This window comes from Rhineura floridana, chromosome 1 (assembly GCF_030035675.1).
Source record: "Rhineura floridana isolate rRhiFlo1 chromosome 1, rRhiFlo1.hap2, whole genome shotgun sequence".
Taxonomy (NCBI): domain Eukaryota; kingdom Metazoa; phylum Chordata; class Lepidosauria; order Squamata; family Rhineuridae; genus Rhineura; species Rhineura floridana.
The window spans coordinates 298827242-298965400 of record NC_084480.1 but is presented as its reverse complement, the minus strand read 5'-3'; the positions used below and the strand labels follow the sequence as shown (position 1 = coordinate 298965400).

General features: G+C 43.6%; 1 protein-coding gene and 1 pseudogene across 1 annotated transcript; both read left to right on the top strand.

Annotated features, from left to right (window-relative positions):
* Positions 1-42381: 42381 nt before the first annotated feature.
* On the top strand, positions 42382-129681 carry SLC30A8 (solute carrier family 30 member 8). Its single transcript, XM_061607470.1, has 9 exons — positions 42382-42450; positions 95402-95530; positions 101534-101730; positions 116758-116904; positions 119043-119196; positions 122116-122305; positions 126486-126591; positions 128194-128328; positions 129292-129681. The coding sequence occupies exons 2-9, from the start codon at positions 95412-95414 to the stop codon at positions 129435-129437; spliced, it is 1194 nt and encodes a 397-aa protein (XP_061463454.1). The 5' UTR covers positions 42382-42450; positions 95402-95411; the 3' UTR covers positions 129438-129681.
* Positions 53245-53363, top strand: LOC133376015 (5S ribosomal RNA; annotated as a pseudogene).
* Positions 129682-138159: the final 8478 nt, after the last annotated feature.

The window sequence follows — 138159 nt, the reverse complement described above, 5'->3', positions numbered from 1 at the left end:
AAGTGGGCTGCCAAGACCATCACCAATTTTCAAGCAGTCTGTGGGGGGGAAAGTTTGGAAACTACCCTCCTGCATAAATAACATGTTACTGACAATACTTTTCAAGTGGGGCACTGCAGCTAAATGTTGTAGTGAGAGATACTTCTGTTCAGAGTTTCTGCTACTCCGTTCCATTCCCCCTTTCTCACTGGTTTTCGTACTGCCCTCAACAGCCAGTCAGCATCCTATGCCCATCAAGTGTGTTTAGCCCTCATTGGGCTCTTTCGGTTTGTATTTGTTTTTGGTCTGTGTGTGTTCGAAATACTTGTACCCAAGTCCAGCAATATTCAGTGTTATAATTTCTCTGTGTATATCTATAGGCAGCTCTCTTTTCCTTCCCTTAGGCTTAGGACATTTAAAAATAGATTGTCTGTGTCAACCAAGAAGTGACCCCACCCAGAGGACAGCCCTGCTCAGGCATTTGCTGAGAATACTTGGAGGGAGGACCTCAAAACAGTGTAAATCCACAACAATACATTTTGATTAACCCTAAATCCTTACTATGTTTAATAAACGGCTGCCAAATTGTTGCAAATTTATCTTGTCTGCCTCTTCTTTTTAAATCTGACATGATGGGTTAACTTGGCCTCTGAGGTAAAACTCCCACATTTGTCTCTCCACATTTGCCTCTCCTCATTCATTATCGGTTGGTATTGTTGCTGATCTTCATAGGTACGTGTGTGGCTCTGTCCTCCTGTTTCAGCCATTCCATTCTTCTCTCCTCAACCCTGTCACAACTGGTTGTCAGTTTTTTTACTCTCATCCAGAATATTCCATGCCACTGAATTATTATGGGGCTGTTTTAAAGACACCCCCCCCCCGCTTTAGGTATTTTTCCAAAAGATTTTTGGTATTCTGCAAACCTCAGGATTGCTCTGCAGTGCATCTGCTTATGCATTTCCCTTGTACGTGGGCAGTGGGGCTTTGACTACATGAGCTTGAGTACAGGAAAACTGAAATGAGTATGTAGATATTCCAGGTCTGGGTCCAATTAATGAATGAAATAGACTTTGGGGGCCATTCATGCAAGGAAGAAGGATGCCCTGAGTCTATAGAACCTTTATCACCCAAATAATTAGCGTTACCGAACAGGCAGAATTTTAACAGCCTTGCTAGAATCATTTATATCTGGCTAGTTGGCAGAACAGGGATATATAAAGCACAAAACCCAAGAATGCTTCTTTCTTGTTTTTGTTATTCTACTTTCTAAAAAATGCATTTAAAAAAAAAAAAAGGGGGGGGGGAAGATGGCACCCTTTTTGGATAGTAGTCCAGAGATTGTGAAAAAAAAAGCAACTTTCTGAAGAGATAAACATGACATCCCCACTCCCAATTCATTTTTCCAAAGTGAGTGGATGTTGTCCACTGCAAATGTGCTTGCTAGCAACAAGCCAAGTGACAGAGTCTTACACTCATGCAGATGACTTCACATAAGAACATAAGAAGAGCCTGCTGGATCAGGCCAGTGGCCCATCTAGTCCAGCATCCTGTTCTCACAGTGGCCAACCAGGTGCCTGGGGGAAGCCCGCAAGTAGGACCCGAGTGCAAGAACACTCTCCCCTCCTGAGGCTTCCGGCAACTGGTTTTCAGAAGCATGCTGCTTCTGACTAGGGTGGCACAGCACAGCCATCACGGCTAGTAGCCATTGATAGCCCTGTCCTCCATGAATTTGTCTAATCTTTTAAAGCCATCCAAGCTGGTGGCCATTACTGCATCTTGTGGGAGCAAATTCCATAGTTTAACTATGCGCTGAGTAAAGAAGTACTTCCTTTTGTCTGTCCTGAATCTTCCAACATTCAGCTTCTTTGAATGTCCATGAGTTCTAGTATTATGAGAGAGGGAGAAGAACTTTTCTCTATCCACTTTCTCAATGCCATGCATAATTTTATACACTTCTATCATGTCTCCTCTGACCCGCCTTTTCTCTAAACTAAAAAGCCCCAAATGCTGCAACCTTTCCTCATAAGGGAGTCGCTCCATCCCCTTGATCATTCTGGTTGCCCTCTTCTGAACCTTTTCCAACTCTATAATATCCTTTTTGAGATGAGGCGACCAGAACTGTACACAGTATTCCAAATGTGGCCGCACCATAGATTTATACAACGGCATTATGATATCGGCTGTTTTATTTTCAATACCTTTCCTAATTATCGCTAGCATGGAATTTGCCTTTTTCACAGCTGCCGCACACTGGGTCGACATTTTCATCGTGCTGTCCACTACAACCCCGAGGTCTCTCTCCTGGTCGGTCACCGCCAGTTCAGACCCCATGAGCGTATATGTGAAATGAAGATTTTTTGCTCCAATATGCATAATTTTACACTTGTTTATATTGAATTGCATTTGCCATTTTTCTGCCCATTCACTCAGTTTGGAGAGATCTTTTTGGAGCTCTTCACAATCCCTTTTTGTTTTAACAACCCTGAACAATTTAGTGTCGTCAGCAAACTTGGCCACTTCACTGCTCACTCCTAATTCTAGGTCATTAATGAACAAGTTGAAAAGTACAGGTCCCAATACCGATCCTTGAGGGACTCCACTTTCTACAGCCCTCCATTGGGAGAACTGTCCATTTATTCCTACTCTCTGCTTTCTGCTTCTTAACCAATCCCTTATCCACAAGAGGACTGTGATGTTCCTATATATTAGTGTATATATGGTAAGTGCTGGTTGTTTAGAGTATACATGGTAAGTAGTGAAAGAGGAGGGGGAGTGAATGGGCAATAGAATGCTTGATGATTGGCTGAATGTTTAAAATGGCTGACAGTATAAATGAAAGGATGACAGGTAAATCTGGGTGAATGTGAGGTGGTAAATTGTGGAATCTGGGGAGGAGAAGAGAAAGAGTGGATTGCTTGGTGGGGTTTAGAGAGTTGTTTACCAGGAGGGAGGTGGAGTTCGGATTAGTATTGAGTAAAACCATATGCTTATGTGCCTTAAGAAGAAATCTTGTTAATCTTGTTAGCTTTGTTATCTGTAATAAATACTTAATTTGGTTTACCAAAGGCCTGATCCTTGACTGGGGCTTCACAGACCAGAAGGGAGGGTAAGGTAATGACCAAGGCTGAAGGGGAACTGTAACAAATGGTGGCAGCGGTGAAGAGAATAACAATACCAGTATTCAGAGTCTCTGGGAATACTAGTATTGGGACGTTACTGGTGGTTGCCTAGCAGGGGAATCTGTTGAGATCTGTGCTAGAGCGGGGAGAGAAATCATAAGAGAGAGCGGTCCGGACTGGTGGAGTCTCTGGTGGTGCCTAGAGACAGGCAGTAACCACGAGCAGGTAGGAACCTGACAGGGAGAGCCAGGGAAGGACGCATCACAAGGACCTCTCCTCTTATTCCATGACTGCTAAGCTTCCTCAGAAGTCTTTGGTGAGGTACCTTGTCAAACACTTTTTGAAAGTCTAAGTACACTATGTCCACTGGATCACCTCGATCTATATGCTTGTTGACACTCTCAAAGAATTCTAATAGGTTACTGAGACAGGACTTTCCCTTGCAGAAGCCATGCTGGCTCTGCTTCAGCAAAGCTTGTTCTTCTATGTGCTTAGTTAATCTAGCTTTAATAATACTTTCTACCAGTTTCCCAGGGACAGAAGTTAAGCTAACTGGCCTGTAATTTCCGGGATCCCCTCTGGATCCCTTTTTGAAGATTGGCGTTACATTTGCCACTTTCCAGTCCTCAGGCACGGAGGAGGACCCAAGGGACAAGTTACATATTTTAGTTAGCAGATCAGCAATTTCACATTTGAGTTCTTTGAGAACTCTCGGGTGGATGCCATCCGGGCCTGGTGATTTGTCAGTTTTTATATTGTCCATTAAGCCTAGAACTTCCTCTCTCGTTACCACTATTTGTCTCAGTTCCTCAGAATCCCTTCCTGCAAAGGTTAGTTCAGGTTCAGGGATCTGCCCTATATCTTCCACCGTGAATACAGATGCAAAGAATTCATTTAGCTTCTCTGCAATCTCCTTATCGTTCTTTAGTACTCCTTTGACTCCCTTATCATCCAAGGGTCCAATCGCCTCTCTAGATGGTCTCCTGCTTTGAATGCATTTATAGAATTTTTTGTTGTTGGTTTTTATGTTCTTAGCAATGTGCTCCTCAAATTCTTTTTTAGCATCCCTTATTGTCTTCTTGCATTTCTTTTGCCAGAGTTTCTTTTGCCAGAGTCCTTTTTTATTTTCTTCGTTCGGACAAGACTTCCATTTTCTGAATGAAGACTTTTTGCCTCTAAGAGCTTCCTTGACTTTGCTCGTTAACCATGTTGGCATCTTCTTGGCCCTGGCGGTACCTTTTCTGATCTGCAGTATTCACTCCAGTTGAGCTTCTAATATAGTGTTTTTAAACAACTTCCAAGCATTTTCGAGTGATGTGACCCTCTGGACTTTGTTTTTCAGCTTTCTTTTTACCAATCCCCTCATTTTTGTGAAGTTTCCTCTTTTGAAGTCAAACGTGACCATGTTGGATGTTCTTGGCAATTGGCCATTTACATGTATGTTTAATTTAATAGCACTGTGGTCACTGCTCCCAATCGGTTCAACGACACTTACATCTCGCACCAGGTCTCGGTCCCCACTGAGGATTAAGTCCAGGGTTACCGTACATAGAGGTACTCCATATAAGGGGTCCAGGATATGTCCTTATGTGAGGAACTCTACCTACACGCATCCACAGTAGGCTTCCTTTGAAAGGCTATTGAATTGGTACTAGCCATGATGGCTACGCCTTGCCTCCAAAGGCAGTATGCTTCTGAATATCAGTTGCTGGAAACTGCAGAAGGTGAGAGTGCTGTTGTGGTTTCCTGCAACTGGTACGCAGAAGCTTTCCCTGACTGTGAAGGAAGAGCATAGCCATAGCTACTGATAGCATTATCCTTCACGTATTTGTCTAATCTTTTAAAGCCATCCAAGTTGGTGGTTATCATTGTTTCTTGTGGGAGTGAATTCCATACTTTAACTATGTGCTGCATGAAGTAGTACTTTCTTTTCCCTATCCTGAGTCTTCCAACATTTCATTTCATGGATGCCACCTGAGTTCTAGTGTTATGAGAGAGAAAGCTTTCTCCATTTTCTAAGGTGTGTTTTTGGGCTTCCTAGAAGCATCTGATTGGCCACCATGGGAAACAGGGTGCTGGACTAGATGCACCTTTGGAACTATCCAGCAGAGCTCCTCTTACATTGACAAAACCGTGCTGCTTTTACATTCTCAGGAAGGCAGTAAAAACAGAAAGGTTATTCGGCTCCTTGGCTAGCAACCATACATGCAGGGAACATTTTGGATGAAAAGTGCAAACACATCAGAAAACCAGTTCAGGATATTCTATACACTGATGGCAATCTCTTGAAAGACGGCCAAAACATATGGTCCATGTGGTGGTGGTGGTGGGTGGTGAAAGATGAAGATCATCTTTTTTTGTATTGGGGTTGATCAGAATCAAAATTCCTGTTTCTGCAATTATTATCACACTTGGGACTGTTATTCTAATGTTACTGACACTGACTGCATGAGAGTACAGATGGGGATATTTATACACCAGTGACTTTAAGAAATGACCCTAAGCAGTGTCTCAAGATCAAAGAACAGGGTTAGAGAGGCAATACTGTATTAAAACTGACGGCACGTACATTCTTCTGTATGAAATGCATAATGCTTGTAACTGTGGTTACAAATCAAGAAGTCTGGAGCCTGGTACACAGCCTTACTTAAAAGGGGAAAAGATGAAAGCAGTCAAGGAGCATTTAGGGATGAGAGTTGTATAAATTTACCATAGGATTTAGGTCTTACAGCAGATAACTTCACCCTCTTCTGTTCTCCCCAAACCAGAAACACGACTTTAGAAATATTTCTAGACGAACTCCAAGCTAGTTATCCAACATATGAGCTTCTCTTAGGAGGAGATTTTAATGCTAGGATGGGAAAAAATAATCCAGTAGTTGATGACTTTCCCAACGAATCTCAAAGGCACCCTTTATTACTCAATAGTTCTATTAAGGATCCTGTGACCAATAGATATGGTTTAGCTCTATTGCAACTAATTCAAAAATTTGATCTGATTTGTTTAAATGGTTCCTCTTTAGATATATCTAAAGGCTCTTTTACTTACTTAGCAAGTCAGGGGGCCAGTACAGTTGACTATTTTTTGGGTACACATCATATAATAAACAGTGTCAAAGAACTTAATATATTATCGAGACCTGAAAGTGACCATCTCCCCTTAAGGCTAACCCGTATACCTTCTGTTAAAAGCAGAGCTAACTTAAAAAAAAGTATTTACTACAGATACTATGTACAAGTATAAACGACGTAAATGGACACAAGCGGTAGGGAATAAGGCCCACTCCTTACTGTTATCTGACCCATTCCCTTATTTACAACAGATAGCTATAACAAACCCTCAGATCTCTATCAGAACATATGATCGATTACTTGATGAACTCTGTCCTAGAATTGCAGCTATAACTATGACTACGGCTTCATTCCAACCCAAATCGTGGTTTGATAATGAATGCAGGATTTCAAAGAAACAGTTAATTAGACAAATTAAAATTTTTAGAGCTTCTAATCGAACTGATAATTTCCACCAGCTTATAGTACAGAGGAGAGCTTATAAATCCCTTTTAAAAGCCAAAAGACTTGCCTTTTACCAAGCAAACTGGAGGTCTTTGGATAAAGCGGCCCGTATGGGAAATGAGAAAGAATTTTGGAGTCTTTTACAAGGGAAATTCAATCCAAAAAGCTATACAACCTTGCCCCCTATTATGCAGGAGGAATGGCTAGCACATTTCAGATTAATCTTCGGTAGCTCGTTTTCCACTAAAACTGTGGACATATTGAAAGAGCTAGAAGATATCCCGTTATGGCCTTCAATCACTTCTGATGAGATAGAGAGGCTTGTGCGTTCTCTGAAAGCAGGGAAAGCTCCTGGAGAGGACATGATACCACCTGATTTCCTGCTGCAGGACCTATCCTGGTGGGCCCCTCTTCTTGCGGCCCTTTTTACCAACATAAATAATACAGGCTGTATCCCGAGGGGATGGCACACTAGCATTGTGGTCCCAATTTTTAAAAAAGGGGACCCCTCAAACCCAACAAATTATCGGCCGATCAGTCTCCTAGATGTATCAGCGAAGATCTATAGCCGCTTTCTCCTAAATAAACTAAATGATTGGGACCAAACTAATTTAATCATACATGAGGAACAAGCTGGCTTTAGAACAAATCGGAACACAATCGACCAGGCTTTTATTCTCCATCACTTAATAAGGAAAACAAAGAAAAAAATCTGGCCATCCTTATATATAGCATTCATTGATTTCTCCGCGGCATTCGATTCTGTGGACAGAGGACTCCTCTGGCAAAAGCTCGCCCAATCGAATATTGATCGCAGATTGTTTTGGCTAATTAGGGCGTTACATCAATCAAATAACATCCAAGTGCGCCTACGTAACAATGGCGCCCTTTCTACTAAAATTCCAGTTGCTAGGGGAGTAAAACAGGGGTGCCTTTTGGCCCCCTTTTTGTTTAACTTCTTTATAAATGACTTAGTAGAGGCAGTATCTTCGCCCTCCTTCTTTCCCCCCTCAGTAGGAAATAAAAAGGTTCCCATCCTTCTATATGCGGACGACGTGGCCATATGTTCGTTGAATAAAATCAGCCTCAGACGAATGCTCCGCAAATTAAACTAATTCTGCTGAACACACAAATTTAAGATCAACCATAATAAATCTAAAATAATGGTTTGCGGCAAATTCTCCAAAGTTAAGAAGCACTAAGATCTGTAGAAGCCCCTGTAGTGGCAGAGGCTTTGTTAAAAATCTTTATGAGGCTGGGTTTCCCTCATGAAGTGCTGACGGATCAAGGCAGTGTATTCATGGGAGAAGTGATGCAATGTATGTGGAAATGTTGTGGTCTAAAACATCTAAAGACCACTACTTACCATCCCGCCATTAATGGGCTAACTGAGAGATTCAATGGGGTTTTGAAGGGCATGATAAGAAGCTATGTTCAAGATCACCCACAAGACTGGGATGAACGTTTGGGATGCTTCTTATTTGCATACAGAGAAGTCCCTCAGGAGTTAACAGGCTTCTCACCCTTTGAACTGATGTTCACTAGAAAAGTGAGGGGACCTTTGGAATTGTTAAAAAATTCATGGGAAGGAACCCTGGGAGAGTACAAAACATCTGTAGTAGATTTTGTATTGGAATTCCGCAATAAATTAACATCAATGATGGAAGTTGTGAAAGAGAATCTCAGTCAAGCTCAGCAGAAGCAAAGTTACTGGTATGACAGAACAGCCAGGGAACGTGTGTATGATGTGGGAGATATGGTTATGGCACTCATACCCAGGAAACATGACAAATTACAGGCTAACTGGGTGGGACCATATACCATAAGAGATAAGCTTGACACAGTGACGTATGTAATTACCACAGACCAATTAAACAAAAACAAAGTGGTTCATGTAAATATGTTAAAGCCTTACCATACCAGGGATGCAAAGGTGTTGCAAGTTACCTTGCATACATTCGGCATACATAGCCAGACTCCATGTTTACTGACTAAGAAGCATGCAGCTACATACATTGTTTTTCCTTAGATTAATATTATGTTGTGTGGTGGTTAAGGTGTGCTGGACTACACAGGGTTCGAATCCCCACACAGCCATGAAGCTCACTGGGTGACCTTGGGCTAGTCACTGCCTCTCAGCCTCATGAAAACCCTATTCATATGGTCACCATAAGTCAGAATCGACTTGAAGGCAGTACATTTACATTTATTTATATTTATGGGTTGCTTGTCTCATCAGGTGACCCAAAGTGACTTATATAACCAGTTAAAACAACAGAATCCATAAAACCTAAAAACACCTCTGACAATTAAAAACCATTCTGAAACAAACACAATTAATACAAATAAAGGACAGGTATACCAGTCCCACCCCATTGAAAGAGGTCATCAAGGCAGCATGTTATTTTAATTAGTCATAATAAAACATACTGGGCTCCTGCTGGGAGGAAGGGCGGGATAAGGCTTCAACAAGCCTTTTAAACAAGGCTTCAACAAGCCTTTTAAGTTGACACCTTGTCCCAGTCTGCTTTTGTGTTGGAATTGCTTTTTAATATGTTTTTATAACTTTTTTTTAAAACCAATGTTTTTAACCTTTTTTTAAAAAGTCTTGAAAGCTTTTTTAAAGATGTTTTTAAAGATGTTTTGTTTTAATATATATTTAAAGTCTGTTTCTATGCTGTTTAAAGTGTTTTAGTGCTTTTGTTTGCTGTAAATATAAATCAAATAATAAATAAATTAAATAAAAATACTTGTTGCATTTCTTTATTTTTTGCTTATGGTCCATCTTCTCAGCAGTGGAGATCACAGCAGTTAAATAAAGACAAAACCCTCACACTCCATTAGGGTAGCTTTGGGAATTAATACCTGTAGCCTGTGTTTAAACACATCTTAAGGGGACAGGGACTAACACCATGGGTTGCATCCAATGTCATTCCTACTTAGAGTAGACCCATTGAAATTAATGGACTTGACTAACTTAGGTCCATTAATTTCAATGGGTCTACTCTCAGTTAAACTTAGATAGAAGCCCTAGTTTTCAGCGCTCTGACTTCCAGGGGAAACCATATTTGTGCTCTAGATATCCTACAGCAAGGTTGGCCAAAATGATGCCCACCAAATGTTGATGGATTGCAAGTCCCATCATCCTTGGTTTGATTGTGTTTGTTTTAACTGGTTTTAATGTAAGTCACTTTGGGTCACTTAGGTGAGAAAAGTGGCTAATAATAATAATAACAACCACAACCATGCTGGCAGGGACTGATAGGAATAACATCTGAAGGACACCATGTCGGCTGTTCCTGTCCTACAGGTTGGTGAAAGGGATAACACAAAATTGCTATTATTTAGCATTTGGTGCTGCTGATGGAGAGGTGGAGCATTCCAAGGTCTGGGAGTGGAGATCTATCCACCTTCTTGGCAGAAGACCAGGGACACTACCTCTGCTACACCTGGGACTGAGCTCTGCTTCCTGCAGAACCATCCCAGTCCACTTTAACTGTCTGCTAAAAACCACGTCCTTCAGATGGATGTTTGGTTTTCATGTTGTGGTGATACGGAATCCAGGGCTGCTGCACTCTGCAATGAGCAAAGGAGTGAGGTAAGGTGGAAAGCAGAATAAAGGAAGCTGTCTTGCGGCAAGCTGTCAATCCTGCCAGCCATAGTCATTTGCAGAACAGCTGACAGGAGGAGACCAGATAAAAGTTTTATATATATTTCAAATGTAACATGAGCAGGAGCTTAAAATCTGTCAGCTCAAGATGGCTGATGTGGCTGGGAAATCTGGCTTTGTTGCAGTTTCACACATTTGTCAGTAGCAGAGCTTCATTTTTTTTTCTCCTTTGCAGAATGGAGATGATAATCAGTGATTTGAGATCTAAAAAACCATTCTAAGGAGCAAAAATGCTTATTAGCAAAGCAAGGGGGATATCAGATGCCAAATAACAGCACTGGGTAGAAGAGGTATACTACCTCTTGCAGATCTATCAGAGTTCTGATTTTGGCTCCAGATGTTGAAGCTGTGCCCAGACCAGATCTCTTGATGGAATGGCAGCTTTCAGGGCTTCCCCCATTCCCCCCCTTTTAATGTTGAATTTGTGTAGTTCTACTTATACCAGTGCAATAAAGTAGGTGGTGCTCGTGATGTCCCTGTATATATATAATACCGTAAATATGGCAAGTGCAGGTTTATTAGAGTATATGTGGTAAGTAGACTGAGTGAGAGAGGGGAGTTCATGGGTTGGAATGTTGGAGAATGTTGTATGATGATTGGCTGAGTGTTTGAGTGTCTGAAGGTATAAATGAGAGGATGACAGTTGAGAGGGTTCAATGGGCTGGTTGGTGCTGTTGGTTGGTTGGTTGGTTTTGGGAGGCTTTCTGGAGGGTGGATTGGATTAGGCAGGTAGTGAGGCAGGTTATTGATGACTAGAAACATAAAGAGTAATGCAACTTATGAAACCACACGCTTGTTGACTATACCTTTAAGTAATCTTGTTATTCCCTGTGTGTATAAATAAATATTTCTTGGTTTACCAGAACACCTGATCCTTGCCTGGGTTTACACAGACCAGAAGGGTGGGCAGGGCATATACCAAGGTTGGGAAACAGTATCAATGGTGGCAGCGGTGAAGAGATAGTGTAACATCATCAGGCATCCAGAGCAACCCAGGACTGTATTCTTTATAGGCATAAAGATACAGTTGGTTGTGGCCTGTAAGTGCACCCAGACACAACGTATCAAGAAGCCAGGAGGAGACTAAGGCACAGCCTCAAGGCAATATTGTTTACAGGGAGTGTCTGGTGGTGCTGCCCAGCAGTGGGATCTTGAGAGATCTTTGCTACAGCTGGTGAGAGAACTGTTTTGAGACCAGGACCCTGAGGTGGGACAGTGACAAGGCTGTGACCACAGGTGGGATCCTAGCAGGTGGCACCTGAGGTGGGATCCTGACGGGCAGGGGCCTGACAAGTGGTGGCAGCAGGTGGAATCCTGACAGTGCTCTCCCACCCACTTCAATGGATAATGTCTCAGAGGGTTGTTTGCGCCCCATATTGTACTGCCAAAGGGGTGCTTATGATCAGAAGGTTCACATTTTGCAATGGGTATATTGGAATTTTGTTCATTTTTGCCAAATGAAGCACTTTGGTTCTGTCCTGATTTTTTTTTTTAATTTTTAGCACGGCGTCCACTGCACAGCAGGGCTGAGCAACAGAGAGCAGTCAATGGGAAGCCAGGAGTTGTGCCAGGGTGTCAAAGAACTGGGGGACCAAGCGAAGAATCAGAGCAGCTGGACACCCTCAAGCAGGGTTGGGCAACCTCAGGCCCAGGGACCAAATATGGCCCTCCAAGACACTCTGTCTAGCCCTGAGGACTCTCCCCAGGCCATACCCCCTCACCAGTTCTGTTCAAGGCCCTCCCGGCTGCTTTTGCCAAGCCGTAATGCATTCTTGAATTGTGATAATATCTCTTGCTTGCCCAGATGAACTGGAGAATGGTGGTGGTGGTGTGTGTGTGTGTGTGTATGTTTAGAAACCTCTGACTTTTGTGTACCTGGAATGCATAGAGACTATACAAGGCAAGAGTCACATTTGTTCCACCACCCACTTTTTCCTTCTGGTCCCGCCTATCAATGGCATCCCCCCCCCAAGGTTCCCTAAGAGGGAATGTGGCCCTCCGGCTGAAAAAAGTTTTCCTCCTCTGCACTAGAACAGGAAAGCCATTGTTGCTCAGGCAAAGTCCCAGCTCAAGGGGGGGGACACTTCATGCCGCCCATTTGGGTGGGCCAAACATAAGAGGGCACAGCCTGTGCAGGGTCTGTGAATATTTCACGCCCAGGAAGATGCTCCCATCTGCAGTCATGTGGTGCACTACATGGGGCAGCTGTACACAGAGTTCTGGGTTCTAGCCCTGGTTCAGACTCTACAACACAACTCCTTCTTAGGTCTCAACTGTCATCATGTGGGAAATGTCTATAATGTGGCTTCTTTCCTTTCCAGTGTCAACCATCCCAAAACTGGAGCGAGGCTGGTGCAGAGAGGAGCTGCATCATGGAGTCCTCCAAAATGGTCCTGGGAGGGTTCTGGCTAGAGATGAGAAGGCCCTGAAAAAAACCGGGGGACAGGGAAACAGTCCCCTCGCTTGAATTTTTGCAGTGTTTTTCTGGATCTTCACATCTTTTGTTCTGATGTTACTTTTGTGTTACAGGAGGGAATGGTGCTGCGGCAGCTCCCAGACCCACCCCACAAAGGTAATGTTGGAACAAGGCCACAGTCAACCATAGAACCATGGAACAGTAGAATTGGAAGGGGCCTATAAGCAGTAGTGTAGTGGCAAATTCAGAAGTGCAGAGTCCCTTCATGATAGTCACGCCACGCCATACCCCTTCACTCACTTGCTCTTCATCGTCATCTCCACACTCCTCAGTCGTTCCCCTGTGTGCCTTCTCCCACAACAACAGATGTCCCTAGGAGCCAATTAGCATGACAGGGGAGTGTTAGAGTGTGTTAGCTACGGAGAAGAGTCTTCTCAGTGGCTCACTCACCTCCTTTCAGTCTGATGGGCTCCAAACAGCAAGAAAGGACAAGGAAGCATGTTACCAGGCTCTTCTCAGTGGCTAACACACTCCCCTTTCATGCTCATTGGCTCACAGGATGCTGGAAATATAGGGACCCTGCTCCCAAAAAGGTAAGGGGTCTAAGAGCCCCCAAGATCCTAGATGACTACACCCCTGCATATAAGCCCATCAAGTCCAACCCCTTGCTCAATGCAGGAATCCAACTTAAAGCATCCCCGACAGGTTCGTTTACTTCAGTGGCTTGGATGCAAACAATCAAACATTTTAAAACATAGGGAGCCGTGTTTGCCCCGCTGCACTGCTGCAAGATGACTCTTATTCCCCATCTGCCCAGGTACTGCTTAGTGATTTGGTCAGGAAACATGCAGAAGGTTGCAAGTTCAAGGCTTGCTTTGGGAGACACAAAACAGAGCCACGCGTAGTGGTTGGCACCTGTTGGGAGTGGTAGGATAGAAAGCAGAGAAACCAGCAGGAGGAGACACTGGAGCCAATGACCTACAGAATCATCTAATTCTAGTTTTGCCCCCATTCTCTTCCAGAGCTTGGAAAAGTTTTTTTTTTTTAACTACAACTCCCATCAGCCCAATCCAGTGGCCATGCTGGCTGGGGCTGATGGGAGTTGTAGTTTTAAAAAAGTAACTTTTCCAAGCTCTGTTCTCTTCCTCCCTGCTGAGTTCTACCAGAGCAGCATGAGGGGGGGAGGAAGCTACCACCCCCTGGACTGGATGTGCAAGTAAGAAGGCAGGCAGGTAGGGGCTGGCTGACCGCAGACTAAGGTTAGTGGGGGCGTGTCCCATTTGCCCTAAAGAACCAGCCTCCACGGGGGCAGACTGTTCAATGTGGTGCAGAGATTCTTTGGTTCCAGTTCCCATTGAGTCACAAAGCTCATTTGATCCCTCAGCTCATCCTCCCTCTCAGGGTAGTTGCATGGATAAAGTAAGACCACCTCCATTTATGCCCCCTTGAGCTCCCAGGAAGAAGCTCAGTATATACGAGCCGGCTGTAACTTCCAGGGCTATCCGGAAAGGTTAAAATGCAGTATGGACATTTCTCTTGGGTAAATGACTCTGTAAGCTGAGTATGATGCCCTTACACAACAACTGTTCACATATATATTTGGCATGCCTCTGCCAGTGCCTGTGAATGTGGGTTCATGCACTGGGCTCCTTCTGGGCAGAAGAGTGGGATGTTAACAAACTTTTCAAAATGTTGGTGTATCCTGAATTCAAGATCCCAGCAGAAATAACGTATTAAACAAGTCCATACCTAGTGCTTGATAGGATAGACTGTTTTATCCATAATTTATCTGCATATCCTGTTGCTTCTACTTTGGTTCTTCATGTGTGATCTCACCTGTGTTGTATTCCACAGATACAGATTCCAAATTAGTGTAACATAAAAAAGCATATATAAATATCAAATTAAAGAGATATATACCAGCATATCTGCAAAATTATTTTTACAGCCTTTAGAGAATCAAAGTCTTGGTCTTGAAAATGAGCTTAAAGGTAAAAGTCTGTGTCCTGTTGTTTCTTCTACAGGTGAGATGAAAGAGTTTTTAATTTTATCTGGAATGTTTAAAGTTCACTGATACAGTATGTGTCTCACACGCCTGCAGACTGATTCTTCCTTCATAACTGAAAATACATTTTATCAGTGCATCAGTTTTTGTATGGAATATCTAAAAAAAACAGGTAATTCCTTCTCTTTAGAGATGCCACTCATCTTCCCACAAGGCTGGTGCCGATGGTCAACCAGTCAACTTATTTATTTTTATTTATTTTATTTAATAACATTTATATACAGCTTGAATGTAAAGACCCCTGAACAATTTACAATTTTTTTTTAAAAAAATTATCAATAAAACAGTTAAAAACAAGTAATTAAAACATTTAGAACAGCTACTAACTAAAAAGAAAAACCCACAGATCAACATCTATGTGTCTGGATGGGCTTGCCTAAACAGAAACGTTGTAAGTAGGCACTGAAAGGAATGCAGCGAAGGCCCTGCCTGATGTCAATAGGCAGGGAGTTCCAGAGCAGGTGCTGCCACACAAAAGAAAGATTTCTTTCAATTGCAGAATGACTATTCTGTGGCATCGGTAACAGTACCTGTTCCACAGATCAAAGTGCTCGAGCAGGGACATATTTATTTATTTATTGCATTTGTATACCACCCCATAGCCGAAGCTCTCTGGGTGGTTTACAACAATTAAAAACATTAAAAACAAATATGAAAATTTAAAAACACATTTTTAAAAAGCAATTTAAAAACACATGCTAAAATGCCTGGGAGAAGAGGAAAGTCTTGACCTGGCACGGAGAAGATAATAGTGTTGGCGCCAGGCGCACCTCATCAGAAAGATCATTCTATAATTTGGGGGCCACCACTAAGAAGGGTGGTGTAAGTCAGTTTCACAAGTAAACTGGTCCAAGCTGTTAAGGACTTTGTATACCAGTAGTAACACCTTGAACTTGGTAACAAATTGGCAACCAGTGCAGATTTCTGAGCAGAGGTGTTATATGCTGACAGGGTCTCACTCCCATCAGCAATCTGGCTGCAGCATTCTGCACTGATTGCAGTTTCCAGGTCAAGTGCAAGGAAAGGCCCACATAGAGTGCAATGAAACAATCCAATTTGAAGGCACCAGTTCCAAACTACTGTGGCCAGGCTCCTCCAGTGCAGGAGTAGCCGTGGTTGTCTCACTAAGTGCAGCTGATAAAAGGTACTTCTATCCTTTTACCTGGGCCTCCAGTGACAGAGCTGGATCCAGAAGTACCCTCAGACTGCATGCCTGCTGCTTCAGGGGGAGTGCAATCCCATCCAGAACAGGCAATTGACCAATTTCTTGGTCACGGGAACAACTCACCCACAGTGCCTCCATCTTGACAGGATTCAAACTCAACTTATTTTCCTTCATACATTTCACCATTGTATCCAGGCATCAGTCCACGGCCCGCACAACCTCTTCTGATTCAGATGTTATGGAGAAGTAGAGCTGAGTGTCAGCAGCATACTGATGACACCTTGACCCAAAACTCCTGATGACTGCATATATTTATATCTGTGTCTGTATCTATATCTATATCTATATTTTCTCTCTATATATACAGCATTGGGGATGAGATGGTACCGAGTGGCACCTCATAGCACAGCTGCCAGGGGGCCAAAAAACAATCATCCTACACTACTCCCTGTAGGTAGAACTAAAGCCACTGTAACACAGTGCCCTCAATTCCATGGGGCTGGTCCCATTCTATGGGGCTGGTCCAGGAGAATATTGTGGTCAATGGTATCAAAAGCCACAGGGAGATCAAGAAGCAGGAGCAAGACTGCACTCCCTCTGTCCTGATCTCTATAGAGGTCATCCATCAGGGCAACCATGGCTGACTCAGTCCCATGGACCATGGCCACATCTGAACCCAGACTGGAATGGATCTGGGTGATCTGTGTCATCCAAGAATGACTACAGCTGCCCCACCACTACCCTCTTCACCACCTTCCCCAAGGAGGAGTCATTTGCGATTGGTTGATGGTTATTCCAAAGCAAGGGATCCAGGGCCGGTTTCTTTAGGAATGGCCTCACCACTGCCTCTTTAAAGGCTGCAGAGGCCACCCCCCCACACACACACACTGAAGTGTTGACCACTTTGGGCCCAACCAGTCAACTCCCCTCTGCTAGATTTAATAAGCCAGGAGAAACAGGGGTCAAGAGGGCATGCCAGCACCTTGTCCACACCCACTGACTTCATAAGCTGAAAGGGATTCTACAACACATCACTGACTCCAGCATTGGGTACTTCAGCTGAAACTGGAACAACAGCAGAGTCAAGGCCACTCCGAAGTCGAGCAATGTTATCCTCAAGTTGGTCACAGCGGGTCCTTGAATGCTCCAGAGGCTCCTCCCCCACCGTGGGAGCCAGTAACCTCCAAACCGTTTGTAATAAGCCAGCTACTAGAGGATGCAATGCAAGCTGCAAAGTGAGCCTCCTCCTCAGCCTGCACTGCCACATGGTAGGCATGCTTGTGTGCACTAACCAGTGTTCGGTCAGCTTCGGAGCGAGACTTGTGCCAATTGTGCTGTAGCCTTTGCTTGAAGGGATGTGTGCGCTACGAGTCTCAAGGCCAGGGATTCTGGCAAAGGGGACTAAGCACTCTACTGAGCCACCACTGGAACAAGTGGGAGAATTTTTTCCCCAGATGCAAATTGCAGGTCCGGGGCAACTGAACTGAGACTGCAACAGAGAGCTAAAGCCCCTTACCCCACCCCAGTGTCCCAATGTGGGATAGAACCCCAGCAGCTGCAACTGGTGTCTTATTTAATTTGGTTCTTAGGATATGGGATACTAGAGATCTGGCACCCCTACGGAATATAGGTTGGCAGGTCCATAGAGGTTGAGAAGGAGATGAAGAGGATGGAAGCCAGTCGTGTTCAGCATTGTCTTCCATTCTCCAGTACAAAATGAGGAACAGGTCTCAAAATATCCAGCAGTAGGGCTGACCTCCCCTGCAACACCACTTTAGATTCTTCTAAGAATTCCTAAAATATTGAATCATTAAAATATGTACTCAACTATGCTGTTTCCATCACTGGTAGAAGTGACTTAGCTAATGCACAGCAGCATATAAGGGCATGGGAAGAGGTCTTGATGCAGCTTTTGTCTGATGACTAATAAACTTGAAGCCTGGGAGAGAATTTAAGAGCTTAGCCAAAGCCACCCAAGGAGGACAACGTCAGTCCAAGGGTCGGGTTAATATTTTTTGTTATCATTTGATGGTTAATTTGGGGCTGCATTTCCAAGCTAAATCCTTCAACTGGATGAAAGACAAGGATATTGTATTTGATTTATCCCATGATTATTTGGCAGTTCTGTGCTGGAGCGTGGAAAGGAATCCTAATGTCTAGGTGGCTTCAGACCTGTATCTACCAAAACTTGCATTTTTCCCCCCACGTGTGTCTGACCAGTGACCTCTGCCTCTAATACATATCTCAGGGTGTGACATCAAAAGGTCCATGATAGATCTCTCACTGTTATAATCAAAACTGAATAGCAGGTAGCTGTAGGTGGGGGAGAGGAGAGGAAGGGGAAGAGGGAGGGGGAGGAAATATCAGACCTGAACTGTGGAACTGGGGGAGAAGATGAACATTTCCCCAATTTAATTAAAAAAAAACTCCCCTGAAGCAGCAGTAGCAGCTTCTTCTTCTTCTTCTTTATATGGTTCTTTTCCCTCTCCATTTTATCCCCACAATAACCCTGTGAGGTAGGCTAGACTGAGAGACTGTGTCTGGTCCAAGGCCACCTGGCAAATGTCATGGTGGAGGAGGATGTTTGAACCCTGGCCTCCCAAGTCCTAGTCCAACACACTAATCACTAGGCCACACTGTCAGATGTGACCATATGCAGCAAACTGATATGCTTTTGTTTCTTTTGTTTCGTGTCCTGCTGGACTGCAGAAGAAGCCACCCAAGCCGGTTGGTTTCATCTGGCTTGGTGCTTACAGGCTGTGCAGGCCTGATCTAGCCTCTGAATTGAATGAATGAAGTTATGAGTTTACTATCCGATTACTATCAGGGTTATTACTGTGGGTTGCCTTGAGGCAATACCTGGCTAGAATCTTGAACTTGGCAAACAAGTGTTAATAGCTCAGGATATTCCAGTGCTGTTTTTCCAAGGGAACAAATTGTTAGACAATCTTCTTTAAGCAGGTAGTAACTAAAAGGGGGCATAGCTTTCTCCCCACCACTCCTAGCTAAGGATGATGTAATCTAAATATTTGTGTGTGAGAACAAGAATAACTACAGACTAGTGAGACTAAAGCCCTAGGCAGAGGTCCACAGGGACAATTCTGAGCAAGTTGACTGTGTTTAGAACCCCCCTTCAGACCTTCCCTCTCAAAGTAAGAATGTCTAATGTGCAGCAGACACATATTGGGATGTTGAAGGGGGGCTTGTGTGAGGACTCCTGCCCCACTTGCAGCCCACATGTTTTCAGACAAGAGATAGAGAGACAGAGCTTGGGTTCTGTAAGTTAACAGCCCACTGGGTATTGACCAGAGCTTGGAAAGTTCATTTTTAAAAGGAACTAGCTCTAGTTGAAGTTCATCCCTTTACTAAGCAAACTAGTTCTGTTGAAGTTTCTCATCCAAATGATTTTTCTCCCAATATTCTCATTCAGAATGTTACAAGCTGCTGTATTGAAGTATATATACTTAAGAAGACTAAAAAAGCCATCAAAACACACATACAGTGCTATATGAATGATTTAATATATTTCCCCATCAAATTATGATTGTTTAGCTTAAAGAGCCTAAAAATTAAAAATCCACATGTAAAGACGACTAAGAAAACTTCAAAATACACATATAGCAGCAAAGTGGTTGACAATCTTTTGCACATTTGGATTTTTGAAAGAGTATCATGGGCACCAGTCGCATGATGGCGGTATGGGGGGGGAGTGGCCTACGCCAAAATAGCTGCCACTAAGGTCAAATAAACTAGAAGATGAGCTAGAAAGTTCTACTCCAAAATGAACTTAGTTCATGTTCCGTTCACCTGTCAATTATGGTAACTACATTCAGGTGTCATTCAGAGATTTGTGAACTTCATTCAGCTGAACCAGTTCATTCTGAGCACTGATGTTGGCTACCTTTCCCTGGAGATCTGATGTTGGATAGTGGATTTGGCTATCTGTTGGAGTGTTAAGCTGTGCCTCCACCTATGCTCAACCTGTATATTGGTAAATAACTGAAAGTGGCCTCCAGGGGCCTCTTTCAAAGGAATCCAAACCCGGTAACTGCTGCACCCCTAAAACATTTCACCAAGAAGTGGGATAAGCATTAAAACAACCTACTTGTTGCTAGGCAGGTGGATACTATAATCCGCTGCTCAGATTAGAGGGATAGGAGAAAAGAAACCTAACCCCCTTACCCTTTGTGACCCCCTCATACTTTAAGAAAGCTTTTGGGAGGCCATGACGTGGCAAGAGGTTTGGGGGAGCTGAAGGTAGAGCTTGTAGATTTCATTAAGGGCCCCCTTCACACATACACCAAAATAATTTGAGTACTGCTATCATCTACCAAGGAAGTCAGTTGGATTCACACATACCACAGCTGCAAAGAGGATATTAATTATAAGTATAAATATTGAACTCTGGTGTTGGTTCCAGAATAGCCTAGTATTGAACTTTGACTGGAGAGGCTCAGTTATGGAGTTTGTTAGATGGCCTTGGGCCAGCCACTTTCTCTCATCCTAACCTACCGCACTGAGTCACGAGGATAAAATGGGGGAGAGGGAGGCATGCACTTCACCTTAAGTCCCTTGGGAAGAGGGCAGGATAAAAATGTAATAAGTAACGTAAGCAAAGAGGACTGTTATAAAGAACCGCCACAATGAGCTTTCTGATTTGAGGGCTTTGCCGACCAGTTCTTGTGAGAAAGAATTTATTTTCCTATTTCCCACTGGATTTCTAGAAGTGGTGAAGAATGCTTAGGCCAAGTGGCAGATGAAGGATTGAAATATGTGTTTCTCTCTCACAGAGCAGTCACATAGCTGCTTCTCAGCAGCATGATCAACATAAGGGATGAGGAAACCGTTCTTTGGTGTGAATGCCTCATTTCCTGTTTTATTCATCACATTTATTTTTAGGGCTGTTGCCCAGTCAAAGAAACCTTTGGGCCCCATAGAACCAGAGGTCATGTGCGTCTGCATGCCAGTCGCTGGGGAACAATTGCAGGGTGTGCTGCTGCTTATGGATATGCTCTACCAAGGCGCATCTAGTTGCCTACTGTGGGAAACAGGATGTTGGCTAGATCAGGTATGGGGAATCTTTTGTCCTTGGGATGTTGCTGAACTACAACTCCCATTAGCCCAGGCAGCATGGCCAACGGATGATAGGAGTTGTAGTTCAGCAACATCAGGAGGGCCAAAAGTTTCCCAAACCTGGGCTAGATAAACCAGGGGTGTGGAAGCCCTGGCCCTTCAGATGTTGTTCGACTACATTTTTCATCATCCCTGAACATTGGCCATGCGCCTGGGAGGGACTGATGAGAGTTGGCAGCCAATAACATCTGGAGGGCTGCAGGTTTTACATGCCTGAGATAGGCTTTTTGGTCTGACTCTTCTCATGTTATGACTCTTCTCATGATTTTAATGTGTGGGTGGAATGGGGGAGGCTCTGCCCTTGACCTACGTGTATTTATTAAAATGCCTCAACAACAGAACTTCTTCTCATACAGCGGTGCAGGGGCTCTGTTCAGGCATCTTCCTAATACATTCATGTGAAATGTTACAGCTTCTGAAAGACTCTGTCAGGGCTGAACAACTCCAGCTTTTTAGTCGAGAAAATCTTGGCTAGATTTTACCACTTGTTGTAAATTGCATTCTGTGGAGATGGTCTCTGGCAGCCTTGGGACAAAAGTGAATCCACCGCCAAGAAGCTTGTCATTCATTTCGTATACGGATCTGGCAAGACGCTTACCCTCTTCATGCAGGGCCTCTTTTATGAAAGCCTGGCTGTGGCTAATGGATCCCCAGTGCAATCCTACGCATGTTTACTCAGAAGTAAGTCCCGCTGTCAGTCTCCTTTTTGCTGGGCACCTACCACTGACAGGCAATTTCAGTGAAAAAGCAGGAGGCTGCGGGAATTGGAACGCAGACAACCATTTTGAAACGCCATGTGGTGCATGCTGCCAAATATCCAATCTATCACCCTCAGAAGTTGTAAGGCTCAGCAACTTTTTCAGCACTTCTGCATCGTCATTGACTTTATAGATTCACACCCCACTCCACCCCAGTTCTAAATCTCTTTCTCAGGCTGTATCATTTTTCATTTTAGCAGCTATTATTTGTCACGATTCCTTTTTGTTTTCTGGGTTTTTTTGCTTCCTGACTTAAAAGTTCTGAGTCATTCAGAAAACAAGAAAACAGAAAAAAGTTGGCCGACTGCAACTGAACGGCCAAATGAATCTGAACCCTTCCTAGACTTGTTAACTTTTATTTGCAAACATTCTGGCATCTTATGCCCAAGAGACTCTGAACATGTACAGAGCATCTTTTCCCACAGAGGGTAGCAACAGATATTACATCTAAAAAGGACATGGAGCCAAGTGCATCTGGGTATGAACAGATTGGATTCCCTGTTTGATGGGAAGCAGGGTTTTAAAAAGAGGAGAAAAACACCTCACAGAATGTTTTGGAGCATGCACAGAGTGCCACTTTCTAAACAGTGCCATCTTTTTAAGAACAACTACTATTATGACCACAACTACTACTACTACCACAACAACAACTCATAAAAGGTATGGTGGAAACATTTGAACATACATTTCTTCTATGTTTTTTCTGTGTAATATCTAAGTCAATGGAAAGCTTTTTTCAAGCAGAATGGCAGCACAAGAAGCCTTTGGGTGGAGGGTAGGGGTGTCCCTTCCAGCTGGAACCCCCATGAACCGACAGCTGGGCAGCAATTAGGTTTCAAAACAACCCCTCCTGTTGGAGCCAATCTGAGGTGATCATCTGAAGGCATATGATACAACAAACTTGCTACAGATAAGCAGGGACGTGTCCACTCCGTGCCAGTGTGGTATAGTGGTTACAGCATCCGACTAGTGCTGGGAAGAGTCAGATTCAAGTCTCCACTCAGCAATAAAGCTCAACGAGTGCCATGCCTAGCCTTTACCTGGTCCCAGACATGGGGTCCTCAGAAGAAGAACCAGACACCCCACAGGTTGAGGACCTTGGAGAGCAGGCAAGGGCTCCTGAATCCAATGCTGAGGATCCCTTTGAGGAGCTGTCCAGGTTGATATCTGACAAAGAAACTCTGGAACTGTCAGAGGAGGAAGTGGAGCCACCATCCAGTCCATGAGAGCACCGGCACCAAAAGCTTTGGATCCAGATTGAAGAGTGGGAGCATCGTATGCATGTACGGGCCCAGAGTCCTTGATCTACTCTCAAGTAAGGAGTCTACTCATGAGTAACAACCCCTGATGCTTTTTCACTGCCAGCAGCTGTGGTTACGGCAAGGGTGGGGAACTTTTGGGGTCCACAGGCCAGATCCTGATCCAGATCAGCCTCATGTGCCACATTTCACAGGTGAGTGGGTCTGTCTGTCTGTCAGCCACATGGCACTATTATGACATCACATGATTGACAGGCAGGCTGACAAACTCACCTCGTATGGTTGCCAGGTTCTTGGCCTGAGACTGATCCTGTATGTTTAGGAGAAGAGAAAGTCAGCCAAGTGCACTTGCAACCCTGTAATGAGAAAAATCACAAGGTGGAATTCTCGCTTCCCCCTGCACAACTTTTAAAGATACAGAAGACCTCTTGGAGGCCGGGCCTGGCAACCAAGAGGTCTTCTGTATCTTTAAAAGTTGTGCAAGGGGAAGGGAGAATTCCATCTTGTGGTTTTTCCCATTACAGTGTTGCAAGAACACCTGCACTTGGCTGACTTTCTCTTCTCCTAAACATACAGGATCAGTCTCAAGCCATGAACCTGGCAACCCTACTCACCTGTCAAAATATCTTGTGGGGTTTCCAGTCCCAAGCACCCACTGCCCCGAAGGAAGACAAAAGGAAGCCTGCAGCAGAAACCAGGGGAACCAAGGGGGAGAGTTGACCCCTCCCCATATCAGAGGTGCAAAGCTGTCCCTGCACTCCCCCTTGCAATGTGGGACATTGGAGGCTGAAAGTGGGAGTGCAGGAAAGGGCTTTGAGATCCTCCCAGCACTTCTCTTTTCCACCTCTGATGTCGGAGATGCAAAGGAGAACGTGGGGGGGGGCACAAAGGGCATGGAAAGCCTCTCTGTGCGGCTCCTTTCTACCTCCAATGGCAGAGGTGGAAAAGAGCTGAGCAGCTGGAAGGAAGAAGTGGTTTCTCTTGAATGGAAACTGCTTCCCCCTCCTTGAGCCTGGTGTGTTCTTACCACCCAGCAGCTGATGAGCAGTTGGGAGCAAGCCTCATTCCAGTAAAGGTACAGCCAGGAGCCCACTTTAAGCTCCCGATTGTTTCTTTCAAGCCCCTCCCATGCCCAGTCAACACCTGATGTCATGTATGGTGTAGGGTGGGCAGGCGCAGTTTCCCCAAAACAGTCTTGCAGGCCAGATGGGGAAGCCTGGTGGGCCAAGTTTGGCCTGCAGGCCAAAGGTTCCGTACCCCTGGGTTATAAATCCAGAATATATAAGGCCTCCCTCTGAAGCCTTCCTGTCGCTAGAAATAGTATCGGTCTCTGGCTCCTTGTCCCTGAGTCTAGTCTGTCCATCTTGCTGTGTTGTACCTTGTCTGAAATCTCCCTGTGATATTGCCATTGGTCTGTGCCTGACTTTGTCTCTGGATGACTCATTCTCTGTGCTTGACCTTGGACGGTGCTGCATCTGCAATCCTGCCCTCATTGGTGAGAACTTTGGTGAAGGCTTATATCTTCTGTAACTGGGACCCTAACCCCCAAGGGCATCCCCTGGAGCATGACAGTGTGCTACCTTGGGCAAGCACAGTCTCTCAGCCTAACATACCACACAGGGATGTTGTGAGGATGTGTTGGACAGAGAAGGACCAAGGAGAAGTCTCCTCAACGGAAAGATGGGATGTAGATTACTAAGTACCTAGAACAGCCTTTCCCAACCAGTGTGCCTCCAGATGTTGTTGGACCACAACTCCCATCAGCCTCAACCAGCATTGCCAATGGTCAGGAAAGTTGGGAATTGTGGTCCAACAACATCTGGAGGCACACTGGTTGGGAAAGGCTGACCTAGAAGGATGGGAGACTACTTGGGAAGCTCATGCATGCCCCATTGGGTTCCATGATGGAAGAAAGGTGGGCTATTATAACTGTCATAAATAAATGTTGTGTACAAAATAAAGGAAGCCACAGACCTGATCTTACAAAATCTGAACAGGGTGGTTCATGACAGATGCTTTTGGAGGTCACTAATTCATAGGGTCGCCATATGTCGTAATTGAAGGCACATAAAAAAAAAATCTAGAAGAGAGATGTGGCACTGAAGTGTTGTGCCTCATACAGCTTGAAATATTGATTTACCATTTTAATCAAAATTTGGTGAGGTTACCAAGAGCCAGAGGCAATCACCTTGGTGGCCAGACCCAGCTTTTGTGTTACCCCAGTGCCAGTGGAGACTGGTGGCTCCAATATCAGTGGGCAGTGAATCTGCTCCAGGATTTAGTCTGAACTTTCAAGGAGCTGTCCAAGGTGCTGAAAGCCATCCTTCCTATATTTAATACAGTGTACAGAGAGCCAGTGTGGCGTAGTGGTTAGTGTGCTGGACTATGACCTGGGAGACCAGGGTTTGAATCCCCACACAGCCACGAAGCTCCCTGGGTGACCTTGGGCCAGTCACTACCTCTCAGCCTCAGAGGAAGGCAATGGTAACCCCCCTCTGAATACTGCTTACCATGAAAACCCTATTTGTAGGGTCGCCATAAATCGGAATCGACTTGAAGGCAGTCCATTTCCATTTCACTGATATACAGAATTTTTAAAGAACTTTTCGGTTGAGGGTGGGGGAGGCCAATGGTAGCATATTTATTTATCTCTATTGTTTGGCTTTGAAGTTCACTCTTTCTTTTTTTATGCAACAAGGCAAACAGCTGATTGAAATCTCTCTCGGATGACATGTTGACAAAACAACAAGACTGGCTCAGACACAGGAGATCTCTGCTGAATTCAGGCCTTCCTTTTCAGCTGGGAGAACTGTCCACTTGTGACAACCTGCCATTTTTGCTTCTCATTGTCCAGACATCACCCTTATCTGCCAACAGTTCTTTTTCATGCATTTAGACAGCCATTGCTGGAGGGGCACTTTCCATAGTGCTTTTGCAGGCCTTGGCTATAGGATGTGTCCCTCTTGAATACCATGCCTCTCTTTCTCTCCCCTGTGCACCCCACTATCTTCAAAGAATGCTAACAAAGGATGTTTTGAAGCCTACAAAGGCCTGGCAAGTTAAACTATGCCTCCCTTCCCAACTAGACTGTAAATGTGACTACACTCAGTATATTCCTATTGCATCCCTTCATTTGGTTGTTGTTGTTTTTTGTCCCAGCACTCCCCAAACATAGTATCAATTCTTGTTTTTTAATCCTAAGGGATTTTCTCTTGAACTGTGAGTATTTGATATGTAGGCTCAGAAATCCTCTACTTTTCATTAATATTGTTTTGCCCATTTCTCTCTCTGAACAGAGGAAGAATCCAGGGGTTAGTGCTTATCCAGGCTTTGGTTTTCTTGGAATGATGGTCAGTGGAGACTGTGGTGTCTTTAAGATATATGGTTTTATTTACACATATATACAACCTGAGCATGAGTTGGAAGCCTAGAAAGCCTTCTAGGTGTTAACACTTCCACAGATCTTGCTTCCCCATTAGGTTTCTAGGGGAGTCCCAAAAGCCATAGCTTGGTGTTCCATCCCAAAGAACAAGTCAGCCTCTCTGTCTATTTACAGCTCCCCAGCTCCAGACCAGGAGGCTGCCTCCCGACCCTTGGATGAGGCAGGAGGCTACCCGCTTCCTAAAAGAGCATCACCAGGCAGTTGTTCCTATGACAACACATCTACTCTTGACCAAGTCTTTAGATGTGTAAATGGGTACTTGACAGAATTACAGGCTTGGAGGGGACCCAAAGACATCACCCAAACCAGACCAACCCCCCAATCCTATAATTATATCTTGGGCAGGGGTTCCCAAACTGTAGTCCATGGACCACCAGTGGTCTGTGTGCTTCATTCAGGTGGTCCGTGGCATGTCCCATTAAATATTCATATTGATTTTAAATTGTATTGGTATTGCTTCTTTGTTTCTTATATTGTATTTTATTGCATTACAATTTAAATGTTGTGGAATGCAGTTTGTGATATAATGAAATACAGTATAAGAAATAAAAGAAGCACTGAAATACAACTAAATTGATACAGTGCCTAGCACAGCGCACTACAATTGCTACAACAGGCAGAAAATCATTAAGTGGTCCACTAGGACCATCAGCAATTTTCAAGTGGTCTTTGGGGAAAAAATGAATTAGGAGTTGTGCCCAATGTTACCCATAATCATGGCAAACCCATTGAAATTAATGGGTATGGCTAACCTGATAGCATTCTGAGAAGACCTTAGTTGGATACAACTGTAGCAGTGGAGACTGGTGGCTCTGATGTCAGTGGGGCTGTCAATTTGTTCTTTGAAAGTTCAGTCTAAAACCATGAGCGGATTCACTGCCCCGCTGACATCGGAGCCACCAGCCTCTACTGAACCCTAGGACAACAACCAAGTAAAGACATTGTAATTGTTTGATCATATGGGTTTGGATTCTAACTAGGATCCCACTTGTTGAGTTCTGCTCATGGGACATTCTCACCAGTGGAAAGTGGCATGGCTTCCATTGATTTTCCCCTTCCATATACACCTCCTCAAGCTGCCTGAAAATCTGCTTTCAAGCATTGGGGGAACCCCCCACGGAGCAACATGAGATGTGATGTAAGGACCTACAGGAGGAAGGGTAAATTTGTGAAAATTGCTTTCCCTCCTTTTGCCAGAGGGATCCTCCACTGGATCTTGATCCAGTCTGTTTGAAGATGTCTAGGTAGGACACAAACCATTCGTTTTTGGATCCAAGCCATTCATTTTAGTTGAAGAATGTAAAGAACTCCCAGGGACAACTCCCAACTCCAGGGCAATTGGTCCTGGCCAGGCACAACCCATGCCCCCTTTACCAGGGCTGAGTGAAGCTCAATGTCAGTCCTGTCCGGTAGGTTGACTGCCACTACCCCTTAAACCTGGTCACCCACTCTGGGCCAAGGGGAAACCCAAAAACACAAGCAACAGATCTGCCAAGGCACTCCTTGCTTGGAGCCTTAAGGCAAGAATACCCAGTTATTTGGTAGTCTATGGCTAAATGGCCAAGGTTTCAGAGCCAAAATTCCCCTGCAATGAATACACACTAGTAAATAACAGGTAGTCTTTATTAAAGTAAAATTATTAGTGCAAAAATATAGCAGCAAAGTAATTCCTTAAACCAGAAGGTTAGGTAAAATACAGAGAGTTCAATCACATGACAAAATAATAGAACTGTCTAGCCTATTCTATACTCACACATTATAGGAAGATTGACAGAGTAACCTAATGTATGGCCTGGATAGCATTAGGAAGATGGAACCTCAACATCAAGGAACATTGGGGAATTGCATCAAGCATTGAACTTTGAGTATTAGCATCAAGCTAAATTAATAATAATAATAATAATAATAAATGATGAATCAATCTACTGGTTAAATTTACGTATGGGTAAAAACAATATTACTGAAGCAAGAAGCATACTTTCCTTGTTTTCAGATGCTGTGCATCAGCTTAGAAGATGCATTCTAGGAGAGAAAGGGAGGAATGCACAAATGATCAGCAATCCAATTCAGGGGGCGTCTTTTTAGCCCATTAAGGCTGTAGTCCTAAGTGCACTTACTAGGGAGTAAGCCACAGTGAGTTCAATGGGACTTAATTCTGAGGAAACATGCTTAGGATTTTAATTAATTAATCTACATGATTATGTATAAGAATACACATGCATACATGCTAAAGACCCATCTGATCCAGCATCTTAGTCTCACAATGGCCAACCGCGAGCAGGACATGAGGTCAACAGCACTCTCCCTAATTGCACTTCCCAGCAACTGGTATTGAAAGGCAAACTGCCTCTGACAGTGGAAGTAAAACATAACCATTGTGGCTCGTAGTCATTGATGGCCTTACCCTCCATTAATTTGTCTAATCCTTTTTTGAAATCATCCAAACTGGTGTCCATGATTATGGCCCCATCTGCACTATACCTTTAAAGCAGTATCATACCACAGTCATGGCTTCCCCCAAGGAATCCTGGGAACTGTAGTTTGTACAGGTGCTGAGAGTAATTAGGAAACCCTGATTCCCCTCACCCAGCTGCAATTCCCAGAGTTCCCTGGGAAGAGGGATTGACTGATAAACCGCCTCATTTTGCGTTCCTGAATCTTCTATCATTCAGCTTCATTGGATGACCCCGGGTTCTAATGTTCTATGTGAGAGGAGAAGAAACTTCTCCCTCTTTATTTCTCTTAAACCATGCATCATTATATACACCTCTATCATGTCTCTCTCTACTCACCTTTTTTCTAAATGAAGAAGTCCCAAATGTTATAATGTAACTGTTCCTTATAGGGAAGTTGTTCCAGTCTTATAATTTTGGTTGCCTTTTTCTGAAACTTTCCCAACTCTACAACATGCCCAGTCAGAAGTAAGTCCTAGTTAGTTATATGAGCCTCTCCCTGCCCCCCAAAACCTTTATGCAGCAGTGAAGTGCTCTGATTTGGGGCTAAGTGAGCTGTTTATAGCAGGGGTGTCATTGTCCAGGGTCTCGGGGGTGTGTGTCTTAGACCCCCTTATTTTTTTGGCAGCAGGGTCCCAGCAGGGTCCCTATGTCTCCAGCATCCCATGAACCAATCAGCATGAAAGGAGAGTGTGTTAGCCACTGAGAAGAGTCTTCTAACATGCTTCCTTGTCCTTTCCTGCTGATTAGAGTGAATCAGAGTGAAAGGTGGTGAGTCAGCCACTGAGAAGACTCTTCTCAGTAGCCAACACTCTCCCCTTTCATGCTTATTGGCTCCTAGGGACTTCTTTGTTGTGAGAGAGGGTATTAACAAGGATCTCATTCTCAACCCAGCAGGGAAAAAAGGATGGGAGGGGGCATGGCTGTGACTATCATGAAGGGACCCTGCACTTCTGAATAATAGAACAGAAGGGGAAAGTTTTTGGAGAGGGGGGAAGCATCCATTTCCCTTTTCCTCCTCCTCAATACATCCCTCCCCACTGCAATTCGTCAACAGCACTATAAGCAGAGAGAGAGAGAGAGAGAGAGAGAGAGAGAGAGTTGGTACACAGCACTCTCACCTCTTTTTTTTTTTGCTGCCCATGGCAACTACTTTGTGCTGGCACCTAGGGCCCTTTTATCAAGATATGAGTACCAGCACAGCATTATTTACCAAATAATAATTACCAAATAATTACCAAAGCATTGACTATAAGGTTTCTGTTCCCAAAACTGGCTGGAGGCCCCCCCCCCATCCCCCAGGACTCCTGTTGGGGAATAGAGACACAGTACAAGATTTTGCATTGCTTTTATATCTGGATGTAAAATTGCGCTGGGAACCATTTTGGCTGAAGGGCAGCATAGTCTTCCAAATAAAAATAAGATTGAAACATGTTATTGCAGGTGTGTGTGTGTGTGTGTTCTAGATGGATATCAATAGCCAACAGCGAGAGCAGAGACTAAAAACCTTTGCCCGGTCATCTGTACGTTTTGCAGAAGGCAAATTTCATTCTATGACTTTTTCCACCACCAAGAATATCAGGGATGACACCAGAAGAGAAAACTGCTGTGAGAGCCTGATCCTTTGCATGTTGACAAAGAAGCAAGCCCCATTGAGAAATGATGGGATTTATTCCCAAGTAAAGCCTTCTTCAGGTTTTACTAAACGGTGACAGTGAAAACACGAGGGTGCTGGTGGTGTGGAAGAGTGGGTAGCTCTCCGTCTAAAGTAGGGAGCCATTTATATCTGCAAAGGCTCCTCAGGCAATTTAGAACCTCAGTTATACAGGGTTCTAAAATGCACAGGGAGCCTGCACTAGGGTTGCCAAGTTCAAGGCCTGAGACTGATCCTGTATCTTTAGAAGAAGAGAAGGTCAGCCAAGTGCAGGTGTTCTTGCAACCCTGTAATGGGAAAAACCACAAGGTGGAATTCTCCCTTCCCCCTGCACAACTTTTAAAGATACAGAAGACCTCTTGGAGGCTGGACCCTGAACCTGGCAACCCTAGCCTACACAGATATAGAACATCTCGCTTCTTCAGGCTGCTGTCTCACACAAGTTGGAGGGCATGACCGGGGCGGAGCGAAGGCACTTGGTCCTGCTGCCCACCCTCATGTGTCTCCTGCTGCCATTTAACAACACATGATGGATGATAAGGCTATCAGTGGCTACTAGCCGTGATGGCCATGTTCTACCTCCACTGTCGGAGGATATCAGTTGCTGGGAACCACAAGTGGGGGAGAGTGCTCTTGCATTCATGTCTTGCTTGCGGGCTTCCCAAAGGCATCTGGTTGGCCCCTGTGAGAGCAGGATGTAGGACTAGATGGGCCATTGGCCTGATCCAGCAGCATTCTTCTTATGTTCTTATAAAGAGGAGAGCCTGGCTGGGAGTCCAGAGTCTGTGAGTTCAAATCCCCGCTCGTGTCTCCTGGGTGTCAAAAGATCACCCCCAAAGTGAGTGGCTCAGGGGTTACGTGCCCTGCCACCTGTGCAGCCGTGGGCAAGCTGCATAGTCCCAAGGAGCCCAATTGCCCCCCAGCTGGCAGCTGCGGACAAGGAAGGGGCTGGCTTGCACAGCTGTGGCAAGCTGAGCAGGCCCTAGCCAGCTGGGGAGGACTAGTCTCAGAGGGAGGTAATGGTAAAACCCCTCTGAATACTGCTTACCATGAAAACCCTATTCATAGAGTAGCATAAATCGGGATTGACTTAAGGCAGTCCATCCATAAGTATGTATAGGTTTGCATTCAAAGAATCGCTGCATTGGGCTGGGAGAGCTGCAAAGCTGCCTCTTTAAAACATCACACAGATTCTTGTCAAACCCTGTCTTTTACTTTGTGGCATACACTTATGAGATGGACTGTTACTACATCCAGTCCCATGGGGATTTCTCAGGCTTGGTGAGCCAATGCTCCATTGCAACAAGCTACTTATTTGGCTTTCTGCTTGCTTTCCATGGCCTTTTGAATCCAATATATCTGAAGACAACCTAACAACAGTCCAGATGGGTGCCAAGATTATGTCTCTGCCTGCTTAATCTATCCAGAAGGGGACTGACAGATACCGGAGGCATTCTGCAGTTTGATTTATTCTTCATAGCAGAGACAGTTTGATTTTCACATATACAGCAGCATTCCAATGAACGCAAAGCTTGGAGCCTGGGTGCACAAATCATTTCACATTGTCCCTGTCATTTTTGTATGATGCTTTCGCATGGTAATCTGCACCCAAAGACACTTACAGCATCAAAGAATTTACATAAGGTAATTCACCATCAATTACAGGTCACAAAATTTAAACAGTCATATAAACAGGCGAATGAAAACCTCTCATATTAATAAATGCACAATACAATTAAGCAACCCACTGACAATTCATAAGAACAAAAAGGTACATAATCCAGATAACAGCAAAAAATATTGCATCTCCAAAACCAAATCTTGATCCCAGGCTCCAGCAATAACCCTTAAACAATATCCTAGGCACCACAAGCAGCAAACGCAGCCCTTATAGCTGGAGTAGGGAAAGACAGATCTGTCAATTTCAGTTTCCTGTCAGTTTCCTATTTCTGCATCCTTTTTTTTTAAAGTCCTCATGAAAATTTGTCAGCATATACATATTATTGCATGCAATTTTCCCTAACAGATACATTTTTGCAAAACAATTTTGCCTAATATAATTCATTTTGCATATTGCGGTATTTAATATATGGATTTTTATGCTTGCTTTATCCTGGTATATGCATTTTTATACACCTTACATGGCTGAAGAACTGCATTGCAAAATTTGGAGAAGTGGGAATTTTGAAGAATGGCTGAGTTTTGGTTCACAGATTATTTCAAAAAGTGTGTATTAGGCAAGTTCACATTTAAATATGAACTGAATTGCATTTGTTCATCCCTAGTGTCTATTAGGCAAAACTGCATACAATAATGTATATATTAGGAAAATTTGCATGGAAATGCCACTGAATATTCAAGATAATTTTTTATGGCAAACTGATGTGGAAATGAGGAGAACAGAATTTAAGATTGGTAAAACAAGATAAACTGAAATGGAGAGATTTGCCTATTCCTACTCTTCATAGAACAACAGACCAAATATTTAACACAGAAAAAAATACTTATTATACAGCCACGAGAGCGGCTGTATACTATAGCCAGCACGGATTTTTCGCATTCCACAATGTTAAATTGAAAATACCCCCATGCCATTCTGATCTTTCCCATAAGCTCATTTCAAAACAAAACCTTACAAATCTTATAGTCCTGAACTCAGAAACGCTTGCTTAACTACCTTCTAAATTTTCATGGCAATACACAAAACAGTTAGAAAGAATTGAGAATTCAAAGTGTAAAAAGAGAGAGAGAAAAACCCAGACCCCTTTTGGACTTATTTCTGTCTGCGTTCTCATAATGTATTGAAATTAATTAAAAACCAGCCATGTTCACAGAGTACCTGTAAACCAATTGCTGACCTTGCCCCATACTCTGTCCTTCATCTTCTGCAGTTTAAAAGTTAAAAAAAACCTGGTTGATTTTTAATTAATTTAAGAAATTTAGCATTGGAGTCAATGATAAGTGGGGGCATGCTCAGTAAGAACCAACTGTCAGTGTTCAAAAAGCCAGACTCACAGCTGTTTGGCTTGGCTAATCAGGGGGCCACACCCACACCAGACCTGAAAGGAGACTTCTATTCCCCTGACACAGCCCCAGTGGCCAGAGTGGTTTAACAATCAGCCACTCTGAATGAAGCTCTGTGAGGGGAACGGGGCATCTCCTAGCAACTCTCAGCACCCTTCACAAGCTACAGTTCCCAGGATTCTTTGGGAGAAGCAATGACTATCTAAAGTGAAATTAAGGTCTGGTGTGGGTGTGGCCAGTGACAGGTTTGGTTTAAATTTGAGTGGGAGACTGTATGTGTCTGCTTAGAAAAAAAAAGGTGGGGAAAACCATGAAAAATAATGATACTGTTCACAATGTTTTCATTGTGCAAAGGAAAGGGGCTTCCCCTCTGCCCAGTGCCCATCCACCCAATCTCCTCCACCTTCCCTCCCCTCCCCACCCCTCCCCTCCCCTTCCTGCCCCCTCCTCCACTCCCTGCCCCTCCCCCATGTCAGTTTTGCCTATCCTAAGCATGATTGCACAGGAGTAAATCCCATTGAACTCAAAAAGCATGCAAATGATCAAACCTGCCCTCTTCCACCCCTCCTCCTCCTACCTGTTCCCCTCCCCCTCCTCCCCTCTGCCCTCCCTCCTCCCCTCTGCCCTCCCTCCTCCCCTCCTCCTCCCTCCTATCCTTTCCCTCTTGCCCTTTCCCTCCCCCTTCCTTTGCCCCTCCTTCTCCCTCTTCTTTCCCCTCTCCTCTCCCCTCCCTCCCCTATGGTCAGTTTTACCTATCCTAAGCATGATTGCACGGGAGTAAATCCCACTGAACTCAATAAGCATGCAAATGATCAAACCTGCCCTCCTCCCTCCTCCCCCTCCTGCTTGTTCTCCTCCCCCTCCTCCCCTCTGCCCTTCCTCTTCCCCTCCCTCCCCCCATCCCCTGTGGTCAGTTTCACCTATCCTAAGCATGATTGCAGGGGAGTAAATCCCACTGAACTCAATAAGCATGCAAATGATTAATTCATTCTCAGCAAAGTTGCACAGGATCCCATTTCTTACCTCCCAGATTAAAAAGTAGAGAAATTCACTAACAGGAAAAAAAAAAAACCTTTGTGGTTTAAGAACGTACCTATAGCCCACAGATATTTCTATCCAACTTTAAAAAGCAGGGAAATTGGGCAGCTATAGTGAATGCACCAGGGGAGCAGGAGACCTGACCTTCTCTCTAAGATATTGTACTGCCCTACAAATTTGTCAAAATGCAAACACAATTTGGGTTGGTCTTTCACAGTCCAATCCACTTGCTGTGGAGCTTGGAAGAATTTGGTAACATGTGCCAAGAATTTGGTAACATCTTTCTTCATGTGTCTTAAAACCCATTAATTGTGCAGCTATTCTATAATTTCTGTTAAGTATTCAGTAGTGAGAAACATTGTCCAATGCTGTCTTGCAATTTGCATGTTTCTAAAACCAATTAACTTTAGATTCCTTATGGGGTATTACTAAAATCCTCTGTGTTAGGGAAAGATCAATATACAATTTATTTTTCCAGATATTTGCATAGAATCCCACTGACCAGTGGAGAGTAGCATCACTCTGAATCTCAGGAAAGGGCATGCTAAAAAGACCTGTAAGATGCTAGTGCCACCTAGTGTTCAAAACCCCAAGAGACAAGGAAAAACAACATCCAAACAAAAATTTCTAACTACAAGGCTGAAACCGGGACTGATTTTAGTCTTATGGATTGGAGAAGTTATTTGTATATATCAGTGGGGGACATCAGGACTGAGGCCTGACTATGGCCATAAAGGCCTGTCTTTCTGGCCTTTAGGACTCACCTGAGGCCACACCCTTTCACTAGCCCTGCTCTGCATTACCCTTAAGTATTACCTGTCTGAAATATGTCCTTGAATTGAGATAACACATCATGCTTGCCTGAATGGAGAATAGTGAGGTGTGTGTGTTTGTGTGGAGGGGATGCAATGTGGTATACTACGTAAAGGTGAGAATCACATCCATTGCTGTACACTTACCTCTAGTTCCCCCCCACTTTTGCCTCTGGCCCCACCCACCACTTACACATGACCTACTCTGGAAGGTCAACAACAAGAAGGAAATGTAGCGCTCAAGCGGGAAAAGGGTGTGTGTATGTATGTATGTATTAAATTTATATCCCGTCCTACCTCTGACTGGAAGCAAGTGCAGAAGGTGCTTCAGTGTTAGCAAGCTTTCTGAGGCTGTGTTGCTGTTGTTGTGGTCATGCGCCTTCAAGTCGATTATGACTTAGAACGACCCTAGGAATCAGTGACCTCCAGTAGCATCTTTTATAAACCACCCTGTTCAGATCTTATAAGTTCAGGTCTGTTGCTTCCCTTATGGAATCAATCCATTTCTTGTTTGGTCTTCCTCTTTTTCTACTCCCTTCTGTTTTTCCCAGCATTATTGCCTTTTGTAGTGAACCAGGTCTTCTCATTATTTGATGCATTTCCCCCCAAACCAGCTTTGATCCAAATTGAGGAGGAGAATGGCGTAGCTGCGTTTGAAGCAGGTAATGTGTACACAGGCTGACTAACTTTGGTGGGTTCCAGCACATACTGATATGTGTGGCTAGCCATCTAAGAACAGCAAGAAGATCCTCACTAAGACTGCAATCCAATACACACTTACCTGGGAGTAAGTCCCATTGAACCCAGTGGAGCTTACTTCTGAGTAGGTATGTATTGGATTGCAGCCTTTATTGAGTTATAGGAAATCAGATTTCGGCTGAACATCAGGAAAAACTTCCTAGCTGGTAAAGCAGTACAACAATGGAACCAATGACCTAAGGAGGCGGTGGTCTCTCCAACACTGGAGGCATTCAAGAGGCAGCTGGACAGCCACATGTCAGGTATGCTTTAAGCTGGATTCCTGCATTGAGTAGGGGGTTGGACTAAATGGCCTCACAGGCCCCTTCCAACTCTCCTATTCTATGATTCTATGAAATGCAACATAAGGAAGACCCTCACTAAACACAATGCTTCCCTTGCCTTATCTTTGTCCCTTACTGATTCATTCATACTGATTCTGGAGCCTCGCTGGGTATCTTTTGCCCCAGAGGCAAAACACAAATAATGGATTCTAGGGTACTTTTATTTTATAGTTCTATTGAGAGTTGAATGAAAGCAACAGTCTAAAGAAGGGAAGTTTGAAGAGTGAAATCAAATTACTGGGCAAAGGGTAAGTGAAGCAGGAAGAAACAGAAGAGGCTATAAGGGCAGGAAGGTAATAGGGAGCAAGGTAGATCATGGTATATGAGTCGGCAATGCCTAAGGAAGCGGGAGATGACTACGGTTGAAATGTAGCGGTGCTTTGAATATGATTCCAAATCTCAGAGTAAAAGCTCATTTGTTTTCAGATTTAAAAAAAGTAAACATGTCAAAAATGTCCGCAGCGCAGGTAATTTGGTGTGTTGCTATTAAGCATTTGTAATTATAAGGTTTTCATTCACTTCTTTAGCGGCTGCCATTTAATTGTTTGTGAGTTATTAATTGGTCGCCCCAGTTTGGAAAGGAAGAACCAGTAAACCAAAATCCAATAGGTTCAAAGGCAATTTTGAGCAGATAGAAACCTTACAGTATGGGGGGGGTAATTATTAACCATAATATTAATGACAATGATATTAATAATAATATTAATGACAAATAGGAAGAGGAAGAAGATGTTGCAGCCTCGTAACTGAGAGAGAGAAGTACAACTATTTCTAATGGTGGCAGGTAGAGATTAGGACAAGTCTCATTAAGAAGAAAGGTAATGGTAGATCTTGCAAATAGTGATGGACAACCTCCCCCAACCTCCATTCTTTTTGTAACTGGGTTGGCAAATGAGTTGCCATGAGTAAGCACGCGTGGTCATCTATGCATGAGTAGTGGAGGGCTGGGATGAAACAGGGGCTCTTTTCACAACAGAGCTAAAGGGTTTGCTCATTCGGAGTGAGGGTGAGGGTGATCCAGAAAGCAGCCAGTTTGATTTGGCTGTGTGATCATTCCTTGAAGCCAATTAGACATGCCTGGTGACATTCTTTGTTGTGTGTGTCATACCATGCCTACTGATGTGAATGAAATTTAGCATGACATGGCAGTATATCGGTCAAAAAGCCACAGTTTCATAATGTAACAGGCACTGCAGTGTGAAAGAAATGTTTGAAATCAGGACAGAAGTACTACCATTATAATCAGTTAAACTAACACAATCAACCTCATGTCTAAATGCAGTGTTACAGTAGGGCTGGCTTTTCCCCCCCTTTTTGCTTAAGGGCCACATTCACTCTTGGCTAATCCTCTGGTAGCCACATGCCACCAGACCAGAGTGGGTGTGATCCATCAGGTGAGTGTGACCAAAAGTGGGCATGGCTACTTCACACTCTTGTACATACACACCACTCACCCATGTACAGAACAGGCAGCCCCCACCTCCTCAGCTGATCTGCACGGAAAGCCCTCCCTGATCATCAAATGACAGACCAGATTATTGGGGAGGGGAAATTCCCATCTCCCACAAGGCTGCATACGCACCATACATTTAGCACACCACTTTCCTCAAAGAATCCTGGGGACTGTCATTTGTTAAGGGTACTGGGCTGGGAAAATGGTAGCTCTCTGAGGGGTAAACTCAGTAGTGTAGTAGCAAATTCAGAAGTGCGGGGTCCCTTCATGATAGTCACTCCCACACCTCCTTCTCCCTTGTTTTTGCTGCTGGGTTGAGAATTAGATCCTTTGTTTATGCCTTCTCCCACAACAACAGACATCCCTAAGAGCCAATAAGCATGAAAGGAGGAGAGTGTTAGCTACTGAGAAGAGTCTGATTGGCTCCAATCAGCAAAAAAGGACAAGGAAGCATGTCAGAAGACTCTTCTCAGTAGCTAACACACTCCCCTTTCATGATGATTGGCTCATCAGATGCTGGAGATATAGGGACCCTGCTGGGACCTTGCTCCCAAAAAGTAAGGGGTCTGAGGTCCTCTGAGACCCTGAACCACTACACCCCTGGGTAAACTACCCTTCCACGGGGGAGATCATATGCTTTAAATGTATGGTGTATATGCAGCACAAATCACTGGGCTGGGCAAAGACCTCTTCCATCACCCTGTCCTGTGTCTACTTAAACTTTCTTTTTCTGTTTGATGGCCCTGCGGTAGGTTCTTGGAGGGCTAGAAAAAATTGCTTGGAGGGACCAGATCAGGTTGGATGGGGTGTCACTTCTTCCCTAGAACCAAAAGTTCACATCTGACTCCAGAAACAAAAGTTTCCTTTAGTGGGCTATGTGGCCTAAAAAAGAAGGCTGTGAGATATTCTGCTGCACTGTGAAAGACATTCTGCCGTGATAAATGGTGTGGTAGAGACATTCCACAGGCCAGCTCACGGAATTACAGGATAGATCCCGTCATATATCACAGTAGCTTTGTTCCATGGGTCAGATAAGAAAGAATGCTGGTGGGGGGAAGGCTGACTCTGAAATAGGATGTGGAATTTGAGTTATGAAACGTTCTGATAGAAGAAAAATGCCCTGATGTCATGGGATCTTATTCATACTGCAAGAAATGGGCAGGGGGGTGAATTTCTCTGAAACACAGATAATTATACTTCATGCTTTGCAATCGTTTCCCCCCTCCCAATCTTATAGCAACCTTGAAGAAGAAAGTTAGAGCAACCTTGAAGAAAGTTTGAGCAACCCCATAAATATCACAACTTAATGCATCTTCCAACTGGTGAACCCTCCCCAAACTATAAGATAGGCACAACAGATTTGTCCTTGGGAAAGGCCAAGTTCCACCTGTAATAGCAATGAAGTTCCTTCCTTTTTAGAGCCATGCTTGTTAACTGCTAAAGAAATGTTAGTCTGTAGCCCTGTTCTCACATGTGGTCATGTGTAATGTTGGGCACTCATGTACAGCAGCTAGAAGAGTGAGGCTATGTTTCTAGTCTAGCCACCACTACCACCCTCCACAATGCACTCCCATCACTGCAACACCCACAACCTTCACATGTTGAGCATGGAGGTCTGAAAATGGAACCATTTATGCAAGCCGCTGTATGCAAGTGGTACCCCCCCCCCACAACCTTTTTCTAGAAAAAGCGATACCAAGGCTCAGATCTGTCTGGAAATTCAGTCTTCGCATAGGAGATTCCTTTGCCGCAGTCCCTGTTGTATGGAGACCAGGGAAGGAAGGATCTGTCAGTTTCTGTTCTCCTTTTCTTGTTTTTTCAGTCTTAGATTTAGTACTCCACATTTCTTCAGCAATATACTATTTTTTTAAAAAGCCTCATGAAAATTCTTCAGCACTTTAGTGTGATTTTTTTCTAATAAGCACAGTTTTGACTAACGTACACATTTTTGGCAAGCAAATTTCTCCTAAAGTAATGAATTTTGTATGCTATTTCCACAGACATATTCATTATTACCCCCCCACACTTTGCCCTAACATATACATTTCTGTAAACATTGGTTGGAGAATTGCATTGCAAAATTCAGGTAAGTGTGAATTTTGAACAATGACTGTGTTTCACTTCTCATATTCTTTCGGAAAGTGCAGATTTGATAGATTCAATTTGAAATAGAAAGTGAATCAAATTTATCTCCCATCCCTAGCGGAGACTCTTTGAAATGATGAGAGAAATGCATTCTGTATCTGCACAGGGACCCTTTCACCTCGTTTTTTAACTTTATACCCTCCAAGGCTCAACCCTGCCTAGAGAAACCTATCTTCCATGCATTTTAGTTTAGAAAAAGACAGCTGAGGTAGGACGCAATAGAGATTTATAACACATTGCTACATTTGAGTGTGCTTTCTATAAACTCCAACTTCATCTGGATATATACTTGAACATTTGGATGGCATATTTTAATCTATACGTGTAAACTAAATGGATGTACAGATGTTCATAATGTTTTGTTAATGTGAGCTGACAGGTTTGTTTCCTCTTTTGTTCTTTTTCTTACTCTTTTCTTTCTTTTTCCTTTCTAAATGTAATTGCAATTAAAATATACTTTTAAACACACACACACACACAGCATGGGGATGGGAGGAACCATATCTCAGTGACAGAAGGCCTGCTTTGCTCACAGAAGGTCCCACCCAGCATCAATCCCTGGCACCTTCAGGTGAGAAAGGGTCAGGTATCAGTGGGTGATGGGAAAGGCCTCTTGCCTGAGACCCTAGAGAGCTGCTGTCAGTCAGAGTAGACAGTATTGGACTAGAGATGGACAAATAATCTGACCTGGTATAAGGGACCTTCCTGTATTCCTGGATCAAGATTTTGTTCCTGCTTTCCCTCTCTATCAATACTAGAATTTACAGTCACCCTAAGAAATCAATTGGCAATAGGTTAAGGACAGATGTAAGAAAACACTTCATTTCACAATGCATAATTATTTTATTACTTTTTATTACAGAATTCATTGCCTTGAGATGTAGAAATGGCCACTAGCTTTGATGATTTTAGAAGGGGATTGAACAAAACAAACGTGGCCCTGCAACAAAATGTTGCAGTGTGGAAGTCCTTCTGTTTGGGTTTCTAACCGCTCCATTCCATTTTCCTCCCCATTTCCCTTTGTTCCCAGTCAGCATTCTGTGTCCACTGAGTGCATGCCCGGTTTTCATCAGCCCACAGTGTGTGCTTGCTTCATTGTATCCATTGTAATTTTGGGGTAAGGCACCTTCCTATGTTCACTGTGTGAAAACAGATGCCTTTGGTTTGATCCATCAAGGCTCTTCTTATGAGCATATCTGTGATCTGTTAAAAAAAAAGTCATGGGGAATCTTAGAATTTTAGACTAGTAGAGTTGGAAGGTGCCTATAAGTCCATCGAGTCCAATCCCTGGCTCAATGCAAGAATCCAACAGATTGGGTTCAGGACTCAATTCATGTTCATTGTTGGAAATTATTGATTATTAAAATGATGTAGTAAAGTTAGAAGAACCAACAAAAAGAGACCACCCATTAAATTCATATGAGCGATTATTAGCTGCCAGGAAAAAAAGTGAACTAGCTGAGAATTGTCAAGCCAAGAAGGGCATTTTGAAAAGGGAACAAGACAGGAGAAATTCCTAGCTTGGCAATTAGCTAGGAAAAAGTCCAAAGTAAAATATCAATGGATCAGCTGACTGATAACTGAAAGGAGTTGATCTGAAAGATCTACAGTGAACTTTCTGATACAGAAGAACAGTTGCTAGGTGAAGACTTTATTTTCTCAGGTCCTTTAAAATAGTTTATATTAATATCTTACAGTACAATCCTAACCATTTCTATTCAGAAGCAAATTCTATTGAATTCAACAGGGCTTACTCCCAAGTAAGTGAGAGTAGGATTGCTGTTCTTCAAGGATTTTTGTGACTCTGTATTGTAGTAGTTGACTAGGCAACTGATGTTTTGCAATCCTCCACTCTGATGGCTTTTTTTGCTCATTCAGTTTCTGTGCTACTGTCAGCTCTACACTGCATCAGCAGTGCCAGGGGGGGCTGGAAATTCCTGGGGCTTTGGCAGGGAAGGAAAGTCCTTAACCAGCAGTCAGGTTGTAAATCTGCCAGGCCTATCCGAAGCGTACTTGCCGAGTCAGAAGTCCAGAAGCGAGGTCAGTGGAGGTCCAGGATCAATTGCCAAGGGGTCAGTCAAAGAGATGCTGCAGGGAAACTAGGTCTACACAAAGCCACACCTGACATTGCAGTCAGCAACAAGCTGAAGCCAAGGTGTGCCTTATAAAGAGCCAGGTTGACAGCAGGTGTGAGTCCTCAGCGTTTGGGCCTTAAGGAGACAGGCCTGCCTCTCTTCTGCCTGACCTTCTGCTGTCTACGTTCTGCAGGTGAGGGGGGAGTATCCTGTTCACTGTCTGTGTCTGGCTGCAGGGACTCTGCTGTATCTGGGGTGCTCTGCAGCTGAGGGGGAGAAGGAGCTGGGTTCTCAGGAGGCTCCTCCATGTCTCCTTCTGCGTCTGCTGCTCCTGGGTCTGCTGCTGTTACTCCCGAGTCGTCCTCATCTGAGGAGTCCTCTGATGGGGCCATGACAGCTGCTCTTTGACTGATGTTTTACTGGATTTGTGACAACTACCGACCAGTTGCAAATACCCCCTTTTTAGGGAAGGTGATTGAGAGGGTTTGGCGCAGCAGTTTCAGGTACTTTTGGATGAAACAGGTTATCTTGACCCGTCCCAGTCTGGGTTCTGGCGTGGTTATGGGACTGAATCAGCCTTGGTCGCCCTGATGGATGACCTTTATTGGGAGAAGGACAGGGGGAGTGCGACCCTGTTGTTCTTACTTGATCTCTTGGAGGCTTTTGATACCAATGACCATGGTATCCTTCTGGGCCAACTTGATGAGATGGGTATTGGAGGCACTGTTTTACTGTGGTTCCGATCCTATCTCCAAGGTTGCTCTCAGAGAATAGCATTGGGTGACTGTCTTTCGGCCCCCTGGCAGTTGTGCTGTGGGGTGCCGCAGGGTACCATCTTGTCCCCCATGCTGTTTAACATCTATATGAAACTCTTGGATGCAGTCATCAGGAGCTTTGGGGCGAGGTGTCAGCAGTATGCTGGTGATACCCAGCTCTATTTCTCTGTAACATCTGGATCGGGAGAAACTGTGCAAGCCCTTGACTGCTGCCTGGACTCGGTGGTGGGCTGGAGGAGGGCCAATAAACTGAGCATGAATCCTAGCAAGACAGAGGCACTGTAGGTTGGTGGTTCCCGAGTTCAGATAATTGGTCAGTTGCCTGCTTTGGATGGGGTTGTACTCCCTCTGAAAGAGCAGGTCCATAGTCTGGGGGTGTTCCTGGATCCATCTTTGTCGCTAGAGGCCCAGGTGACCTCCGTGGCTAGGAGTGCCTTTTACCAGCTTTGGCAGGTAAGACAGCGGTGGGCATTTCTGGACTGGGATAGCCTAACCACTGTTGTCCACTGGTAACCTCCAGTTGGATTACTGTAATGCGCTCTATGTGGGGCTGCCCTTGAGGCTGGTCCGGAAGCTGTAGCTGGTGCAAAATGCAGCGGCGAGACTGTTCATTGGGACAGGGTATTGCCAACATGTCACCCAGCTGCTGAAAGAATTGCACTGGCTACCCATTTGCTACTGGGCCAAGTTCAAGGTTCTAGTTTTGGTGTACAGCTCAGGACCAGGATACCTGAAAGACCGTCTTACCCCTTATATACCCAGTCAATCACTGCAATCTGCAGGTGAGGGCCTCCTGCAGATACCATCTTATCAGGAGGTCTGTTCCGCACAACATAGGAAACGGACCTTTAGTGTGGCAGCACCTACCCTATGGAATTCCCTCCCCTTAAATATTAGACAGGCATCATCTCTGTTATCTTGTCAGCACCATTTGAAGACTTTCCTCTTTCAACAGGCCTTTTAAGTTGAAACCTATCCCAGTCTGTGTCTGTGTTGGAACTGCTTTTTAATATGTTTTTTTTAAAAAAAACAATATGTTTTTAAATCCTTTTTTAAAGATGTTTTAAAAGCTTTTAAAAAATGTTTTTAAAGTTGTTTTGTTTTGGTATATTTTAGGATCTGTTTTTATGATGTTGTGGTGTGTTTTTAGTGCTTCTGTTTGTCGCCCTGGGCTGCTGCTGGAAGGAAGGGCGGGATATAAATTAAATAATGAATAAATAAACAAATAAAATTTATTATTTTTGTTTTAATTGTTCAGTCCCCCAGAGAACCATGGTTGTGGGGAGAATGAAGATTATAATAAATAAATCAATAAACCAGTTTGGAAGGCTCTGAAAGAGGTTTAGACAATTTCATGGATGATAAGGTTATCACTTGCTACTAGTTATGATGGCTATGCTCTCCCTCCACAGCTGGAGAGAGTGTGCTTCTGAATATCAGTTACTTGGAAACACAGGAAGACAAAGGGCAGTTGTGCACAGGAAGACCTCCTTGTGGGCTTCCCATAAGCATCTGGTTGGCCACTCTGAGAACAGGATGCTGGACTAGAAGCATGGCCGACGCCAGGCATGACTGGGCCGTTGGGCACCAGCCTGCCCCAGGCCCATGGCACCGACCTGCATGTGCCACCTACTTCTCCCATTGTGGTGAATGCTGGCCATGCTGCAGATGCATGACTACCATCAACCAAGATGGTGGCGGGGGCTTCCCTAAGGGGGAGCCTTGGCTACCATCTTGGTTGATGGTAGGCATGTTTGATGGTCAGGGTCCCCTCTGGGCCCTGGGGGCCCTTGGCTAGGGCCCGATCTGGCCACCCTCTGGCACCGGCCTTCACTAGAAGGGCCATTGGCCTAATGCAGCAGGCTCTTCTAATGTTCTTAAATACACTTCCTGCTTGAAATGTCTTTCCTTCTTTGAATCATACATGTTAGTGACCAATGGAAATGTCCTTCATTAATGATGACAAGGCAAGGGCATAGAGATGGCTGATATACTGCAGAACATTTGCACTCATGCACATCATTTTCACACAAGGGGTGCTTCCAGACTGTTACTATTTTCAGGTGGGATTCAATCACATGCTGGCAAATTTAGGTTGCACAATGAAAGTTAATCTGGTACTCTTGTCATGTGCAACCAACCCATTCCCACCCCACCCCCAAATCAGAATTTTTGCAGTAAGAAAAGTGATGGAAAATGCACTGGGAAGTGTGGGATAGCATTTACATCATCCAACCTCCCCACAACAAAGCAGAATGAATGCTCCATAAATAGTCAACATTGTCTAACCTTCCTCCAAACAAATCAGGATGAATCTACTGAATGTTTTGGGAAATCGTTTGCTCACTATGCATTTTGACACCTCTTAAGATATTACAACCAAATTTTGCATGATGGTTCCTGAGATCAAGGAGCAGGTTTTTGTCTCTGTTTGGATATAATTGGGCCATTTTGAATTAAGATGGTGGCCTGAACGTTTCAAAACTGCACTATTGTTTTATTCTTAGAATTCCTAAGCAACATCAGTTACGAGGCTGCTAATGCTCAAGAAACAGGTTGTCTGGAAGTGACCGGGAGTGCAGGCCAGGTTGTGGAGCTACAGCCAGACTACCATGAGGGCATGTTGGTGCTTTTGCCATGTCCAATTCAGCTAACAAAAACTGCAATCAAAATGCGTTGCTATCAGAATATAGTTTGCATTTTCCCCAAATTTCCTTTTGTCAGTGAGCTTTCCTGCTGCATGGTGGGTTGAATTATTAAAATGTTCTCTTCAGCTGAATAGAAACATAAAGCCAAAATGATCTTATTTGTACAAACAAGTTGCAGCTGAGCACTTTCCCACTTGCCCTTTGTATCGTTGCTTCATAATCTACTTTACTCATACACCAAGCAAGACTCCCCAGATCCCACAAGCAGCACGGGAAAGACCTATGAGGATGGAAGGAGGGGAAATATTGTGTGTTTTATAATTGATCCCTGAAGCAAAATACAAGAATCCAGAGAAGAAAATGATTGTGTTTAAGAAGCATAAAACATGTTTGTGTCTAGGGTGTTTTTAAAAAGAGAGGTAGGGAAAAGAGTACTTGAGTAAAATTGTTCTTTGAACAGCGGCTAAAATCCAATGGAGTTTAGTATACGTCTAGCACAATCTGAGTTGTCATAGCCAGTTTTCTCCACTTAGACCTGGCAAAGTATTCATGTGCGTATTTATTTCTAATTACCCAAGGAACAATAAAAGTTAACATTGAATTTGTTCACTCATTGAAACTGGTGCATCAGAAATTTGATTCAGTTCACATTTAAGGCTGAATCTATTGAATTTGCACTTTCCAAAACAATATGGGAACTGAAACACAGCCATACTTCAAAATTTGCACTTATCTGAATTTTGCGATGCAGGTGTCCAACCAAATAGTGTTTACAAAAATGTACATATTAGGGGAGGTGTGCATAAAATTGAATATATTGGTGAAAATAACATACAAAAATGCATTATATTAAGAGAAAATGTTTGCAAAAATGTGTACATTAATCAGAACTGCATACAAAGTTTGTTTATTAGAAATTTATTCTAAAATGCTGAAGAATTTTCATGAGGATTTTTTTTAAAAAAAATGCAAATTCTTGCAGAAATGTGGAGGACTGAATTTAGACTGGAAAAATGAAAGAACTGAAATTGACAGATCCTTCCATCCCTACTCACTGAGTTCTTTTCATGTGGTGTGTCAACCCCCGTTCAGCAGTAGAAATTGTATTCATCTTTATAACAACTCTGCTAGCTGTGTACCTTTACCAAAAGCTCTAACTATACAGAAATCAGCAGGTGAAGTTTCTCACAAACATGGAGATAGACATGTCCACTTGCTAGTGTCTGCAAATCAAACTGCTATCAAAGGCACAGGGAGTTGGTAAAAAGTTGGGCCCCAATCCAAATTTGGCCCAAACAGTTTGTTTAAGCTAGGTCCCATTCTGAGCGAAGATCATGTAATGATCCCGATGATCTCATCCTGTGCCCTGCTGCTAACTGCCCTGATCCCCCCCACTACTCCTCTGTTGCCACCTTCAATTTCCCCATCCCTTTCCCTTCTTACCTGGTAACAGTGGAGAGGGTTCAGCAGAGCCTCCACTGCAACGCGGCAGTGACTATGTCCAGCAGTACTCAGGGCATCATGAACCAGGGGAATATTGTTCCTGATACCCCACGTGCTGAAGCACTTAGTCACAGCAGGGTTCTAAAACAGGACCCTTCCAGCTCAGAAAGGGGGGAAAGAGCATGGGAAAAGAAGGATATTGCACAGAGATAATTTCTGCAGGGACCTGGAGAAGGGCTGTTGCTTAGCGGAGGTGTAGTTATCTGGGGTCTCAGGGGGTCTTAGACCCTTTACTTTTTGGGGAGCAGGGTCCCAGCAGTGTCCCTCTGTCTCCAGCATCCTACAAGCCAATCCGCATGAAAGTGGAGTGTGTTAGCCACTGAGAAGAGTCTTCTAACGTGCTTCCTTGTCCGTTCCTGCTGATTGGAGCCAATCAGAGTGAAAGGAGGTGAGTCAGCCACTGAGAAGACTCTTCTATTTCAAGCTTTCTCAGTCTCAACCCTGCAGCAAAAAAAAGGGGGGGAGTGACACGGCTGTGACAAACATGAAGGGACCTTGCACTTCAGAATTTGCCACTGCACTACTGCTGCTTAGTGGAAGGTTGCCTGGCATGCAGAAGGTCTCAGTTTCAACCCCCAGCATGTGCAGGTAGGGCCTGCCTGAAACCCTTCTTGAAAACCTGTAGAGCCATTGCCAGTCATCGTAGACAATACTGAGCTAGATGAACCAATGGTCTGGCTTGGTATGAGGCAGCTTCCAGGTTCCTACTTTCTGACCATCCCCTTACTGTGTCTAAATGTAAATGTACTGCCTTCAAGTCGATTCCGACTTATGACAACCCTGTGAATAGAGTTTTCATGAGGCTGAGAGGCAGTGACTGGCCCAAGGTCACCCAGTGAGCTTCATCGCTGTGTGGGGATTCGAACCCTGGTCTCCCAGGTCATAGTCCAGCACCTTAACCATTACACCACACTGGCTCTCTTACTGTGTCTAAGTAGTATAAATACTATACAGGGTCTCCTGCAACTTAGGCTGCAATCTACCCCCCCTTGTCAGGCTGGATGGGGTCTGGACTGGGCAAACGTATCCCCTTTAGGTATGGATCTGCATGTTGGTGCTGGTTCAATTTTTGCTCCATCAAACTTCCTTCCAGTACCACTTCGTCAGAGATCAATGTTCACTATTTGCTATAAATACTGATCAATTTTTTCCCTGCAAAAACATCAATTTGTCATAGTTTTTTAAAATGATATTTTAAATATTGATATTGATATTTTGAAGGAAATATCAATATTAATATCAATATTCCTGAGACAATTTTTTTAAAAAAATCTGCTTTGGCCATGGAATACCGCTAAGGAAAAAAAACCCAATCCATGAGGGAGGGGGAGAGAATAAATCAGGTGTCAAATTTGAATTTTGCAAAATTCAAGCACATCCCTAATCCTGTTGGCCTCCACCAGCCTTTGCCCACAGAGGTTCACTAGCATCACTCTACCAGCATGGACCATTGACGGTGGCAAGATCCTCACCAGCAGCTGCCACAGAAAGCCCCGAAACTGGGTGTTGTGGGTCTGTGTGGGGGGACTGAGCTGGCCTTGGATTCCCTGGATCCTGAGCTGGCTTCCATTGCCCTCACTTGACGCCATTGGACCTGATCTGGGTCCAGTCACTGCACCACCTCCAGACTGGCAATTTGCCTGCCTTCCATCCCTGCATGTTTCCTGGCTAACCCTTTTGGAATCAGACTCGGCATCACTGATGTGTTTTCCTCCTTTGCGTTTAATGCAAAACTTAACACGTGTGGTGCATAGATCAGTCTACAGATCACACAGATCTCACTGTCGGTCTCTACAAGGCATTACTAGGCATGGCTACTCAAGTGAAGACTGTTGAAACAATTTGACACCTCCCCCAGGGCCCCTTATGTAGGATTGGGGCAGGCACGGGACCTGCACCCGAGACTGGGCAAGCAACCAGGCATGCCTATGAGCAGGCTGCAGTGCAGGTACGGCCTGTTTGCACCCGTGCAATGGGTGGTGTGTCCTTGAGAATGGAGGTAGAGTCTCTTCAGCCAGTTCACTCCCAGCATTCTCTGCCTCTGAGCCCTTCCAGCATTCTACTGATTCACCTATAACAGGAGGCTGGGCCAGGAGGCGATTTAGTGGGGCGTCGACTGCCAATGCCGCCTCTCAGGGTTGTCAGCCGGCAGATCCCCGAGCTCCTCCCCTGGCTTCATCAGCCACCCTGTTCAAACCACTGGACCCCTCCCCTGGATTCCAATCCTCCTCCTCTTTGGAGTCATTCTGCCAAGAGTTCTCCATGGGGCTCATGACAGTGTGAGTGGCAGTGCTGTGGATGTGGCGGTGGCTTCATTGCTCTGTTAAACCCTGCTGTGCCTGGCTGGGCTTTGGACTGCAGTGCCAGTCTGTCAACTATTAATAAAGCAACGGAAGTGCTGTCTTCCTTTGTGTCTGGATTCCTTTGTAAAAATCCACAAGCATGTGGCAAATCTCACAGGCTTATCACGTACTTGCTTCTCAGCAAGGCTACTTGCCTTTCTTCCTTTTGTAAACCACACCTGCAGATCCGTTTGTCCCATGGCAGTTGCTGCCATGAATCCAGATGCTCTCCACTTATCTATTTCATTTATTTGCCCTGTGAGCAAACTTGCTAATTTATGAGCAGTCAGGAGACATAAGGGCAGCGTAATTGAAATTAAGGATGTGAAAACTGCTGTTAAGTTTAATTAGGACTGAGTGCATTAATCGATTAATTGGTGCGATGAACTGATTAATAGCTCAGTGGCAGATTAAAAATACAGCCTTTATTAATTGGAGCTAGCCATCTGGGCTCTCCCACTTAGCACCTCTATGACCTGAACAGTCTCTGTCTTTGCTCACTTCCAGGCTGGGCATCCTCTTCCATTCCTTCTTTGTGAATACAAAACTTTGCCTGCAATAAAAAAATAAAAAATTTTTTTTGCACAAGCTAGATGGCTGTGCATGCAGCAAGCTCTTCCTCTGAGATTTCCTCTGCAGCAGCTTTCACTCCCACATAGGCAATCTACTGCTAGGGATGAGTGAGTATGCCAATGTCAGTGGCTCCCACTTTCTCATTTTTCCAATCTTAACTTCAGTTCTTCACATTCCCACATCAGTTTGCCATTTTTTTTAAAAAAAGTCCTCATGAAAATTCATCAGCATTTTAGTTTGAATTTCCCCTAGTATGCACAGTTTTGTATGCAAGTTTGCCCAATATACACAAAGCAATTTCCCCTATAATAATGCCTTTTTGTATGTAATTTTGACTACTTTATGCATTTCTATGCACACTCTGCCCCAGGATATGCATGTTGTATGCATTACTGGGCTGAAGAACTGCACTGCAAAATTCAGAGAAGTGTGAATTTCAGAAGATGGCTATGTTTCAGTTTGCATATTGTTTAAGAAAGTGCAAATTTGTATTAAAATGCACGAAAGTTTGCATTTAAATGTGAACTGAATTTCATTTGCCCCCTCCCCTAGCTACAGCACACATTAAATGTCTTATCAGTCATTATAACTTATTCAACATCTTCCCCAACTACTTGACACGTCTGATTTTCTTTTGGATTTGGGCATAATCCAATAAGAAGTTTTCTTTCTGTAAGTCCCACTGGAAACAATGGAAGCTTCTCAAGAACATAGCATTTGAATATTGTTGCATGCTTTCCTGAGTGATAGTGTGACCTGGATTTGGCTTCCTTTGGATGAGAGAGAACACTGCAGACTTGATCTCTTTGTAATACCATCATTCCATCCAATAGCAAACTCTGCTGGTTGAGTGCCGACATGACTGGAGCCAAAAAGGGTCCAGTGGGAAACAAGAAAGAAGTACCAGCATGCTTGAGTGAACCTTGTGGTATATCCAATGAGTATGAGAATGCTCAGTGGCCTCCATGAGCTAGGAATGCTGAGTGTCAGTTGGAAAGAAAAACAGATAACCAATATTCTAGAAGAATATTCTAGAAGAAGGTACGGCTGGCTGGCAGCTGAACAGGGATGAGGATTAGGATGACCGTTTATGCATTGTCAAAAAAGAAGAATCATATCACACACACACACAAAATGAGGCTAAAAAAGGGCCGTAATTTGTATATAATCTGCACGTGCTGATTTATAAGTATATATGCAAATATATTCATGATTACTAGAATTTAAATCAAAATACAACTCACCATATCTGTTTCCCCAGCAAAGGTAGTTGCATTCCTAGCACTCTAGAAATGACTGCTATAAAGTTTTAACACTGGCTACCACTGGAGATATAACTTTTGTGCCCCATTCTTTGGTTCTATCTTTTGGGATTATCTGTCTAAGGTGATCTCCGCTGAATTGGAAAAAGGCTGCATCTGGGCTTCAAGGTGCCTTGCAGGTTGTGGAATCTTAAAAGATGTACAGATTTACTACACTGACATCATCATGGCGAGGGAGGGTGGGAACATGCATTCCTTAGATATACATTTATTATATATAATAATATATCCCCACTTTTTCTTGGTGATGTGGGAGGTTTAAGCCTCATGTATGTATGTATGTATGTATGTATGTATGTTATTACATTGATCTCCCACCCTTTCTCCAAAGGTGCCCTTTCAGATATGGGGGCTTACCAGTAGCATCATAGAATTTGGGGGGGGCTGGCTCCTATTGGGACAGCATGGAAGACAGGGGTGCCAAAGGAGGTGACAGCCAGAGGCAACTCATTCTAGTTTTGTCCCCATTCTCTTCCTGCCTGCTGTGTCCTACAATGGCAGCACTGAGACTAAGGCGGAGGAAGCTGACAGCCAGGGTTATCCCCTGGATTGGGTGTAAGTAAGAAGGCAGGCAAGTGGGGGCTGGCTGAAGGCAGACTGAGGTTGGTGAGGCAGAGCCCCATTCACCCTAGTGGATCAGACTCCATTGATAGAATCATAACAGACTGCTGTCTGGAGGGGTGACAACCCTGGGAACTGGTGTATGCAGCCAAAGCAGCAGGATTTAGCCGTCATTCATTGGCTGATGAGTGGGAGTTAAATCCTACTCAGTTTGGTTACACCTGCCTCCAGGGAACAGGCACACACCACAACGCTCAGTGAAGTCAGTGCAGGTCTGTTTGAAAGCCCTTTTGCAAACAACCCCACACTGCTCTTTGAAGTCCCGACTGTTGGGGCTTCAAAAGTGCAGCGTCACCTGATGTGACTATAAGGTTTGGTGATGGACAGGTGGGGGGCTGTCAAATTTGACCCTCCTGGAGTGAGGAGCTAAGGATCTGGCCCACCTACCAGAAAAGGTTCTCCCACCAATGCTTTAAGGCAAGACCATCATACTAGGCCTGATTACACGTAGGTAATATAATATTACCGGCTTAGTAACCTTACAGGGGTCCCCCACCTCTTTTGGTCATAATAAGTATTACTTCACTTCCTTAGAAAATGTGGCAAGTCTGCCCTGTTGCATTTGGATGGCCCTTTTGCTCATTCCGATGAGTTTGCACTTACAGTGCCACTTAGGCTAGTGAAACTATTGCACTTACAGTGCCACTTAGGCCAGTGAAACTAAAACCTTCAAATAACAGTGTACTGGAAGGTTTTTTTAAAAAGATATTTTGTTTTTAAGATGTATTTAGTGCTTTATCATTCTCAGGGCACTAACCTGGGCCCAGTGCTCTTCAACATTTTAATTAATGACTTGGATGAGGAGATGCAGGGAATGCTTATCAAATCTGTAGATGACACAAAATTGGGAAGGATTGCTAATACCCTGGAGGTCAGAAACAAAATTCAAAGGGAACTTGATAGGCTGGAGCCTTGGGTTGAAAACAACAGAATGAAATTTAACAGGGATAATTGCAAAGTTCTAGACCCAGAAAAAAGAAACCAAGTGTACAGTTATAAGATGAGGGATACTTGGCTCAGCAATACTACATGCAAACACGATCTTGGTATTGTTGTTGATCACAAGCTGAATATGAGCCAACAGTGCGATGTGGATTCAAAAAAAGGCAAATGCTATTTTAGGCTGCATTACCAGAAGTATGGTTTCCAAATAGTGCGAAGTACTAGTTCCCCTCTATTGTGCACTGGTTAGGCCTCATCTTGTCTATGGCCATACTACCCTGAACAAGACCGATCTCATCTGATCTCAGAAACTAAGCAGGGTCAGGCCTGGTTAGTACTTGGATGGGAGACCACCTGGGAATACTGGGTGCCATAGGCTTAGAGGAAGGCAATGGTAAACCACCTCTGAATACCTCTTACCATGAAAACCCTATGAATACATCCAAAAAAGATTCATAGGGTCACCATAAGTCGTAATTGACTTGAAGGCATAGTGGCATAGTGATGGCCAAGTGGTCAATATAGGAATCAAATTGATATAATTGAAAGCAGAAGATGGAGAAGTTCCATACTTTCTGCGAAAACAAGACCAGGAGCAGATTGCAGTACAGATCATGAACCGGTTGTATCGAAAATCAGAGTAAAGCTAAAGAACAACAAAAAAGCAATCATAATGCCAAAATACAATTTAAATAACATCCCAGAAGAATATAAAGATCAAATAAGGAACAGATTTGAGGTTTTAAACTTAGTTGACAGAGAACCAAAAGAACTATGGAGTGAAGTCAGAGGCATTATCAGGGAAGAATGCAAAAAGACAATACCTCTAGTTAAAAAGAGAAAAAGACTTCAATGGATGATTGACGAAATTCTTAAAATGGTTAAAGAGAGAAGGAAAGCAAAAGCAAGAGGAGATAGAAACATGGTCAGAACCCTAAATGCAACAATACAGCGACTAGTACGTAGGGACAAAGAGAACTATTACAATAGCTATTGTATAGAAATAGAAGAGGACAACAAATAGGGTAGAACAAGAGCCCTATTCCAAAAGATTCGAAAAATGAAAGAGAAATTTAAACCAAGAGTAGGGATGTTGAACAATCAACAGGGGAACACACTGACTGATCATTCATGGAGGAACCATATGATGAAGAACCAGGAATTTTAGAATGTGAGGTGAAAGCTGCTCTTAAAATACTTGGAAGAAACAAATCACCAGGAACAGATGGCATACCAATAGATTTGCTATTGACTGGGACTGAATCTGTCCACATTTTGACTAAAATCTGTCAACAAATATGGAAAACTAAACAATGGCCCACAGACTGGAAGCGTGCAATATATATCCCAATTCCAAAGAAAGGGGATCCCAGGGAATGCAATAATTATCAAACTATTGCCTTAATATCCCATACAAGTAAAGTAAAATTGGAGGGAGAAATATCAATAATTTAAGATATGCAGACAATACCATACTACTAGCAGAAACCAGTAATGATTTGAAACGAATGCTGATGAAAGTTAAAGAGGAAAGCACAAAAGCAGAACATCAAAAAGACTGAAGTAATGACAACAGAAGATTTATGTAACTTTCAAGTTGACAATGAGGACATTGAACTTGTCAAGGATTATCAATACCTTGGCACAGTCATTAACCAAACTGGAGACAATAGTCAAGAAATCAGAAGAAGGCTAGGACTGGGGAGGGCAGCTGTGAGAGAAATGGAAAAGGTCCTCAAATGCAAAGATGTATCACTGAACACTAAAGTCAGAATCATTCAGACCATGGTATTTCTGATCTCTATGTATGGGTGTGAAAGTTGGACAGTGAAAAAAGCGGATTAGAGAAAAATCAACACATTTGAAATGTGGTGTTGGAGGAGAGCTTTGCGCATACCATGGATTGTGAAAAAGACCAATAATTGGGTGTTAGAACAAATTAAACCAGAACTGTCACTAGAAGCTGAAATGATGAAACTGAGGTTATCATACTTTGGACACATCATGAGAAGACATGATTCACTAGAAAAGACAATAATGCTTGGGAAAACAAAAGGGAGTAGAAAAAGAGGAACGCCAAACAAGAGATGGATTGATTCCATAAAGGAAGCCATAGACCTGAACTTACAAGATCTGAACAGGGTGGTTCATGACAGATGCTCTTGGAGATCGCTGATTCATAGGGTCGCCATAAGTCATAATCGACTTGAAGGCACATAACAACAAAACAACAAAAGGCCTCATCTTGAGAACTGCGTCCATTTCTGAACACCACACTTTAAGAAGGATGCAGACAAACTGGAACAGGTTTAAAGGAGGGCAAAAAGGATGATCAGGAGACGGAAGGAAAGCCCTATGAGGAGAGATCGAAATAACTGAGCATGTTTAGCCTTGAGAAGAGAAGACTGGGAGGAGATATGATCATACTCTTCAAGTACTTAAAAGGTTGTCACACAGAGGAGGGCCAGGATATCTCCTCGATCATCCCAGAGTGCAGGATATGGAATAATGTGCTCAGGTTACAGAAAGCCAGATTTTGGCTAAATATCAGAAAGAACTTCCCAATTGTATAACAATGGAACCAATTACCTAGGGAGGTGATGGGCTCCCGAGACATTCAAGATTCCTTAGATTCCTGCACTGAGCAGAAAGTTTGACTCGATGGCCTTATAGGCCCCTTCCAACTCTCCCATTCTATTATTTTATAATTTGTGTGCTTCCCTTGGCTCCCTTTTGGAGGAAGGGCAAGATATAATACAAAAATAAATAACTCCAGTAAGTCAAGCCAAATGCTCCAAAAGAAGGCAAAAATCCACCAGGGTTATTAGCTAATAGGAGATGGGGAAGAGTCCTTTCTGGTCAGTGAGATGCCAGGTTTGACTTCGACATGTATTTTTGACAGTTTTGAGACTATAATCTCACCAGGGGTGTAGTCATCCAGGAACACAGGAGGTTGTAGACCCCTTACTTTTTTGGGAGCATGGTCTCAGTCAGGTCCCTATGTACAAGTCAATTAGCATGAAAGGGCAGTGTGCTAGCCACTAAGAGTCCTTGTCCTTTCATGCAGATTAGAGCAATCAGAGTGAAAGGGGGTGATTCAGCCACTGAGAAGACTCTTCTTAGTAGCTAAGATAGTCTCCCCTTTCATGCTGATTGGCTCTCAGAAATGTTTACTGTAATGGAGTGTGGACTTGGAGATGACATGGAGAGCAAGTGAGACAAGGGAAAGTGGAAAAGGGTTATGGCTGTGAGAGGCGAGGTGTGACTATTTCGTATGGTGGCAGATTCCATAGTTTAGCTTTGCATTCTCTGAAGAAGCACTTTCTTTATTAATCACCATAGTTATATCTCATCTTTCCTCCAAGGAACTCAAGATGGCATACAGGGTTCTCCCCCTCCTTCTTATCCTCACAACAGCCCTCTGAGGTAGGTTAGACATAGAGTATGTGATTGGCCTAAGATCACCCAGTGAGTTTCATGGCTGAGTAGGGATTTGAACTCTGCTCTCTGAGGTCCTAGTCCAACAACTACATCACTCTATCTGGTCTGTCCTGAATCTGTCCAGGATTCTAGTTATATGAGAAAGGGGGGGGACTTTCTCCACACAATTCATAATTTTGTAAACCTGTGTCTGTTCCCACACCAACACTAATTTTTTCTTTCAACTAAAAAGTCCCCTACGTTGTAACCTTTCCTCTTAGGAAATCTACTACAAAAACAGCATTACTGAATTTAGCTACTCTTCTAGAACTCGCATTTCCAATTAAGATAATCATCAGGGAGCAATTGAGGGAGGAATTGAGATTCTTCTCATTTCCATAATTTAGATTATTTGTATCTAGATGAAGGAGAACCTCCTGGAATGAGAGGGGGGAAACCCCAATTACCATTCGGTACTCATTACAAAGAGAAGGAAGATCATTTGAACAAATATTCAGAAAATGGTAGATGGAGGTTTGTTAATGAGTAGAATAAGCTAGAAAAGATTAAAGTTATGATGCATGATATTAGAAGCAAGAGGCAATAAAACTCCTTTGACTTCTTTTTTATAGAAGCCTCGTGAAATCAATTTATTACAGAGATCTAGGTGTATCTATATTATCGATGCTGGCCTTTGCTTATTAAATAAAGTACCTGTCAGCAGATAAAACAGAAGCGATACCTTCCGCTGGCATGGGAATTGGTTATTACAGGTATATTTCTTAGTGCTAACTACGAAAGGAAATATATATTTAAATCAATCTGCTTGCAAGCAAGCAGGTTCTGCAATTAGTTCTTGGTTGTAATTTGCCTCCCTCCTCCACTAAAGCCCTTTGGGAAATGTAGTTCTGTGAGGGTGCAGAAAATTCTATGTTGCAAATTTCTGATCATTGTAATAAACACAGAGGTTACCGTATTATTTATATATTGATTTACTTAGTCTCTTCACCATAAGGTCCTGGTGCAGGTTATAACTGTAGAAAAAACAGTTCTAAAATCAGTTAAAACAATTTACAATCAGAAGAGCAGCGTGAGCCCTGTATACATCAGGTGCCAAAAGCCGGGATAAAGCTTCTTCAGTATATGATGAAAGCCATAATGAAGGTGCCAGGGAATCAGGGGTGAAGTTGTCCACTGTCTAAGGGGGTCATAGACCCCTTACCTTTTTGGGAGCAGGGTCCCAGCCATATCCTGATGTAGGAGCCAATCATCATGAAATCATCATGAAAGGAGAGTGTGTTAGCCACTGCGAACAGTCCTTGTCCTTTCATGTTGATTGCAGCCCATCAGAGTGAAAGGAGGTGAGTCAGCCACTGAGAAGACTCTTCTCAGTACCAAACTAACAGGTTCCCCTTTCATGCTTATTGGCTCTTAGGGACATCTACTGTAGTGGAGTGTGGACACAGACACACAGGAAATGAAGGAAAGTGGAAAGGGGGCAAGGCTGTGAGGGAGCATAGCTGCGACTGTCCTGTAGAGACCCTGCACTTCTGAATTTGCCACTGTTCTATTGGAGAGAATTCCACGGCTTAGGGGCTGCCACAGAGAATGCCCATCCCCTGGGTGGTCACACACACTCAAACATCTTAACATCCGAGAGAGACTGTATGGAAAGGAGGCGGGCTTTCAGTTGTTTGAGGCCTAAGTATTGGTATAAGCACCGAGAAACCAAGGCCCCAATCACCGCTTTGCCATGAAGCTCACTGGGTGATCTTGGGCAGTCACTTTTTGCCATCCTCAACTTACCTCACAGGATTGCTATGCCGACAAAAGTGTGGACAGGAGAAGAAAAAAATCCAGTGCACCCTGCCCTGAGCTCCTTGGAGGAAGCATGGAATACAAACGGATATCATTTACTCAACTTTTTATTTGCATTGTTTTTTTTATTTGCACAGCAGAGAAGCACAATTTCCCATCACTGTTGGGTCATGCGTAAGGTGAATTCTGCCTTGTGATTAATTGATTTATGTGAAGGCTAATGGAATATTTATGCAAATCCTTTTGCATCTTAATCCTCTGGAAAAAAATTAATTACAGTATCTCTGACGAATAATTATTTCTTTAATCGCTGCAATGACCTTGGCTGTAAGGGTGCATAAACTTAAAGACTGCCCTTGATTGTCTTCTCTTCCTTTCACCTCCTGTTGACATATGTTACGCAGCATTAAACTTGTATTTGCTACCAAGCCTATTGGGGAGCTGAAGCCAGTGCCAGACCCAGCATGCTAGCATGTGCTGCAAGAATGGACTGGTCATGTTCCCATGGGTATGCTGTAAAACAGGGGTGGGGAACTAGATATGGCTGGCAGGGCTGGATCCTTCTCTCTCCCACCTCCCATAGGCCAAGTCTGAAAGGTGGATGGGGGCGCATTTGTGTATTTGTGAGGAGGGTGTGTGGCGTGCCCTTCCACTGTGTGGACCAAGGATCGTTACCAAGGTTTATAGGGGCCGGTGAGCACACTTGGAATCTTGAGAAAGTCCCATGGGTGCCAGTTGCAAAATGGCTGTCTTGGGCACATTGCATGGCACAAAATGGCAGCAGTGGGGCTGTGGCATCACACAAGATGGCTGCCACATTGAAAAGAGCAGAAAACGAAAGAGGACCACCAAATGGTGTGAGCATGCCCCATTCACTGATAGGGAAAAGGCCCCTACATCAGCCACCATCAGAAAGAGAAGCCCTTTGCATCTGTTCAGGATGGGGATGGGGGTGGGTGGATGTCAGTCTGTTATAAACAATACGCCCTAGTCCCTTTTAGGGGTCCTGGTAGCTTGGATCCGCTCCCAATACTCACCCAATAGAGCTCAAGAACGAACGAAACAAGATGGAGGATAGAGTATATTTATTTCTAACACGTGCACGTGGAGAAGGGCCAAGCCAGTTCTGACAAACTCTGCTGTGCTGGCCTTTTTATAAGCTTTGTTTTACTAATTATTCATGCATCAATTTAATCACATCTACATCATAACTACATCATTAATCCATGCCCATTTCCTCCTGGTAACCACATTTAGAAGTTGTTTTTCCAAACTTGTTATGTTCATATTGACCTTGTACATGTGCAACATAGTTTGCAACATAGTCTGATACTTTCTTCGGCACAGGTGCATTTGCAACTAAAAGCCTGTGAGAACACAGTTATCTATTTTGCAGACATAGCTTTACACAAACAATGCTTTTACAATTCAGCATATTAGCATTTCTCTTTCCACACACACAAGTAACTTAACTGTCAGCATTTTACATTTTAGCACACAAACAAGGTAATTTTAGTTCATTTATACTATGGATTCAAAATAGGCCTAGTATTCTTTTTCACTCTAATCAAGCAAATAATTAAACAAGATTTGCACAAATAAGTAAAGTTCAGTGTCACAAGTCCTGGCATGCAATGATATGCGGCATGTTTAAAGAGGCATGTTCAACGTAGGAGAGACTGAGCCAGTGCAGACAGGAACTGAACAGGAAGAGCAAACAGTCTCTTGTGCATTCTGGATTTTTGAGAGGAAATTTACTGAAACCTTTTCCCAGTGCCATAGGAGGTTCTGGTGGGCACATTGCCTCCAATGGGCACCACATTCGTCCCTGTGGACAGCACCACATTGTGGGTCCTGGGTTTTTGTTGTTATGTGCCTTCAAGTTAATTACGACTTATGGCGACCCTATGAATCAGTGACCTCCAAAAGCATCTGCCATGAACCACCCTGTTCAGATCTTGTAAGTTCAGGTCTGTGGCTTCCTTTATGGAATCAATCCATCTCTTGTTTGGCCTTCCTCTTTTTCTACTCCCTTCTGTTTTTCCAAGCATTATTGTCTTCTCTAGTGAATCATGTCTTCTCATGATGTGTCTGAAGTATGATAACCTCAGTTTCATCATTTTAGCTTCTAGTGACAGTTCTGGTTTAATTTGTTCCAGTGTGGTATAGTGGTTAAGGTGTTGAACTACGACCTTGGAGACCAGGATTCGAATCCCCACATAGCCATGAAACTCACTGGGTGACCTTGGGCCAGTCACTGCCTCTCAGCCTCATGAAAACCCTATTCATAGGGTTGCCATAAGTCGGAATCGACTTGAAGGCAGTACATTTACATTTAACACCCAATTATTTGTCTTTTTCGCAGTCCATGGTATGTACAAAGCTCTCCTCCAACACCACATTTCAGAGGAGTTGATTTTTCTTTAATCCGCTTTTTTCACTGTCCAACTTTCACACCCATACATAGAAATCGGAAATACCATGGTCTGAATGATTCTGACTTTAGTGTTCAGTGATACATCTTTGCATTTGAGGACCTTTTCTAGTTCTCTCATAGCGGCCATCCCCAGTCCTAGCCTTCTTCTGATTTCTTGACTATTATCTCCATTTTGGTTAATGACTGTGCCGAGGTATTGATAATCCTTGACAAGTTCAATGTCCTCATTGTCAACTTGAAAGTTACATAAATCTTCTGTTGTCATTACTTTAGTCTTTTTGATGTTCAGCTGTAATCTTGCTTTTGTGCTTTCCCCTTTAACTTTCATCAGCATTCGTTTCAAATCATTACTGGTTTCTGCTAGTAGTATGGTATCATCTGCATATCTTAAATTATTGATATTTCTCCCTCCAATTTTCACACCTCCTTCATCTTGTTCCAGCCCTGCTTTCCATATGATATGTTCTGCGTACAGATTAAACAAATAGGGTGATAAAATACACCCCTGTCTCACACCTGTTCCCGTTGGGAACCAATTGGTTTCTCCATATTCTGTCCTTACAGTAGCCTCTTGTCCAGAGTATAGGTTGCGCATCAGGACAATCAGATGCTGTGGCACCCCCATTTCTTTTACAGCATTGCATAGTTTTTCATGATCTACACACTCAAAGGCTTTGTTGTAATCTATAAAGCACAGGGTGATTTTGTTCTGAAATCCCTTGCTCCGTTCCAATATTCAACGTATGTTTGCCATATGATCTCTGGTGCCTCTTCCCTTTCTGAATCCAGCTTGGACGTCTGGCATTTCTTACTCCATATATGGTAGGAGCCTTTGTTGTAGAATCTTGAGCATTACTTTACTTGCATGGGATATTAAGGCAATGAAATTCTCCTAGGGTACTATGCAGACTTCCAGGGAATCAGCACCATATACATGTGCAGGATCAACGTGGATTGTGGGATGCACTGCTTCAGCACATTCAGAGTCTGTTCCGCCTCCAAATGTCCTCCATGCAGACATGCTCTTAGGAGGGCTTCCAGTTTCTGCAGTAAAACTAGAGAATAATTCTCTGCTTAATCCCCAGTCCAATAAATGGTCTGGAAGCCCCTGGTCTCTAGTGTTGTTGTAGCTAAGGGGAAGCCCCTGGAGACCCCTTGTAAGCTACACTGACCTTTCTAAAGGAAGAGCTGGAGAAGCATACTGCTATATGTTAACATGCTCAAGAGGGGAGCTTTAGTAGGCTGGGGGAAAAGCCAAGATTTGCGAAAGTACAAAACATCTTGGGGGGGGGACCCCAAGCTGTCGAACGAAGACTACGCAAGCTCAATGACTACAGAATGTCTGGGGTGGGGTGGGGAGATGTAATGGAGTTCCCTGGAAAACGGTGTGGCTGGCTGGCACCCTGAACAGGAGCATTCCACCCTGCAAAGTTTTGTTACAGGTCCCACTTTAAAATACGTTAGGGTAACAGGCAAAATTTCACACATTTGGATTTTTCTGGATCCTCTAGATGGCAGGCATGCTCCACTTAACAAACAAAACAAAACAAAAACCCCAAACAAATCCAAAGCTTAATTAGGTCACGTGCTTTGGAATTCTTCTGTATGCCAATAGTGGAGAAAAGGGACACTGAATATTGACTGGTCCAATGACCTCTTCCTCCTCCAGATTTAAGTGCAGCTGCTGTTCCTGGATTCTTTACACCCACACAGAGTCTACGCCAAAACTTTTTTTTTTAATGTTGCCTGTCATTGCCATTTTGTTTTCTTTATTTCCTGCAAAATGATGACACAGATTTCGTTAGGCTGCATTTGATAAGATGTTTTTCCCCCACCCCAGCACATGCTGGGGCTCAGAATGTCCTATATTTCCATGGAAAGTCAACAGCATAGTCAGCGAGCCCTGGGACAGTCTGCAGCTGGAGGGGAGGGGAGGAAACCTTAGGCCCAGTGGGGAGGGGCAAATGTGGCCCTCTAGGCCTATCTGGCCCTTGGGACTTTGCACTGGCCATGCCCCTAGGCCACACCCCTCGCATGGAGAGTGTTGTGTGTCTGGCCACAACCACTTTTGTCACAACTGTCACTGGTATGTGGCCCTCAGAAGGTTCCCAAGGTGTGAATGTGGCCCTAGGCTGTTCTTAGAGGCAGGCTAAGCATCTCCCAACCCAATCACTTCATCCCATCATGGAGGAAGTGGGAAGGATTTCAAGGGTCAGAGTATATGAAAATACTTATTCTTGTAGTTGTAGTGGTTATTTTTTTAATTGCTTGTGACTGCAAAACATCACACATCAAATAAGTGCAGCAGGCAATTGTCGTTGAAGCTACAAGACGGAGGTGAGTTTTTGAAAGTGATTGAATGGCAGGAGTTTGGGCAGGCTTCTCAAGCAGAGCACTGACTGGGAAAAACACCTCCTCCAGATGACCAGTTTATTAAGCATTCATTCCAATTGGCTTGCACAAATGTACACATTTTTGCATGCAACTTTGCCTAAAGTACATATTTTTGTAAAGCAATATCCCCTAATAGAACACATTTTTATAATTTTCACTAATATATGCCTTTAAATCCATGCTTTACCCTAGTGTGTGCATTTTTGCACACCTTACTCGGCTAGAGAACTGCACTGCAAAATTCAGAGAAGGACAAATCTTGAAGGAGTGCTGTGTTTCAATTTGCATCTTGTTCCAGAAAGTGTGAATAAGGTACGTTCACCTTTAAATGCAAATTGAATTGAATGGAAATGAATTGAACATTCTACGGTGGAGGTTAGACTATGTCTGCTCCGTACTGAGCGTTCATTCTAATCTATTTGTGGGTTGTACACTTTCCCATGAATAATTTGTTCATCCCACACTTTTAAGTACATTTGCCATCACTTTCCCAAGCACAGAAGTCCCCCTCCCTTTTTATCAGTGAATTTGCTGTGCTAGGGCCACAGAGCACTTTCATCCACTTTAATTGGACAAATTTAAATTTCCAGTGTTTGCTTAGAATGATAGAATCATAAATCGTAGAGTTGTAAGGGGCCTATAAGGCCATCGAGTCCAACCCCCTGCTCAGGGATCCAACACCCTGCTCAGGAATGCAGGAATCCAAGTTAAAGATGGAGTTTGTCTGCATCCTTCTTAAAGTGCGGTGCCTAGCACTGGACGCAATACTCAAGATGAGGCCTAACCAGTGCCAAATAGAAGGGAATTCGTACTTCACGACCCTCCGTGGCACAGAGTGGTGAGCGGCGGTAACGCAGCCAAAGCTCTGCTCATGGCCGGAGTTCAATTCCAATGGAAGAAGTCGAATCTCCGGTAAAAGGGGTCAAGGTCCACTCAGCCTTCCATCCATCCGTGGTCGGTAAAATGAGTACCCGGCTCATGCTGGGGGGTAAAGAAAGGCCAGGGATGGAACAGGCAATCCCACCCCATATATACGGTCTGCCTAGTAAACATCACAAGATGTCACCCTAAGAGTCGGAAACGACTCGCACTATAAGTGCGGGGACACCTTTACCTTCAGTACTTCACACAATTTGGAACTATACTTCTGTTAATGCAGCCTAAAATAGCACTTGCCTTTTTTGCAGCCACAACTCCCAGCACACACAGCTGCTCCTAGCTGCATTCAGCAGCTATCAGGCTATGCCCCTTCAGCCAACAGCTATCAAGCCACACCTCTTCCAATCAAGCTGCTATGGAGCACTTGAGCACACTGCTTCAGAGCCCTCTTTGTTTTTATCTCTTCCTCCCTGCACCTCCTCTGCCAAACTCCTGTTAGCTCTCTGTGTTTGCTCACTCTGATCACTCGCTCCCTGAGAGCTGGCTCGCTTATATATCCTCTGGACCAGCTGACAATGCTGGAATTTTGCAAAACAGTGACAAGCTGGAGGCACCCTTGGAGAAACAGGGTGGCCCAGGGTATGGTCTGAAGACACATGAGGCCACCACCTTGCTGAAGCTAAGAAGGTCTGGGTCTGGTCAGCACCTGGATGGGAGACCGCCTGTAAACCACATGTACGTTACTTATATGCCACTGTGATGAAAGAAAGGTCAGACATAAATGTAAGAAAATTCACTAATAAGCAAAAAACCTTGTGGTTTAAGAACGTACCTATGGCCCACAGATATTTCTATCAAACTTTAAAAAGCAGGGAAATTGGGCAGCTATAGTGAATGCACCAGAGGAGAAGGAGACCTGACCTCCTGTCTGAGATATTGTACTGCCCTACAAATTTGTTAAAATGCAAACACAATTTGGGTTGGTCTTTCACAGTCCAATCCACTTCCTGTGTAGCTTGGAAGAGTTTGGTAACATGTGTCTCTGAGCATAGTCATGGCTTCTCCCAAAGAATCCTGGGAACTGTAGTTAGTGAAGGGTGCTGAGAGTTGCTAGGAGATGCCCTATTCCTGTCACAGAGCCTCAGTCAGAGCAGCTGACTGTTAAACCACTCTGGCCACTGGAGCTCTGTCACGGTAATAGAAGTCTCCTCTCAGCACCCTTCACAAACTACACTTCCCAGGATTCTCTGAGGTAAGCCATGACTGTCTCAAGTGAAATCAAAGTCTGGTGTGGGCATGGCCCCGTGATTAGTCAAGCCCAGCAGCTGTGAGTCTGGCTTTTAGATCACTGACAGTTGGTTCTTACTGAGCATGCCCGACACTGTCATTGAGTTCAAGCCAAAATTTGTTGAATTAATTAAAAATCAGGCAGGCATTTTTTTAACTTTTAAACTGCAGAAGATGAAGGTCAGAGTATGGGGCAAGGTCAGTAAGAGGATTACAGGTACTCTATGAATATGGGTGATTTTTAATGAATTTCAACAGATTATGAGAACTCTGACAAAAAAGTCCAAAAGGGATCTGGTTTCTCTCTCTCTCTCTTTTTACACTTTGAACTCTCGATTCTCTCTGACTGTTTTGTGTATCACTATGAAAATTTAGAGGGTTGTTAAGCAACCGTTTCTGAGTTCAGGACTATAAGTTTTGTAAGGTTTTGTTTTGAAATGATCTTATGGGAAGCATCAGAATGGCCTTGGGGGTAATTTTCAATTTAACACTGCGGAATGCAAAAATTCCATGCTGACTATAGTATACAGCCACTCTTGTGGCTGTATAATAAATAAACACTCTTATTTGTTCCCTGTATTACAGAGGCCTGACTGGCTTCAGCTAGAGGGCAGGTGTTTAGAGCTGCTGGTTCCATGCTGTGAAATACTCTTCCAGCAGAAATTCAGTTGGCAACCTTGCTGCCAAATTTCAGGCTTCTCTTTGAAGAGATTTTAATGCCAACAGACCTGTTCAGGAAAATGACAGGAAAATGTGCTGGAAAGTGTGTGATAATGCTTGATGCAACATTATGTAATCTCCCCACAAACACATCAGAATGAATCCTAGAAGTGCTTAGAGAAAGGCACCGTACCTCAAGATGCTTCCAGACCTCACAGCTCACTATAAACACTCTCCCTCCATCTCTTTTGACTGTCTCTGTTATTACTTCCAACATAGAGACCTTCATCTGTCCTTTCTGTCAGTCAGGCAGACAGGACCTACCTTCTCAAAGCTATATAATTGGATTTTCCAACTGAGCATTCCAGAGAGATCTCTATACATCTCCCAGTCATTCACTCACATTGATAAAACTTTCACCACCCATTCTGTGTTCCTAACAAAGAATGGTGCAATGCCTCTTGTCTGTAAAAGTATTTTAACAGTATTTTGTAACAGCAATTTAATCTACTGCAAAATATACAACCACCATTAATAGGGGTAATGTTGTCGAAGTAGCCACTGAACATGTAAAACAAACCACTGAAAGCAACATTGAAAAATAAAAGCCATTTTTAAAATCCACAATATAGACCCTAGAGAGGAACATACTTTCAAAGATGGAATTTTACAACCAAACTCAGTAGTCCAATCATCAAATTACTCGTGACAGTTGCAACTGATTCCTCAGCACCTAGGACAGCTCCCTGAAAGTTGGGACTAAAACCCAGAGTAGATTCACTGCCCCACTGACATCAGAGCAACCAGCCTCCACTGGTTGCTATTAGTTTAAAATGCTTTCTTTAGTTCAGCTACATGTTCATTAGCTCCTTTTCTTGGAAAGGGTGGTGGCAAGGGCAAAGAGGTCCAAACATGCACGAGTGTAGGATTGTCATTCTAGAGCCAATAAAATAATCCAAATTCTCTCATAAATGCAGGACATCTAGTTTAGGAAAGGGAAAGGTATAGTGCCTCATTGTTGTTTAGACACCAAGTAAAAACTCTCCTTTTTGCCAGACTTTCAGAGGCCGATAAGTTGTTTTTATGATGCTGTTAATTATATAATTTATGGGAATTAACTTAATGTTTCCTTTTGTTTTGTATCATGGGTTGTATTCAATGCAGCACTAAGCAGATCATTCTGTTAGCACAAGGACTTCTCCTTGGACAATGGAACAATATTTCCCTCTCCTCACTCCACGCACCTCCTAAATCTGTTCTGGGGGGTTCCCCCAGCCCTCCAGAGCAGAACTGGGGATGGCATGGGGCATTTGTGGGCTGAGAAGAGTAAGAAAAATCCCCTTACACTAGCACCAATAGTGCACGAATTAAAAAAAACCATAGCAATGAAAAGCCGTCAGGAGCATGGTAGATAGCCCACACTGACAAGAAAGCCTAGCCATGGACATGATGGGGTGTTCAAGAAGCATGAACACCTGGGAAGGCTGCAGAATACAGACTACCAGAGAGGTGACTTGTACAGTGAACGAAAGGCCACTCACAAAATACCCTCATCCACTCAAATGTAAGTGCAATACCCTTCCCCGCACCTCACCCATGAGAATTTCATTGAACTTTTCTCTCCCCTTTGGTAATTTCCCATGCAATTAATGTAAGAACATAAGAAGAGCTCTACTGGATTAAGCCAACAGGCCCATCTAGTCTGGCCCCCTGTTTTCACAGTGGCCATCCAGATGCTCATGGAAAGCCAGCGAGTAGCAACAGCCATCACTCTCCTCACGTGCAGTTCCCAGCAACTGGCATTCAAAGGCATACTGCCTCTGACAGTGGAGGTAGGACACAGCCATTGTAACTAGTAGCTGTTGAAGATGTAAGGTGTTTCATACTATTTTCTTTTTTATAGTTACAAATATACAAGGTAAGCATTGGTGGAGGAGGCAAAGCTTAACACTCCAGCAAAGCAAGTCTGCTACATCTGGGCTTTCTCCATTGAAGTCATCCCAGTAGCAAAAAGTCTTGCACCTGCACAGCAGGATTTTCTCCCTCTCCTCTCCACGTGGGTGCCCCCATCTGTTCTGTGGTTTTCTCCAATCCTCCAAATGAGATTTTGGGGTAGGGGCCACATGGGGAGAGAAGAGGAAGAGAAAGTCCCATTCTGCAGGCATAAATCCTTATGCTAATGGGACCACTTCACAACCCTCTGACTTCTTAAATGTGAGAACCAGCATCTGAAAAGCATAACAGGGGTCTGGAGTGATATACTGAGCAACTGAGATAGATCCACACATTTATTTTTTTATTTTATTTAAACTATTTCTATCCCGCCCTTCTACCCTACAGTAGGGCACTCAGGGCGGCTACAATAAAATCGCACACATATATAATAAAATACACAATAAAACATTAAAAATTACAGTAAATTAAAATGTATAAAATACTATTAAACTACATAAAATGCATTATGCACAGACATACAAACTAAAACATCTATATATGTGCATACACATATAAGAAGGTGAGAATAAAAGATCTGAAAATATAAAAATAAAAGATAAAAAACTTAAAACAGTGTAAGGCTGACCCGTCAGGCCCAACCACATCCGCTGTAGTTTTTCCCATACAGAGCTACAACTTCCCAGCACCCTTAACAAATGTACAGTTCTCATTATTCTCTGGGGGAAGTCCTGTACTTTAAATGCATGGTGTGGACCTGCTCCACTACGCTACTAGTCCCTCGATATAACCTTGCCACACATAATTTACTTAAGAGGTAAAAAAATTACATTTTACAGTAGGGCCCCACTTGCCGGCGCTTCACATTCCGGCGTTCCGCTAATGCGGTGGCGGGAAATTCCCCTTTTTAAAGCCGATTTTGTGGCATTTTGGGGGCCTGGTCCCTAACCCGCCATGTAAACGGGGCCCTACTGTACTTCTGCCATCTCCACAGCTTTCTTTTGCTTTTTTTGCCAGCCCACCCTGCTTTCCTGGTTTCTCACTGACAGTTGCTCCAAGACTTGTTGACAGCTGCTCTGTCGCTGCCTCCTTTTCCGTGTGTATTGTGTAGCAGCAATTTCTAGCAGCGAGAGGAGGTGGAGAGATTGTTCCTTCCACCACCACAGAGGGCACAGAGATGTTCTGGGAGTTGGCAACAAGGACACCCAGTCTATTCTCTCAGGGAACAAGTGTTGCCACTTTGTGGAGTATAAATATAAAATTTAACCTGCCAAAACTAAAGGCCAAATGGTGTGTCTTGAAAGCAACCTTCATTTTAAATAACTGTATGGGCACTGACAGGTTATTCCTCCTAGAACAAGGACACCGTCCATGTCTTAATAGTATTTTATTTCCTCCTGTCATAAACTGATGCCCTGAGGAACAATATTTTTCTCTGCCCTTCATTTGTGGTTTATCAGGTAAAAAATATGAACAGAGACTGTACTCATATTGGTCCTCCTCCACATACAAACTTCCATTCTCCTTTGACCTTGGGGCTCCCTTGTCTGAGGTATTTGCTAATATCTCACTACCTGATAGCAAACTCAGGTGTTTGAGTGCTGCCAGATTGTAGTCAAAGTGAGGCATTGAGAAACAAGATGGATGTATCAAAATTCTTGCAGAAACTCTGCTATACAGAGAGATACTGTATAGATGTAAAGGCCTGGAAAAAAACTGGAAAAAATTGAAATAAAAGTCCCACAGTTCCCCCCCCCCCAAAAAATTGGAAAAGATAGAAAAAATTGAGAGGGGACAGGTCTAGTTTTTTCCCCAGGCCTTCACATCTCTATAAAGAGGAGGGGGGGCACACTTAACGGTTAAACGAATGCTGCAAACATTCCAATGAGGACTGAGAATATTTAGTATCCACAAAATGTAGAATGACAGTTGGAAAAGAAAAAAAAGGAGCATGTAGATGCTTAATGGCAGGCAGAGAGTATAATTGCTTGCTTGGAAAGAATGGCTGGTTGGATAGCCAATTGGTGTCACCTAGATGTTGTTTGACTATAACTTCCATCATCCCTCATTATTGGCCATGCTGACAAAGGCTGGTGGGAGTTGGAGTCCAACAACATCTGGAGGGTACTACGTTAGCTACTCTTGACTCAGATCAACACCCCATTCCCATTACTCCATCTATCCTCCCAGTAGACATTTTCTGTTTGCTTTTAGAGAATCCAAACAGCCTGTAAGGTAGGCTGCATGGATTCTGCTTTCTGTGTTGTGAACCATCGCATGTTATGTATTTTAGACACATTACATTATGCATTATGCTCTCCTCCTTTTCAGCTTACAGTCTGAATGTGAAGCAAGCTGTATGTAAATCTGTAACATTTGTAACAAGAACAACCTTTTTCTTCTTGTAATGAAGGGACGGAGAGTCTCCTGCCTGCAGGCCAAATTTGGCCTAGCATGGGATCGAATTTAGGCTGCAAGGCTGTTTTCCCCAAGCCATGCCCACCTCTCATAGGGAACTCAATTGTGCGGTCAGTCCCTGATGAAAGCAGGGTTGCTCTCACCACCCATCAGCTGATAGATTCAAGCCTGCTGGATCAGTGATTCAACTGAGTTTCCCATGTGGAATTGGATGGTGTAGGCCAGCCTTTCCCAAATAGTGGGCCACCAGATGTTGTTAGACCAGAATTCCCATCTTTCCTGACCATTGGCAATGCTGGGTGAGGCTGATGGGAGTTGTGGTCCAACAACATCTGGTGGCCCACTAGTTGGGAAAGGCTAGTGTAGGCAATCCCTGCAGAAAGCAGCTTTGCCAATCCTATGCTCAGTGCTCAGGCTGGCTGTTGAGTACTTGGGAAGCACTGCGGAAGGATCATTGACAGGTGAGCAGGACAAATGACATCTCAAACATCTGACATCATAATGACACAAGGTGATTGGCCAGTGGGTTGTCCCACCCACCTGTCAAATTTGGCCTGAGGGGGTGGGGACCAATTAGGACCTGGTCTACTGGCCCCAAAAGGTTCCCCACCCCTGCTGTCATGAATCAAAGCCATACATGCCACAGTTTCAGTCACATCTCTAATATTCACTGCATCTCTAATATTCACTAGGGCAGTGAAACAGTTTTGAGTTTTAGCCTGAGGTTTCAAGGAGCTGTCCAAGCTGCTGAAACCTGCTCCCCAAATTGCTTTCACACTTTGGACAGCTCCTTGAAAGTTCAGACTAAAACCCAGAGTAAATTCACTGCCCCAGCGACATCAGAGCCGCCAGCCACCACTGATTCACTGAGAGGAGGTCAGAGATTATTGAACTTACTTTAAATCACCAAATAAATGTTGACAGACAATAGCCTTTTTAACTTCTTTTTCATCCTAGTACAACTTGTCAATTGAATCTGCATCTGGTACCAGAGTTAACAGGCCATTTATTTCAACCTTGGTGCACACTAATGTCTAACAAGAGACCGTTGGTCCATGGAAAATGACTGATCATACTCTTATTCATTTATGCCTTGTCTTTCATGGGAATAAATGCAAGGGAGGACTGTGTTACATTACCACTAAGATTCAACCTGCCTTCGCTAACCTGGTGCCCTCCAGCAGCCCCAGCCAGCATAGCTGGGGAAGTATCATTCCAGGATATTTATATGGCGGCTATAGCCAACCATTCCCCACTACTCAGAAGGCTGCTGCTGCTTAGCAGGTAAACTCATCAATGGAGGAGGGGATCCGCTAGGGAACACTTTACCCAAGGCCTCCTCAAACATTGAGCTGGCCATGCTTAAGATCACCAGTTTAAGACTCATGGGGGGAACTGTAGCTTAGAACAGTGTCCTTCAACACTAGGGCCCCAGATGTTGGTGAACTACAACTCACACCTCCTTGACCAATGACAAAGCTGGCTGGGGATGATGGGAGTTGTAGTCCAAGAAATCTAGGCACTCAAGGTTGAAAAACACTGACTTGCAACATTTGCTCTGCATGCAGAGAGTCCTAGATTCAATCCTGACTAAAAATGGCCAGGTAGGAAGTGATGTTGACCCCTCAAAGTGCTGGTGCCAATCAGTGGAGACAATACTGAATGAACAGTCTGATCTCATATAAGACAGCTTCCTGACACCAACAAACAGCCATCTCTGTGTTCAGTTGTGATGCAGTGAGTTTATCGGAGTAATCTAATAGCTTGCAAAATATACAGAATTTGGAGGACCTTCCCCAAACTTCCATGTCTAGGTTTTTGGCTTTGAGGGAAGTCAGGACAGTGACAATACTTTGAAACTGGTTGTTAATGAATCAGCCGTGCCATTTTTGTAGCATTGTTGTCATGAACCAAGGGCACAGTCATGGGGGGGGGAAATCTCAGATAGAGATAATCTCTCAGATCAGGAAGATGATTTTGCTTCAGAAATGGCCCTTGACATCTCTACATCCTCAGAACTCACATCACTAGAAAAGACGAGGAGACCACCCCTACCTCCCATAAGTCTGACGAAGTAATGCTACCATACTTGGAGCAGTATTCAACTAACTTTTTGTGCTAGTGCAAGGGGATTCCCCCTCCTCCACCCCGCATGCACTCCTCACCATCCCAATATCTGCTCCAGAGCATTGAGGAAACACCAAGAACAGATTTAGGGGGTGCGCAGGGGAAGAAGAGGGGGAGATCATTCCATTGCACAAGGAGTAATCATTGTACGGATGGAACCTTAGCCTTTGCGGGGCATTAAATACAACCCTTGGACTTTAGCTCCAAAGCTACCACTGCACTGCAGTCGCCTCTGTGTTGCCACAGTCAAAGGGCTCCCTAAATCAATCAGGGCTCCTTTAAGAGTGGAATCCTAATTCATTATGGGGGTGAAGCCAACAGCCTGAAAAAAGCCAAAACCTACTTAAGGTTCAGCCAGAGTTTGCTAGTTGCTGAAGCAACAGCCTATCTGGCATCCTGCCCTTGGAGCTAACCATTTCCTGGCTTCTGATTATCTAAGACCTCACTCCCCACCTTGTTGGACCAGCAGGAGTGGCCGGTGGGTACCAATGCCATGGATGTGCCAGCACCAGCACTGCCATGTACCAGGACAGGGAGGATGCAGTACAGGGTGGTGGCAAGGTCAGGGTGGTTCAGTTGCATTGATAGAGCCAATACAGTGCTCCCACAAATGTACCGTAACTGTCCTGACCTTGCCACTGCCCCACCTTATCCCAGTATGTGGCAATGATGCTTCTGCTGGGAAGCTAGAGTTAATGCAGCACCTTTCCTCACCAGCCTCTCCTGCTGATGATGTTTCTTGAACCTTCCTCTTGCTGGCCATTGGTGGCAGGTGGTGGCTCCATGTCAGTGGGGCAGTAGAATCCACTCCAGGTTTTAGTCCAAACTTTCAGGGATCTGTCCAAGGTGCTGAACGTGTGTGGGGAATAGGTTTCAGTGCCTTGGACAGCTTCTTAAAAGTTCAGACTAAAACCTGAAGCAGCTTCCACTGCCCCACTGACATGGAGCCACCAGCTGCCACTGATGGCCATCCTGGGACCTGAACCTTTCCTGCATCTGACTGTGTGTATCTGAACCCGACTTCTGTTTGCTGACCTGCCTTTCTAGAATTTGACCCTAGCCTGATCTGACTCCGCACAGAGAAGCTTAGACATGGGCTCGATCCATATTTCGCTCCCTTGGGACCAGGGCCCCGCCATGCTGTCCCATCTGGGCTAGATGTGTTCCCCAGTATGGACTGGTACCTGAAACAGAATAGCCAGTTATATATTCAATGCCATTTATAAATATAAAGAATTCTGGTGACTTTTCGTCTACCTCCTCTGTCTAGCTCCTTATTCCAGAACAGTGTAAACTGGGCCATTTCTATGTCTCTTGGGGAAGCATTGTGCTCAGTTATTAAAAGAAATGGCAAATCTTTCCCCCAGGCAAGCAGAACTAAAAAGGCTTCTTGGATTAGTTATATAAACAGGATAAATTTGGCGGGGGCGGAGGGCAGGGGAGGTGACGAGAGAAGGGAATCAGCACAATAGTCTCTCCAGTACCTGTATTTTTATTTTTATTTATCTATTCAGCATTTATTTTTATATCCTGCTTACTGGTCACAAGGCCCTTGAAGCAGCCTGTAATAAAAAGAAAGTGCTGTATCACAAAAACATCATAAAACAAGTCTTTAAAATGGTAAAAAGACAAACCCATATACTGACAGCAATTTATTACGTATTAAAAAAACAATAAAAAGGTGGAAGAAAAAAATATTTTATTTTGAAGGAGACATTACTCCTAAGGAGTACCTGATGGACCAAATTAATGTATTAAAATCCCTTCAAGAGAGGTCCCCTTTGCTACCTCCCCAAATATGCCTGAATTTTAAGGTTTGTAGGAAACATAGTCTCTCTCCCTCCCCCAATCATTCACCCCAAACATCTTTTTGCCACCACACCAAAGAAGACTCGTGACACATATATGGAATAATGTTATATTTATTAAAATATAACACATAATCAATCAAATTCAAATCAACCAAGCTTGGTCCCCTTAACCCAAGGAGGAAAACAACCCCCCAAGGCCCCACCTAAGATCCTCCAATAACAAATCACACCCATGCTGTTTTATGCCAACTCAGATAATTAGTCCATCCAGCTCAGTACTGCTTACATTAACTACACTGACTGGCAATAGCTCTCCAGTTTTTCACTTAGTAATCTTTCTCTATCTGGAGATGCCCAGGACTGATCCTGGGGCCATTTGCATGTAAACCATGTGGTCTGCCACTGAGCTATGGCTGTTCCTATCAATATAAAATTGTTTGCCACCACACCAAAGAAGACTCGGGACACAGATATGGTATAATGTTATATTTATTAAAATATAACAAATATTAAATCATATTCAGTTCAGCCAGTTAATCGAATTTCAACTACTTTGGGCAGGTGAGGCTCAACCTAACTGGGAGGGAATACTCTCTCCAATCCTCAAGGCAAGTCAGTCACCTTGGCCTGTAACTCCCCAGTCAAGGATGTGGGAAAACTTATCCCTCCTTGCTATTGGAGTCAGGTATGTGGTTCCAACCTCCGCATCCTGGCCCCGCCGTACAGGCATTTACCATGATGCGCAAGCCGGTCCCACAAGGACTCTCCCCAGATCTACACCAGACATTAAGCCCTGAAGGTTCCCTAGGGAGTGCCCAAATTTAACCCCAATTACCTCACCTGCCCGAATTCCATGCCAGCCAAACCAGAATCACCACAACCCTTCCCGGCAAGCCAATTGAATCAAACCTAGCAGTATGGAGTAGGCAAAACCAAAGAGATTCTGAAATCAGGATCTCCAAAGAAAAAATCCTACTCAGCCCCATTTGGCGACTAGCAGAGCCCATACTGACAAGGGAGGGAGGGAGGGTGACGCAAGGCAAAAAAGGCAAGTTTTTAGGGAGGAGCGGACTTATTTATAGCCGCTCAATCCCTGCACCTAATTGGTCAAAAGACCCCACTTGACCTTCAGGAACCTTCCCGAGCCTTCTCAATAATGGGGTGGCGGCAAACACGCCCCCGCACAAGGCGGGAACACCATTATTTAAAAAGCTTTATTAGAATAACAGGATCTCTGTTGCAGAAACTATAGCCACATAGTGAGTTATGCATGTGCAATTTCCTAAAAATGGCAACAGAGTGAGCCTAGTGGAGAATCTCCCTGGGGAGAGAACAATGGTGAATCCTGCCATTCAAGGCAGAGTGTCCCTCCAGAATGGGTTTTTTTGGGGGTGTATTCTGTGATATGTCATTGACACAACAACATTTCAATGGGGCTAGATCACACACCATTCTGCTTTATTAGTTGCTCTGTGATGCTTTCCCAGTGTTATTGCTGTCTGAAGGGGCACTTTTGCACTTTAGCACAACAGAGGTGGGGCAAAATAAATAAATAAACTGGAATCTTTGTGGTATAAAAAGTTACAGGATTTCAGCAGGAAGTTATGGGATTAGACTGCCTTCAAGTCAATCCTGACTTATGGCAACCCTATAAATAGGGATTTCATGGTAAGCGGTATTCAGAGGTGGGTTACCATTGCCTCCCTCTGAGGCTAGTCCTCCCCAGCTGGCTAGGGCCTGCTCAACTTGCCACAGCTGCACAAGCCAGCCCCTTCCTTGTCTGCAACTGACAACTGGGGGGCAACTGGGCTCCTTGGGACTATGCAGCTTGCCCACGGCTGCACAGGTGGCAGGGCACATAACCCCTGAGCCACTCACTGGTGATCTTTAGCTGGCCCTTGACACCCAGGAGACACGAGCAGGGATTTGAACTTACAGACTCTGGACTCACAGACAGGATCTCCTCCCCACTGTGCTATACCAGCTGTTAGGAGAAGTTATGGACATGCACTGATTGGAAATCACAGAATCATAGAATCATAGAGTTGGAAGGGGCCTTGTAGGCCATCGAGTCCAACCCCCTGCGCACAGCAGGAAATCCACAGCTAGAGCATCTCCCACAGATAGCTGTCCAGCCTCTGCTTGAAGACATCCAGTGAAGGGGATCCCACCACCTCCCTAGGCAGTCGGTTCCATTGCCGAACCGCCCTTACTGTCAAGAAGTTCCTTCTAATGTCCAATCTGAATCAAGCAGTAGGATTGCCCAGTTCAGCCAATGAGCTTTATGGCTGAGTGGGGAATTGAACCTTGGTCTCCCAGCTCCTAGTCCAACACTCTATTACCCTACACTAGTTGTTCAGCCCCTAGAAGACCACAGCACCAATTGGTAGTTTGCATTTGGCTTTGTAGGACACAGGTTTGTGCAGGCCTCATATAGATGGACAAGATGGACTTTCTGCAGATACTAGGGCAGATACACATCATACATTTAAAGCACATCCAATGTACACTGAAAGTGCAAGACTTCCCCCAAAGAATCCTGGGAAGTGTGGTTTTCCCCTCACAGATTCAAGTTCCCAGCATCTTTAACAAACTACAGTTCCAAGGATTCTTTGGGGGAAGTCATGTGTTTTAAATGTGTGTTGGATGTGCTTTAAATGCCATCCCCTATATGGGTTAATTAGCAAAGGCCCCTATATTAATTGAACAAAGATGGATATCAAATCTCCAAATCAAAGAACACCATCAATGGGAATTTTACATAGAGAAAAGACCTCTGAGAAGGCTGACCTGAAAGCTGACTTCACTGAGTGGTGCAAACAGTGCAAAACAGATGTTGTTTCAATGTTATCAGCAAGTTGACAAGAGTGAGCAAATATTTTTTTGCCAAGTGGGGGGATTGAAGCATGTGATGTCAGTGTGGGCGGCTGACATGATTGCCTCGGCCTCCAGCTCAGATGCACTTAGAGAGATGACAGGAAAGCAAAATAAATACAGCTGCAACTGCATAAAAACAATTAGCATCCTACAGAGGGACTTTCAACACAGTGTGAAATGCAGCTACCTTTCATGCTTACTCTTGGGAAGGTTACACCAGGCAAGGGGAACACTATGGTGTGAATGCAATATCTTTTTTCCATAAACAAAATGAGAGAGCTTCTAATACAACTGCCTCAAACACACACACACTTTTCCCAGCATGCTTGCTTTTTGGTGAGACAATAAAGTGGAAAAAGAATCTCAGTTAAGCAACTGGAGAAAGTTTCTCATTCAACAACCCATCCCTGGCAAAGCAAAATGATTAAAAGCAGGGGTTGCCAACATTATTATTATTAGTAATAATACTTATAAGATTTATCCTCCAGTCATACAGAGTTAACAACTATTTTCATATTGCCTATGTAGTGCACTTTGCAAATATGTGTGTAATTGCTTTTGGTATCTTTTTACTGCTGGTGTTTTTGGTTTGTAACAATATATACAGAATATATTGGTCCCAGGCTATGGTCTGAAGGCACATAAGGCCAGCTCCCAGGGTCAGGTCTGGTCAGTGCCTGGATGGGAGACCGCCTGGGAACCATATGTAAGCCGCCTTGGGTTTCTATCATGGAAAGAAAGGTGGGGTATAAATGTAATAAAATAAATGAATAAATAAAACTATATTTGCAAATTGTATGGAGCAAAATTGCAATAAAAATATTTCCAAAAAAAGAAGAGATTTCTTATTTGTTCTTCACCATGAAGTCCCAAGTGGTAAACAACAACATGAAAATACAGTAATAAAATTAGTTATGACCATTTACAGTCAGAAGAATAGGGTGAGTCCTAAATATACATCTGCATCAGATTTTGGCGTCTGTATCTGGTGTCAAAGGCCAAAATAAACAGGTGCATGTTCAGCCTACAATGAAAGCTATACCCTGAAGATGCCGGACACACCTCTGTGGGAAGGAAAATCCACAACTTAGGGGCTGCTGCAGAGAACATGGCACTGCCAGCACACATGCACCCACAGAGGTCTTCTCTGGGGCCTGCAGGTTCCCCTCTCTCACCCCTCTTCCCACTGAAATGAGGCTTGAAAGAAGCTTTCTATTGTAGTCAGTTGGCTAAGTTGTGGTGAGTGCTTGGCTGTGTGTGTGTGTGTATGGTGTGTCTCCAGTTTGCAGATGCGCCCAACAAGGGTTGCTGACCTCTGGATCACACATACAAGAGGCATGAGTTGGAATCAAACGTCAGGCCAGCCCTGAACACAGAAGGAAGTCTTAGATGACTTTCACACTGGACATTTACCATGGAACAGACATGCTTTGTTTACTCAGTTATTATGAGGCATCTGCCCAACACCATAAACAAAACATCTCTCTCTCTCTCTCTCTCTCTGTTTTCGTTGTTCAGCTCTCCCCATTCCCATCCATGCTTGAGCTCAGAAAACACAACTTTTAAAACTCAGTGGACTAGCTCTACAACTTTCCTAGGTGTAGATGGCCTACTGCACTGCTGCTCTGATGGTTTAGATCACTCTTAGCATTTTCTAGATTGTGCTCTAACCATTTTCCTCTCTATGCTGTGTGTGTGTGTGTAATTTATACAGATTCTCTCTCTCTCTCTGCCACCCTCCCCTACATTTGAATAATCCAGGCTGCAAGTGAGGAGCAAGCCAAGGCTAGCCTCTCTGTCTCTGCTAGAAAACCAATTTGCCAACCTGTCTGGTTCCCCCTCCCCATTTTTGTATCTTGTCTTTGTAGAGGAGTTGTTTTGACCCCTTGATCATTTTGGTTGCCCTTTTCTGTACTTGGTTGCCCCTTTCAGCCCTTTTCTGATACAATTCTTAATTTTTATGCTGCATTCGTAAAGATAAAATAAGAACATAATTTGTTTTTATCGTTGCTGCTGTAAACTGCTTTGGATTTTACAAGAAATACAGCATATTCTTAATAAATGCCACTCTTTAAAGCACACATTTATTTTCCCAAGCTTTTAAATCTGACCTATTTTATCTCTGTGAATTGCTTTCACACTGCTGTGTATATTGTTTTATTTCTGATGACTGCTTTTATCTGCTCTTTTAAAATGTGATGTTTTAAGGTTTTTGTTTTAATCTTTTTTCTTTTCTTTTTGGCAATATCTCTTGTTTCTGTAAACTACCCTGGGAACTTGTTGAAAGACAGGGAATGAATTCCTAAAACAGATAGCAAGATAAATATATTCTGCATGTGTATAAAGTTATGCATGATGGGGAAAGTAAACAGTGTAGTTTTTCTCCCTCTCTCAGAACTCAGGGCCTTCAAATGAAGCTGAATATTGGAAGATTGAAAAGTAAATTCTTAATATTTATTTTATTTATATCCCACCCTTCCTCACAGAAGGAGCCCATGGTGGCAAAGAAATGATAAAATACTAAAAAGTCTGTAAAGCATCTTTAAAACAAAACATCTTTAAAAAATCTTTAAAACAAAAACAACTTTAAAATATCTTCATACAGTGCATAGTCAAAATTCAGAATTTGCTCCCCAGCCATGGTGGCTAAGTTTAACCTTCAGTATCAGAGGCAATACACATCTCAATACCGAGTGCTGGGAATCACAAGTGGGGAGAGTGCTGTTGGGCTCAGGTCCTGCTTGCAAGCTTCTCATAGGCACTTGGTTGGCCACTGTGAGAGCAGGATGCTGGACTAGAACTATTAGCCTGATCCAGCAGGGCTCGTATGTATTTTGCTCACAGAATATGGAACAGCATAACTGATTACAGGGTGATTGCAAGATGCATAAAGAGTGAATATTGCAATCTGATGGCTAATTACTTCAGAGTAATCCCACTGAAACATACTTCCAAGGAAGCACACATATGCTTGATTTATGGTACTATAGAGGGATTGTGACATTTATGACAGGTGCAGCCACATTAGTTATCGCTTGAGCTTTTGCATCACATTTGTGCAAGAGACTGACACAAACATAGAGCATCATTTCCATAGAGGTTTTAAAAAAAAAATCTTTACTTCCCTACAGTAGACAACGAATGACTGATCTGTATGTTGCAGTTAGAGTTCCCTATGATAAAGATGAGGTATTGATTCAGGGAGATTTTAATTTAGATTAGTTCACAGAAATTGAGTAATAAATTGAAAAGGCCTCAGTGTGGCTCACGTTCGGAATGAGCTATCATACCACCACAGTGAAAACTCTGGCAAGAAACAACTCTGGCTGCAGGCCTAACCCATATCCCCTGTTTTGAAAGGATCAAGATTTGTACAATTTGGACATGTGCCTGAGTGCACAAGTTTATGAGCTTTAGAAGAAAGGAGAAAAGGAAGTGTGTGTGCATGGGAAATAAACCCTCCAGCCAAAGATAAATTAGGAGTGATACATTGGTAATAATGATTTGATACATCCAGAATGCTTAATGGGTCAATTAAATAATTCAGAATTCTTAGATCAGTCAGACAATTTACTAAGCTGAGATCTTAAAATGTAGACTTTTAATAAGATCATAATCACAGACAGGCCTTCTGCAAGCATAGTCTCCTGCAGAGAGTATTAGCCTTAGATCAGGGAATGCTGGGTATGAATCACTGTTCATTCAGCTGTGGAATTCACTGCATAGCTTTGGGTCTACACCAGGGGTTAGGAGCCTTTTGCGTTCCCTTCTGGGAAAACTCCCAGGGAGTCACATGCCAGTGGTGGATGGGGCCAGAGGCAAAAGCAGGCAAAGCAATCAATGCCAATATTACCTTTGTAAGCTAGTTTCTGCACAGATTCACACATCTCTCTCTCTGTCTTCCATGCAAGCAAGGAAGAGTCATCAGAGTTCAAGGACACATTACAGTAAGGCAAAAACACTCAAGAGGGTGTGAAGCTAGACTGCTGAGGAGTGTGGTCTCAGGAGAGAGGGTGTGGCTGGTAAGGGTGTGTGGCCTGGGTAGAGTCCTAGGTGCCAGATAGAGGCATGTGGAGGGCACACTGGGTCCTGGAGGCCTGAGGTATACTGCTTCTGATCTACACAATCTCAGCCAAACCCACAAGATTATTGAGAAGATAAAATGGGGGGAGAGGTATTAAATGTCAGTTGCACTGTTTGTTTTTTTAAAAAAACCCAGTGTTTTGCATCTTCCCAGACCCCATCTCCCCAGTGGTAAGGCATTCCAGGGACAGACTTGGGTTGTATCCAACCAGAATCAAAGTCCCATCAGCACACCGATTGCTGCACACCGATTATTACACCAATCTCTTCCCCTGCCTGCCCCCTAAGTCTGTTTAGGGGTTCCCCCAACCCTCTGGAGTAGATTTGGCAAAGGTTTTGGGATCACACAAGGGGAGAAAGTCCTGTTGTGCTCATGGCATATCCTTGCGCCGATGGGACAAATAACACCCTTTAACAGCACCAGTTTCCTATTGAGGTGAGAGCACTGGGGGCATGTGCCATTCCACTGACCAAACTACGGTTATCACTTGAATGGAGCTGACTAAAGGAAGTCAAGCGACTTCCCCTCTCACCTGAACAATCCTGTTGTCATGAAGCTGAGAGATAGTGCCTATATCATGCAGATTATGCACAGGAATTGGCTCAATATTGCTTGGTCACACTGTCAGTTTGATGCATGTGCCCCCTACAGGAGAATGAGGTGATGAGGCTTCAGTGCCATGTCACATGGCCAAACAATGAAGAGCTTTTATTTAGCAACACCATACTCATTTTCCAGTGGTGGCTGGTAGCTCCATGTGAGTGGGGCAGTGGAATCTGCTCCAGGTTTCAGTCTGAGCTTTCGGGGAGCTGTCCAAGGTGAAGTGCTAAAACCCAGAATGGACTCCACTGCCCCACTGACATGGAGCCACTAGCCACCACCATTGTTTTACATATGAAATGGCTCTTACTTAGACAAGGGCATAACAAGAGCTCTGCTTCATCGGACAAAAGGCCCATCTATTCCAGCATCCTGTCTCTCACAGTGGCCACAAGTGAGACATCAGAGTAAGAGCATTCTCCCCCTTGTGGTCCCCAGCAACTGAAATTGAGAGACATGCTGCCTCCCATCCAGGAGGAAACCTATAGCCATCATGACTAGCAGCCATTTATATCCTTATCCTCCATGGTTTTGCCTAACCTCAAGTCTGCAGACATTTTTGCTTGCCTTAAGTTTATTCATTCTACTTTATCAGCCCCCCTTCCTTAGTACTGGGTTTATTTTCTACTTGTCTGAAGTTGGGAGACACACATTACTAAAACAGATAATGGAACAGAGCAATTTGCCTTTTACCATGATAACAGCTCACTGATTAATCTCCTGCTTCAGATTTATTTATTGGTCTCCCTGCTTTATAACAGAGATTCTTTGTTGAAAGGCTTAGCTTGCTTGATATCCTGGGGGCAATTTGGGCATATTAGCTTAAAGAGTTTTCTTCCTTTGTTCCCAAGCGAATATGTTGTGCTTATACAAGATAACTTTCTAAGCCTCCAGATTCATCACGTTAGGAAAATGTCCACTGAATGTAGGCACCTGGGACCAGTTTTTCATAGTAAACTATGCAAACGTTTGGCTTCTAAGTATTGTGGAAAATGTCTGGGTTTTCTCTGCATTTTGTTATCATGTAGCAAATCAGTTGCCAATGTTAACAGGAGGAAGAAGATATGTCTGAATAAGTCTTCTGGAAGTCTTTTGTTTTGTTTCAGTGAAATTATTTGAGATAATTCCTTCAGAGTACGTTTGTTAATTTATCTCTCTATTGCTTCAGTCTGTACTGGTTTTGAGAACACATTCTGTAAAACTAAATACACTTTCAATGGCTAGAATCCTAAGATGCTAAATTAAGGCAGTTCACAAAATGAACATTGCCTGGGACAATGTCCTCCACTGCAGTCTCCTGCACCCCCTTAAAAAAAAACACCCTCTCTGAATGGTTAAGGGATTCCCTGAACAATGTGGGATGGGATGGGGCGTTACTGTTAGAGGCAAGGATCACCCCAAATTAGGTGGACCTTCTGCATATAACGCACATGTACCACTAAGCTGTGATCCCTCCCCAGTGAACTGCCCCCAAGTCATTCAGTAGTTTACCTGTATTCTGTCAGAGGAATGATGGTATTGGTACAACAAAGGAGCATGTCTTTAGGTGAGAAACAACTCTCAGGTTATCTGGTCATATACGTTCCTATCCAGTGGAGTCTGGTGGCTTCAATATCAGAGGGCAGTGAATCCACTCCGTGTTTTAATCCAAACTTCCAAGGAGCTGTCCAAGTTCAGACTAAAACCCAGAGTGGATTCACTGCCCCACTGACATCAGAGCCACCAGTCTCCGCTGTTCCTACCTGTTAGAAAACATTTTACGCACCCAGACTGCCCTAGATAGCTCAGTTGCTTGAATGTAAGGAACAGCTTTCCCATTGTCAAAACTCATTGTTTCTGAACAGATTCTACTTTATATATCATCTCACAGCTTTAGCTAAAGAATCATTGCTGCTCTGGTGAGTTTGATCAGCAAGTGCTTGCTGTGTTGTAGGGATGGATAAATCTGTCAGTTGTAGTTTCTCTCAATTTCTCATTTTTCCAGTCTTAAACTCAGTTTAGCCAATCCACGTACATTTGCAATTTTTTGTTTAAAAAAATCCACTCCAAATGAAAATTCTTATGCATTTTCATGTACATTTCTCTTACACAGCTTTGAATGCAATTTTGCATTTCTGCAAGAAATTTTCCTCTTAACAGAATTTCATCAATATATGCTTTTTTTTTTGGCATGGAATTTTAATTAATTTACACATTTTAGTATGCATTCTTTGGTTGGAGACCTGCACTGCAGCATTTGGAGAAGTGCAAATTTCAAAGTATTCCCTCTTGGCTCAGGAAGCGAGAATTTGTTAGGTTCGCATTAAAACATGAACAGACCCACTTTCTCTGCTATCCCTGTCACAGTTTGGAAGGATATTTTTCTGGCAGGGAAGGTATTCTGACAAAATGCCTAGCTTCATTTCACGGTAATGATAAAAGCAGCATCGTTTTTGACTGTGTGTGGGAGAATTTCCCATAAAACAACAAATGGGAAGAGAATGCGAGACCCCCATCTGCACTACAAATTTAAAGCAATGTCATGCCACTTCAGTCATGGCTACCCCCAAAGATCCTGGAAACTGTAGTTCGTTAAGGGTGCTGAAAATGGTTAGGAAACTGTTATCCCCCCTACAGAGCTATACTTCTTAGAGTAGTCTATCCTTCTTCCCAGAGAATTCTGGAAATTGTAGCTCTGTGAGGGGAACAGAGGTCTCCTAACAACTCTCATCACCCTTAACAAACTACAGTTTAAAGTGGTAGAATAGTGCTTTAAATGTATGGTACAGATGGAGCGTTGGAGTAATTTCCTTTGTATTTCTGGTGCTTGAAAAAGATATGATATCCCAAGCCCCTTTCATTGGGGGAGTAGTACTGATTTAGGAATTCCCTAGCTACATGGCAAGCCCAGGGAATGGCAGCTTTTTAATTGTATTTCATCATAATGATGACACATGCACATTCTCTCAAGTGTTGCTTTAAGCAATAGCAGCTGGTGGCTCCATGTCAATGGGGCAGTGAATCAGCTCCAGAACTTTCAAGGAGCTGTCCGGTTTCATCACCTTGGACAGCTCCTTGAAATTTCAGACTAAAACCCAGAGCAGATTCCACTGTCCACTGACATGGAGCCACCAGCCATCACTGGCTTTAGGGTTTTTATGTGAATTGTCTTGAGGCTCCATATATCAGCCTTCCCCACACTGGTGCCCTCCAGATGTCTTGGACTACAAACTCCCATTAGCCCCAGCCAGCCTGCCCAATGGTCAGGGATGATGGGAGTTGTAGTACAAAACATCTGGAGACAGGAGAAGGCTATTATACACAGTTACAAAAATGTTGGTTTCACAATCAATGTACAGGCACTGGATTATGTGGTAGGTGTTCCTCATGTGGGAAGTAAGTCCTACATTTATAGCATTTTTGCCTTTCCAAGATCACTGCATTCTCTGCCTTTTCTTTTGTCTTTTTGGCAGCATGGATTACCTATAGTGCCAACCCAATTGAAGGAAATGGGAGCTGTGCATGAGTTAGGGTGCCTTCTTTCATGTCTCTCATTTGTCTCAACAGACATTCTTTAAGGATTGCTTTCCTTCTCCTTCCTTACTGCCATTTACGATGGGATCAGCTGGTTGAACAGACACAGCAATTTGAGCACTGCTTGCAAAGGACATTAGTATAAAGAAAGCTTCAGCCACTTAACATGCAGGTGGCACAGAGTGCCAAAGCTGAAATAATTGATGCAGTCACTGACTTACAAGGTTTATTGATGTGATTCATGTACCAGGCAACAAAAGTAGCAACCTGCTTTTAAACTGACCCACCCTTCAAAAGGAAGGATTGTTATATCCACATTTTACTACTAAATAGGACTGTCATTCTGACACCAACCACATAAGTCTGTAAGTCCTACAGGGTATGTGTCTCAGTCCAAGTGTTAGCAATGAACTGGGTGGCCGGATGTACCCGAGAAATCAAATGCATACGCTACCCAAGCCATAGCTGTCTGAGCTCTATGTAATGAATTGTGTTCTGGAGTAAGACTGTGTGTTTGTGGGGGGAGCTGCTTGGAGGGTGGTGTGTTAAGGTAAGAGGGAGGAAAAGTTGGGAAGGAGCAGTTAGGATTTGTCAGTTGAAGCTGTTAGTGAGTTTGGGACGAGGGTAGAGGATGGATGAGGCTCTTAGGTTAGAATCAGGTCTCGGAGATGAGGCCTCCTGTTAAGAAAGTTTCTGCATAAAAAGGAAAGTTGCTATAAGTAACACTGCACTCATTGACAAACTAAGGACCCCTCCAGGTAGGGATGGAAGACAATTTCGATTCAGTTTGCATTTCAAGCCAAATCTATCAAAATCACACTTTCTGAAACAATATGAAAACTGAAATGCAGGCATGCTTTTTTGCACTTATTCAAATTTTTCAATGCAGTTCACTAACCAAACATTGTTTACAAACAGGCATCAATTAGGGGAAAGTGTGCAGAAAAATTGATATATGAGTTAAAATAACACACAAAAATGCATTATATGATGAGAAAAGGCTTGCAAAGATGTGTACATCAGTCAAAACTTGCTACAAAAATGTATTAGGAGAAATTTGCACTAAAATGCTGAAGAATTTTCATGAGGATTTTTAAAAAATCACAAATTGCTACAGAGATGTGGAGAACTGAATTTAAGATTGGAAAAATGAGAAACTGAAAGAACCAAGATTGACAGATCTTTCCATCTCTACTTCCAGATGATCTTTTTATTGAGTATTCATCCTGATTTACTTGCACAGAGACAGAGCATACATGAAGGTTAGATTGTATCCTGTCTTTATTGAGCATTGGTACTGATTTGTTTTTGTGGTGTTTATACATCTTCCTGTTAGTCATTTTTCATTCTACACTTCTCAAAACATTTCCCCATCACCATCCAAAGCACAAAACGTCTGTTTCTAAGAGGCTTTGTTATGATAGGACAATAGAGCCCCTGAATCCACTTTAACTGTGCAAACCTAAAGTTCCAGTATGCGCTTCAATCCGTCCCACAAAATAGTGACGATGTAGAGGCACCCTTCGCTTTACTTGGACAGTACAGCAGCTAGAGGAAGAGGAGAGGTGTGTAGAGGCCAGAGAATGAACTGTGAGCAAACAGGGGGGTCCTTTCCCCATCCTTGGGACCCCCCTGGGAAACTTGTCAAACCAAACCTTCTCTGGCTTGGAACTGGGCATGTGGAGTGCAACTGAATGGAGCATACCTGTAAGCATCCTGAGGAAGCAGCATCCACCTTGGTGCCTGCCCATAGAAGCAACCCTAGAGTGAAATGTCAGCCATTTGCAGGAACTCTTTGTTGTAAGATTTTCTGGATGAACTCTGAGTTTGGGCCCTGGTTGAGGGCCAGGTGGATGCAGGGAGTCCTGGGGAGACCCAGGAGGTTGAGAGGGGAGGTGTGTCAGAAGGAAAAGGAACTGATATTGGTCTAAATTTATTAGTCAATTGTATTCATGTAACATTTGTATAGAGGAAGGCAATGGTAAACCACCTCTGAATACCTCTTACCATGAAAACCCTATGAATCCATCCAAAAAAGATTCATAGGGTCACCATAAGTCTTGTCAACTTGAAGGTATATAACAAGAACAAAACATTTGTATACGTAACATTGTGGACTTTTGTAATGTAATATTTGTCGTTTAAATTGTTGTTTTAAGTTTTCTGTACACTGCTAAGAGATATTTATATATAATAAGCAACACAGAAACAGTCTAAATAAATAAATAAATAAGTTTGAGTTTGAGTTTGCCGATAGTAATTCTATAAGCTATTTGTCTTACCTATGTATTATTGAGGTTTGTAATATTATTCCTGTTCTTTGTATTTTCTTTTAATGTTTTTGTCATGGCCTTTGGCTAGTGCAATAAACTTACTTTATACCATACTAAAATAATAATAATAATAATTTTGTTTTCCATTTTCTCATGAATGAAGTCTGTTGCATTGTCTGTCTATTATGGCATTATTATTATTGTTGTTGTTGTTGTTAATAATAATAATAATTTATTTATTTATTACATTTGTATACCGCCCCATAGCTGAAGCCCTCTGGGCAGTTTACAACATTCTAACTGTTTGAACACCCACCATGGAGCAAAATATTTACATGGGACTGGAAAACTTGACTGTTACCAATAACCAACTGGCTAATCAACTGGTTCCTTTTCAAGGACATATGGGAAGTGTTAAAGACAATGAAATACCTCCCTAGGAAAACAGTCAATTTGACATGTACAGAGTGGTCCAAAATAGACATGGTTTGAAGGCCAACTTGATACCTGGTTGCCAGGAAATCCTGAAGTGTGATGCCGCTTGCCTTCATTTTCACTAAGCTGCTATCTGATTTACAGTTATGAGGATGATCAAATGTTAAGTAAATATTTGTGCAATGGCTGAGAAAAAAGCGGCTTGTTTTGCACTGTGTAAGAAATAATGTAGATTTTTTTTTAAAAAAAGAACAAGTTGACCCCCAGTACCAATTGTAAAAAGATATATATTGAATCTCAAAGGTAGGAAGCGTGCAATGCATCCTGTATATTAAGGGTGAGCAGATGTCAAGCTTTTTCCTACTTTGCTTTTTCCTAGAACCCCAAGTTCCACCAGCTGGAGCCACGTTCATACTAGCATCTTAAAAAGAAGAGCAGACACATACTAAGAATTAAAGAACAAAGCTCCTCTGACTGCATCAGTCCATGAATTTGTTTCCAGTACCAGAACAGAGCTCACATTCCTTGAATACAAAAATCCATTCCTGGTGTGTGTGTGTCCCCCCACAACTTTTTCAACAGTCTTATTTGGAAAAGCGGAGGGGGAGGGGACAAAAGCAAAGATAGCTGAGTTGGTCTATGTCCCAGCTCCCACCCAAAGCATGATGACAGAAGCTTTTACATGGAAGTAAGATTTTTATTGAAGCAAAGGACAAACTCAGCAGTTGGCACAGAGTAATAGCAGCCCAAAATCTCTTATTAGGATGGCAGGACCAGCCTGGATGGGAGCAGGAGACAAAGCTGAGATGGGATGGGAGTTATGGAGATGTCTCAACAAAGTCCCATGCCCAACTGTCAAGCTTTTAAAGTCAAGGTGTGGCGTGTCAACTCCTGAGATTCCCATGCCCTGCAGGAATGTCCAGCTTCCAAGTGCCTACAATGTCTGGGTGGGTGGGTCTGTTCTTGTCATCAGAGCTGTTGCCTAGTCCTGAGGGATAAGGCTGAACCCACCTCCCCTTCTGACTCCTGTTCATCCAACCCACAGTGAGTCAACGCCCTCTCCAGGCCCCAATAATTCTCTCCTCTCCACAGGAGTGGAGCTCTATTCAGAACTGCCAGATTCAGGGAGAGGCTCCCTCTTCCAGCCTCTGTTCCAATGTGTTAGCATCCCCCATGCAAACCACCCCCATTTTGGGGCTCATGACAAGTCCATAAGAAGAAGGAAAAAAACCAAAATCCATGGGCAATACCTTTCTTGGGACCAAACAAAACATCACTAAAGTGTGGCAAGCTTTTATGTTCTGCAGAATTCTTCACAAAAAAGGGGTCTGCCATTCATTACTTGCTAGAGCTGACTGTACAGAATGTTACTTTTTTATTATTTTATTTTATTTTACAAACCTATAAACCACTTCACAGCCTGAGGCCATCAAAGAGGTGTACAAGATAAAAATAAGGGGAGGGGGCTTTACAAATTCTAACGACAGAACCATGTCTACAAAATTCAAAAACAATAAAACCATTCCTACTGATGTACAATTAATATTTCATAAATAGAATGGGTCACTGTGATGTTCCTATATTAATGTATATATGGTAAGTGTTAGTTGTTTAGAAGATACATGGTAAGTGGAGTGAAAGAGGGGGAGTGAATGGGCAGTAGAATGCGAGATGATTGGCTGAGTGTTGAAAATGGCTGAATGTATAAAAGGAAGAGTGAGAGTGGAATCTAGGGGGGAGAAGAGAGCTGAGTGGGTTGCTTGGTGGGGTTTAGAGAGTTGTTTACCAGGAGGGAGGTGGAGTTCGGATTAGTATTGAGTAAAACCATATGCTTATGTGCCTTAAGAAGAAATCTTGTTAATCTTGTTAGCTTTGTTATCTGTAATAAATACTTAATTTGGTTTACCAAAGGCCTGATCCTTGGCTGGGGTTTCACAGACCAGAAGGGAGGGTAAGGTAATGACCAAGGCTGAAGGGGAACTGTAACAAATGGTGGCAGCGGTGAAGAGAATAACAATACCAGTATTCAGAGTCTCTGGGAATACTAGTATTGGGACGTTACTGGTGGTTGCCTAACAGGGGGATCTGTTGAGATCTGTGCTAGAGCGGGGAGAGAAACCATAAGAGAGAGCGGTCCGGACTGGTGGAGTCCCTGGTGGTGCTTAGTAACAGGCAGTAACCACGAGCAGGTAGGAACCTGACAGGGAGAGCCAGGGAAGGACGCCTCACAGTCACATCTCAGGGAAAACCTTCTTAAACAAAAACATCCTCTGCAAGTGCCTAAACATCATGATGCTGTGCACCTGTCTAACTCCAGATAGATTCCAGAGGGCTGGCGCTGCAGCACTAAAAGCCCATGTTCTGGTACAGACGCAAGTGCATCTCTGGGGCCTATGGTACTCTCAGCAGTGCCCCATCTAAAAAGTGCTGTTACCAGGCAGCAATATATTGTGTGAGGCAGTACCTTAGGTAACCTGGACCCAAGGTCTTTGCCTGTTTCATTTTGCAGGGCAAAAGGAGGAGTTTTGAGGGGAACAGAATCCTTTCCAACATCTTGCTTACTTTGGTTGATGTCACTTTGGTGCCTAATCTACTGTTTATCTTCCCAGACTATTGATGGTTCAGCATCATTTGTGTAGTGTTGTGTCTTCTCTCTCCCTGCAACTGTGATTCCGGTCTACTCAAGATCTCCTAGTGAATGTGATGATGTCACAAAGCCTTTTTTCTCTCTAGCAGTAGCACCAGACCAGAGGGCAGATTAAAGAGCACCCCAAACCCTGTTGACATGTTGTACAAAGTGATGTCACAAAGCCTATAATTAGGCCTTTAGCACAGGGATACTTTACACTGGTTGTGCAGTAGTGCTAGGATTTGTGTCTCGGTGAGCATTGTGAAGGGAGTGGGTGGGGTGTCAGTATTCTAACCATCCAGGGTATGGGGAATAAAGGCAGAGGGGGCTGGATTGGCCAAAGGAGAGGAAATAGGGGCTGTTGGTTGCAGGTGGCCCCCAGGGCCAGCACTGCTCCCTGTCAACAGGGTCTGAGTTGCTCTGGTAATCTGCCCTCTGGTCTGGTAGCATTGTTAGTAAATGCCAGTCCAGAACAAAACAGAACAACCCATGCTTTGATTGTTGGTGAAAACGCTGGCCTGGCTTGCATTACTGAGACCTGGGGGTGTGAGAGTGTTTGTCTGCTCCTCAATGTAGCATCAGGGCAGATCAAAGGGATGGGAAGTAGAATATGGGAAGTGGGCTCCATAAGGATTCAGTCTCCACCATCAACAAAACCTTCTGGTCTGGGGTAGGATTTGAGGGCTTGCCTCTTACATTGAGCCATAGAGATAGAGTAAGTAAGCAGTCTCCCTCTCTAAGCTGGCGGTATCTGTCTCAGGGATGGTGTTGGAGAATCCAAGGTCCTTTGAGACTTCCTGTCACGGCAGTCCTGAGTGAACAATGACCAGCTTGGGACTTCATAGCCACCATGACAACCATACAGCTGTCACAGCTTGTCATCAGCTCAGTGTATTGTGCAGGGCATGCCCTCAATTTGATCTTTGTTCCAGACTTGGTGGTCTGAAAGTGGGCTTGTGACCCCCTTGTCATAGTCTGAACATTTCCTGGTGAGTTTTGGACTGGTGGTTAGCATCCTCTCTGCAGGGATGGGGGGGGGGCCACTAAGATGGTCTGCTGTCAGAGACGTAAGGAACCTGATGGGTTCCTATATGCTCTGAGGCATTTCCCACATGACAGAACTGGTGTTAGGGCCCTGATTTGATTGTGGAATGGGAAGGTGAGGAGAGCCACAGATACATATGCTTCTGAGAGTCCTTTCTACTGCTGTGCAGTCTGTGTGGCCTCCTGATATACAGAGGAGTTTGGGGTGATGACGACTAGAGCAAAAATGGTAGAAATGTCATTGCTGAGATTATTGAACACAGGTGAGAGCTCATGATCAAGCCTACCACATGGCAGCAAAGGCTGTGAAAAAAATGATTCTTTGCACTGGTTTCACAAATCCATGTGAAATGTCCAGTGCACCAGCTTCTTGGATCATTTTCAGCTGTTGAGGCCTGATGATATGGACAATATGATTGGAGCGGTGAGGCCAACTACATGTCCTCTTGATCCTTGTCCATCATGGCTCATAAAAGCTAGCTGGATGGGATCAACCATATTGGCCCAGGGATACTTGATACATCATTGCTGTTGCCTTGAAGGAGGTGGTGGTGTGCCCACTCCTCAAAAGTCCTCCTGAGACTCAGAAGATCTTAATAACTATTGCCCAGTCATGAATGTCCCATTTCTTGGGAAGGTGATCTAGAGGGTGGTGGCCTCTCAACTGCATACATTCTCAGATGAAACTGGACTAGTTTCACTCTGGGTCCAGGCCTGGTCATGGGTCTGAATCAGCCTTGGTTGCCCTGATGAATGACCTTTATCAGGAGAGAGACAAGGGATTGTTGCTGGTTCTCCTTGATCTCTCAGCTGTTTTTAATACTGCTTGAGGAGTATTCTCCTGAAGCAGGTTCAGGGAATGGGAGTTGGGAGCACTGTTTTACAGTGGATTTGCTCCTATCTCCAAGGCATTTTTCTAAGAATGGCATTGGGTGATGATTTGCCATCCCTTTGGTTGATTGACTGTGGTGGTGTCACAGGGTGTGATTGTCTTCCTGGTGCTATTTAATATCTATATGAAGCCATTGGAAGCAGCCTTTAGTAGACTTGGACAGTGTTGACACACAACTCCACACAACTCTATCTCTCTGTAATATCTGAGTCAGGAGAGGCTGTTGCAGATTCTGAATCAGTACCTGGATGCAGTGGTGGGCCGGGCAAGAGCCAATAAGCTGACAGTGAATAATCCTCATAAGATGGGAGGCTTCATGGGTGGGCAGTTCCTTTGTCCAGGAATTGAGCAGATGGTTCTCAATGGGATTTTATTCTCCCTTGAGTAGTAGTTTCATAGTCTGGGAGTACTCTTGAAATATTTATGATCATGGAAGCCCAAATGGTAAGACTAAGAGTGCCTTTTACCTGCTTCACCTGGCTCACTAGCTATGTCCGGTTTTGGACAGGGATAAACTGGCTACTGTAGTTCATGCATTGGTAATTTTATGGTAGGATGATTGCAATTCACTCTGTGTAGGGCTGCTATTGAGTTGGATCTGGAAGCTGTAGTTACTGCACAATGCTGTGGCAAGACTCCTTGTGGGAACAACTCACCATAATATACAGTATATAGAAAGCTCTGCACTGGCTGCCAGTACAAATATATAGTGCCTGTTTCAACATATAAAACCCTAGATGGCTCTGGACTCAGATATCTGAAAGACCATCTGCTCCCTTATTCACCTGCCCAGATTTTAAGGTCATCGGGGAATGTGCTTCTCATGGTGCATTATCAATAATGAGAGGGCATTCTTATTAGTGGCACCCCAACTCTGGAATGTCTACCCTCCTCGGGTATGAGCACCACCCACACTAGGAGTTTCAATGCCAGGTAAAAAATGGGACTATACACCCAAGCATTTGGCTAAAGTGGTGCCTCTCACTTGCCTGATGTAGTTGTCACTAGTATATTGTCTGTTTTTACATTAAGTTGTATTTAAATGAACTATTGTATTGTTTGAATGTCGTTCCTCACTCTGGGATTGGGTGAGCAATTACTTGTAGGCATCCAGGGACATCTGGCAAGGTACTGATGGAAGCACAGATGGTGTTAGCAACTGACATCCTAGGGTAGCTGCCAGAGCCACCATTAGAAAATTATTCCAGCCCAGCTCTCAAAGGTGTGCTGAATGACTGGGTCTAGCTGCCACAGTGATTTCACAAAATGTCCCTGATGTATTTATTTATTTATTTATTTATTAAATTTATATACCGCCCGACTAGCATAGCTCTAGCGTCACTCTAGGGCAGGGTGGGAAAATTAAAATGGTGGCTAGACTGAGTCACCTGTTGCTGCTTGGATCATCGCTCAGAGGGTTATGGACGCAATGTTAATGGACACCCTGGGGCTCAGAGTGCCAGCAGATGAACTCCAGAGTGCTGATTTAACAGAGGAGGGGCTCTCCCAGAAGTCACTTGACCCAGGACCCCCTAAAACCTGGAATTGGCCCTAGATGGAAACAACATGCTGGATCAGATGGACCTTGATCAATCCAGCAAGGAAGTTCTCACATTCTCAATGCAACATGAATTTTGGTGATGTTTCACACCTAATATGAGAGGAGGGACTGTAGCGCAATGGTAGAGCATCTGTCTAGCATGCAGAAGGACCCAAGTACAATACCCTGCATCTCCAGGTAGAAATGGAAAAGATTCCCTCTTGAAACTCTGGAGAGCTGCTGCTAGTTGGTAGACACTGAGCTAGATGGATTGAGCTAGATGAACTGAGATAAGAACATCTCATAAGATGGATGTTCTTATTAGAGTGTGTGGGTGTGAGTATGAATGTGTCCAGCCATGCACACTGACTGGCAAGTGGCAGCCACTGTCAGTCAATATAGACAGTTCTATGGACCAGTGTTCTAACTCAGCATAAAGCAACTTCTTATGATTTGTGTTCTCTAGGAAGAGATCAGGATGAGTGTGTTGTTTTAACACTAGTGGACATATTTTGCTATTGAGGCAATATATTTAACATCCTGAAACTGTTAGATCCCTAGGCGTTTTGAGGAATTAAACACTGTGAACAAGGCTGGTCACTTTCGCCTTGCCTAAAAGAGATTGGAAATGCATCACCAGAAGTTAAAAAAGACAAAGGAGGGTGCAGATTTGCTTAACATTTGCATATGCTAATTTAGATTTCAATTTAGAAATAATAACTATACTTTAAATGGAAATAAAACAGAATGCTGGGGAAGCCTGTGACCAGGTGCCTGCTCAATCTGTTTAAACTGGAGTGGTATTCAAACAGAGGACTCATTCAAACAGAGAACAGTCCTCTGTAAATTAGGACACATGGCCATCCTACACTGAGCCCATAACAGGAATAACAAACAGTCTTTGTGGAGCAAATAATCCAAAAGCATAAGAGAAATCTGTTAAGAAGCCTCACTTAGGCTTAAACAGCTTTGTGTCCATTCAGGTTAAAGAATCTAGGCTACGGCTGTTGAGCAGGGCACAGTAGTTTAGCTGTTTCAAAGAAGCCAGGGCTGTTCTCTAACCACCTATCAGTGTGAGTGTGCCTGAGTCAGCAAATCTTGTGCACTCTACTGTGTCACCTGGAAGGCATTAAACCACAGAAAGCTGGAAGGCATTAAACCACAAAGACCTTATGGCAAAACACATCCAACCCGAGTAAGGTAGAGATGCCCTCAGCAGTTGAGCAGGTATTAGGTTGCTTGGGAAGATTAGGGACAGGTTTTACCGTGGAAACTTAGGCAGCCATTTCTCATTAACTTACGAGAACTATTTTAATTCCTCATCAGCATCCAAAGAATGACACAGCCATCATTCGGGATAAACTTGCCTATCATGACTACTATGAAGAAGAGTCTCGAAAGGACTTGCCTTGTGAATAACAGAGACGCAAAGAGGTACACCGTAAATCTTTCCAGGTAATCACACTGTGCCCATTTCATGCTCTCACTGTACTTTCTGTAAAATATCAAAACAAGTGCGTTCCAAAGTCTTTATTGTTACTTTTGGGGAAACATTCCTGACTCTGGGATTGTTACAAGCTGCGACGTCACTTACTCTAGACCAGTCTCATTAATGTGGGATACATTAAGAAAAGGGTTGGAGGAGAAATTATATTCAGTTCACATTTATAGGCAAACCTAGCTAATTTGTCCTTTCCAAAACGATACGTGAACTAAAAACACAGCCAACCTTTGAAATTTGCACTTCTCTGAAATGTGCACTGCAGTTCTCCAGTCAAGTAAGGTGTAGAAAAATGCACATAACAAGGGTAAGGAGGACGTAAAAATGCATATATTAGTGAAAATAGCATACCAAAAAAAGCATTATATAAGGAGAAATTGCTTTGAAAAATATGTAAAATAGGCAACATTGCATTCAAAGATGTGTATATGAGGAGAAATTCACCCTAAAATGCTGCTGGATTTTCATGAGGACTTGTTTGCTTGTTTTTTAATTCTCAAACTGTGTGGGAATGTGGAGAACTAAACTCAAGAGTGGAAAGATGACAAACTGGGAGAAAACAAAACTGACAGATTTGCCCATTTCTAGCTATGGACTAGAACTTTAATTTGATATATTCTTTTATCGTATGCTATTATAAGCCATTTCAGTTATCCTAAAGAAGAGGGAGGTATAAATATTAAACTTGCTTATTTACACACTTAAATTGCTATAAACTTGGCTCCCACTCTCTTTTCCTGTGATATATGATATTTGTTGATGCTTTTATTATTGTTTCCAATGATGTTTTTATTGGGTTTTAATTTTATAATTTTTTTTATGTTGTAAGCCACCTTGATGTACCTTTATGAACGTGTGGCTTATAAATACTTAAATAAATAAAATAAATCTTTCCTTCCAAACTTTTTGTGTAGTACAATCCTATACATATCTAACTAAGCCCAGTGGGTTCAGTGGGACTTTTCCCCAGGTCAGTGTGTATAGCATTGCAACCTTAGTAAACTAACTAATTTGGAGGTTAGGCTGCAATCCTAGGTATGCTTTTCTGGGAGTGAGTCCCACTGAAGACAGTGGGCTTACTTCTGAGTAAACTAACATGATTGCACCGTTACTGGCCATGTAAGCAGGTCCTTTGAACAATGAAGGACTGAATAGATACACAAAGAATCTGTTACTCTCTTATTTGGGAGTTAAGTCCCATTTAAATCAGTTGGTCTTACTTGCAAGCAAATGTATTTAAGAGCGAGGGGCATAAGCATGTTTTCATAAAAAATACTGCAAATACTTTTTATTTCAATGTTGCTAATGTGGCATGGGAAGCAGAAGACAGGTGTTTTTGAAACCACATGTTCCTGTGATATCCAGTGAATGGGTTTTTTTTAAGATTAAATTTATGTATGTGTGTGTGTTATGTGCCTTCAAGTCAATTACAACTTATGGCGACCCTATCAATTAGTGACCTCCAATAGCATCTGTTGTAAACTATCCTATTTAGATCTTGTAAAGTCTGTGGCTTCCTTTATGGAATCAATCCATCTCTTGTTTGGCCTTCCTCTTTTTCTACTCCCTTCTGTTTTTCCCAGCATTATTGTCTTTTCTAGTGAATTATGTCTTCTCATTATGTGTCCAAAGTAATAACCTCAGTTTCATCATTTTAGCTTCTAATGATAGTTCTGGTTTAATTTGTTCTAACACCCAATTATTTGTCTTTTTCGCAGTCCATGGAATCCGCAATGAGTTGATTTTTCTCTTATCCACTTTTTTCACTGTCCAACTTTCACATCCATATATAGAGATCGGGAATACCATGGTCTGAATTATCCTGACTTTGGTGTTCAGTGATATATCTTTGCATTTGAGGATCTTTTCTAGTTCTCTCATAGCTGCCCTCCCCAGTCCTAGCCTTCTTCTGATTTCTTGACTATTGTCTCCATTTTGGTTAATGACTGTGCCAAGGTATTGATAATCCTTGACAAGTTCAATGTCCTCATTATCAACTTTAAAGTTACATAAATCTTCTTACTTTAGTCTTCTTGGCATTCAGCTGTAGTCCTACTTTTGTGCTTTCCTCTTTAATTTTCATCAGCATTCATTTCAGATCCTTACTGGTTTCTGTTAGTAGTATGGTATCGTCTGCATATCTTAAATTATTGATATTTCTCCCTCAGTTTTCACACCACCTTCCCCTTGGTCCAATCCCGCTTTCCGTATGATATGTTCTGCGTATAGATTAAATAAATAGGGTGATAAAATACACCCCTCTCTCACACCCTTTCCGATAGGGAATCAATCGGTTTCTCCATATTCTGTCCTTACAGTAGCCTCTTGCCCAGAGTATAGGTTGCGCATCAGAACAATCAGATGCTGTGACACCCTCCTTTCTTTTAAAGCATTCCACAGCTTTTCGTGATCTACATCCATAGTTTTTCATGATCTACATCATCAAAGGCTTTGCTGTAATCTATAAAACACAGAGTGATTTTCTTTTGCAGGAAATGAATAAAAAAAGAGAGTTAAGCATCACTTATAAAAATAGCCTTGGAGCCTAGCTTTTCAGTTTCCATCCAGTGCTACCTATGATAAGACAGAAGTATTCCTGTCAAGGACATATGAAACCGCCTTATAACCAAGAACGGTTATAAAACTGTCAGATAACTGGTGCATCTAGTGTAGTAAAACTTCTCAGGATGGAATGAGTATCTCCCAGGCATTTTAGCGTGTGTTTTTAAATTGCTTTTTAACATGTGTTTTTAAATTTGTATATTTGTTTTTAATGTTTTTAATTGTTGTAAACCACCCAGAGAGCTTCGGCTATGGGGCGGTATATAAATGCAATAAATAATAATAATTACATCCACTTTATATACTGTACAAAGGACCAAATTAGATGCACGAAAGCAATTAGAATATATATATATATATAAATAAATAGCAGCCTCAGCCCCCTCTCCCCCAGCAGCAGCAGGATCATAAGGGGCAGGGAGGGAGAGTTTAACTCTTTCCCCCCCTGCTCTGGTCTAGCACAGAACTACTGCTTGCTTTGGAAGAGATAAGCCCATTAGTGACAATGGTGACTTTGCTCCCTATGCAAATAATAGCTTATGAAGCAGCAGGACTCTGACCAAGGGGAAAGTGCTAAATTGATCCTCCCCATTCCATGTAGTGATGTTGTCTGGGGGAGGTGAGGGGAGAGCCTATAGCTGCTATTTCCATCTTTTAAAATACACACATGAATTGCATTCATGCAACAAATGTTCATGAATAAACTTAACAGTCACTGGACCTACAAATGGGTCCTTTTATGGATGAGTAGCTGGTTAAAGCAGAGAGGAAGAATGAATAGATAGTTCTCACAATGGAGAATTGTAAGAAGTGGGGTCTTTCAAAAATCTGCATTGAGATTGGTGATTTTTAAGAGCCTAACTACTGATGTTCCTGGCCCAAGACAGCCTGGCCTCAGCTCTCCATGCTCTTGTGACCTCCTGCCTGGACAACTGCAATGCACTCTGCATGAGGTTGCCCTTGAAGATGCTCCGGAAGCTGCAGCTACTGCAGAATGTGGGGCAAGACACACAAATAAGGACAAAGCCTCCCTCCCACAGCCAACCAGAGCCGAAGCCAAGAGCACCAGTAAAGGACTTTGGGCCGCAGATGTGAGCCTGAAGACGGGAGAGGAAGAGCAAAGGAAGTTGCCTCCACCGACTCCTGACACCCACCAAAACAAGCGCTGCCACCCGCAGTTCCCTACTCTCACTGCATCGGCAAGAAGAGCTGCCTCAGTGAGCTCCCGGCAGCCACGACAGCCTGCCCATCTGCACTCGTTCGCTCCCCCCTGCTCGATCAATTGTTCGCCCCCCCGACCTCCCCCCCACCTGCATGGTAGGTAGGTAGGTAGGTAGGTAGGTAGGGCGTGCGTTCATGTGTGTAGGTGCCAGGACCCAGGGCAGGCTGGTGCACACACATTGCTTAAAATTGCTTACCTCCCCAAGTGAGGAGGGAGTCACTCTTTCCAGAAATGAGTGCTCAGCTCACGTCAGCCAGCCCGGTCGGCGGCTGTCCCTCCCTCCGTCCAGACGCATGCCCACAGCCCCCCTTCCCCCAACCCCAAAGAAAACCGCTGTATTAGCGGAACCCCAAGAAGTGGAACACCAAAAAGCGGGGCCCTACTGTATATGAGTGTTCTAAGAGTTTGAATTGGGCAACCACATTTATATCTGTTCCTTTGTGTCTCCAAGGATTTTAAAGCAACAGTTTTACCTAAAAACAGTAATGTGAGATAGTGCAGGTACTTCAACTCAACAGATGAATAGGGATCTGAATCTAGGTTTTTCACGTTTAAGCTTGGCACTAGCCACTGCATCCTACTAGCTCTTATGTTTGCTCAGAGATATATTTTAATATACACATATTGGCTTAACTTTGGCAAAATATCAAGGCGGGGGGACCAGATTGACAAGGCCCCACAAAAAGCCTAGCCCAAATCTATGAGGCCTACACAGGCCCCCCAAACACAAACTTAGCCGCCTCCTTCACAGTCAAGGGAAAAATCCACTCCCCCACAACAATTCAAAATGATGCCACTACATGCAGCGCCAAAATGGCCAGCACCCCTTCCACCCTTGCAAGGAGGGGGCATCCCAACATGCTGCAGGGGTGGGCTGAAGGCCTTCCTGTGAGTCCACCCTGGTCTGGTACCCAGCTGCCAGCAGAAGGCCGACCCCAGGCCCACCACAGCCTGGCAGGCTGCCTCAGGCCCAAATAGGCCTTTTTCCACGTGGGGGAAGGGAGGCCCAAGGGCCCCTAACCAGCACCTTAAGGGTGAAAATAAAGACTCCACTGCGGGTCTGCTCCCACCTAGAACACAAGCCATTGCAGGTTTGGCCCGCTGAGGCCTTGAAGGCTGCCTCAGGCCCAAAATGGGCCTTCTCAAACCCGCTGAAGGGAGGCTGAATAGCCAGTTGTGGCATCACAGGGGCAAAGTTAAAGGCTCTGCTGTGGGTCCTGTCTGGCCAGTGCCTTAGCTGCTGCAGGCCAGGACCCCCGGCACAGGTGGTACCCATAAAATGGCACCTGCTACCACCATAATGATGACTCTGCCGCCACTCCTGTCCCACGCTTCTCTGTTCTCTGTCCTCCTCATTGCATGCCAAGAGGAGGATTAAGGGGGCGGCGTGGGCTTAAGTAGGCCCTGGCGCTCTGCCGCCTCATGCAGCGCATTGTACATGAACTGTGTGTGCGATGTGCAGCCACTGCCCTACTTCAAGATGTTGACCAGGGCCTCACCCCCTGGCCACAACTTCAGCCCGCCCACCCAGGCTGTGGCCGGGCGAGTGGAGTGGGACTTCCACTCACAGAGCTACAATTTCCAGAGTAGCTTAAAATTAATCCTTCTTCCCAAGGAGCTCACAGTCAGCTCAGCAAATTTACTGCTGCACAAGAAACCACATTAATTGTAAAGGGATTTTGGAGAGCCCCACTGGCATGTAATTTATTCAAGACCTCACTGAATAGCGATTCATAAAACTTGTTAGGATAAACAGGCTAGTAAATTAATGAAAGAAACCTAAACAAACAGCCTGATCCTTTGAAATCTAAGGTTTTACCAATATTGATCACACATTTTTGTGCTCATGCATACGGAGAGTATACTTCCACTTGGCAGAAAATCTGCATCCTAAGAATCTCAGCTATCTTCCCTTTATTCAAAAGCAACATGGTTCTAGTCCCTGTGGCTGCAAAGATGGAAATGAAAATGTGGTTGGTGTCTGGTGAAATCTTAGATTCCATAGGCAGACTGGCAAGATTTCTAGGATGACTGGGGATCAGGCCTTATAATTTATTCAGTTTACAGGCTGTGCCTTTCCTTTGTGTGAAACTGAGAAGGGGAGGGCTTGTGCAGAGAATACAAAGCCCTGCCAACAATTAATTGAAGTTTCCTCTTCCTTTGCCACACATAGTATTGATCTGCAAAAGAAGAATTCATACCAAGAAAATCACCAAGAGAAACTAGCATATGCTGGGCCTGTTTCAAGGTATCACTGCCATAACCACTCGGAAGCCTATGAGATCAGAAAGGGAGAGCAACATCAGGCCAAGCAGAAGCTCTATGTGGCATCAGTAATCTGCCTCATCTTCATGATAGCAGAAATCGTAGGTGAGAGTTCACTATTTCTGTCTGCAGATCTCTCTCTCTCATCTAATCTAGTTCATTTTTCTAATATGTCTAGATTCTAGAAAGCTGTCAGTTGAAGGAATCTTAATTGACTAATCGCATCAGGCCAGCCTTTCCCAACCAGTGTGCCTCCAGATGTTGTTGGACCACAACTCCCATCAGCCTCAGCCAGCATTGCCAATGGTCAGGAAAGTTGGGAATTGTGGTTCAAGAACATCTGGAGGCACACTGGTTGGGAAGGGCTGCATCAGGCTATAATCCTACAAGAAAGTAAATCCTGTTTTACCAAATAAATGGTAATAAATGGTGACGACAAGAAGCACCTTTATGAAAAATAAATGTGTTCCTTTGCATAAAATGTTACAGCATATTGAAATGAAAAATGTGTATTGCTGTTAGAGCACACTTATACCAGAAACAAAAGGATAGAGTGAAGAAGAAGCAGGAAGGGAAGGGCAAAACGTCAAATAAACAGGACACTACATCATAGCCAACTATAGAGCTCCCCTGAGTCTGGCTAGAGATACCACTTCTAATTTACTGTAGTAAAGTATATACATGCTGCCCACTGGTGATAGCATGCATGTTTGCCTATTCCCAATACATTTATATCTGACATGGCTTCCCTTAAAGCAGAGGTGAGGAAGCTTTCTCAGCCCGCATTCCCTCATGGGCAGCCTTCTAGGAGCTGCGTGCCATTGGTGGGTGGGGCAAGAGTCTGAAAAAGAGGTGGGTCCAGAGGCAAAAGTAGTCAGAGCAGTGGCGGTGGCTGGCTCCATGTTTGTGGGGCAGTGGAATCTGCTCTGGGTTTTTGTCCACACTTTCAGGGAGCTGTCCAATGTGCTGAAAGTTCAGACTAAAACCCAGAGTGGGTACTACTGTCACATGGATTTGAAGCCAGCAGCTGCCACTGAGTCAGAGCAATGGATGAGACTCTTAACTTTTGTATAGTAGGCTGTATTCTAGCCACACAAAATCAGACATATACATACACAGCTCTCTCCATCCCTCTGGCAAGGCAAATGAGATGCATTATCACAGCTCAAAGGCACATTCCAACCAGGTAAGAACACCAAAGAAGGTGTTATCAAAGTCACTTAAATAACACAGACAGAGAGCAGAGAGAGAACACTCAACTAAGGAAACTGAACGGAAACAATATATAATTTAAGGAGAAAGGAGCAGAGAGGTTTTGTCTTTGAGTTCAGACCTTTTAAAGGGCAAGAAGGCAATCGGCTAAAACATACAGAGGAAAAACTTCCTCCAAACTGCACAGCCAATCAGAGCACATGTTACCTTAGTGAAGATCATGCCACTCTGCCTGGTTGCTAAGCAACACCTCCACCTGTCTCTCTCTTGGCTAGTTGACTTTATCACTAACAGAATTAACCCTTAAGTTACACACTGAATGATCTCTGCTGTTGCACTTCCAACATGGAGCAGGGCCATTGTGGAGCATGGCCTGTGAAGGGGGCCAGAAAGAGAGGCCTGGAGATTTATGTTCACCCATAAGGCCTGAGGTTCCCCACCTCAACCCTACAGAATCCTAGGAACTTAGTTTGGTCAGCAGGGGCTGAGAATTCTTTGTAAATTTTTGTAATCATAAAGCTCCAGTTCTTTTGGCTCCCTGGGTACAAAGAATGGCAAGCTAGTTTGACCTTAATTCCATATTATGGTATAGCATGTACTGTATACCTGCAGACTAACTCTTCTCTGCTCCATAAGTTCCTTGCAGTCATTCCTAGGAGCCATGGAGGATTAACACACTTGTATACAGGGCCCGATTATCCATTAGGCTTAGTAGGCTGAAGCCTAGGGGCCAGAGCTCTTGGGGGCCCGTGATCTGCGGAAGCAGGACAGGAGCCACAGATTGCGGGACAAGAGCTTCCAAACCGCCCACCATCCCCCCGCTTCACTTACCTTTTTCTCCATTGTTTTTTGCGGTTTGCCATCAATCAAGATGGCAGCCAAGGTTTCCCTAAGGGGCTGAAGCCTCTGCCGCCATCTTGGTTGATGGCACGCATGTGTGCTACACGCGCGCATTGCTGCCATCAACCAAGATGATAGCAGAGGCTTCAGCCCCTTAGGGAAACCTTGGCCGCCATCTTGTTTGATGGCAAACCACAAAAAAATGGAGAAAAAGGAAAGTGAAGTGGGGGAGATGGGATGGGACGGGACGGCAGGTGACTCAGAATCAGCCTAGGGGCCCTCCTCAGCTTAATCTGGTCCTGCTTGTATATGCAGCAGCCTTAGGTCTTGTGAATTCATCAGCCTTAGGAAGTATTTGCATGGAGAGATGACTTGTTAAAAATAAGGCTTCCCCACTGCCATTAGGAATAATTTCCATTTTTGCAGCGACAACTTAAGTAGCAAGTGTTTTGTTGTTGTTATGTGCCTTCAAGTCGACTACGACGTATGACGACCCTATGAATCAGCGACCTCCAACAGTAGACTTTTAAGGTTTGATAAAATGCTCATTAACTGCTGGTACAGACAGCAGTCTCTCTGGGAAATATTGGAATGACAGAACCATATTTTAATTTTTTTAATCAGTCCAGACAGTGTTTGCTGGATGATTGACCACTGAGTGACTGACAATTCCCATTGCTGTGTTAGTGTGTACAAAGCAAGAAGCAAGTCACTGTGAGTAACACTCAATCACGGAAGCTGTTTGGTAGGAGCATCATTACAAAACAATAAAGAGTTGCTATTCTGAAAGAAGCATTTGTCTTTAAAATAATGAGAGAACAAGTTATCCTTCCATCCCATTCTTAAGGGCAAATGCAACTGACACAGCGGCCTGGTTCACATGTGCCGCTAAGCCAAACTATGGCTTTGTGTGAATGAGCAAGCATGCAGGTACACAGAGTGAAAACAGCAGCCAATTTGCTCCTCTGCCAGTCCTGCAGCTGATGCTGTATCTGGAGCTAAGCCATGGTTTGGCTTAGCCTTAAGTGTGAACTGGACCAGTGTATTAGGCTGTAATCCTAACCCCAATGGAATAAGCCCCATTGAATTAAATAGGATGCACTTCTGTGTAGACATGGTTAGGATCAGTGGAGACTGGTGGCTCCAATGTCAGTGGGGGAGGAATACCACTCTAGGTTTTAGTCCAAACTGTCAAACACTTTGGACAGCTTCTTAAAAGTTCAGACTCAAACCCAGAGCGGGTTCATTGCCTCACTGATATCTGTCACCACTCTCTACTGGTTAGGATTATACCATAAGGTCCCCTTCTTTCATTACATTGGTGGCATGGGGAAGAGCCACATGAGTGTCCCGTCCAGAGCCGGAACTACGAGGCTGAGATGCGGGTGCAATTAAATCTCATTTTATTAAAGTAATGGATACATCAAAGGCATTGCGCTTCATAGAAAAACCTGCACTAACTCACTAAAATCCCTAACTACACTCTAGACATGCTCTGCGGCGTATGAAGGAAGTTGACACAGCAGCTCCCCACTGTAAGCGGCAAGCTTAAGTAAGGAACGTTTTCGATCGTAATCTCTGACTCCTTCGCAAGTCCTGTCTCTGCCCTGTCCGTTTCTTGCGGCGGCGGGAGCGAGGTGACGGGGGGCATGTCTCCAAGAGCTCATTGGAAGACACCTGCTCTTGAGTAACGGATTCTAGGTCAGGGGGCTGTGTCACGCTGGTGGCATCCTGGGAACTGCTTGGAAACAGAGGAGTTGGCACTGTTGCTGGAGCTTCCCCCAACAGGTCCTCAGCAGCAACTGGGGGTGGCGAGCTCTCCTCCTCGGAGATCGCACCTTCCGTGGGAACTGGCTGGAATTCAGGCTCGCTTCTCCCCCCCAAGGTCACGCTCAGACTCAACAACTCTCGAGTCTTCTGTATCTCCTGGCAGCGGAGGTGCCTGAAACTCATGCCTCCCCCCTTCCTGCCCCTTCTGGGGGAGCTGAGGCTCAACAATGAGCTTCCCATGTTTCCCTGAGCTTTTTATATGACCCTAATGGCACTAGGAAAGGAAGCATACTGCAGTATATTTTGTGTAATATAGTAAAGGGCTCTGTGAATGTAGGGATGGGGGAGAAATTTGATTCTGTTTGCATTTAAAGGCAAACCTACCTAAGTCACACTTCCTGAAACAATACATAAACCAAAAACACAGCCATCCTTTGAAATGTGCACTTCTCTGAATTTTGCAATGCAGTTCTCCAGCCAAGCAATGTGAATGAAAAAATGCATATACTGGGGTAAAGTGTGCATAGAAATGCATATATAGTAAAAATAAGATACAACCATTCAGTGTATTCGGGGAAATTGCTTGCGGAAATGTGTATATTAAGCAAAATTGCATACAAAATGTGTATATTAGGAGAAATTTGCACTAAAATGCTGATGAGTTTTCATGAGGACATTTAAAAATAATTAAATCACAAACTGAGGTGGAAATGTGGAAAACTGAACTTAAGAGTGGGAAAAGGAGAAACAGAGAGAAAAGAAAATGGTCAGATTCGCCCACCCCTATAAGGAGTGTGACATGGAGGATAGGAAGATTCTGGTTCAAATTACACACAAGTCGTGAACTGGCTGGCTGACCATCTCCAACGTCTAGCCATCTAATAACATCCATCATGTCGGGCAGACAACAGGGGATAGAACTGTAGGCACCAGCTGAGAGAGCCACATCCCAGGAAGGGGCCCACTCCCAGGGGCCTCCTGGTCCTGGTGATCCTCCACCATGCTGTTTATTTATTTATTTATTTATTTTATTTCATTTTTAAACCGCCCATAGCGAATAGCTCTCTGGGCGGTGTACAAAAGATTAAAAGTACAGAAATACAAAATATCACAATAAATAAACTGAAACAAAGAGATTTAAAATTGTAACATTAAATGCATTAAAATGCCTGGGAGCATAGCCAGGTCTTAACCTGGCGCCAAAAGGTTAAGCGTCGGCACCAGGCGTATTTCTTCGGGGAGGCTATTCCACAATTCGGGGGCCACTACAGAAAAGGCCCTAGATCGAGTAACTGTCCTCCGGGCTTCCCGATGGGTTGGTACCTGGAGGAGGGCCTTAGCCGCTGAGCGAAGTGACCGGGTCGGTTCATAGCGGGAGAGGCGTTCCACAAGATACTGCGGTCCCACGCCGTGTAAGGCTTTATAGGTCAAAACCAGCACCTTGAATCTGGCTCGGAAGCAAATAGGTAGCCAGTGCAAACGGGCCAGAACAGGTGTTATATGCGCTGACCGGCTGGTCCTCGTCAGCAGTCTGGCTGCTGCGTTTTGCACTAGCTGAAGCTTCCGAACTGTCTTCAAGGGCAGCCCTACGTAGAGCGCATTACAGTAATCCAACCTAGAAGTTACCAGAGCATGAACAACTGAGGCGAGGTCATCCCTGTCCAGATAGGGGCGTAGCTGGGCTACCAACCGAAGGTGGTAGAATGCATTCCTTGCCACCGTGGCCACTTGCGCCTCCAGAGACAAGGAAGGATTGAAAAGAACCCCAAGACTATGAACCTGTTCCTTCAAGGGGAGTGTAACCCCATCTAGAACAGGGTAAGCATCCACCATCTGGGCAGGGAAGGCATTCACCAACAGTGTCTCAGTCTTGTCTGGATTGAGTCTCAGTTTATTAGCTCTCATCCAGTCCATTATCGCGGTCAGGCAGTGATTCAGCACATCCACAGACTCACCTGTAGAAGATGAAAAGGAGAAATAGAGCTGCGTGTCATCAGCGTACTGGTGGCAACGCACTCCAAAACTCCTGATGACGGCACCCAGAGGCTGCATGTAGATGTTAAAAAGCATGGGGGACAAAACCGACCCCTGAGGGACTCCACAATGGAGAGTCCAAGGAGTCGAGCAATGTTCCCCAAGTACTACCTTCTGGTGACGATCCGCCAAGTAGGAGCGGAACCACTGCCAAGCAGTGCCTCCAACTCCCAACTCCGCGAGTCTCCCCAGAAGGATACCATGGTCGATGGTATCAAACGCCACTGAGAGATCAAGGAGAATCAACAGAGTCACACTCCCTCTGTCCCTCTCCCGACAAAGGTCATCATACAGGGCGACCAAGGCTGTTTCAGTGCCAAAACCAGGCCTAAAACCGGATTGAAACGGATCCAGATAATCGGTCTCATCCAAGAGCACCTGGAGCTGACCGGCAACCACCCGCTCCAGAACCTTGCCCAAAAAGGGGACATTCGCCACCGGTCTGTAGTTGTTCATGTCATCTGGGTCTAAGGAAGGTTTCTTTAAGAGAGGTCTTACTACTGCCTCCTTGAGGCTACTAGGGACTACTCCCTCACTCAAGGAGGCATTTATCACTTCCTTGGCCCAGCCGGTGGTAGTAGTCCTGCTAGCCTTCACTAGCCAAGATGGACAAGGATCTAGAGCAGACGTGGTCACCCGCACCAATCCAAGTACCTTGTCCACTTCCTCAAGCTGCACCAACTGAAACTCATCCAATAATGAAAGACAAGACCGTGTTCTGGACACTTCAATGGATTCGTCTGTCATAACATCGGAGTCTAGGTCCCTACGGATGCATGCGATTTTATTTTGGAAGTGCCCTGCGATGTCGTTACAGTGAGCTTCAGATGTTTCAATAGTATCTCGAGGACCAGAATGTAACAGTCCTCGTACAACCCTAGAAAGCTCTGCAGGGCGGCAGAGAGATGTCCTGATAGAGGCAGCGAAGTGAAACTTCTTCGCCGCCCTTACCGCTTTTATATACGACTTAGTAGAGGCACTTACCAAAGCATAACTGCATCCGTCTGGAGTTCATCTCCATCTGCACTCCAGCCTCCTTCTCTCTTGCTTCATCACTCTCAGCTCCGGGGTATACCACGGAGCTGTATGAGCTCTGCATCGAAGAGGGCGCGCAGGAGCAATCGTGTCAATAGCCCGGGCCATCTCCGTATTCCACAGTTCGACCAAGGCCTCGACAGGAGCGCCAGTACTATCAGCTGGAAAAACTCCCAGAGCCGTCTGAAAACCAATAGGATCCATAAGCCTCCGAGAGCAGACCAACTTAATAGGTCCCCCACCCTTGCAGAGGGAAAGAGTCGTCGTAAGTCTAAAACTCAGCAGGCGGTGATCTGTCCATGACAATGGAGTAGATGAAAAACACCCCACCTCCAGATCACCATTTCCATGACCAGTGGCGAAGATCAAATCAAGAGTGTGACCCGATACATGCGTTGGGCCAGTAACAAATTGAGACAGCCCCATGGTTGTCATGGAGGCCATGAAGTCCTGAGCTGCGCCAGATAAAACAGTCTCGGCATGAATGTTGATGTCCCCCAACACCACAAGTTTGGGGGACCTCAGCAATACCTCCGAGACTATCTCTGTCAGCTCAGTTGGGAAGCTGTTGGGCAGCAAGGTGGGCGGTACACCAACAGGATTCCCAGTCTGTCTCCTTGAGCCAGCACAAGGTGGAGGCACTCTAGACCAGTCGCCATCTGGACAGGATGCCTGGTAAGAGAGAAAGTACTCCTATAGACCACAGCGACCCCGCCTCCCCGACCCTCAGGTCTACCATAGTGCTGCACCGTATACCCAGGTGGACAAAGCTGAGAGAGAGCAACTCCTCCCTGCTCACCCACCCAGGTCTCGGTCAGACATGCCAGGTTGGCACCCTCATCCACAATTAAGTCATGGACAAGGGAGGTTTTATTATATACCGACCTGGCATTCAAAAGCAGCACCTGGAGATCTAAGGGCTGGCTGATAGAACAACCAGCAGTTCTGTGGCCTTGAGGAGAACCGGAACAAGGCACAGACACAACTTGTCTGGGGCGAGTTCCCCTTACCTGGCACGTTCTCCTCCTAGCACCATACCTCCCATAACCTGTCACTACGCTAATTGGGCCCCCCGAAAGCCTCCCCGTTAAATGCAAAATATGCTCTCCCAGGCACATATTTAAAAATACTAAAACACAACAGGCACATTCATATCTGCCCTCTCCGAGCACATGGCGAAAGGGGTACCGTGAAGGTGCTGTAAACTCCACATTCCTTGTCTTTTCTCCCTCCCTCCCTCCTTCCCCCTCTAGGCCAGGGTTTGCCAAACGGAGGCCTGTGGACCACCAGTTGTCCACAAGCTTCATTCAAGTGGTCCACAGCATGTCTGCAGCAAATATTCATATCGATTTTTCATGGTATTTTTATTGCTTGTTTTATTTCTAATATGGTATTTTATGATATTACATGAATTCTATGGAATGCCAACTGTAATACATTAAAATACCATATAAGAAATAAAAGAAGAAATAAAAATATAAATAAAAATCATACCACATCTAGCACAGCACATTACCATTGCTAAAATCAGCAGAAAAATCCTTAAGGGGTCTGTGATGTTCCTATATTGCTGTATATATGGTAAGTGTTGTTGTTTTAGAAGATACATGGTAAGTGGAGTGAAAGAGGAGGGGGGGTGAATGGGCAGTAGAATGTGAGATGATTGGCTGAGTGTTTAAAATGGCTGAATGTATAAAAGGAAGAGTGAGAGTGGAATCTGGGGGGGAGAAGAGAACTGAGTGGGTTGCTTGGTGGGGTTTAGAGAGTTGTTTACCAGGAGGGAGGTGGAGTTCGGATTAGTATTGAGTAAAACCATATGCTTATGTGCCTTAAGAAGAAATCTTGTTAATCTTGTTAGCTTTGTTATCTGTAATAAATACTTAATTTGGTTTACCAAAGGCCTGATCCTTGGCTGGGGTTTCACAGACCAGAAGGGAGGGTAAGGTAATGACCAAGGCTGAAGGGGAACTGTAACAAATGGTGGCAGCGGTGAAGAGAATAACAATACCAGTATTCAGAGTCTCTGGGAATACTAGTATTGGGACGTTACTGGTGGTTGCCTAACAGGGGGATCTGTTGAGATCTGTGCTAGAGCGGGGAGAGAAACCGTAAGAGAGAGCGGTCCGGACTGGTGGAGTCCCTGGTGGTGCCTAGTGACAGGCAGTAACCACGAGCAGGTAGGAACCTGACAGGGAGAGCCAGGGAAGGACGCATCACATGTAGTGTCAGTAGCGGTGGGATACGAACAACAGAGAATCCAGATATGAACCAAAGAGAGTCCCAAAGACACGTGGTGACAAAGGAGACTACGTCACAGGTGTTGGCTGTAGCAGTGAGATACGAATACTAGACAATCCCTAATAGTTGTGTGGCAAACAGAAATAACAAAACAAGATTACTTGTGAGAGTGACTGGCAAAGAGTGTGTGGCAAAGAGTGAGTGAACTAAAACACCATGGCTGAATACATAAAAATGAAAAGAGAGGAGCTGGTGGAGAAGTGCATAACATTCAATTTACCTCACGAGGGTAAAGGGGTAGATGAATTGAGGGTAGCACTTATAGGATTTGCAACTGCCCAGCAAAAACAACCTGTCAGGGAAGAGACCCCAGAAGGATATTTAAGCAATCCCGCTTATATAGAGTACTTGAGAGAGAAGTTAAGATGGGAGGCTGAGGAAAAAGACAAGCAGAGGGAGTTGGAAGCTGAGAGATTGAGGGTGGAAACTGAGAGAATGAGGATGGAGGCTGAGGAAAAAGACAAACAGCGGGTCTTTGAGGCTGAGGAAAAAGACAAACAGAGGGAGTTGGAAACTGAGAAGTTGAGAATGGGGTTTGAGGAGAGGGAGAAGCAACGAGCAGTGGATGCCGAATTACAAGTAGAAAAGTTAAAATTTGAAAGAGAGAAGTTTCATTCTGATGAAACAAGAAAGGACAGAGATGGAGCAAAAATAAAAATTACTCCAAAGGACTTTGCTGTCTATGAGCCTGGTCAAGATCCTCAAATTTACCTCAGCACCTTTGAAAAAGCAGCTCAGTTGTGGGGGCTACCTGAAGATAAATACATGCAGTATTTATCAAACCTGATTAAAGGGGAATTGGCTGAGGTATACCAATATTTCCCCTCAGATAGGCCCGTCACCTATGCTGAATTCAAAGAAGCAGTGTTTAAAAGATTCAGACTGGGGCCTGATTATTTTAGAAAGCTTTTCAGAAACTGCCAGATACAGACAGGGAGGTCTTTCGTGGAGCTGGGGGCAAAACTGATGGACATATTTGGGAAATGGCTGACAAGTGCAAAAGCTCAGTCTGTGGAGGAGGTGAAAAACCTCATGATATTGGATCAATTATACCATCAGTTACCACCAGAAATAAGGCTCCTGGTCAAAGACCGTTCCCCTACATCTGTGCAGGAGGCCGCCGAGATGGCGGATCACTTCGCCTCCAACAGAACTGGCTGGGTGGGGAAAACATCAAGAGATTTTAAACCCAGACCATATAACGCTGGCAGAAGGGATGTGGTACCACAGCGAGTGAGTCCTCCAGTAAAATCTGAAGGGCATAGGACACCCCAGAGTGGATCTGTGTACCCTAAAAGTGAGGAGAAATTATGCTACAAATGTGGTAGACCGGGGCACCTACGTTTTCAATGTGAGGTTGCCAACCCCATTAGTAATCCTGCTCAGACAAGGACAGTGAAAACAGAGCCCAAGGCTTTAGAAACAGCGAAAAAGGTTCAGTTCTGCCAGATAAACTGGACAGAAGTAACAGACTTTGATTCAAGTCTGAGAGAGGAAGTGAGTGTACAAGGGGCAAATTATTGGGCATTGCTTGATACTGGTGCCGCTCAGACATTACTGAGGCCAGATTTAATAAAATCTGAGGTAATATTACCTCAGGAAACTGTGACTATCCAAGGAGTGAGGGGTCAACCAGAAAGTTTGCCTGTGGCCCTGGTGGATATGACTTGGAGAGGCCGAGAGGGCCGATATAAAGTAGGCATTAATGCCCAGCAACAAGAACCAGTAATACTGGGAAGAGATGTAATGGGAGCCCAAGGAAAGATCTATGTAGTGACCAGACAGCAAATTGGCAGAGAAAAAGAAGCCATATTAAGGGGGGCTGAAACAAACAGGGTGGAATCTGTTAACCAGCCTCAGGTCACCATAGCAACCACTAGCAGGCCTGCTGAAGGAGACAAACTGTATCAAGTGGTCTCTGGGGAAGAAGCAGATCAATTCAGGGAAGAGCTGCATAAAGATATAAGTCTGAAGCAGATAAAGGAACAAGCCCTGACCCAACAGATTCCTTTCACTGACAGACTGAGGAATCAAGTTGTGTGTGAGAATGGGATTTTATATAGACTGTGGATGCCTGCTGAGAGAAAGGGTGAATGTGAACCAGTGAAACAAATGATGGAAGTGGTGAAAGAGAATCTCAGTCAAGCTCAGCAGAAGCAAAGTTACTGGTATGACAGAACAGCCAGGGAACGTGTGTATGATGTGGGAGATATGGTTATGGCGTTCATACCCAGGAAACATGACAAATTACAGGCTAACTGGGTGGGACCATATACCATCAGAGAAAGGCTTGACACAGTGACGTATGTAATCACCACAGACCAATTGGACAAAAGCAAAGTGGTTCATGTAAATATGTTGAAGCCTTACCATACCAGGGATGTACAGGTGTTGCAAGTTACCTTATTCCCTGAGGGAAGTGGGCCTGAACTTCCAGATTTGGTACAGGAAAGCAAAGACAAAGGAGGGGTAGATCAATTGGAATGGTCAGAGGAGGTGAAGGAGGAAGTAAAAGAAGAGATTCTGAGAGTTTTGAAAACCTATAGGAATCTCTTTAGCAACAAACCTGGTCGAACCAGTATAGTTATACATTCCATTGATACTGGAGATCATGCCCCAATCAGATCTGTTCTGTACCGTGTAAATGGGAAAGTTTTGAATGAGATCAAAAAGGAGGTGGAAGATATGCTGGAATTAGGAGTGATCAGGGAATCCATCAGTCCCTGGGCCTCAAGTATTGTCCTGGTTCCGAAAAAAGATGGAACGACAAGGTTTTGCATTGATTATCGGCTAATCAATAAAATTATTGTCCCAGATCCTATGCCTAGGGTAGACGCAATGTTAGAGTTATTGGGGGCAGTAACCATTATCTCTACACTAGATCTCTGTAAAGGATTTTGGCAAATGGAACTAGACGAGCAATCCAGAGCCAAAACTGCCTTCAGTACACCAGATGGGTTATATGAGTTTGTGACCTTACCCATGGGACTAAGGAACTCACCAAGTTCATTTCAGAGGCTAATCAATACTGTGTTGCGAGGCATGTCAGATTTTGCAGTGGCCTATATCGATGACGTGGCCATTTTTAGCAAGTCGGTGCCTGAGCATGTCCAACACCTGACAACAGTATTGGAGGCCTTAAGAAAAGCAGGCCTCACAATAAAAGCTAAGAAATGCCAGTTTGGACTAAAGGAAGTAATCTATTTAGGACATAAGGTGGGGAGTGGGAAAATCACCCCCTTATGGAGCAAGGTGGAGGCAATACAAGCGTGGCCGATCCCCTTAACCAAAAAACAAGTAAGGGCATTTCTGGGTGTGGCTGGATTTTATAGGAAGTTTGTGAGAAAGTTTGGGGAAATAGCAACCCCCTTGCATGAATTAACAAAGAAGAAGTGTTCTGAGCGTGTGGTATGGACGGATGAATGTCAGAAGGCTTTTGATCTACTGAAGCAAGCCTTGTGCCAAGGACCCATATAAATAGCACCAGACTATGAGAAACCATTCATCGTGGCTACAGATGCGTCGGACCTGGCGCTGGGAGTCGTCTTGCTACAGGAGAGAGAAGGCACCAGACATCCAGTGGCGTACCTGAGTCACAAGCTGACGCCGAGGGAGAAAAACTATTCGTCGGTCCAGAAGGAGTGCCTAGCGGTCATGTGGGGACTGAACAAGTTGCGCCCATACGTGTGGGGACGAAGATTCACAGTGACTACGGATCATCGGGCCTTGTTATGGTTGCAGACTATGAAAAACCATAACACTATGCTGCAGAGGTGGTCCTGGGCCCTACAGGACTATCAAGTGGACTTCCAGTTCATCAAAGGCAAGGACAATGTACTGGCCGATGGACTTTCCAGGCAAGTGGCTGGGACTGCAGTGACGTGACCAGACAGAGGAACAAAGAAAGACATTTTCCCCATAGAGACTTTCATTTGTTAACGCGACGTATAAATCCTGGAACAGGAATAATACTCTGCTGTTGTTTAAGGGGGGGGAAATGTGATGTTCCTATATTAATGTATATATGGTAAGTGTTGTTGTTTTAGAAGATACATGGTAAGTGGAGTGAAAGAGGAGGGGGAGTGAATGGGCAGTAGAATGCGAGATGATTGGCTGAGTGTTTAAAATGGCTGAATGTATAAAAGGAAGAGTGAGAGTGGAATCTGGGGGGGAGAAGAGAACTGAGTGGGTTGCTTGGTGGGGTTTAGAGAGTTGTTTACCAGGAGGGAGGTGGAGTTCGGATTAGTATTGAGTAAAACCATATGCTTATGTGCCTTAAGAAGAAATCTTGTTAATCTTGTTAGCTTTGTTATCTGTAATAAATACTTAATTTGGTTTACCAAAGGCCTGATCCTTGGCTGGGGTTTCACAGACCAGAAGGGAGGGTAAGGTAATGACCAAGGCTGAAGGGGAACTGTAACAAATGGTGGCAGCGGTGAAGAGAATAACAATACCAGTATTCAGAGTCTCTGGGAATACTAGTATTGGGACGTTACTGGTGGTTGCCTAACAGGGGGATCTGTTGAGATCTGTGCTAGAGCGGGGAGAGAAACCGTAAGAGAGAGCGGTCCGGACTGGTGGAGTCCCTGGTGGTGCCTAGTGACAGGCAGTAACCACGAGCAGGTAGGAACCTGACAGGGAGAGCCAGGGAAGGACGCCTCACAGGGTCCACCAAGACCTTCAGCAATTTTCAAGCGGTCCGTGGGGAAAAAACAGTCTGGGGACCAGTGGTCTAGCAGATGGTGACAATAGGAGAATGAATGAATAGTGGCAACCGCTGTTAGGAGAAAAGGGTCCCTCTCAGAGGATCTTGATGAAGCTCTGCCCCCTGCAAAACTTGGAATTGTGGTTATGTTCTAAATTCTTTTAAAAATCAAATATTTGAACAATAAATTGTAGAGGGAAAAAACAAAAGTTTGCCAGTTTTCTTTACTTCCACATAAAGAACATCTACAATATATATAAAATAACAACATCTATAACAGAGATGTGAAATTTCAGGCCTTGGAGCTGAGTGTGGCCCTTCTGACACCCTGAACTCTCCTCAGGCTCACTGCTTCCCCAGTCACAGTCCCCTCCAGCCCTGCTTCACAGCCTGCTTAGCTGCATTCACACCAGAAGTTTATTCCACTATTGTTCCACTTTAAACAGTCATGGCTTCCCTCAAAGAATCCTGGGAATTGCAGTTTGTGAAGTGTACTGAAAACTGTTAGAAGATACCTGTTCCCCTCACAGAGCTACAATTCTCAAGAGGTTTCTGGGAAGAGGAAATGAAAGTTAAACCACAATGGCAAATTGTAGCTCTGTGAGAATATGGGTCTCTTAACAACTCTCAGCACCCTTCACAAGCTACACTTCCCAGGATTCTTTGGGGGAAGCCATGATGGTTTGAAGTGGAATAATAGTGGAATAAATGGCTGGTGTCCATGCACGGCGATAATGCCTCGTGCTTGCCTGGATGGAGGATAGGTGGGGAGATTGTGTGTAGAATCTACCCTACTGTACAAAGGTAAAATTGATGTTAATTGTTATGCCCACTTTGCCTGCACTGGCATAAGCCCCCCGGAAAGTTGCTCAGGAGGGAACATGGCCCTTGGGCTGAAAAATGGTCTCCACCCCAATCTATAGTAATATCTAATAAAGCAACCAGATGTGCATTTTTGGCAAGGTGTGTTTGTGTGTGCAGAATTCAGAATTCATGGCTAAGAATTCAGAGCTTGAAGTTAGATGCAGAAGGATATTTGCTTCTGATGTAATATTTAGAGCCCAAATGAAAGTGTCATACTTGGGGGAGCCAGCATTCACTGTAATATTTTGAAGGCATGGGTGTTGCCACAATTACATTCAAGTGACAGAAAATCTACCACCATGTGCATGTTTTTTCTGACATTTTCAGCATTTGTTTCCTTGGATTGAGTAACTGCCATATTTGCTTTCACCTAGGTGGACACATTGCAGGGAGTCTCGCAGTGATCACAGACGCGTCCCATGTTTTGGTTGACTTGATGAGCTTCCTGATCAGCATCTTTTCTTTGTGGCTGTCATCTAAACCTTCCAGTAAGACATTAACCTATGGATGGCACAGAGCAGGTACCAAATGTTATACAATATGACCATGCAACATGGAAAACGTTCTTCCTTTGACAATGTATCAGAGATCAGCATAGAGCATCCTTCCCCAAACTGTTACCCTCCAGATGTTTTGGATTAAATCTCCCATCAGCAGTCAGCATAGGATGATGGGAGTTATAGTCCAAAACATTTGAAAGGCACCAGGTTGGGGAAGGCGGGTATAAACTCTTTGAAACCACAAGAGGGGAGAGTGCTCTTGTGCTCAGGTCCTCCTTGCCAGCTTCCCATAGGCACCTGGTTGTCCACTGAGAACAGGATGATGGACTAGATGGGCCAGTGGCCTGATCTAGCAGTCTCTTTTTATGTTCTTACCTGGCTTTTCTTGTGGGCCACACTGAACACAGAAATAGCTGTTGTCTACTACTGCCATCTTGACCACCACCTACAGAGCTGGGGAAACTTCAGGTGTCTGGGACTTCAAGCTTCAGGACTTCAGGCTTCTTAGAATTAAGAGATACATTGCCTCTGAGCATATATTCTGCCCAAGAATTTTTTCAGGGTGTCAAAATAGAGGTCATAATCATTAGATCAGGTGTGGGGAGCCTTTGGCCCTCCGGATGTTGCTGAATTATAACTCCAATCATCCCAGGCCATTGGCCATTCTTGCTGGGACTGATGGGAGTTGTAGTTCAGCAACAAGTGAAGAGCCAAAGATTCTCCACTCCTACATTAGATTAATAAAACTGCTCTTGGCTTTCCCCAAAGCTTTCTTTTTTGCTGTTGCAAACAACTGGGAGTCAAACATCCTTGCTGAACTGCTGCAAATAATCTAGAGATCTACCTGTAGATCCAAGTCTATCTTCTGCCAGCTCTCAAGATGCAGTATCTGGGTGATAAGTCCTGTTATCTATTTCCCCACATATATTTTGCATCCAGGTTGGCAACTTGGAAAGAGGGGTGGGTGGGAAAGGTGGCAGAAGGTATGTCAGAATTTTGTTGGAAATGGAAGCAACATTTTTGTCCCAAGCTCCAAGACAAAAACCAGTCCAGCAAATATGATTGGTGTTCAATCACAACAATCTTGTGGTGTTTTTTTTAAAAAAAAGAATACCTAATTAATGACTTCTTTAAAAGAACATTGTTTTGATGTTTTCTTTTTATTGAAATGAATAGTGTGCAAATAATTGTCCATAATTATGTTAAATATGGAACTTATGCAAATAATTATATAAGTTATGTTAAATAGCTGATAGCTAGAGAAATAATGTAGTATTTGGTGGAAGCCAAACTGCAGTGGAATGGAAACAGTGTTGATTCTGACAAAGACAGGTCTGAATGGAAATCGCTGCCTTCTTACATCCCTAGGTGGGAATGGGCTGGATTTGGCCTAGGGGTCTCTAGCTGTTGACCAATGGCTTTGACCTTGATGAGGTTTTGTTTTGTTATTTTATTTGGGGATCCTTGTCAGGTTGTTTTTATGAATGAATGAGGGCCTCTCCAGACTGATGCTTTTTTGCAAATATCAGTAATAATGCAATAATAGTGCATTGGTGTTAGATTTATAGTGGACATTCCACACATCTTTCTGCTTTATTCTGTGATGATTCCTGTGGATATTTACTGTATTACTGCTGTCTGGGAGGACACTCTTGCACTATAGCACAACAAAAGCAGGACAAAATCCCAGGAATCTTTGTGATGTGAAACTTACAGGATTTCAGCAGAAAGTGATAGGACATGCATTCATTGGAAGTCAAGCTGTATGTCCACCCTGAAACTTATGCAGGCACAAGCAGCATTGAAAGTGGGATAACTATAACTACCCTGACACCATCATGAACACAAATAATCATGAATGCTCAACAAAAAGGACATCTGGAGGGGCCCTGAATGAAGGAATGAAGGGAAATCATGACTCCCAAAAAGGAATCCTGGGAATTGGGAATTTGCTGAGAGCACTAAGAATTAGGGAACCCTACATTTTCCAGAATTCCCTGGAGCAATGGAATGGCCATTAACTATTTAAAGTCTGTAGTGTAGTAGGTAATATGCCCTATGCCTGCTTAGGTCACAGCAACAGAAAAAGAAACAGCTTTTCATTATCATGAAAAATATCTGATGAATGGTACTATCCTAACAATTATTTGAACCACTAGAAATTCTTGGAGCTTTCCTGTCAGCAATCGTCATTTGGGTGGTGACTGGCATATTGATATTTTTAGCCATCATGAGGCTGTTGCACCCACAATATGAAATTGAAACTACAGTCATGCTCATTACGTCTGTCTGTGCAGTAATAGCCAACCTAATGTAAGTTGTCCTTTTTTTCTTATTTTTTGAAAAATGCTACTGTATCAATAGTATTCTCATCTTATCATGATCATTTTCATAAATGATAATTGGTCTAATACGGTTTTGCAGTTATATTTTGGCAGGGAAACCTCCCAAGAGAATAGAGCTCAACTAAACTAGATATTTTGATGTGGCTGGAAGCCACAGATCAGATGACGGGTACTTTATAAACTTTGGAGAGTTACTCAGGGCCCATTCACATGATCCAAAATCAGAGCATTGTGAAATGAAATGTAAATAGTGTTATAAATGATCTGTCTTATATCCAGTTTTAAGTGCATGGGAAGGTCTATAGAAAATGGTTTGAAACTGATCATGTCGTGAGATGTGACATAGCTAGCAATAACATGCTTTGTAATCACTATGCATGTTAGCCGAGTTCTGGATATGTGAATCTGTTTTCTTCAGTGGAGATGTAGAGAAACAAGCCTACTTGGAGGTCAGTGCTGGTTAGGTGGTGTAGTTTTCCACGGTCATGGGGGGAGTCATAGACTCCTTACTTTTTTTGGGAACAAGGTCCCTATGTACAAGCCAATGAGCATGAAAAGGGAGCACATTAGCCACTGAGAAGAGTCTTATTTGGCTAACAATGTGCTGCCTCATCCTTTCATGCTGATTGGAGTCAATCAGAGTGAAAGGAGGCGAGTCAGTCACTCAGAAGACTCTTCTCAATAGCTAACACACACCTCCCCTTTCATGCTGATTGGCTCCTAGGGTAAGTGAGAAGTGAGCTTCATGACAAAGTACCTTGGTCTCCCAAATCCTAGTCCCACACTTGGATCAATTCAGAAATCTTACAATCAAAATGTTTCTCGCAATATTTAGCCCCCAGAGAGAGAGAGAGGTTTGAGGGGGTGGAGAGCCTGTGCACACAGCAGTTTTATTCTGGTTCTATAAAGCCTTAATTGCAGAAGAGACAGCAAATCCTGGGGGAGTGTCTGTGAGGGGGTGTGATGTGACTGTCGTGAAGGGGCCCTGCATTTCTGAACTTGCCACTGCACTACTGGTTAGGAACACAGGAAGCTACCTTATACTGAGTCAGATCCTTAGTCCATCTAGCTCAGTACTGTTGATACTGACTAGCAGCAGGTCTCCACAGTTTCAGGCAGGGGACATGTCCTGCCCTATCTGGAGATGCCGTTGACTGAACCTGGGACCTTCTGCATGCAAAACAGGTGCCCCTCCACCGAGCTAGAGACCTTCCCATAGCTTTTGGGGGGGGCACCTAGACACTTGGCCACAATGGACACTTTTTCTCTTCGCAAGGGATCACTACCCATTTGTTTGCCCTCTCTCTCTTTTCTCAATCCGTACAACCACAAAGAGGTTGGTGGAGGATGCGGCCATTATATTGTCACTGTTGCTTGCATGGCTGGAGACAGCAGGTGAACATAAGCAGAGACAGCAAAGAGGATGCAGAACAGGATTCTCCAGAGAGTGGCAGTGCCCCCGCTTGCAGGGGCATGGGCCTTGACAATTGTCCAATAATAGCTACCTCTGTTGGCAGCTGTGTCAGTGGCAGGGATGGAAAGATCTATTAATTTTTATTTTCTCAGTTTCTCATTTTTCCAAGTGTAAATTCACTTCTCCATATTTCTGCAGCAATTTGTAGGGTTTCTTTTTTTTTAAATCCTCACAAAAAAATTTCAGCATTTTAGTGTGAATTTCTCCTACTAAACACATTTTTGTATGCATTTCTGACTAGCATACACATTTTTGCAGGCCATTTTTCTTATTATAATGCATTTGTGTATGTTATTTTTCAATAATATATGCATTGTTATGTAAACTTTCCCTAATATATATACTTTTGTAAATGTTGCTTGGAGAACGACACTGCAAAATTTGGAGACGTGTGAATTTTGAAGGATCTCTGTGTTTTACTTCTTAGATTGTTTCGGAAAGTGCGGATTTGATTGCGAACTGAATTGAATTTATCCCCCATCCCTAGTAGGTGGTGACAAGCTGAAAAACCACAAGCTTGGGAATGGGTCACAATATTCAGGGAAGGGATGCTTAGAGTTTGTCAGATTTGTACAAAGAACAGTCCTGATCTAAATGTTATTGTAATTACTGAGAATAGCATTATGACAAGAAGGAAGACTGCTAGTGTCCAGGAGTTTACAATCTGGATTTTGATAGCTAAGGAGACTACAGAAGAAGGAAAGAGGGCAGGGAGAAAAAATGCAGTTGTAATTGTGCATTCTTGGCTTCATTACGATTTGAGGATCAGGGACATAAGCCAAAGGCTTAATGGGAAAAGTAAGGAATGATCTGAAGAAAGAGCAGAGGAATCACCACATGCTAGGACTTCAGCAGTCTGGGGTGGGGCAGGGGAGAGACAAATTGCCCTGTCTGCCAAAACTCCTGCCCATAATAACCACAACCCACCTAGTGTGTGTAAGCACAGCTTGTGATTACAGTTGACATGCTAAAACTGTTAAGCATTATAAGCTGTGGGGATATTTGCTTTATATGCTCAAGAAATACAAGAGGGAGTAAAATAGATACATGGTTTCCTTTTGTAAATTGCATGTTATAGTGTGTAAAGATTGTTTTATGCTAACTCTAAGGGCTTATTTTTACATGTGTGTGTTTTGCACTTAGCAAAGAACGTGTAGGTTTTTTTCTGGTTATTTTGACATACAAAAGTTACATATTGCTTTTATAATAAAATTATTCAAAGTGGTATACAAAATCAAATTAAAGTTTAAAACAGTACATAAAAAAACAGTTCAATGGTAACGAAAAAACATAGGGCAGCAATAAATAAATAAATCAAATTGCACTCCTCAGTTTTCAATAGCTTTGTCACCAAATTGCTATAAAAGCAAAGGAGAAAAATGATGAGCACTCTTACTGGTGTGATTCTTGCAGATTAAGTCTGACTCTGCACCCAACGGGACATAAACACCTTCACCATGCCCATGGGGCCCATCACCGTAAATCATCAGACGCAGAACAACTGTTGGCCAATGCCAGTGTAAGGGCTGCCTTCATCCATGCCATCGGAGATCTGTTTCAGAGCCTTAGCGTGCTAATTAGTGCGCTCATAATCTTCTTTAAGGTCAGTTTTATTGAGTTTACTTACCTTCATAACAATTAAGGATGCAGCTATTTTCATAACAATTACAAGGCATCTCTGCCTTCAGGACGCATGTTGTAATTGAGGCAATGGCAGTTCTGCTTGTTTCCAGAAATAACAATGGTCACTGAGAGCACAGCAGGTTTTTCATACCAGCAGTAATTTTGTAAGAAGGATGGTATGGGCCTCTTCATTCTCTCTTTCCTCACTTTGTTTTTGCTTCTTCTCTTGCTCTCTCTCCTTTAGCTGTAGCAGCTTAAGGCCTGCAAATCCCCATGTGCATGCTTACGCATGTATACACACACTCACAGAGAGAGAGAGAGAGAGAGAGCGCCCTGCTGCATCAGACCAAAGGCCCATCTAGTCCAGCATCCTGTTCTGCCAGTGGACAACTAGATACCTATGGGAAGCCTGCTAGCAGAACTTATTTTATTATTATTGTTGTTGTTGTTAATTAAATTTATATCCCGCCCTTCCTCACGGTAGGAGCCCAGGGTGGCAAACAAAAACACTAAAAACACTCTAAAACTAACACATTAAACAAAACATCTTTAAAAAAAAAAGCTTTAAAAACATCTTAAAAAGCAATTCCAACACAGAACCAGATTGAGATAAGGTCTCTACTTAAAAGGCTTGTGGAAAAGGGAAGGTGTTCAGTAGACGCCGAATTTGAGCAATATAAACAAATGGCCCCTCCAGACTGGTGTTTTATTGTGGATGGATTCTGCAACATGTTCTTGACATAATAGTAGTGCATTAGTGGTGGATCTATATTTCTTTATTAGTTGTTCTACAGTACTTTCCCAGTGCTAACACACTGCTGCCTGGAAGGGGCTATAGTGCAGAAATGGGAACAAAAAAAATCCCCCAGAACTTCTGTGATATAAAACGTTATGGGCGTAACGGAAGGAGAGCGTAAGGAACTTTTCACTCCCTTCCATCTGTGACTGCTAGTCTGGATAAGCCAGTCATTCCAGACGCTGGCAAGTAGGCTGTCACCACAACTCTTATGCTCCTGCTAAGCCTGGACAGGAGTGTTTTCTGCAGATCCATGGAAAATACTTACTAGGAGAAGCAGAGATAACATCCAGCTTACCTGTCCCTCCCTGGAAATCAAAGTAGCTGGCTTTTTTCTAACTCCACTCATATACACACTTAGCATGAACCAAGCAATTAGGTGCATGAGAGGCTGGAATAACCCTGAGAGTTTTGGCATAAATGCACCCAAGACCTCAACAGCCAAATTTTATGAAGTCTATTTAAAATTTTAAAAAAAGAATGGAAGAGGCAGGATGTTGCTTCAAGAAAAACAACAAAAATAGCCTTTTAGTTCAAGCCTATTTATCCTAATATAGTTACTTACAAACAGACATCTGGTCTTCTCATGTGTAGCAGTGTAGACAGTCAGTTGAGTGATATGGGGAGGACAAACAACTGTTTGGCAACAGTCAGTCTTTAAAGAGTTTCTGACCCAGGTGAGTCTTGACAGGTGGCTGGATCCAGCCAATCACAAGGCAGTCATGCTTGTCAGGTTTCACACATTTTGGAAGTTGGGAGGCAGGCTATCACAGTGTTCACTACCACCAGATTTTTCTATTCCCTGTCAGACATAGCCTCTTCTGTACTTTGTATATTCAGGGGAGACGTGACTGTCATGCCTTCACCTCTCTGTTCACCCATCACCACCACCTCCTTGTCTGAAGTAGCAGATGAGGGGTCACGTTGTTTATTTGTACCCAAATACACTTTTATATAGCAACACTGCGTTATTTCCTCAGCCCTTGCTATATCCACCAGCTTTGCAGGCAAGCCTCACCCCCCATGCCTCTTTGTATCCTTTCTTAAGATCACAACTATGGATTTGCTTCCTTAACCTGCTACTGTACTGTGAGGTAATTTCACTGCCACCATTTAATACCGTTTCACAATCCTTGTTTATATTTATATCAGTCCTTGTATGTATTATAGTAGCTGGCCAAATAACCAGGCGTGTTTTGAACCAAAGTGATTTATTAAATAACATTTGAATATGAATAAGAATACTTTGTGCTCAGGGTCTTAAGCATGTGGTTACAAATAAACATTTACTTCTGGATGAAGTACACTCATTAAATTATTCTATTATTACCAATAACGTCCTGCCTAACTCCCCCACTACAACCATTCTTCCCACCCTCTTTCTTCCAAGATGAATCCCTATCTACTGTTCAACTGCCAAACACTCAAATACAAAACTCTTGCCCCCCATTCACTCAACCAATCATAAACCAGCCTGCACCAACATTCTACCACACTTATTCCCCCTCCCAACACTCACCATTTACTTTAATCATTCTACCCACTTACCATAAATAACATAATACCAACACATGCACCATTTTAACATAAAAGTGTGGAACATCACAGCGACCCATCTACTAAGGCTGAATGGAGAACAAGAGATACTGGGGCCCTGCTGCAATAGGATTTTCATCAAGAAGTTACAGGACATGCACCGGTATGACCACCCTACAACTTTTGCAGGGACAAACATTATAGTTGGACTGCATAGGACCACCCCGATAGCATCATGAGTACAAATTTCATGAGTACAAGAATGATGACGGGACTGGAAACAAAGACCTGTGAGGAGAGACTGGAAGAACTGGGCATGTTTAGCCTTGAGAAGAGGGGAGATATGTTAGCACTCTTCAAGTACTTGAAAGGTTGCCACACAGAGGAGGGCCAGGATCTCCTCTGAATCATCCCAGAGTGCAGGACATGGAATAACAAGCTCAAGTTATAGAAAGCCAGATTTTGGCTGAACATCAGGAAAAACATTCTAAAAGAACAGTATAACAATGGAACCAATTACCTCAGGAGGTGGTGGGTTCTCCAACACGAGGCATTCAGGAGGTAGCTGGACAGCCACTTGTTGGGTACAGTTTAACTGGGATTCCTGCATTGAGCAGGTGGTAGGACTAGATGGTCTTATAGGCCCCTTCCAACTCTACTATTCTATGATTCTGTGAATGTGCAATAAAAAGGACATCTAGAATGGCCCTGAGACCAGCTGGCCCACTGCTCAACAATACCCATCTAATGGCCAAGAGGATCCTTTTCACCCCAGTTGACCTCCTTACAGGTGGACTCAAGAAGGAATGTAAAGTGGCAGAAATATGTTTGGTATGCCACTGGTTCTTTCTGCAGACTACATCTCAGAAGAGGCATTGCACTAGGCTGACACCAGCAGCTTTAATCACCCATGAGTCAACTGCATGATAGCAGAGAACTTTGCCTCTTACCCATGTGTTCTACCCTAGATTAGCCAGCCTGACAATTGAGCTAGCAGCTGCTGATGTAGTAGAACTGACTGACAGAATACCTTAGTTTAATAAATAACGCCTATAAACAAGGCATAAAATGGAGATGTGAGAGTGTAAGAACGTAAAAAAGAGCCTTTCTAGATCAGACCCAAGATTTACCTAGCCATGATAGCTATGTTCTACCTCCACTGTCAGAGGCAGAGTGCCTCTGAATGCTGGGGATCTCAAGTGCGGAGAGCTCTGTTGCACTCATGTCCTGCTTGCAGGCTTCCCATAGACATCTGGTTGGCCAGTGTGAGAACACTGTTGGCCTAATCCAGAAGGGCTCTTCTTATGTAGTGCAACATTCTGTTCTCCCAGTGTCCAACCAGATGCGTATGGGACGCCCACAAGCAGGACATTAGCTCAATAGCACTCTCCTGTAAGTGATCCACAACAACTAGTCTTCAGATACTGGAGGGAATATTGGAGGTGTGTTGCAGTTTGAGGGAAAGCTGAAGGTCTCACCTCCCACAGGCTGTCTTACAAAAATTCATTTAATTCAGAGTATTCACTCAGTCATTTGTTGTTGTTAATTACAAAACATTATTTTGTTATATTAAGTCATTTTGTCCGAACTTCATTCCCTGAAGTATTGACAATTGTTACTGACACTGCTGTGAGAGTAATGGTGGAGAAAATAGGCCCCGGAGTGTGGGTTCCAAGATGGTTAACTCTTACCAACATTGGTTCAATCTATTTACAAAGCTGTGGTGGCAACCACAAGGCATTTGGGGTTAGCATAAACCAGTTTAAAAATAGTACTGATCAACAGAAAGAGGTTTGTTCACTGAATAAATGTTCTTGTTTTTTTCTAGCCAGAATACAAAATTGCTGATCCAATCTGCACATTTATTTTTTCCATATTTATTCTGATGACAACCATCACTATTTTACGAGACATTTTGCTTGTGTTGATGGAAGGTAAGATGTTTTATATGTACAACTATTTTCCTGCAGAATCAACTTACTTACTTACTTTTTCTTTCTTTCTTTCTTTCTTTCTTTCTTTCTTTCTTTCTTTCTTTCTTTCTTTCTTTCTAATATTTATATTATTTATTATCCCTCCATCTTTGCATGATGGATCTCAAAGTGATCTATAGCAGAGGTGTCCAGGCAGTATTCCATCCATGACAAAAGGAACTTACAGAATATCAAGGAATGAACCAACAATGATTAATATATAATACAACAGTTAATCATGTCATAAAAATTACAGTATCCACAGTTCTAAAACATTAGATTATGCATGGCTACTCAATAAGTTTATCATAATTATTACATTTTACTGAATTTTTCAAAGTCTCAAAGGCACTTGAGATAAAATGGGAACAGAAAATATCAATTAAAAGCCAGAATATTTAAAATAGTTCCCAGGATTATTTGGGGTAAGCCATGTGCTTCAAATGTATGGTGTGGATGTGACTGTTCTTCCGTTGTGTTTTCACTTGCTGTAGTGGCGGAATGGGTACCTCTCTTTCCCTCCCTCTGTTTCTCTTAGTCACACAGTGTAACATGCAAGGCCCATATATGAAGAGATCTGAGTTTCACAAATATTCCCACATTTTTGAGAGAGGCAAAAATATTGTGTGAATTGGGACTCTATGCCTACCGGTAGCATTATGTGCATGGTGAATGGGTAGTGGTACACACACCTGTTTTTCAACAACAGGAAGAAGAACCTTTAGTATTGTGGCACCAACCCTTTGGAATTTACTCCTATTAAATATTAAACAGGCACCATCTCTGTTGCTTTTTTGGTCCTGTTGAAGATCTTCCTCTTTCAAAAGACTTTTAAGTTGAGAACTTTGCGCAGTCTATATCTGTGTTGCAGAGCTTGGCAAAGTTACTTTTTTGAACTACAACTCCCATCAGCCCAATCCAGTGGCCATGCTGGCTGGGGCTGATGGGAGTTGTAGTTTTAAAAAGTAACTTTTCCAAGCTCTGCTGTGTTGGAATTGTTTTTAGTTGTTTTTTTTAAAAAAAAATTATTTATTTATTATTATTATTATTATTTAATTTGTATCCCACCCTTCCTCCCAGCAGCAGCCCAGGGCAGCAAACAAAGCACTAAAAATATTTTAAAACATCACAAAAACAGATCTTAAAATACATTAAAACAAAACAGCGTTAAAAACATTTTTTAAAAAACAACTTTAAAAAAGGGTTAAAAACATTTAAAAAAACATATTAAGCAATTCTAACACAGACGCAGACTGGGATAGGTCTCAACCTAAAAGATGTTTTAAAGATTTATTTTTAAAGATGTTTTTAAAGATGTTTTATTTTTAAAATGTTTTAAAGATGCTTTTAGTGCTTTTGTTTACCACTCTGGGCTCCTTCTGGGAGGAAGGGCAGGATATAAATTTAACGGATGGATTATAATAGATAGTTTGGGACTGGAAACATGTGGATGAGTTCAGAAATGATGTATTTCTAACAATATAGGTTCAAAAAAGTATTTAAGTGAATGCATCTAGTACTTATTTTGGAAAGAAAAAAAGGCATCTACCTTCTTTTCTACAGGGACCCCAAGGGGACTTACCTATGATGCAGTGAAAGAGAGAATTCTAGCAGTAGACAAAGTGGAATCTGTTCACAGCCTTCATCTTTGGTCTCTAACAATGAACCAGATAATCCTATCAGCCCACATCGTCACAGGTTAGTGCATGTCTGTAAAAAGGAAAGCCAGTATTCAAATGATTTCTTGGGAAGATGCCACTATCTATCTGTGGTCATTGCTTGTTTATTTTAAAAGGGGACACAAGAAGATAAAAATCTTATTGTTGTGCGTCTTATAGTTGCAACTCAAAGCCTACATCCACTGCAATAAAAGGAAACTCTTTCTGAGAGCTTGGAATATAGTAACTTCCCCAAGTGTGGGCTCTGAGGCAGAAGTTTGTTTGCATGTTTGTTTATATCCCACCCATCCCAGAAGGAGCCCAGGGCGGCAACTGAAATCTCAGCCACAACATGGCCTTTGCTAGGAGGTCTGATGGGAGCCACTGTTCTCTGAGGCCAAACCTTAGATGATCCCTCTGTCCACAGTAGAAATATAACTTTCCTGACCTGGAAAAAGGAATGGAAGTGTATACTTTAAAAGAGAAGTTGCATTTGGAAATCATTAGGGTAACTTCCAGATGACTGGTTCACTGGAGATTCATCCTGATTTGTTTGCACAAAGTTTGCAGAGAGATGATGTGACATCCACTGTTTATTGAGCATTTCTCCTGATATTCTTGCACAAAGTTTGTGGGGATGTTATATTGTGCATTCATTCTGATTTGTTTGTGGTGAGATTGTATGATGATGTGCTAAGTTATTCTTTCCAGTGCATTCCCCATCACTTTCATTATTGCAAAAAGTCTGATTTTCTTTTTAAAAAATGGCTTTGTTGCCTAAGAGCACCAAAGATGCTTAAATTGTGCAACCTGAATTTGCTTGTATGTAACTGAATTCCACCCACAAAAGAGTGACAGTCTGGAAGCGGCCTACAAGTTTTTGCCAGTCCTCCTGCCTGCCCCCCCATTGTTTAACATTCCATAATTGCATAGGAAATCTGTTGCTCTTAGAACTGCAAAACATGCAGTTCATCCATTAATTCCTTGTGTTTGTCTCCTACAGGGGATACTCCAGAGAAGCAACAGGTTTTGAATAAAATTACTGAAGTTCTATTTGACACTTACCACTTTTACGCAGTTACCCTTCAAATCGAAGCCAAAGCAGACCAGAAACCAGACTGTGTTTTCTGTCAAGACCCAACAGAATGAAATTATTGGGTTGCACTAATAATCTGCCCTTTGATGAGCCCATTGCTAATAAACAAGCTGGATGAATAGGGGTTGCTAAGCCCCAAACTAAACTGCACTGAAAACCAAGTCGCCTTACAGCATAAAGGTTTTGCAGATTGCAGAATGTACAGTTTCATTAGTTTATTGTTGACAGCTCCAATTAGGGATCAATGAATCATTCTATTTCCTCTCCATTTCACTTTTGCATGCGTTCCCCCATAAATCCATTCCACTCTATTTCAGTATTATTCTGTGATGTTTCTTAAAAAAAGAAATCTGCAGTTATGTATTTAAAAATCTATTTTAAAATGTATTTTATCTTAAATAAACATCTGAAAATGTGTTTTCTCTCAAAATGTGTGTGGGTTTGTTTTTTGTGATGAGAATCGCATCTGAACATTCAGACAGTGCAAAATCAGTAGATAACTAACAGAGCAATCCAAATTCCTCTTGCACCACGCTTGAGGAATGGTGGTGATAGAGAAACACCTCCACCCAACTAGGGATGGGCAAATCTGTCCTTTTTGGTTTCTCTCCTTTTCTCCTTTTTCTAATCTTCAGTTCAGTTATCCACATTTGCTTCTTTTTTAAAAAAAAGTCCTCATGAAAACTGATCAGCATTTACTGTGAATTCCTCCCAATATACACATTTTGTATGCGATTTAGCCTAATATACACATTTTTGCAAAGCAATTTTCATAATATAATGCATTTTGTATGTTACTTTTACTAATACAGACATTTATAGGCATACTTTATCCTAGTATATGGCTTTTTATACACATTGCTTGGCAGGAGAACTACACTGCAAACTTCAGAGAAGTGTGCATTTTGAAGGATGGCTATGTTTCAGTTTGCATATTGTTTCAGAAAGTGTGAATGAGGTAGGTTTGTCTGTAATCATGAACTGAATTGATTTTCTCCCCCATCACTGCATCCAACTAAGCTGATCACTGCTGCTGACAGATTGATGCAAGCATCACTCTTTCAATTCAGAACTCCCTTTTCTGCTGCCAAACACACAGATAGTGTGTATGTAGGCAGGGAGTGCTAGTGGGGTCCCCCTGGCAGCAGCTAGTGGAAAGCTAAGGTCCCCCAAAAGGAAACCCCAGAGGCAGGGAGGGCTAAGCTGACCAGGGATCTTTTGGATCCTGAGCCGTCCCCACTGCTGGTGCATGACAGTACTGGGCCTGATCACTACATCAGCTCCAGATTAACACAGTGATTGTCCTGCCCAACCGTTCAGCAGCCAGGGTTTAGATTTCCCTGTAACTTCCAATCCCTACGTTAGTCCAGGAGATGCCAGTCATGTCAGTTCATAGAATCATAGACTTGGATAATTGGAAAATATATTGAAGATCATCTAGTCAACCCCCCCTGGTCAATTCAGGATCTGCAAATCAGGAAACAATTACAGCATCCCCTGACATATGGCTGTCGAGTCTCTCATTAAAGATCTTGAGCAAAGGAGAAGCCCGCCATAAGGTAATTGCCAAGACTGAGTTCCTTAATCGTTCCTACTGTCAATGAAAGGAAGGAGCTCATTTCATCTTATTTCTACATCAGCATACAAATCATGGCTCTCAAAGGCTGCCAAAAATCATTAGCCATACTAGCTGGGGATGATGGGCAGACCCCAGGTTAGCCACTCCAGTTGCCATAGATCAGGGTCAGCGCTTGGAAAAGTTACTTTTTTGAACTACAACTCCCATCAGCCCAATCCAGTGGCCATGCTGGCTGGGGCTGATGGGAGTTGTAGTTCAAAAAAGTAACTTTTCCAAGCTCTGATTCAGGGTTGGGGAACCTGTGCCCCCCCCGAAATGGTTAGACTCGCAGTTCCCATCACTCCTGGCTAGGCATGGGTAACGTTCAGAGATAATAGGAGGTGTAGGTCAACAATATCTGTAAGGCCACAGGTTCCCTATCCCTGTGACAGGTCATTCCTGCCTTTGGACAAAATACCATAGAAATGACAATGAGCTTTTAAACTCTACCACACTTTCACTGTCTCAGTGTATAAATCCAAAAGACTTCCTAAAGCATGTACAGAAAAATAGCACACACGCTCTAATTTACCACACCGACTCAATTTCAATAAGTAATAAAATATTGAACAAAACATTTAAAAAGAAGTCAGTGGAATCATTAACTACTGCAAATGAGCAAAACAACAAGATGTTTCTTTAATTGTCTCCCCCCTCTCCTGCGCACAAAAACACAATTTATGTAGCAAGACACTATTGTGAGACAAGGAGATAATCAATGCTGAGTGGTTGTTCTAGTGAGCTAGGCAGCAATATAACATCGCAAGCAGACTAGAGAGACTCGATGCAGCCTTAAATTAAGGGTGCAGAATTCCAAATGGGAAAGACTAGTCATTGAAGGAACACAAACCAAGGAAGTATCGAGTCACTAAACGCAGAGTGATGCTGCTGCCATGAATGCAGCTACTGAGGTGACCCAATTCAGTGATGGGGAACTTGGAGCCCTTCAGATGTTGTTGGACTACAGCTCTCATCATCCCTGATCATTGGCCACACTGGCTGCAGCTGACGTGAGTTGAGTCCAACAGTACTTGGGGGGTCACAATTTCCCAATCTGTTATGAGCCCGGCCCCTGCTGGAAGAGGATGGACTGATGAGAACGAAACGGAGGAGGAGGAGGAGGAGGAGGACTTAGAGTGGGATGCTAGAGCTGGTGAGGGGCTGAGAGGGGATTGGACTCCGAAGGCGCCCCAGCTCTGGACTTTGACAGCTCAACCCCAGCAGTTCTGGATACCCCTGTGGAGAGTCAACGTGAACAGCTGGTTGTTTCCCAGACTTCCCCTCTCCCTGCGCCCATGTCACCCACAGGCAGCCCTCCTCCCTCTGAGGGGGAAGACAGGAGATGACAAAGGCTCCGCCCTCATCTCATGTCAGGAGGCAAACATGGCAGGAAATTCAACAGGCACAGTTGAGGCAGAGACTTTGCCTGCGCGCGTGCTCCCAACAGTGACAGTTGGCACATGCTAGTAGGGTGCTTGCTCAGCCTTACTTAAGCCGAGGGGGGGGGGAGTAGTTGCTGAGTCAATGCCTTAATGCTGTGAAGTAGTGCCTAGCTAGTCCTAGAGAGATGCTGAGTTCTGAGTAAGCCAAAGGTAGATTCATGAAGCGCACTGAATTGAAACTGTCTCTTATTACAATGAAAGAAAAAACCACAGCCATGTCTGAGTCTGAGTTCTTTGAGTTCAGGCAGGGCACAATCCTGGCCAAGCTCATGTCTGGGTTTTTCTGGCCTAGGCAAAGTAAGGCAGCCACTCAGGTGAGAGGTGAGAGGGCAAGCGCAGCAGGCAGCCTCCCAACCATTCCTCCTCAGCCCACCCCAGCATTCCCATCCTCCTAAACTGGTACTCTGGTGGCGGCAACGCTTGCTTGTTACTGGCATGACTTCTAGTTTCCATCTCCCAACACATCACAAACAGTGTCTCTGAGAAAGGTTCCAGACAGAGCAAGTGGATGGAGAGGCAGCTGGATGATCCAGTATAAATCCACTACTAATGCAATATTATTGTGTCAATGACATGTTGCAGAATACACTCACAAAAAAACACTAGCCTGGAGGGGCCCTGAGAAACTCATCCTTTACCCTGCCTGTCCCAACTTTAAGAGACTTTGCAGTAAGTTTGCTTCCTTCTTTCTTAAGAATATTTTTAAGGCTTTCCCCTAAGGTGTGGCATACTAGGCAAATGCTCCTTGGATAGCTCCTGGTCCTCTCCCTTCCTTAATGAATCCAGCAGAATTGAATCTGGACTTTAATTTAAGAACCAAGCCACTAGTTACGTAAGAATGATAATACATCATGACTCTCACTGCCAGCCTGGCAGGACTTTCAAAGAATTACATCTCCCTGGCCCCATACTAAATCTTATACACACTAATAGGCAAAAAACCTTGCAGTTTAAGAAAGTACCTATAGCCAACAGAAATTTCTATCAAACCTGAAAAAGCAGGGAAATTGGGCAGCTATAGTGAATGCACCAGGGGAGCAGAAGGCCTGACCGACTCTCTGAGATATTGTACTGCCCTACAAATTTGTCAAAATGTAAACACAATTTGGGTTGGTCTTTCACAATCCAAACCACTTCCTGTGAAGCTTGGAAAAATTTGGTAGCATGTGCCTCTGAGCATATGGTGAGTGCTGGCAACACCTGCCATCTCCAAAGATGGAGAATTACATTTTTGTATGTTAGTTGCTGTTCTTGCTACTTTGCTTCTCTTCTGTGTTACTACTGTTTCTACAGGGAATCTAACCTAGAAAATTATATTTCACTCATTATTCATCCTAGAAATCTGTGTCAAATGTATTTTTATTATTTTCAAAGCCTTTATATTGGTCAGTGTCATATGATGGTGAAGACACTCTTTTGTGTTTCAAACTGGAGGTTATGCTCTATTTCTATTTTGGGCGCGTTAACAGTTGAATTTGTAACTGCAGTCTGATGTAAAATCAGACTGATTACAGTATGTTGCTACTTAAACAATGCCTCTAGCTGTTGGAAAAAACAAACTTGGCCTGCCCAATGTGCATGTTTTCAATCTGCTATGCTTAAACTACTCCACTTAAGGAAAGGTGGGCATGGTCAATTAAAAACAGAGCACACCTAGAAATTTGCTAGAATATATTTCACCTCCCACTGTTTTATCTTGTGCAAACGGAGACACTCCTCATGTCCATTGGAAACTATTCTGCAGAATGGTCAGTGCCATTATTCCACAATTGTTTTTAGAGCTTTTTTTTAAGTGTTGCAAAGTGTTGCTGTACTTCACATATTCACACAAACAGAAGCAAAAGAAAATGATTCACTATAGGAAATTTCACTAAAATTGCATAGTAAACCAAACATATTTAAAGCGACTATCTGAGCTATATCAAAACAAGATCAGCACAGCATATTACTTCTTTCTATTATTTGGGCTGATTGCAGGTGTTACCACTACTCACCATATGCTCAGAGGCACATGTTACCAAATTCTTCCAAGCTACACAGGAAGTGGATTGGACTGTGAAAGACCAACCCAAATTGTGTTTGCTTTTTGACAAATTTGTAGGGCAGTCCAATATCTCAGAGAGGAGGTCAGATCTCCTGCTCCCCTGGTGCCCAATTTCCCTCTTTTAAAAGTTTGATAGAAATATCTGTGGGCTATAGGTACGTTCTTAAACTGCAAGATTTTTTCCTATTACTGAATTTATCTGCTTTTTAATCTGGGAAGTAAGAAATGGGATCCTGTGCAGGTTTGCTGAGAATGGATTGATTATTTGTATGCTTATTGGGTTCAGTGGGATTTACTCCCCTGCAATCATGCTTAGGATAGGTGAAACTGACCACAGGGGATGGGGAGGGGAGGAGGGGGAGGGGAGCAGGCAGGAGGAGGAGGAGGGCAGGTTTGATCATTTGCATGTATATTGAGTTCAGTGGGATTTACTCCCATGCAATCATGCTTAGGATAGATAAAACTGACCATGGGGGAGGAGGAGAAGGGGGAGGGGAGAGTAGAGCGAAGGTAGAAGGGGGGGAGAGGTGAGCAGAAAGAGGGGATTGGAAGGGGAGGGTGAGGGATAAAGGAAAGGGGAGGGAAGGGGCAAAAGGAAGGTGAAGGGAGGGAGGAAGAGGGGAGGGCAGGTTTGATCATTTGCATGCTTACTGAGTTCAATGTGATTTACTCCCGCGCAATCTTGCTTCAGTTAGGTAAAATTCAGAGCTTAGAAAAGTTACTTTTTTGAACTACAACTCCCATCAGCCCAATCCAGCTGGAGGTTTTGGGGGTTGTAGTTTATAAAAGTAGCTTTTCAAAGCTCTGGTAAAACTGACCATGGGGGAAGGGGAGGGGGAGGGGAGGGGAGGGGAGGGGGAGGGGAGGGGAGGGGGAGGGCAGAGGGGAGGGTAAGGGGAGGAGGAGGAGGGGAAAGGAGCAGATTGGAATAGGATGGGGGAGAGGGAGGGAGGGATGAAGGAAAGGAAGGAAGGGGCAAGAGGAGGGGATAGGAGAAAGGAGGAGGGGAGGGCAGGTTTGATCATTTGCATGCTTTTTGAGTTTAGTGGGATTTACTTCTGTGCAATCATGCTTAGGACAGGTGAAACTGACCTGGGGGAGGAGGAGGGCAGGAAGGGGAGGGGACGGGAGGAAGGGGGAGGGGAAAAGATTGGATAGGTGGGCACTGGGCAGAGGGGAAGCCCCTTTCCTTTCCAAAAGGAAAACATTGTGAACAGTATCATTCTTTTTTAGGGTTTCCCCCACCCTTTTATTCTACAGTAGGCACATGTAGCCTTCCACCCAAATTTAAACCAAAGCTGTCACTGGCCACATCCACACCAGACCTTTATTCCACTTTAGACAGTCATGGCTTCCCCCAAAGAATCCTGGGAAGTGTAGTTAGGGGAGAGTGCTGAGAGTTGCTAGGAGATGCCCTGTTCCCTTCACAGAGCTTCAATCAGAGCAGCTGAGTGTTAAATCACTCTGGCACTGGAGCTCTGTCAGGGGAATAGGAGTCTCCTCTCAGCACCCTTCACAAACTACACTACCCAGGATTCTTTGGGGGAAGCTATGACTGTCTCAATCAAAGTCTGGTGTGAGTGTGGCCCCCTGATTAGGCAAGCCAAGCAGCTGTGAGTCTGGCTTTTAGAACACTGACAGTTGGTTCTTACTGAGCATGCCCACACTTATAATTGAGTTCAATGCTAAATTTCTCAAATTAGTTAAAAATCAGCCAGGCATTTTTTAAACTTTTAAACTGCAGATGACTAAGGTCAGAGTATGGGCAAGGTCAGTAATAGGATTACAGGTACTCTGTGAACACGGCTGATTCTTAATTAATTTCAACAGATTATGAGAACCGACAGAAAAAAGCCCGAAAGGGCTCTGGTTGTTTTCTCTCTTTTTTTACACTTTGAACTGTTGATTCTCTCTGACTGTTTTGTGTATCGCCATGAAAATCTAGAGTGTTGTTAAGCAAGCGTTTCTGAGTTCAGGACTATAAGTTTTGTAAGATTTTGTTTTGAAATGTGCTTATGGGAAGCATCAGAATGACATGGGAGGTATTTTCAATTTAACATTGCGGAATGTGAAAAATCCATGCTGACTATAGTATACAGCCACTCTCATTATAATTTATTGTGGAGTTGACATTAAACAGGCCAATAGCAGAGACGATTCCACTGAGATGCCAAAGACTTCCTTTTTTGTTTTCAAAATTAAGTTTCCCAATTCTGTACTGTAATTCTACCGCTCTTCCAGTGTTAGGAACTGTTTTGACATTAATGGATTTCCTACCCACATGTGTAGGAAAGTGTGTTTTAAAATGCCTGACCGCTTTTCCTTTGAGTAGGGGTATCACAGAATCCTGATGGAAGTGTTATCACACACTTTTCAGTGCATATTCCCATCACTTTTCCTTTACTCCAAAAAGCCTGTTCTCTTTGGGAAGTGGGTTTGTTACGCAAAAGCCCCATATCCACTTTAATTGTCAGTGTGTGATTGAAAATAGTGACAGAGGAACTTACTCTGTAAGCATTGTTTCTTCATGCTCCAATATATGGTTGTGAAAGATGTCAATGACACTTTAACTATTAAAAAGGCCTTCGATTGGAAAACAGGTGAAATATCTCCTTGGGATTAATATTATCATGAGGTTAGGCATTGGAAGAAACAATACCACAGTGACCACTAGGAATGTCAGAGAATTCCAGTGGATATTGCTGACATTTGCTTATTTGTCCCATGTCCAGTGAATACAATGCTGTTTTTGTATTTCTGTTTTCAGTTGACAAATAACATTTAGCTGATTACATTCCCCCCCTTTGCATTGTGTTTTCTTTGCATTGAAATCAATAGGGTGGAATAACATAATGACAACCTAGTTTACATAACTGATGTAATTAATTACATCAATTACATAAGTTTCATAATTTTGCCATGACGGTTTTGGCAGGAGATGAAGTGCAGCGGAATGGAAACAGTGCTGCATGTGGCAAATACAGGGCATAACAGAAAATTCTATCTTCTTATATCTTATAATTATATCTTCGTCTTCTTACTAATTATATCTTCTTACTTTCAGGCTTTGGGCCTGGCACTTTGTTGCAGAAGCCATGTTGCCTGTCTCTCTGTAACTACCTCCTGACAACTTCCCCTACGAAGCAAGTCTGGTTTCTTCTCTTTAACCATCTCCAAAATTTGCACCTTTCTGTGCTGGGACAGGGCTGGTCTTCTCATGCTGCAGACATAGCCTTCCCCCACCTGGTGCCCTTTAAAAGTCTTGAGCACAACTCCCATCATCTGTGACCGTGATGGAGCTGCATGCTGGCTGGGGCTCATGGCAATCTTCATACAAAACATATAGAAAGCACCACATTGGGGAAAGGTGATATGAAGCAGTGATGTTGTTAGACACCAACTCTCATCAGCCTCAACCGGCATGTCCAATGGTTGGGCATGATGTAGTTGTAGTTCAAGAACAAGCCACAGATTTGCCATCCCTGGTGAAGGCAGTACTGAGTTACATGGACCAATGGTTTTACTTAGTGTGAGATATCTTATAACATCTTGTATCATGTTGCCTAGTAGTTTTCTTAGTTATATAGAAATGGTTATTATAGATGTGGTATATTTATGCATTTGGATTTTAAAAAATGTAAATCATCTGAAATTGTGCATATTGGATAACA

Excerpts from the sequence above, each read along its gene's own strand:
- SLC30A8 (XM_061607470.1), top strand. The coding sequence starts at position 95,412 with ATGACACAGCCATCATTCGGGATAAACTTGCCTATCATGACTACTATG. Across the intron at positions 95,531-101,533 it reads TACACCGTAAATCTTTCCAG|TATTGATCTGCAAAAGAAGA; the intron begins GTAATCACACTG and ends TGCCACACATAG. Across the intron at positions 119,197-122,115 it reads GCAGTAATAGCCAACCTAAT|ATTAAGTCTGACTCTGCACC; the intron begins GTAAGTTGTCCT and ends TGATTCTTGCAG.